The sequence below is a fragment of the Rhinolophus ferrumequinum genome, chromosome 16, assembly GCF_004115265.2.
Source record: "Rhinolophus ferrumequinum isolate MPI-CBG mRhiFer1 chromosome 16, mRhiFer1_v1.p, whole genome shotgun sequence".
Taxonomy (NCBI): domain Eukaryota; kingdom Metazoa; phylum Chordata; class Mammalia; order Chiroptera; family Rhinolophidae; genus Rhinolophus; species Rhinolophus ferrumequinum.
The window spans coordinates 54,727,717-54,871,895 of record NC_046299.1 but is presented as its reverse complement, the minus strand read 5'-3'; positions in this window follow the sequence as shown (position 1 = coordinate 54,871,895).

The following is a 144,179-nucleotide window of genomic DNA, read 5'->3' as shown; positions in this document are numbered from 1 at the left end:
CTGCACAGAAACACCATCTTGCATGGAGTGCTCCCTTCACACACCCCACCGCACAGGATTCTTCTCCTCATCCCTCCCAGGCTTTGTGCATCCATGTGTTAACTCAAGCTGTTCCATGCCCCTGCAATGACCTTCCTCCTTCCTCCTCCAAATGCTGACCCATTCCAGCCTCGGCTCAGCATCATCCCATGAAAACTGCTTCTGGTCCCCCTCTGAGTCCCCAGACTGCAGGGCAGTGGTCCCTACTCTGTATCAAAGGTATTTCTGGACATGCACCTGCTGCCCGCCACAGGTCTGCATGTACCCAAGGACTCTGGCATTTTTTTGAGTGGCCTCAGGGTCCTTCCTGACGCCTGCCACATGGCCATGAATGCAGAGGAGAGAGAAGGGGATGGCTGGGGTGAGGCCACTCCCTGCTGGCAGCACAAGGCTGACAGACTGCATGGCCACATCCGAGGGGCCAGGAGCTGTCTGTCCAAGTCATAGTCAAGGAAGAGGCTGAGCTGGGTGCCAAAGGAGCTCTGACTGATCGCACACTTCTTTCCACTCTCCCATGCTGCCTGATCACAGGAGATGCTCAATAAATATTTGATGAGCAAGAGAATTTCTGAACAAAGAAACATACACACTGTCCCCTCCCATCCCCAGATGCCCTCCTCACACCCCTCAGTAGCCAGACACACAGGCTGGGTTGGGCTTTGAGCTCGCTGCTGTCTTGCCTCCAGGAAGAAAAGCTTTTCTGGTGCCTTCAGCAGGTTTATGTCCTGGGGGATGGGGGAGGATGTGGGTGGAGGGAGGTCAGGGACACCTTTATCCAACCACTGATCTGACTTCTTTTCTCAGCCTTCCAGAGAACTGTCTAGACCCTTCCTCCAACACTGAAAATGGGAGCCCACTTTTGGGGGGTTCTAAGATTATCAGAATCAAAACCCCTTCAGGTCTAATGAGCCAGCCTTCTGCTCTCATAGAGGAGAAGGGATGGGGTCCCAAATACACAGCTAGCAAACAGCAGACTAGACCCAGCCTGATCCAAGTGCTGGGGGCCATGCATTTGTCAGTTAATGCGCGGGAGCTTGTGTCACACAGCCCAGGGCAGGCAGGTGGGGATGCTCCCTGGCATAATCAGACCGGGGTTGTCATTGCACAAGAAACGGGGTCACGCTCGTGTTAATAGAAGGCACACACATTTCTCACCCAGCTGAAGGGGAGCTTGAGAAGGGAATTAATTCTCACAGCACTGAGGTATGTTTGCTGCTAGTTTAGAAGAAATCAGCCCCAGCGTGGCGGGAGAGCCTCCCTACACGTCCCCGCCCCACTCCCTGCTACTCCCCACCTCAACCCTCCTTAGAACAGGCCTCAATCCTCCCTCTGCAGAGCCAGCAGAAAATGGGCAGAGAGGAAAGCCACCAACAGTCAGCAGAGGGAAGAGGTAATAGAATTTGCAAGACATAGGAGGACAGGACGGGGGAGTGACAGGGCCCTCCAAAGACAGAGGGAGATCAAAGGAACAGGTGCCTACGCCAGGGCACAAAGCCTGATGCCACCCTCACCTGTACCTTCCCTCCCCAAGACCCTTGTACAGAGCTGATTAAACTGCCATCATGGTCGAAAGTCCTGCTTTATTAGGAGATGGTGGCACAGGTCAGATTTGGGGCTGATAGGGGAGACTTTTCACTGGTGCTTCCTCACTGTGAACTACTGAATGGTGATGAGTACTTCCTGCAGACAACTGGAAATAATACCCCCACCCCCATCCCAAACTGTCCCTTCCCAGAGGCTCTTACAGACAAGTGACATGAAACAGAGAGAAAGGTCCTTGCTCCCTGGGTTACAGCACTAGCTTGTTGCAGGATTAGCAGATCTGGGTGCAGCCTCTGTCGCATGCAGGGCACAGGACAATGTGGGAGGAAAGGAATCTTGTGGAAGCCTATCTACTCCCCAGCCACCCTCAGAGGCAGAGTGCCTGCTGACCCCAGCCCTGCAGAGACGATGGAGGGCAGCTGAAAAGGGGGCAGGGAAGGGGACCTTCTGTCCCATGCTCATTGCTAAGGCTTAGATCTGTTTCAAGGGGCCTGGTCTGCAGTGCCCACTGCCAAACTATCCCTGGCCCCCCTGATCCAAAGAACTCATTAATACAGTAATTCCGCTACAATCAACCTCCCTAACTATGGCCAGAAACCCCAGACTCAGGGGCTCTCCCCACTTACCCCTCCCACTTCACTTTGCGCCCCCATTTAATAACTCCACTCACTTGGTCTCAGGGACCTACTCTGCTGGCACTAAATGCTGGGAGACAACCAGCAACCAGCCATGGCGCCTGCGCCCGGATGCTCTTAGCCCCATAAGGAGACCCAGTATATGACCTGGTGGCATCCATGCAGCTGGAAAGTGCTCTGATGGGGAAATGCAGAGCATTTCCAGGGCACGGGAGGTAGGCAGAGGGTTTACTGAGTGGAGATGAAAGAAGGGAGATGAGTTTTCCAGGCCATGGGGAGGGCATCGGCCAAATCCTGAAGGTCAGAGGAACTGAGAGGTCAGCATCCTATTGGTTAGAGTTTGGTGGCGAGGCACGGGGGACAGGTTGCAGTCAGATCATATCGAGTCTCCTAAGCCACCGTAAAGAGTTTGGAATTTATCCCCAGAGCAGCATAGACTCCCAAGTCAGTGACTGAGTCAGCTGTATAACAGAGAAGAATTTCTCTGGAAATGGAATAGAGGGGACCTTAGGGGATCACACAGAAAGAGTTCCGGAGACCAGTTCCAAGGCTGTTGTCATGGGTGGAGGCAGAGATGGGTGCACTGAAGAGAGAATGGTGAAAATGCGCCCTTAGAAGGTAGCACCTAGAACACGTGGTAATGAGTAGCTATGGCGAGTGGCAGAAAGAGAAGTTAAGGACACTTGCTGATGATTATCGAGCACCTACTACGCGCCAGCCACTGGTAAGCACTTAACTGCATCATCTCCTCTACTCCTACAATAGCCTTGTGAAGCAGATCTTGCTATTGTTCCCATTTCACCCACGTGGAAACTGAGGCTCAGAGAGGTTATCCTTTCTGATGTACCCGAAGTGAAAGAGCGAGCAAGTAGGAAGACCAGGATGATTTGAGGTTTGTGGGCAACCAAACGGATGTGGGTGCCATTGCCCTGAGTGGGGGCCAGAGGAGAAGCAAAGGATCTGGAGAGGCATCGAGGGGCTTGGTGATGGGCCTGTAGTTTGAGGACCTGGAGGACATCAAGGCGGTGGTGTCTAGTGGGCAATGGAACACGAGGCCTGACAGTTACGTTCATGAACTCATGGCAATGACGCTGCTAACCTTTTTTGATATCAGAGGGACTATTCATGATGAATTTATAACAACTGGACAAACAGTTAAGCAAGTGTACTATTTGTAAGTTTACCAAGTGCTGAAAAGGCTGCATGAAAAAGTTAGAAAAGTTGTTTTGCCAACAATTCATGGCTCTTGTATCACGACAATGCACCAGCTCACATGGCAGTGAGTTTCTAGCCCGTAAACAAATAACTGTATTGGAACACCCTCCCTATTCACTTGATCTGGCCCCTTGTGACTTCTTTCTTTACTGAAGATAAAGGAAATATTGAAAGGAAGACATTTTGATGACATTCAGGACATCAAGGGTAATATGACAACAGCTCTGATGGCCATTCCAGAAAAAGAGTTCCACAATTGCTTTGAAGGGTGGACTAGATGCTGGTGTCAGTGCATAGCTTCCCAAGGGGAGTACATCGAAGGTGACCGTAGTGACATTCAGCAATGAGGTAGGTAGCACTTCTTGTAGGGTGAGTTCACGATCTTAATTATATGAACTGTATGTGGATCTGGAGCTCAAGGGTGTAAGAGATGGATCTGGGAGACTGTGCTTAGAGAAAGGGAGACACAGGAATAGAGAAGGAGGTCCCCACGGCACCTGTGATGAGGAAGGAACCAGGAGGCCAACGACCTGGGAACACGGACGTGGAAGAAGTGAGTAGAGAAGGACTGAGGGGAAAGGATACTTTGCTACCTTTACAAGGCAAGAAAGCAACATGAGCTGGTCAAACCCCCTCAGAATCACGCTAGTGACAGAGCGCCTGGCCATCGCATGACATGGGCTAGCAGAAGGGTTCTTATCTATGGAATGCTTTTAGCAAGATGCACCGTATCTGTCTGGCACTGATGATCGTAAACAAACCTGGACCCTATGGCTTTAGGGGGCATGGCTCCCTGGGAAATGTTGTGCAAGCTATGTAACTATCAGAGAATGAAAGGGAGATATTTTGGGAACAAAATAGCTTCCTTTTCAGTAAGGAATGCCTCGCATGTGTCATTTAGAGACCTCGTTCAATAAATCCAAGCCAGGGCACTTCCTAACGTGGCAGGAAGTGTGGCACTTCCTGGGAGCGGTATTGGTGGGTCCAGACCTCAGGCTTTCCCTGGCCCTCACCATTATTTGTATCCTTCCATTATTAGTGAAACTCACTACTGGCTACCATCTCTGATTCTTAGCGATCTGATTTAACAATGTGACCCTTTGTGTTTTATCTCAAGGACAGGAACTTACTAAACTTTGCCATGATCCTTTGAATGTTCTGCCCAGCCTTGGGACACAGCCAAGCTTGGGAAGTGGCCACTTGATCTTGCCTGGAGATGGCAGGGGAGCCATGAAAGGCTTCATATGCCAGGGGAAGGTGGCATTTTGTCCAAACAGAGGCAACAGGACACAATTGAAGACCCAAATGTTGGGGAATAACACGGTCAGACTGACACTCTGGAGAGTTCCCTGGGTCACTGGGCAGAAACCGGGTGGGAGAAAGCAAGCTTGGAAGCAGAGCGCCCAGGTAGAGGCTCAGCCAGGAGAAAAATTATAGGGCCCTGGAAAGGGTAGTTGCAGTGGGAATGAAGAGCAACTGAGGAACTTAAGACCTATTTAGGAGTTAGGGTATATGGGACTTGGAAATTGATTGGGTCTTCCATGAGAGGCAGTGAGAAAAGGGAAGTTTTCTCACTTGGATAACTGGGTAGGCAGTGGTGCCAGTCACAGGGAAAGGGAACGTGAGGACAGTCAGGCTCGAAGGAGGTAAGCGTTTCCGCTTTGAACATTTCAACTGTCTTTGGCACATCCTCACGGAGTTCTCTTGTAGGTAGTTGGATATGTGGTTATGAACCTCAAGAGCAGTGGCTGGGCTGGAGATAAAAGGTGGACTGACTCTAGGTAGCACCTGATGCCTGGGGCCAGATATGATTTCAAAAGCAGTGTGAATGGTGGAGTCAAAATGTCCCAGCCAAGGATCGTCAACAATTAAGGCAAGGTTTTTCCAAATGTAGTCCAGAGACCACATGCCTCAGAAGACTAGAGGGTTTGTGAAATACAGATTCCTCGGCCTACGTGCAATGTAGGTAGGTGTAGCGGGGAGCTGAGAATCTCATCTGCATTTTAACAAGCAGCCCAGATAACTTTTAGGCACCTCTAAGTTTGGAAATCATTGAGGTAAGGAACAGACAGAAGAAAAACATTCCCAAAGGAAACTGAGAAGGAACAGGAGAGAACAGAAAGTGGGTAATTCAGTGTTGTGAAATCCAAGGGACAAGGTTTTGCAGGACAGAACTGTTGAGTGGGTCAAATGCTTCTGCAAGTTTGAGTGAGGTTACAATGGAGAAGTGTCCTTGGATTTGGTAAGATAGACGTCACTGGGGACTTTATTCAGAGCAGTCTGGGAAGAGAGTGGGGGCAGAGGCCCTCCTGAAATGGACTGAGGAGTAGGCGGGAGGTGAGGACGTAGGAAAGAGAGCGTAGACTATTCTCTCAATACGTTTGGCTGTGAATGGAGACGAGAACAATAAGACAGTGTCTTATGGGGGGAGGGGCGGAAGAAGTGGGAGGAAAGAACTCCATTGTAAATATGGAGAAGACACAAGCATACCTAAATGCTGCCCAGAAGGGTTTAAAGAAACAGCATGAAGACAGAACCAGGAGGGGCCCCTAAGTCAGCAGCAAGTGGTGGCAGTAGCCCTGGTGAAGAACAGGCTTGGAGAATGAAGATAGGAAGGCAGACAATGTCTTTAAATGTAGAATTTTGGTAGTAAGAGATTGTCATTCCCGTCTGACATCTTCCATTTTCTCTGCAAAGCAGAGCATGGGGTTAACTGCAAAGAGAGAGTGAGACGGAGGTGAGAACAGAGATTTGGAGAGGGAAAAACGCAATAGCAGTGAGGCCGTGCTGCTGATATCCATGGTTCCCATAGTGAGGATAATTTGGCTCAAAATGTATTATATTATGGAGTCGAGATGATTTTGTCCAGGTCAGGAGAGCTTAGTCAGAGAAATGTTCTACTTTCTCTGATCACCATGCTTGTGTCCTCTGTCACATAAAGTAATAGAGCCCCCAGAGAATGGGACTTCGCTTTCCACTTGGCTGGTAGGAAGGAGCAGATGAGGGAAACAGTCCTGATCCAGCAGTCCTGGGAGAGGAGCCAGAGGAGGACTCACCACTCTGGAGCACGGGAGTGGGCGGTGCTACTTCTGGCTCAGCCCTCATCACTCCGAATGCTTCTGAGAGGTAACTCACAAACTCCCCAGTACCAAAAGCCAAAAGCCAAGTCACTGCAAGCAGGGGTCATCCCAGCCAAATCCTGGCACGCAGAGGATCATGACAATCGCGTCTACCCTGAGTCAGACCCAGCCTGGGGAGCAAAGCCCAGACGGTACGAGACCCCACGATGGGCCCAGAGGTTGAAGATTTGGAGGAGGGCCAACTGCTGACTCATCTTTTCCCTTTGTGTTCACAGTTTCCAAATGAAGAGGCCATTTTTCCCTCTTCAGTGTCTGGTGTTATGTGTTTAATTTCATCAAAGCCTGCGGAGATCTTGTGGGAATTCAAACGGGCTCTGAGTAAATTGCTCAAGCGAACCCAGAAGCCAGTCAGCAGCACCCAGGGTAGAGGTTCAGCGGAGACAGGAAAGGAGGCCTTCAGCCGCCTGGAGCCGCGCAGTGACCGCGTCTGGGCAGGCGGCCTCGCCTTGCTCGTGCTCAGCGCTTCCTGAGGAGTTGTTTAATGGAGGGGCCTAATGCAGTTCCAACTGCATCAATCAGAATCTCTCAGGCAGGGCCCGAAGGGGACACTGCTACCTCGAGGACCCTGGGCCAGGGCCTGACTGAGCCCTGCAAACCAGAAATGCAGAGTCATCAGTGACCGGACTTGACAGGTTCCAGATGCTGACTCACGGCTCACAGGGATAATGTCTAAACCCCAAATGCCAGGACATTCGTTTGCAGACTGTTGTCCTCTCCGACCAGCACATTCTCTCCCCCATGGCTAGCGATACAGGAAGCCAGAACATTAGCGTGTTGTTAGGGGAGCCAATGGTATTAGGCTATGATGTGTCCTTCCTCATGACAGACGGGGCCTATCAGGTGGGCCTAGGGCCCAGTCCAGCCATCCAGGGTCCTGTCAGTGTGTACCCCTGGGCAACCCCATTTTTTCAGTTCCCACAGGCTGATGAAACTCCCTTCTGATGGTCCCAGCCTTCGCATACATTCAATGTCATTTCTAAGCTTTCTTGGCCCACTGCCTCTTGCACGTGACTTGGTATCTTTGCTCCATTCCATTTTATGGGTTAATGTCTTATTTGAGGGCTCAGGGCCATTGTACTTCCCTTACATCGAATCCTTAGGGACATTCACATTTTCCGGGTACTGCCTCATCCCTATTCACGGGCAAAGGACCTAAGGTCACCCAGGTTAGGTGTCAGGCTCAAAGCTATATGGCTTACTCCTGGGAAAGGGTGAGGCCTGAGCCAAGCAAGGGGAAGTGAAGATGGAAAAGTGGGAACAGGCTGAGGCCATAGTAAAGAGAACAAAGAGAAAAGACTTGTAGCTTGGAAACTGGGTGCGTGGAATGACACTAAGGACAAGGGGATGGCGGCAGAGGTTGGGTGCCTGGGTAGTGGTGAGAGGGCCGTGTCGCTCTTAGATTGCCTGGACAATCAACGTGTTTACTGAGGACCACGCTGGGTGCTGCCCAAGGGGAGAGAACAAGGACAGAAATGGACGTGTGCCTGTCCTGACAAAGCTTTCAGAGCACCACGGGCCTATGATTCACCCTGTTATGATTAAAACTGTTTTGTACCTGTTCCTGGGCTGCTCTTTTAGGATAATAAGGAGAACTGACTACAGTAGTCTACCTATAGTGCGGGCATCCCTGTTGAGGGACCCACCCTGCCAGCATCAAATAAACTATCAATCAAGACTCCTTGAGTTGCAGCTTAAACTGGCTTACTCTGAAAAGAGAATGTGAGACTGATCATAGCAGAAAAGCCCACAAGTAGGTCTCTGGTTTCAGGTCTAGCTGGATCCAGAGGTTTGGACCTGTGTTTGTTCTCTTGCTCTTTGGCCCTCTCTCTGATCTGTCTCTTGGCTTTGTTTTCCTTAGCTGCATTCAATCTCAGGCGTACTCTCCTCACTTGGAGGAACCCAGAAGCTCCAGGTTGTCAGCATCACAACCCCAAATCCAGGAGGAGAGTTCTCTCCTCTCCACAACCCCACACAAGCGCCAGCATTGGAGAAACTTTGCCGGTAGACCCATCTCTGGACCAATTACTGTGCTGGGGCAATTTGACGCACTGATTTTCCAGGCTTGGATCACGTGCCCACCCTGAAGTTATCATACCCAATCCACATGGACTCAAAGTGCAGATAGAGTGGATTCCCAAGGAAAAAGATATTCTCTTGCCAGAAAAAAAGGGAGATGAATGCTGGACAGACAATAGGTACCTGCTATTATAATAAGCAAAGCTACCTGTGTGGGTCCACAGGGGAGCAGTGATGGCCTGAGGAATTCGGGGCTCAGGGCCACGCCCCAGAAGCAATAGCCCATTCTCTTTATGGCTGAAGCTGCTGTGCTAGCACCCTTGGGTGTACTCCCCTCCAGCAGAAGAGACTCCCAAAGGCTTTAGGGGTGGGTATTTGATGGGGAAGAAAACATGGAAAAGGGAGAGAAATGGGAGAGAGCCACACCCAGAGCTCTTTGTCCCATTAAAATTATAGCAAGAAGGAGCTGAGTTTGCTAGAACACAGCACCAGAAAGATGCACAGGTGTGTCTCCTCTGGGATGAAGGAGAGAGGGGGTTTGTGATCACACGTGTCTGTAGGGCAGCAGGACTCAAGGGAGAGGGGTGCCTTTGAGGGAAGCCAGAGAAATGGGGCTGGGTGATGGGTGCAGCCCCTTCCGAATGATGAAAACAGAAAACCGCTCTGAGACCTCACTGCCTCCTAGCAGGGAACCAAATAGCTCAGGCTTAGCACCTGGACTTTTAATCAACTCCCCTCCTGTCTAATTAATAGCCAATTACAGGATAGGGAAAGAGACTGACAGCTAGAAAAATCCAGGTTAGTACGATGGCAGCTCCGACTTCCTGTGGGGGCCAACTCGGGCCCTCCCCCTGAAGCCTGTCCTGCACACACACACACACACACACACACACACACACACACACACACACTCTCCCCCAGCCCGCAGGAGCCTCGCCCTCCTCTCAGCAGCTCAGCCCTTTCTATCTCATCTATTAGTTCTATGGTTCATGCAAGATGGTCTTGTCTCCTTGACTGCATCTTAGATCCATTCACAACACTGCATAAGTCAGAATCACCGAGGGCACATGTTAAAAATACAGAACCCCGGGTCCATCTTTGGAAGTGCTGAATTGGAAGTCTGGGGTGGATAGAAGGCATCTGTATTATTAACAGGCTCCTTGGGGTATTCTGAAGTAGAGCCAAGCCGGAGAACCACAGACTTAGAGATACACGGATTACTAAAGCTGGGAGGGAAAATCTCCTCTACGAACTGAGAGTGATCAACTAGAACAGGGGCCGGCACAAGATGACCTGCAGGCCCGATGCAGCAGCTGCTGGTTTTTATAAATAAAGTTTTATTATAATGCAGCCACACCCATCATTTACATATTGGCTCTGGCTACCTTCAGGGCATGATGGCAGAGTTGAGTACTTATGGCAGAAGTCATAGGCCCCAGAAAGCCAAAAATAGTTATTACCTGGTCCTTTCCAGAAAATGTTTGCCAGCCCCTGATTTAGAAGGCAATCTCTGACCCCAAGATATGTCTTTTGGTTGAAGATGTAGAGCCAGAAAGACCTGATTCTTCTCTTTGTCCAGGGGTCTCATCGCCACCTCACTGTTTGAACTGTGGAGTGGGTATCTGTTGTTCCACCTACTCAGAATGCATTGCCCTCCTTCTGAAAACAACCTTTTACTTTGGGGAACCCCTTTTCCTCATTGGATGAAATCTAATACATCAATCAAAACACTCCACCTTCTCCTAGAATGTTCCAGTGTCATATTCTCTCCCTGAAGTTTGCACCTTGAGCTCAGAAGAGAACCACTGACAGTTATTTGATCTCCTTCCGCCCACCCGCAGAACTTAAAGACGCAGCCTGGGATCCTGCTCCCAAGTCCCCAGAGCTGCTCCAATCTGCCCCAATCAGGACCAGTTCTTTAGCCTTTCCTGTGTTTCTGTGAGCGACCCTGTCTCCTCCCCAAATATTCCTTTCATGGTAAGTTAGACCCAGTTTAAACAACCTGCTTACAACGAAAAGAGCCCAAGTGATGCCAAACACAGGGGTTGGACTAGGCCATGGAGTATGGATCTGCCCGTTTCACAAGTGGACACCTGGCCCCTAGTAAGGAAAGGTGACAGCAGAGATGAGAATCCAGACTTTTGTCCTCTGTCCCAGCGTATCCTCCTACAATGTCACCCACTCCCTGTCAATGGCATCAGACAGCGTCAATCCCAAAACACTGAGATTTAGAGATTCAAGATAATGAAGTAGATAAGCACTGTGCCTGTGTCCTTTCATGAACACATTAAAATTACAACTAAATTATAGAGCAATCAACGTGGAAGACCATCTGAAGTCTACCCGAACAAAAGTCCTATGACTGAAAATATAAAGAAGCCATGTCTAGACTGGTAGGAGGGGCAGAGACACAGAATGGGCCCCAAACCTCCCTGTGGTAGTTGAGAATCAGGAGGAATATCTCAGCCGCGAAGTTTCCCTCCAGAGGAGTAAGGGACCCCAGCCCCCCACTCCAGGCTCCCCAGCCCAGAGCACTGGTGCCGGGAAGAGGGGCCCCCACAACATCTGGCTGTGAAAAACAGTGGGTATTTCGACAGTCCAGGTGGGACAGAAGGCTCTGGGAAACCCAGGCATCCTCTTAACTGACCTGCAAACAAACTCGCTCACAGGTACTCACCTTGGGTTCCAGCAGAGGGACAGTGTCTGGGGTGGCGGGACTTCAGAGACATACAGGGGCAGACTGAGGACTGTGGCTTCAGGGCCAGGAATGGAGGATAGTCGGCATTTTCCCAGTAAGGGGTCCTTCTCCCATGCAGCTGACAGGCAGGCTCCATCTTTTCTGTGTTGAGCCCACCCCCACAGGCCAAATCTGAATCTTATTGGCCTGATGAGCTCCACTGCTCCACCCTGCTGACTCAGCTGGGACTCCACCCCACCCAATTCACACACTGCCAGAGGCACTTTATCCATGAGCAGCCAGCCCCGCTAGCATTTCACTTTCTTGGAAAACTAGTCCAGTCGGGTGGCAACTGGCCTCCGTGTGCTCTGAGACTTTTGCTGAGTCAATCCAGGCTTGGCACTGCCACCAAACCAGACTCTACATTAACCTAGTGATCACAACTATTCCTACTCTATCGACTCCCTGCGACCCTGCCTTATGCAACTCACATAGTACACAAGGCTTTATCAGTGGATAAACCTTAAGGGAGCTAGCAGGTAGCAGCAAGCCTCCAGGGATCCTGGCTCTTTGTGAAGCTATCCCAGGCCTGGTACTGGGGACAGTTGTCCTTGGTTCACAGCGTGGCCTCTCCCACGTACTTCCAGGTTTAGCACAGGCAGCAAACAAACACAGATCGCTTTGTTGCTCCTTTCAGGTCGCCCCTAGCCAGTCACAGGCAGTGGCTGAACTAGGCCTGTACTGGAGCCCTTCCCGAGATGCCCCAGAACCAACATACTTGGCGGTTGGCTTCAGACCATAGCAGAGCACTGCCCAATTAGTCCCACAAGTGGCACATACAAAGGGTGGTCTCAACAGGTACCAGAGCACACTGGGGGAAATCCTACTCAGTCGTATGCCTCCCACACAGCAGTGCACAAACTGTGGACATGGCCAAACCCCACATCCAATGAGCCTAAGGGTCAATCCCACCCACTGATGTAACAATAGTAATCAAGGCTCAACTATAACAGGAGGGCACACAAAACCCACACAAGGGACACTCTTAAAGCACTGACTCAGGTGACCAGGGATACTGTGCCCCTAGACCCCATAGAACACCTGCTGCCTAAGGCCACCTGGCCAAGACTGGGAAACATAGCAGATCTACCTAATACATAGAAACAAACACAGAGAGGCAGCCAAAATGAGGAAACAAAGATGTGTCTCAAATGAAAGAACAGGAGAAAAATCCAGAAGAAGAACTAAATGAAATGGAGGCAAGCAACATACCAGAGACAGAGTTCAAAACATTGGTTATATAAGCATGCTCAAGGAACTTAGTGAGAATTTTCAACAAAGAGATAGAAAGCATAAAGAAGGACATAGAAACCATAGAAAAGAACCAGTCAGAAGTGAAGAGTACAATAACTGAAATGAAGAATGCACTAGAAGGAATCACCAACAGACTAGATGAAGCAGAAGTTCAAATCAGCGATTTGGAAGACAAGATGGCAGAAAACACCCAGTTGGAACAGCAAAAAGAAAAAAAGAATCCGAAAAAATGAGGATAGTTTAAAAGACCCCTGGGACAACATCAAGTGTAACAACATTCGCATCATAGGGGTACCAGAAGGAGAGGAGAGAAAGCAAAGGATTGAGACCCTAGTTGAAGAAATAATTACTGAAAACTTCCCTAACCTGGCAAAGGAAATAGATATACACGTTCAGGAAACACAGAGAGTCCCAAACTAGATGAACCCAAACAGGCTCACACCAAGACACATTATAATTAGAATGGCAAAGGTTGAAGACAAAGAGAAAATCCTAAAAGTAGCAAGAGAAAGACAACCAGTAATTTATAAGGGAGCCCTCATAAGATTGTCAACTGATTTCTCAACAGCAACTTTACAGGCTGGAGAGATTGGCAGGAAATATTCAATGTGGTGAAAAGCAAGGACCTACAACCAGGATTACTCTACCCAGCAAGGCTATCATTTAAAATTGAAGGACAAAGAGCTTCCCAGACAAGAAAAAGCTAAAGGAGTTCATCACCCCCAAACCAGTGTTACAGGGAATGATAAAGGGACTTCTTTAAGATGGGGGGAAACAATCAAAATTATGAATAATAAAATGGCAATAGCTACATATCTATCAACAATTATTTTCAATGTCAATGGATTAAATTCTCCAATCAAAAGACATAGGAGGGCTGAATGGATAGGAAAACAAAACCCTTACATATACTGCCTACAAGGGACTCACTTCAGATTGAAAGACACACACAGAAAGTAAAGGAATAGAAAAAGATATTTCATAAAAATGGGGGGAAAAAATATATCTAGGGTAGTAGCAATACTTATACCAGACAAAATAGACTTTAAAACAAAGTCTATAATAAGAGACAAAGAAGGACCCAGTAATCCCACTTCATTTATCTGAAGAAACCCGAACGCTGCTTCGAGTGGATCTGTGCATCCACATGTTCATTGCAGCATTGTTTACAATGTCCAAGAGGTGGAGGCAGCCTGGGTGTCTGTCAATGGACAAATGGATAAAGAGGAGGTGATACATATATACAGTGGAATATTGCTCAGCCAGGGAGGGGAATGGGTTCTTGCCATCTGAGGCAGCATAGAAGGACCTGGAAGGTACTGTGCTGAGTGGAGTATGTCAGACAGTGAAAGACAGATGCAATGTGATTTCACTTACATGTGGAATCTAAGAACAAAATTAACAAACAAAACAGAAACAAACTCATAGATACAGAAAATAGTTTAATGATTGCCAACTGAGAGGGGTTTTGGGAGTGTGGGTGAAAGAAGGAAAGGGATTAAGAAGTACAAATTGGTTGTTATAAAGTAGTTATGGGGAGGTAGGGTATAGCATGAGGGATATATTGTAATAACTATGTATGGTGTCAGATGGGTACTAGATTTGTTGGGGTGGTAGCTGGTAGGGGGTTGGGAGCATTGTGGAAAAGGTGAAGGGATTAACATATACAAATTGGCAGTTACAAAATAATCATGGGGATAAAGTAAAGCACAGGGAATATAGTCAATAATATGGTAATAACTATGTGTAGTGCCAGGTGGGTAGTCAGGGGGATCATTTCTTAAATTATACAAATGTCTAACCACTATGCTGTCCACCTGAAATTAATATAAAATAATACTGAATGTCAACTTACATCAACTTATAATTGATAAATTTAAAAAGGGGGGGAATGGGGACGGGGAATCAGAGGTTCAAATTTCCTGGTATAAAACAAATAAGTCATGAGGATGTAATGTACAGCATGGGGAATATAGTCAATAATATTGTGATAGCATGGTACAGTGTCAGATGGGTGCTGGACTTGTCATGGGATCACTTCTTTAGGTCTCTATACATGTTGAATAACCATGGTGCACCCCTGAAACTGATATCATGTTGCATGTTAGCTATACTTTTAATAAAAATCTTTTTTAAAAAAACCACTGAACTCTTTTTTCAGAAATTAATAAACACATAACCAGGAGCTCTCTTCACACGGATGGCAACTCTGTAGAAAGAAGGATCCCTGACGAGAGCTCTGTGCGTCGTGTAATATCAGGAATTAAAAAGCGTCAAAAGATCAAGTGGGAGGAACATGAAATATGAATGGGAGGAAAGACACATTTCTGTGCACGGAATAATGACTTTAATGAGTTTCCTCACCAAAGGCCCTGCACCATAAAGTACAGAAGCCGGGGAAGGGGACTCGGAGGGAAACAGGAGTGCAGGGAGAGGCTTTGTGTGCAAATGTGAGACTAGCACGTGGGGCGGGGAGGAAAAGCCAAGAGCAGAAAGAACTGCCAGTTTCAGGCTGTGGGCCCTGACACACACCAGCGGCCTCCAGGAGGTGCCTCGTAGGCACAAGGGCAGCAGGGTCCTCTGGCCCCGGGGCAGCTGGCACACTGGAGTCCCACCACCCTGTGGCAGATAACCCGGGTCCACCCCCAGCCCACCCAGACAGAGGCAGTGTAGGTGCCGCCCCGCTGGAAAAACACCTCTACTAACTCTGGTCACCCAGATGGGGAGCCTTTGCTGGTAATTCTTGGAAGATGTGGTGTTTCCCCAACAGGCCAGGAGCAGCTACACATACAGGGACATGGCATGAGCTTGAAAGGCAGGCAGACCACAGCTACCAACCCTGAGGCAGTCACCTCCTCGTGTGAGACCCTGAGCAGGTGACTTCATGTGTCTACACTGGAGCTTCCCCCTGTGAGGCCGATATGCTTCATCTTCCTCGTGTTCTTGGAGGGTTAAGTGAGGCGACACATCCAGTCGCAAAGAGAAGGTCCCTTCCCCTCACCCACCCTGCTGTCATACACATGGTAGCCATCCAGTCAATGGTTTAGAGCCCATTATTGCACGCAATTCTCACAGTAGTCCTGGGAGACAAGGAAAGCTGGAGTTACTCTCCACACGGGACAAAGAAAACTGTGGCAGCAAAATGGCAGGAAAGAAAGGCGTCTGTCTCGGTCTGTCAAACCCTGTGACAAATGGTGAGGCTGAGACCCAGTGCAAGGCACACCCTTGCAAAGCCAGCCCAGAGCCCAGGTTGCAACAACCTGCACCAGGTGCATTTCCATGACAACTCGCTGCTTCCACGGTCATTGTCCTCTCCCTCCCACACATGGAAACCCTCAAAATGCCTACGCAGAGCACCCATTGGCTTCTCAGCAGCCAGCTCTCTGGAGGGGCACAGAAGGGAGGTCTGTGCCACTTCAGGCATGGCTAAGCTCTGTGGATGCAAGCAGATGGCCACGAGAGGCAGAGACAGAAGTTTCTGCTTTGTTTGCATCACAGGCCAACATGCTGGGGAAATAGTAATGGTAATAATGACCGCAAAATGTAAATGATACTTTCTGTGAACCAAGAACTCCACGTAGAGTAACTCATGTGATCCTCACGATAACCATACAAGATAAGCATTGCAATTACTTCCATTTCATAGAAAGAGAAACTGAGCCACAGAGAGGTTAAGAAACTTGTCCAAAGACACAGCTAGTAAGTGGTGAAGGTGCGATTCAAACCCAGGTCATCTGGATCTAAAGTCCATGTTCCTAACACCAAAGGATTGTGTGGTATTAAATAAGCCTATCAGAGAAGGGGGTTAGTTAGAAGAAGGCTGGAAAGTGGGGGTTGGTAAGTCCTACCTAAAAGAAAGCACAGGGTGAAGTCAGAGGAGGCTTTTGTCTGCCATCCTAGATGTCACTCAGGAAGAGGCAGGGCAGCAACTGGAGCTTCAGAAAATGACAGAGTCCTGGAACCTTTGTGACATCTCAGGTTGTGCTTTCATTATTCTCTGACGGTTCTCCTTCCGTGATGGACAACTAAGCATTTCAACTAGAAAACCTGGGGTTTGTCCAAGAAGGAAGCTGTGGGGCTGATTGCAACCTGCCCTGCAGCCAGGCTTGATGAGGTAGACACAGGGTGATGCCACAAATGTCCACAACATACCCAGGAGCCAGGCACGTTGGGCTGTGGCACCAGGTGGGCCTCAGAACGGGGGCAGGCGATCCAAGCCAGATCCGGATTCCAGCTAAAATTAAATAATTCAGTTATATTATTATTTGTTTAATGTAACCCAGTTGGCTATAAATGAGACAGTGAGCAAACTAGGTCTGTCTTAGTCAACTCATGTCCCCAGGTCCTGCCTTAGATCCTGGTGCATAGTAGGTATTCAATAAATATTTACGAAGTGAATGAACAAAGAGAATACATATAAGCTGGTGTTTATCAACCTCGGCACTATTGACATTTGAGGCTGCTAATTCTTTGTTGTGGGGGCCATCCTCTGCATTGTAGGATGTTTAACAACGTCTCTGGCCTCAAACCACTAGATGCCAGTAGTATCCTCTCCAGATGTAATACCCAAAATGTCTTCAGACATTGCCAATTGTCTCCTGGGGGTGGGGGTGGGGGTGGGGCATTGCCCCCAGTCTAGAACCATCACTACAAGCCAATATCTTTGGCTAGTTCCATTAACTGAATGAGGAAAGCCAAGTTGAATCTACCCAATAGGCAGAAGGGGATCTGACCACCAAAAGCCAGGAAGGGCTGAGAGAAGAACGGGAGAAATCAGGGACAGGCACTGAGCTCTGATTATCGAGAACGGATAAAGAAGATGTGGTACATATACACAATGGAATACTACTCAGCCATAAAAAAGAGGAAACACTGCCATTTGCAACAACATGAACGGATCCTGAGAATAACATGCTAAGCGAAATAAGTCAGATGGAGAAAGTCAAGAACCATATGCTTTCACTCATATATGGGATATAAAATAGAAAGCCACAAACAAACAAATAAGACAAGCAAACAAATACAAATTCATAGTCACAGATAACAGTTTAGTGGTTACCAGAGGGTAAGGGGGGAGGGGGGAGGTAGAAGAGGGTAAAGAGGGTCAAATATATGGTGATGGAAGGAGAACTGACTCTGGGTGGTGAACACATGAGACAATATGTGAATGATATGTTATAGAATTGTACACTTGAAACCCGTATAATCTTATTAACCAATGTCACTCCAATAAATACAATAATATTTTTTAAAAAAAGGAACGGAGCCCATAGCCCGGTTTGCCTTTTTGGCTGTGAGGCATGAGGGTGATTGTGCTGACTTTAACATGCAAAATCAGGGCCGGCAAGGAAGAAGAGGGTGCTGAGAGCAGTCAGGAGGAGAGAGAGGCCGGCTAAGACCTGCCACTGGAGTGGGGACAAAAACAGGCCCAAGCTTGGGCCGGAGAACAGACCAGGCAGCAGAAATCCCCATGCAGCTGGCTCCCTAGTAAGGGGCCCTTTGACAGGTGGCCTTGCAACAGAGACCCTCTCTTGTCTGAGCTTTGAAGCCTGCCCTGTGAAACATGGCCTTGCACCCAGGAGGCCTGTGGATCAAGGTGGTCTCGACAGATCTCCTGAAAGGGATTAGCCAGTAACATTACAGCTACATGACGGCCGCGTTATTATTGCGTACACACTCTCCCTGTCTAAGCTTCTGAACCCTGATTTGTTTATTTCTGAAAACTGTTTCCACCAAGACACCAAGCTGGGCTAGGAAAGATAGCACTGACTCAGCCATGTCCCCATCCTCGGCATGAAAAGGTCTAAAAAGAATAATTTAAGCTTCTCTGGAGTGAGATCATTTAATGAATCTTCTCGATGCTAAGAGGTTTTATATGCCTTTTTAAAAACCCTTCCCCAAGCACGGGGCTATGATATTACCTCGGAGAGTGAAGAGATGAAGTGATACACGTATGCATAGCACACGGGAAGGAAAGAGGTGGTTTCCTTGGCAACAGCATCCATGTTCTGGCTTCCCTCGGCTAAATTGGAATATATTGAAATATCTGCTTTGGGCTCCTCTCTTGCAAAGGGAAATGAGTGGTTTTCTATTCAGGCACATTCAGAACGGCGGGCCTGCAGCTGGGGAGTGATGTTCTGTGAGTCTCATTCCTCTGATGGGGGCAAGACAGTTAGCAAGCTGGCAAAAGTCCTCAGCCGACATTTGCAAAACCAAACCATCGTTTCCCGAGCCAAAGGAAAATGAAAGCAGCAAACACAGGAGGCTCGACTGGCCCCAAAGATAGGCCTCCATGTCACACATTCTTCCTACATCCACTGTTCTACAGCTTTCCAAACATAAACAGCTCAGTAGATCAGACTCCAAAAGTCTACACACGATGTGCTTAACATGGAGAATGGCTCTGTGAAAAATCGACACAGAAAAATGTCCTCCGCTGATCAGCTCAAATGTTTGGCAATAGGAAGATAGCTACGAACCCAAAGCACAATGCCTGGCACACCGTAGGATGCCAGCGTCACAGAAGAATTAGACTTGGTGTTGTACAGACCTGGATTTTTCCCTGGTTTCACCGTTAATGTGTTACATGACTTAATACAATTTCCCATAAGCCCTGTGGCCTCAGTTTCCTCATCTATAACGTAGAGATAAGTTCCCTTACTATTAAATTAGGTGACCTATCTAATTCCTGGCACAGAGAAGGCATTCAGTTATGTTTTCTTCTCACCACCAAGAAACAAGTAGCACCCTGCTTCTTTTAATAGTTAAAATTAAAACACACACACACACACACAAAAGAACGCAGTGTCTTAGGAGGACAGGAACAACTTTACCAAGGAAACTACCTCTTTCTTATTTATATATCTTTGCTCCTAGGGTGCTTTTGCAAAGCTGAGATGGCCCAGGCTGGGAAGGATCTGGTTAGGGACGACAGAAGGACCAACCCAGGCATAACCAGAAAACCAGCCACAAGCCTAAGAGGAAGTGGGTCAAGGAGACCACAAGGGGCTGAGGTCGGAGCAGGCCAGCGGCAGGCACAGGCCAGCAGTGGTTGCCAATGTGCGCCTCCGCCACCAGCAGGGCCCAAGGTCACGGGCTGCCCAAGGTCGGGGGGCTGCCAAGAGTCAGAAAGAGGACTGGCTCCATGTGTCAGGGACATGTCTTTAGAACAGGCTCTCTATTTAAAGACCCTCACAGAAGATACCCTACTATTTTTTGTTCTAATATTTTATACCCCTCACTCCTCAGAAGGTCTTTCTGGAGCCTCACTTAAAATCATGCTTCAATTTAACATAGCAGGACCAAAGAGTTCCCATTAGAAGCACAGACTTCAGTCCTGATTCCTGGATTGATGTTCTTTCTAAAGAGCCTTTGTATTCTAAAGAATACGAAACTGTGTTTTTGTCCTGTTCCTGATATTTACTGTTTGACCTTGGGCAAAACTTTTCTAGGTCTGTAACTGTGGTCCACAGAGTGACCAGCCTTCCTAAAGTCACGGGACTACTGTGAAGGTCAAGTGAACATGTCGGCAGCATAGTGATTGGAAATACACCATCTGGGTCTTTATATCTCCTGCTTTTATGTCTTCTGGCCATCTGTGAAACATGGTTTGTTACTTAGCTAAAGAATGTACAAGCACAGGGCTTTTTCCCCAGGGGAAGGTGAAAGGGAATTGAAAACACAATAATTCAAAAGTTCCTGTAGAACAATTAACTACTACCATACATTAATAAATTTCTGGGGGGAAAAAAAGCACATCATTACAGGGATATTTGCTCTGCAGATATTCAAATGTATCCTAAAGCTGCAATAGTTAAAATAGTGTGGTACCAGCAAAAAAGTTGGCAGAGAGAGCAATGAAACAGACACAACATATTTGAAATGTTCATATACTTTTAAGACAGAATTTCATATGGGTGTGGGAAAATATGGAATATTCAGTGAATTATAATTTGGGGATAACTGTCCAATCCATCAGGGAACAAAGGTAAACTGTCCCTAATTTACACCATACTTGAAAATAAATTCCATGTAGATTAAATATCAAAAAATAAACTGTATTAAGTGAAAATGCAAATTAATATTCATATTATCTCTGGATTGTATATCAGAATCTTTTAAGCCCCTTTGCACATCCTCTCAGCCTACCTTCTGCTCTGGCTACTCCTGCAGCAACCATTGCACTAAGTGCAATCTGCCAACCCCTTGCATCTTCTCTCTCTCTCTCTCTCTCTCTCTCTCTCTCTCTCTCTCTCTCTCTCTCTCTCTCTCTCTCCCCTATCAGCTTCTCTGACACCGCTCTGTGGAATACCTGCAGTAGCCCACCCGACCATTCATGTGTGTGCACCAACCTGCAAGTGCAAGGGATTTAACACCCGCTAGGGCAACCCTTGGCCTCAGGAGGTAAAAGCCAAGGGTGAATAGTTCCCTCTTCCATCATCAGGAAGACGATTCTGAGGCACGTGCACACGGTTCCGGATACTGCCACAACGGGACTGAACCCCTTTTTCCCTGGTGTTGGTTCCCCTCCTTCCCTCTTTCATTCTTCTCAATGCTGCCCACCCCCCGCCCTCACTCCTGTACTCTGGAATCACTTACTAAAAATACTGCACACAAGCCTTTGTCACAGATTTTGCTTTTGGGAGGACCCAGGCTAAGATTAGCGGGGTCAGGCCTAAGTATGGCACTAAATGGAGAAAGTATAAAGAAAAGGTGGATAGATGCACTTTCTTCAAAATGTAAAACTTCTGTACATCAAAATGTACCATATACATTCTTCCCTTCCCTTCCAGAGCAATTTAAACCAAAAGCTAGTAGGTGGGGCCAAGCAAAGTAAGCATCCTTGTAAGGTGAGCACGGGCTGGGTGTGGGGAGTGGCAGGCAAAATGGGTGTCAAAGCCTGAGCAGAGCAACGGGGACATAAATGAGTACAGAAGGTGGCCCACAGGCAGTGTTAGAGCCCAAGTGGGGTGAAGAGGGCATCTGGGGAGTGGAGGACAGCCCAGAATGGGTGTCACAGCCTGAGTAGAGTAAGGAGATATCCATGTGCAGTAGGGTGGGCCAGCACAGGGTGCTAAAGCCTGGATAGGATGAGAAGGGCCTCTGCACTGAGGGGATGTTGCTAGGCAGTGACAGTGATGGGAAATTGATTATATACAAAATATTGATCAAACAAGGAAATATATGCCTGTTGTAGCTGATGACGTGGGAGCCAGCGTTCTCATGGTCTTAGAAGATAGTTACAACAACGGAAAGGAAGAAATCCAGACATGGTGTGTGAGGTCTGCCAATTAAGTTCGCGAACTCATCCTAGAAAAAGTGCTACAGACCTCGTTGCTGAATATCACTATGGTCACCTTCCAAGTACTCCCCTGGGGAAGCTATGCACCGATGCCAGCGCCTAGTCCACCCTTCAAAGCAATTTTGGAACTCTTTTTCTGGAATGGCCTTCAGAGCTCTCGTCGAGTTACTCTTGATGTCCTGAATGTCATAAAAATGCCTTCCTTTCAGTATTTACTTTACCTTCGGGTAAAGAAAGAAATCATTGGGGGCTAGATCAGGTGAGTAGGGAGGGTGTTCCAATACTGTTATTTGTTTACTGGCTAAAAACTCCCTCACAGACAGTGCCGTGTGAGCTGGTGCATTGTCGTGATACAAGAGCCATGAATTGTTGGCGAGAAGTTCAGGTCGTCTAACTTTTTCACACAGCCTTTTCAGCACTTCCAAATAGTAAACTTGATTAACTGTTTGTCCAGTTGGTACAAATTCATAATGAATAATCCCTATGATGTCAAAAAAGGTTAGCAACATCATTGCAATAAGTTCATGAACTTAATTGTCAGACCTCGTATGGTTAGATTGGAGGCATTAAACTCATGGTTTTATGAACATATATGTATATGCTTTTAACATATGTAGATATCTGTAGAATAAATACATATGTAAATGTGTGAATGTATGCTTATATATGTGCATGTCCACAGAGAGAAAGCAGGAGCAGTGACACCCAATAGCAATGTGCATACCTAGGACGCAGATTTTGGCTTCTAGATGCTGTTCTCCACTAAAAGGAAATGGGGCCCCTTGGAGAAATGGCTGCTTCCAGTGCTGAGGACAAACACCTCGGTTTGCCAAAAAATGAGGACGTGCTCAAAGAATGATGGGAACAAAATCACAAAGATACAGCAGCCCACCTGAAGAGCACCTACTAGCTAAACCTAGGACAACTTGAGCATCAAAGTAAGTAATGACATTAATGGATTATAACCCATTGCATTAAATAGAAATCCATGAGTTTATATAGATAAAAATATACAAATGCATAAACTGAAAGTTTAAAGAGGAACAAGATATTTCCATAGTCTCAAAGTATCTCCCCACAAAATATGTGTTCATTACAAAGGGGAAAAGTAACTTGACAGTGGAGAGACCTGGCAGACACGGCCTTGACCAAGTGACCAACGCTTCACTCCCCTGTAAGGAGACCAACCCATGTGTGAGCTGCTGGGCTGCTACGAGAAGAACTCAGCATCACTTCGGATATTCTGCCAAATATAAATAAGCTGAAACAAGCAAGAAGAAACATACATTGATGGACGTTCATCAAGACATCTGGCCTGTGCTCTTCAAAAGTGTCAAGGTCACGAAAGTCAAAGAAAGACTGAAGAATTATTCCAGGTTGAAGGAGAGACATGACAACTAAATACAACTCGTGATTCTGAACTGGAGTCTTTTGCTACAAACAACATTGTTGGGACAATTGGCAAAAGTTGAATGGGTCTAAGGAATAGCTGGTACCCACGTACAATGTCAGCTTCCTGATTTTGACAGTCATATTGTGGTTATGTAGGAGAACGTCTTTGTAGGAAATACATCCTAAGGTACCCAGGGATGACGGGTGTCAGATCAGCAACTTAGTCCAAATGGGTCTGGGGAAAAAAGGTCTTTGTACTGGACTTTCAACTTTTCTCTAAGCTTGAGATTATTTCAAAATAAAAGTTAAAAACCAAAAAACCCTATAAAAGTATAAAAGACAAACTGGAAAAAATGCAAATCACATGATGGAAAAAACGTTACATCCTCAACAGATAAACAATGCTCCAAATTGTATTAGAAAAATACGAATAGCCAGATAGAAAAAAATGACAAAACTTGAACAAATAATGCCTCAAAATATGCCCAATAAATATGAAAAAAAAGTTTACCTTCTCTTTAAACCAAAGAAATGCAAATGAGAATGACACAATTTTTGGCCCTTCGATAAGCAAAATATATTATTAAATAATAATATCTCATCTTGGCAAGAGTATGGGGAAACAGCTATTTTTATTTACTGCTGGTGGGAGTGTAAATTCACACATTAATTCTGAAGGACAGTTTAGCAATTTGTATCAAAAGCCTTAAAATTTTACAAACCCATTGCCCAAGTAAATCATTTTCCAGGGCTATCTCCTTAGGAAATAGTCATGAATGTTCACAAATATTTATTGCAGTGTTGCTTATAGAGAGAAACAACTTAAGTTCTCAACAATAGGGATCAGATGAATTCACCACAATGCATCCAAACAACAGAATACTATGGCAACCATTAAAAATTATTTAATCAAATATTATTTAATTGCAGCTGTGCATATAAATGTCGTTTTATTAGCATCCATATTCAAATCATGGCAGCTCTGAGCTCCCACCTGCATCACTTTGAAAGGTTATCACCTCCGTCCACAATCTCCCCCGCTTGTTACTGGGAAATGCTGCAGGTACTTTAGGCGCCTTCAGGAGCAAGCCTAGTCATCCCTCCTGTGGGGACCGTGAGCCAATCAAGGAGACAGCATGTGGACAGGACCCTCCATCTGACTTGGTGGGGACTGCCCGGCCCAGGAGCTGCCCCCTGGCCCCATCCTGCATTTCCAGTGAATTTTAGCACTGAGTTCATACTGAGTTGGCCCTGGTCCCAAAGTGGACCTCCTTGAGCTCCCACTCTCACCACACCGTTTTTTTTTTTTTTAATTAAAGTTTATTGGGGTGACAATGGTTAGTAAAATTACAACTAACCATTGTACAATTCTGTAAACATCATCTATATATCACATGATGTGTTCACCACCCAGAGTCAGTTCTCCTTCCATCACCATATATTGGATCCCTTTACCCTCTTCTACCACCCCCCACCCCCCTTACCCTCTGGTAACCACTAAACTATTGTCTGTGTCTATGAGTTTTTGTTTCTTTGTTTGTCTTGTTCCTTTGTTGCTTTCAGTTTTATATCCCACATATCAGTGAAATCTTATGGTTCTCAACTTTTTCTCTCTGACTTATTTCACTTAGCACGATAATCTCAAGATCCATTAACACCACTCAGTAATCTTCTTCCCCTCTGGGCCAAAACCATTTGATTCTTCAGGCCAGATAGGGGGCTCCCTCCTTGGCTCACCCATGCACCCCAGAAAAAAATCCCCAAAACCTCCTCCAGCCAAACACAAAAAAGAAAATTCCCACCTGCCTGGGTGTAAAGGGGTAGAATCACCAGGTCTCCCTGCAAAAGAAACATTACGGTCCCAGCTCTGTCTCAGCCTGCACACACATACACATAGAGACAGATGCCTGACCAAGCAAATAAAAGCCCAGAACACTGCCACCAAAAACGTACCTGTGTTTATCTCCTCAGGGTGAGAGAATGAGTGACTTGTATTTTTTGTTTGTTTACTTGTATTTTATAAAATTGTCCCTTTAAATTCGCACCTTTAAATCTGTTAAATATTTATTGGAATGCAGAATAACAATTATAAAGTGTGTGTAAGGTTAAAATAAGAATACCCATATAGCCACCGCGCAACTGAACCCATTGAATTGACCCCTCTTTTAGGGGTCACACCCCTGGGTGACCCTCCTTGAGCCCACCTCTTCCCTCCCCCACAGTGGTAACTGCAAACAAACCCTTTCTGAACTTTGTTCTCCTCATTCCTTTGCAAATCGTTATAACTGTGCTATATATGTTTGTATTCCTAAACAGTGATTTTGCAGGGTTTTTAAATTTCCCATAAAGAAAATCACACTCCGTATGTTCTTCTGAGATTTGATTTTCTTCATTCAACATCGTGTTCTAGAGATATCTCTATGTTGTTGTTTAAAGCTGTAGTTCCCTTACTCTCCGTGGCATGAACATACATGACTCACGTATCCATTCTACTGTGACGGGCATTTGGGTTGTGTCCTTTCATACTTTCCCCGTAATGCTGTGTGAATAGTCTCATCCATGTCTCCCACATGGAGCACACATCCAAGAGATTTTCTAGGTTCTACTCTGAGGAGTAGACCTGCTGGGTCGTAGGGGGGGAGTGTCGCTGACTTTTCTGGATGATGCCTAATTATTTTCCGTAATGATGTGCCAACTCGCTCTCCCCCTCAGCAGTGTTTAAGTGACAAGGCTGGGATCTGTTTCGAAGGTTCAAAACGAGGACTGTCTCCTCCAGGAAGTCCTCCTAGGGTACATCTTCCTTGGATGGTGGAGCTGCTATCAGGCACCTAAAGTGATAAAATGGCACCTCTTTCTTAAAAACACAAGTGGCATTTTAGAAGAACCTGAATCACATCCTGCTCTTCCAGCTCGTCTTCGGTTGTTCTCGGTTCCCTCTGGGCTCCTTGAGCTACATTCTTGGTACAGTCCTTTACCATCCAGAGCCAGAGGAGCGAGGAGCCCTGGATTGGGCAATATGAGGCCTGGACTGTGGGCCACAGTCCTTGCCCCACGCAGTAGGTGGCCTTGGGTAGGGCAGTCTTCCTCCTGAGGAATGAGGTCAGGGGATCAGGTTCTATGGTCTCTGAGGTCCCTTCCACCTTCAGGCTATACCACTGAATCTTCCCACTGCCTTTGCGTCAGCCTGACCACGTCAGCCACAGAATGGGGCAATAGCGAGGGCCCACCTCCTGGCTATTCACCAGTGCCCTCACCCCAACACATCACACAAGCTGTACAGTGACTTCCCAGGGTCACAGTGGTCTTGCCTTGGCACTGGGATGAGAGCTGCATGAACCCCCACAGCCACGTCTCTCTGCCCTGGTTCTCCTGAGGCGCTTCACACCAAAAGCCCTAGAACAGAAGTTCCAAATAAGAGACCTCCTCTCTCATTGTTCTTTCTCCTCATATTAAAGAATGGAGTCATCAGACCTAAATCTGAGTCCTGGCGGGCTTTTTGGGCTTTGTGACTTTGAGCTAATCACTTAACCATTCTGAGCTCCCATTGCCTCGTGTATAAAATGATGAAACAGTACCTCGTGCACAGATTCGGGAGGTGGTGATGTCAGATACAAAGCACATACGTGGAGCACTTCACACAGAGCCTGGCACATAGGACATGCTCCAAAAATGGGAACTGCTAGTAAAACAGGACTCCCTTTGGACAGAGCATGGACCCCACCACCACTCTAAGGTTAACCTAGCTTGGAGGATTCAGCTCCTCTCAATTTGCTTCTGTTTACAGTGAGGGAATTTTTGGAAACTCCAGGCTGCTACTCAGGGTTAAAGCAAATGGAAAATGGTTTCACCCTGTCTTTAAGGAGCCGCCTGGAGGAAGGCAGAGCCTCAGGAGGAAACATCCAAGCCTCATGCTTGTCCAAAGAGGCAATACTTCTGCACCCCTTCCAAAGGCTTTTATATTTCATTTAACTGGATTGGAAGGGAGTTTTATTTCTCAGAAATTCTCCTTGCTCTGTGTGTGTCCCTCTCTTAGTACTGAGCACAGTCTGCATGTACAGACATGGGGTGTGTGTGTGTGTGTGTGTGTGTTACATGAACACCCCTGGTAGTCCCTCACCCCACATGATAGAATCACCCTTATACAGGGATTGTGTCGCAATCATCCCTGGACTTCTGTGACAATTGGTCCAGAGGTTTACACATGAGTGTACTCAACAAACACATGTGTTCGTTCATCAAGTACAGATTGAACACTGCTTGCCATGGGGAAGGGGCTTGGGAGGTGCTGAACAAACAGATGTGACTATGACAAAGCTCCTGCCCTCAGGGACCTCACAATCTAGCAGAGAAGTCAAGCCGAAGTCAACTATGGGAGCGGCCAGAGCAAGAGACATCTAGGCAGAAGCAGCGATCTGGGCAAAGGCATGCAGGTGAGAGGTTGTTTTGTGTGTCCCTTGTGGTGATTTGGCTGGAGCAACTGCAGCTTTAGCTACAATGGGATGAGGCTGGAGCAATAGGGCCAGGCGTGTATGTCACCAAAAACAAGGGATTTCTCTCTGCAGCAATGGAGAGCCATGGAAGACTTGAATGCAAGGCATCTGTGGTTTGGCACGGTCACTCAGGGGCTGCCTAGAGAATGACTTGAAAATTAACTGGATGAGGGAAGAAAGTGGTAAAACTCAGCAAAAGGATTAGCAGATAAAGATGAAGAAAGATTTAAAAAGAGAGAGAGATCAAAAATACAAAGGGAAGAGGAGAAAAGAAGACAAAGCTAGAGGACAAATCCAGGAAGTCTGATGTATAAATTATTAGGAGTTCCCAGAAAAATAGAACCCAACAAATAGAGGGAAGGAAGTCCTCCAAGAAATAATTTGGGAAAATTTCCCAGAAGTAAAGAACATGAGTTTGTAAGCTAAAAGTTCCATTAAGGGCTTGTCACAATGGCTGAAAATACGCCTTCAGCACAGCAGAGCAAGGTCAACACTCAGACCCCTGGCCACAACGAGAAGAAGCCACAGCTTCCTCAAGCTTTCACAGCAGAGAGGGGGGGGGGGCAGGTAATACACAAGGGATTAGGAAGCAGAATAACAGAATAACATTGGCTTCTTTGCATCACTGGAAACCAAAAGATAATGGTGAAAATTCTTCATATTGTTCAAAGAAAAAAATCCAACTCTGAATTCTATATCCAATCATATAATCAAGGGTGATTTTCAGAAAGGCAAAATTTTTGCTTCTCACAGATTCTTTCTTAAAAGCTATTGGAGGATGCGCTCGGCCAAAACAAAGTTGTAAACCAAAATAGAGGGAGACTGAAAATATAGGGCAGTATGATAAAGGAGAGATGGGAAGGGCATCTCTAGGATGGTGATAAAGGAAGTCCCCGGGATGAGACAGGGGCCAGGCCTAGGCACTGCCATTCTGAGGGCACCAGGTCGGAAGCCTCTGGTGTGAACATTCAGGACAATGAAATTGACAGTGCCTGATGCATGTGAAAACCCTGAGCAAAGACACAGGCAATCGGCATAGACTTTGGGGTCGAATTAGTGGTAAGTACATAGATAGGCAAACAAGCAAAAACACAACATAGTTTTTAGCACTGGAGAAAACAAAAAGTTGTGCAGGAAAGGAAAAATAAATTATACCACACGGATCTCGTTGCCTCCTTAAATACTAAACATACAAGACTTGGACAAAATTTACAAATGAAAACAATCCACTTATTAATACATATACATAAGAGTCTTCTCGCCCTCACTCCTGCTTTCCCAAAGTGCCCAGAGTGGGACAAACCAAACCCAGACGTCTCCCTCTGTCTGTACCCAAGTAAGCAGCTTCCCTTTCAGGAACAGGGGTTATTCGGCCCCAGAGGAGGAAAAACAACAAGAAAATACATTTGAAAAGAGACCTGTACAACTAAAAGACAGAAACCTGGCAATTAGAGCGTCAGACAGATCATAAATTCTGAACCTCACAAATAAGGCTATACAAGTCAAGTGTGTATAATTGATCCCCCAGCCTGGAGAACCTATCAGATCACAGTAATCTCACTTTTTGTCTTGTGCATTTTAAATTATTTAGTTCCTTTGAAAACCAGAAATACTGCCTTTGTAGGATCAGACAGCTTACTCCACAGGGCGCCAATTTAGGATGCCACAGCGGGTTTGTTTGGCCAGAGACGCTTGCCTTGAAGTCTGGAGATGTGTCCCCAATCAAACCACAGCGATCAGAGCCGAAACTCGGGCCTGCTCGGCTCCGCCTGCACCTGCTGCCTAGGGACCTCTCCAACTCAGTGACCCAACTGGGAGACAGCCATCTGCAGGGCACTAGGCAGAGTGAGGATGGTGCCAGCACTAGGACATGAAAGGCCGAGAATGCTTCGGGCTGCTCAGATACTCCCCAGGGAGCACGTCCAGCTCCAGCTACCCATGTTTAGCAGGGAGCAGGTGCTGGTCACTTCTCAGTTCCAGATGCTTCTCACTGCAGGGTGGGTACAGGACTTGGTGCACTCCATTCATGATGCCATTTGATCTTCACAACAGCCCATTGATAGACCCATTTCGCAGATAAAGAAACGGAGGTTCAAAGAAGCAAAGGACTTTGCCTAAGACCCCACAGCTAAGAGGCAGTTGTAGAGCTGGGATTTGAATCCAAGTCATCTGACTCCAAAGGTTACTTGACTAGGCTCCTTCTGAGGACTTCCTCTAGGTCCAGATCCAGGACCCTGGAGATTTAAAGAAGACTAAGATGAGGTCTGTGCTCTCAAAGAGTAATCTCGGTGGGGAAGAGCGTAGTCAGGCCCAGAAGCAGTCCCGACATGCTGTAGGGAGCTCCTTGAGGGAAGGCTGGTGAGCACAGGTGCAAAGGAGAACGCTCTGGGGTGACAGTGTTGTGTGCAGGCTGCCCTACGCCCTCCTTACAGGGAGCTGCCTGGGAAAGAGGAGACTTGCTGGCATAGGAAGTTGTCCACAAATTCCCAGATGGCATGGCCATTTCGGGCAACCCTCAAAACTCAGCTAGACCCAGGGGTAGAAATCCCAGGAAGGCCAGTTGGCCCTATGGGAAGAGAGCTAGCTGGAGGGGGGCTGCTCTGCAAAAGTACGAGGTCCCTGGGGTGAAGCATTGGAGCCGAAGCCTGATGTACTTTGCCAGGAATATAGCTCAGAGGATTCCTGAGCTGGGGGAGGAGACAAGAGCACATCATTCTCTGGTCTGATCTAGCTTCCCCTTCTCAGAACATCTATTACCACTTTCAATCATCTGAAAAATTAGGATGGTAATAGCCCCTGCCTCACAAGTGGTTAAGAGGACTAAATGGGAAACTAGGGCCCAGATAGATTAAGCACTTTGCCCAAGGTCACACTGCATACAAACAGGGGAGCAGGGTCTCCTTCCCTTCATGATCTTCCTTTGACGCCAGCTGGGTCACCCCTTTTCCCATGGTGATCCCTTTGTGGGTGGTGACTCTGTGCTCAAGGTGAGGGGGTGAAAAGAAGGTGTTCCGGTTGAGGGAGAAAAAAGACTGGCGCTAGAATTCTCTCCATGGCAACTGACCCAAAATCACCATCTGCAGATGGTGGCCCAGGCTTAAACCCACTCACCCTGAGCTCTGAGAATTCTGCAGGTTGCTACAGCAGGAAGAGGGCTGGACTTAAATCCAGAAGACGTGATTTACATCCCACCTTTTCCTCTTACTAGTTCCACGATCTTGGACAGTTTTATATCTGTAAAGTGGGGATAATTCCCAGTCTAAGAGACTGCCAGGGCTAGCGTACAGTTCCAATAAACAATACGTCTATTAACTAACGTACTTGACAATTGTGAGGAGAGGAGGCAGGGAACTGGTGCTCATTGAAATCCTGCTTTGTGCCGTGTCACAAGCAGACCCTGAGATGCAAATGTATGTGGACATGATGTATTACGAAACTGCTCCAGGGAAAGCCTGTTAAGGCAGCGGGGACGCGAGTTGGAGAAGAGGCCACACAATGGCACAATTACTGGTGAAGTCCCAGCACGACTTGGTCCTGCAAGGAGCTCTACAGTGTCAGTTATACCTCCAGAGTTGTCCTGTCCTGAAGCAAAGGAGTTGGGCTGTCATACGACTGCCTCGGATGATTATTGGTCACAGGTCCCTGTAGGGACACTTCCTGCTCTCAGCACCTCTGGGCGAAGCAACTCCAATAGCCTAAAGGTGGTCCTCTGAAGAAGCTTGCAACAGGAAGGGGTGAGGAAAGAAGCATGCAGAAGCCGGGGATGGACAAACGGAACTCATGAAGGAGATCTCAAGGGATCAGAGCAGAGAAGCAGTAGTGTCTATTACACAGATCCTCCCTGCACATGTTCTCGCTTAATTCAAATTCAACTCAAATGAAGAGGGTGATAGGAGCCCCATTTTGCATATGAGAAAACGAAGCCAGAAAGGGACTCACTCAGGGCCCCACAGTTAAGAGGCGGTCAGTGCCATGCGCCTCCAAAGGCAGGCGTCACTGTAAGGATGATACCGCACCTTTCCCTCAGCTCCATTCTCCAAGTGCCCTCACTGCCTTGCTCACCAGGGCCCTGATCTTCTCACAGTCTCCCTCCGCTCTGCTTGTGCCCTCAGCACCACACAAGGTCAAGGTCCTAATTGCAGTGGAAGAAGCGGAGACGGCGGAGTTGGCGGTGTAGATGTTGGCAATGGCAGTGGTAGTGACGACGATAGTGAGCGTTCTGGTAACACTGGCTGTGGGGGTAAAAGCATTGGCGTGGCAGAGGTGTGGAGAGAAGTGGTGGGGACAGTGACGAAGACAGCACTGGTGCTGGAGCAGTGAGGCTGGTCCCGTGGGGGTGGAGGGGTGATGGCGGTGGTAGAGGTAGGGGGAGGGTAGCAGTGGAGGGGAAGACGGTGATGGTGCTGATGGTTGTGGCCAAGACAGTTTGGACATGGTGGAGGTGATGATGGCGACGGTGCTGATGGTAGTGGTGATGGAATCAACGATGGTGGTCATTACGGTGGTGGAGATGATTAGGGTGGTGGTGGTGGTGGTGGTGATGGTGGTGGTGGTGGTGGTGGTGGTGGTGGTGGTGGTGGTGATGATGGTGGTGGTGGTGGTGGTGGTGGTGGTGGTGGTGGTGATAATGGTCTGGCCATGGTGGTACCAACTCGGTGGAAGGAGCAGAGGTGATGCTGATGGAGGTCATGAGGGTGGTGGTCGTGGTGGACGTGGTGGTGGAGGTGACGAGGGTAGTGATGATGGTGACACCAATGGCATAATGGCGCTAGTGGTGTTATGATGGTAGAAATACTGCTTGAGCCGCGGAAACGTTCTTATTGGTGATGTCAGTGACCGTCCAGGAAGATAGCGGTCGTCACCGTGTCCTCCTTTGATGCATCAGAATAATGGAGCCGGTGGGTCCCCACCTGGTGGCCAAGGGAAGGCAGAGAAGCCCTCTTGAGGGATCAGGGCTCGAGTGAGAACACAGCCTGCCCTGACGAGAGAAAGCCCGTCACGCTCCACCCCTCAGCAGAGAGCCGGCAGTCTGTGGAGGGCAGAGGACGCAGAGCGAGCGAGACAGCAGAGCCAGCCAGTCACATCATATTTCAGTAACAGCGTGTAGTTGCTTGTTAGCAGAGATCTGCTTTCCAACGGCAAATAATAAAATTATGCTTTTTGTGCAGCTAATGAAATGCAAATTGAAGCTGGATGCGCATTAGTGCAAAGAGTTGAATATCCATTTAATCAGCTCCTCCCTGCAGGGGCCAGTGATAAAAATGACAGAGGAATTGCATTGCTAATTCCGGTCCTGTCACATCGTATGCACCTTGCCTTGTAAACCCACTATTCCTGTGGCTGGCACCTGCCTGAAGGGCTCAAGGTCTTTGTATCAGGGTTCCCGGGGCCTGGGAATCCCTTTGGGGGGTGGCGAGAGGTGGTTGGCCCGCATAGGGAGTGGGGAGACCTGGAGGTAGTAGAATGAAATAGATCGGATCTTTCTTGTATTTCCAAAATAAACTGCCACCAGCCTCTCCGCCATTCCCCATCAGGCCAGCCTCTCTCCAAGGAGGATGGGCGAGATGATGGTCAGATTATTTCTTCCTGGGATAGAGATCAGAGACTAGTGGTGTAACTCTAAGAGCTTACGTGTGTCACCTGCTTAGCCTGTGCCAGGTGCAATGCAAGGCAATTTACCTGCATCCCCTCATTCAACCAGCAACCATGAGGTGGGTATAATAACTCCTGTTTACACATGAGGCAAATGAGGATCAGAGAGGTGAAGTGCCTTGCCAAAGGACACACAGCTAGTAAGGAATTTGAACCCAGACAGTATGACTCTAAAGGTCATATTCTTCACTACCATTTCCCCTGAAGAAAGTGACGCCTGTGGAAATAGTCCAGGGCAGACTATTTCCAGCACTATAGAGGAGTTTGAAGGAGGGAGAGTGGTCAGTAGCAGAGCTGAAGGAGGTGAGATTAGTGCTGGGTAGTAAAAGATGGGAAGGATCTGCCTAATAGAAAGATCTGGAAGTCATCTCTGTAGCCTGAATCCCGTCCAAACCAGCAACTTGGGGGCAGAGGAAGCAATGCAGCCTGTCTGGAGGGAGCAGAGGGGAATCAGGCCACACGTGTCCTTGATAAGTCCGGGAGAAAGGCATTCAATGTTGATCTGTAAGTTAGTGAGTCCAGGGAAAGCAAGGATGACAGATCAGAGGGGACAGAAGGAGCACTGAGGACCTGCTACAGGCCAGAGGTGATGGGCTGGAGATGGGGTCCTCTGGGCGCATCCCACCCGGGCCTCCACTGTGTCATGCCAGAGGCACCCAAGGAGGGCAAGAAAACACGGGGGCTGTGGGGGCCTCTCTCCTTGCCTCCCCACCAGCTCCAAGAGCCAGTTTGGTGGGCTCTGAGGAGCGCGGTGGAGACATGGAAGCAGGCCCAGTGACAGTGTGACGAGGGGATGCTTAACCCTCCTTAATAACACTGGAGGTGGGGGCAGAGGCAGGCATGCTAATGAGCGAGTGACACGCTGCCTTCGCCGCTGTGACAACCTGTCTCAGGATTCTGATCAGACCTGACAGGGTCCTTCCAACCGTCACACCATCACGCTGCTCCTCAGGCAAAACTTACGTATCACCTGGCCTCTGATGGGACACAAATGCGAAGCACGAGCTCCCAGCTCTGCTGTAAACAAGGACCCCAGAGTGAGATGTACCCCCACCACCCTGCCCATCCCCACCACCTCGAGGGGAGACGCCTCCAGTTCCCCTGAACAACCCTCAAAGCCCACCCCCATCATGGCCACACAGGTGCCACACAGGTGCCACTCACTGCAAAGTCACCAGGCTCTTAGCTCAGTCATTTATTGAGCACCTACTCTGTGCCAGGCACTGTAGACTCAGCACTCTACTGAATCATGGCAACAACAACCCTTTCAGAAAGGGACTGTTGTTTTCCCTGTTTTATAATGTAGAAGCAGAAGCCACCAAGCTCGCCAAGAATGTGACTCTGTTGACTCCGAAGGGCTGTGCTCTGCCCTGCTGTGCCCAGCGTGGGCCACAGCCTGAGGGCAGCCACAGAAGAAGGACGCAGTCCCTGCTCTCCTTACAAGCTCATCTGGGGTGACAGTCTTTCAACGGAGTGACTATCTCACACACGCACAGCATCCTGTAGCTTAAAACAGGGCTTAAAAGCCAAAGCACAGAGAGGTTTGCTCACTATGTTATCGCTGGTGTAAAAAGGAGAGAAATGAATACGTTTGTGTTTGCTCTAACGTAAACATATTTAAAAGAAACTCTCTAGGTCACGAGAAATGAGTGGCAGTGTCTAGCTGGAGGAAGGAATGGACAGATGAGGGCAGGGGAGGAAGGGAAGATTTTTATTCTATGATCCTTCCGTTTTATTTTTATTTGTGAGTACATAAAAATATCAGCAATTCAAATTTGTAAACATTTTTTGACCAAAAAACTAAACATCCTTTCCCATGCATCAGGCCATTCTGTGCCCACAACAAGACAGTTACGGGAGCTCGGCAGCAAAGGAGCCTGAAGCTCAGAGGTTGGTGGGGGCTGTGGCTCACGCCCGGGCCAGCAGAGGAACCAGGCAGGGCCACCCACCCATCCCCTCATTCTCCAATCATGGGCTCCTGTCCAGCACCCAGCAGGGCCAGGCACATAGTAGGGTCTCAGTAAATAAGATATCATCCCTCCCTCCAGGACATCAGATGGGTGGGCCATGGTAAAGTAAACTTACTCACCTAAAAAAGGGGAAAGGAAAAATAACTAAACCTCAGCACCTGCAAGGCTTGGCCGGAAGAACCTCTTGGGAGAGAGGGAGGGAGGCTGGTCCAGCGCATGTAGACATTGTCACCTTACGCTCGCCTTGCTTCTTGCTGACACCTGAGGTTCCACTCCCCCCCCCCAAGGCACCAGCCCCCACACCAGCCCTTGGCCTCCCTTTCACAGTCAAGACCAACATAACTTTCCAAACAGCTCCCCTGAGGGAATCGAAGGGATTGAGAGCAGGGAAGGAGGTTCTGTTTCTGGGGGCTCCTGCACAGCGGTCGCATTCACACACCTCCTGACGTCCACCTGGCAGGACCCTGGCACGTCCTGGCTGCCTCCTGGAGTCCTCAGCTCCCCACTCCCTCCACGCCTCCAAGTGGAGGCACCAACCTCACACCACCTCCAGGACCTGCCCCTGGCTCCCGCCTCCCAGGTCAGGCTTCCAGGGCTCGTTCCCAGGAAAGAGGCCCCAATCCGGGCCCTACACTCCCAGATCTTGCCCAGGTGTGCTGTTCCCTCACAGGCTCATACTAACCCATCCCTTAGTGCCACACAGTGACAAGTGCTAACTACCAAGAGCTACACGTGGGCACCATGGGCAGGGCAGAGGTCATTTCGTACCGTGACATTCTGCATTCAAGTCTGTCATATACGTGCCCAAGAGTGACAAGCAGACATGGACGTAGAGCTATAGAATAAGAAGGTGAGGAATGGAGAAGGTCCTCACAGAACGTGTGAGCTAGGACTTCTCTAAACATCCTAGATCTTGGCCTGGGATGGTGGCAGAGGGGGTCACACAGATGAATGAGACAGGGCTGCCCAGGATAGGAGAGATTGGTATGAAAACAACTCAGGCAAAAAAGTGTCGTAAGTACAAAAGTAAGGAGAGGGAAGGAGCAGGGACCACGGGGGACGTCAGGGAGACTTTCAGAGGGAAGGGCAAACGGCGGTGCGGTCACCAGGCAGACCCATGGGGAGGAAACTTCCAGACAAAGGCAACAAGCTTCCTTCACGGCAATTGTTCAAACCACGTCTGTATCAATAAGCAACTGGTCGATGCTAAAGCGATGCTGTCAAACTGAACTTTCTGCAGCGATGGAGATGTTCTGTCTCTTTCCAGTACCATTGCTACGAGCCGTGTGCGGCTCCGGAGAGCTTGAAATGCGGCCTGTACAACTGAGGACTTCAGTATTTCAAGTTTTTCAGTTTTCATTCATTTACACTTAAACAGCCACATGTGGCTAGTGGCTAGTGTATGGGACAGACAGCGCCACTTTGAAGTGTCCAGAAGAATGAAGGTAAGGAAAGCTGCCGGCACCCAGTCGTCACTCGATGACTGTGTCATGAGCAGAAGAAATCTCTGAGGGTTGAGGCGCTCAAGGAAAAGGCGAGTCAAGAAGAGGATTTTCGCCCTGGTGAACTTCTGGACCTCAAACTGAGGTTGGGGTCAAGCCCAGCTCACCCACCGAGGCTGAACACGGGCCATCTGGTTTCCCCAAAGCCGAGGACAGTGGCTCCCCTGAAATTATCACTCAGCTGAGTTTGGGGTGGCCTGAATTGCCTTTGTTTGGGGCTGTTTGTTTGGAGTAATGTCATTATTTTATTTTTAAATTACCTATAATGCACCCTTTAAAAATTCTCTAATTACAGATAGGATAAATACATAATTGCAGACTTTTAAAAAGCACATATTATTTACTCAATACTCCATAATTACGGTCTTTTCCATGAAATGTATTATTTCCTGGATGGTCCATAATCGCTCCTTTGAAGCTGGCTGGGGAAGGCCGAATTGTTCCTCAGATTCAATCACAGGTCATTGGTCCCATCCCATCAGGCAGTTTACAAGTCACTCTGCCTGGCTATGCGAGCCCAGCAGGCCCACGTCCTGCAGGAGACACCGGGCGTGGTCACTACACAGGCAGATCGCGACCACTGTGGGCGCTGGTCAGGCTGACGGCGGGGGGTGAGGTTTGGGGCTTGAGGTTGCAGCTGTCATGTTTCTCTCCTGATTCTCCTGATGGCAGGCAGAATGGCTTAGTCGTCATGAGCTCAGGTTTAGGACGGGCAGCCTGGTATGTATCCCAGTGCCGTCACTCACTAACTGGCAGCCTTAGACAAGTGTCTTAGTTTGGGTTACACTAAAAGCAGCTCCTGAGCTCCGTATTTGGGTGAGGTGATCACAGGAAGTCCAAGTGAGGGAGCGGGAAAGTGAGACAGGGAAGAGTGAAAGCAGGTTACCAGGCAGACTGTAGAACACACCTCAGAATTATTCCCTGAACGTTTATCCACCAACTCCCATCCCTCAATTCTTGAGGGTTGTCACAGGGTGCATGAACTTCCCGACACTCCCAGCCTGCCCTGCACACAGGCAGCTTGACAGAGGAAACCAGCAGCACCTACAGCCACTGTCCTCCAAGGCTGCCAGTGACCTCCAGGAAGCACCAAACGGTTAGGGGTGGAACACCAATAGTATCTGCTAAAGCAATTACTTAACTTCCCTCTGCCTCCGCTTTCTCACCTGTAAGTGAAGATACAAATTATACCTGCCTCTCAGATTATGGGGAAGAAAGGTGAGGTTGGATAAACGGAAGTTGCTGTTATTGAGTGACTGTGGACACGACCTTAGCTCATCCGTGGGTGTGCTCTTCTCCAGGCCCCCATCTGAGCTGCCCCCATCTGGCAGCCTCGACGGCAGCCCGCAACAACTGAGAGGCTTTCAGGACTAGCAGGAAAATTCTCTCAAAGCAGAACCTGGCATGATGGCAGATCCTTTGCCACGTGGGTGTCCCTACACCCATCACCCCGAGTCAGACATTGTTGGCTAATTCATCATTCCAACTTTCTTCTTTCTCACTATAGACCCCAAAGCTGGTCCAAATATGAGTGGCTTCAGGAAAATGAATGTGGGTTAGGCTCAGCCAATCACGGCAATTCTATTTTCCCCTCCCCAAGTGGTTAATTTAGTCATTGGATCCATTTCTTGCCAATGAGATGCCAAGAAAGTCACTTGGGAAAGCTTTCCTTGCTCCAAAAAAAGAGATATTCTCTCTTCTGGCTCTGGGCGCTGCTGTATAAGGAGTGATGCTTGGAGCAGGTGCAACCATATTGCACACGAGGCCACACAGCTGAAGACAAAGTCAACACATTGACAGTGGCAGAGCAGGCAGTGGGAAAAATCCAATGTCCTGCTTACATCACTGAGTCCCTAAATTGATGAGCCCCAGAACCATCCAAGCTCTGGTATAAATAACAGTCGACACTAATGTAGCACTTACCATGTCTCAGGCACTGTTCTAGGCACTTTGCAGTTGTTAACCCATTTAATCCTCACAAGGGCCCAATGAGGAAGGTACTATTGGTAGCCCCATTTACAGATGTAAAAACTGAGGACCAGGAAGGTTAAGTCACTGGCTCAAGGTCATATAACTAGCAATTATTCTACCTTAGGCAGCCTAGCTTTGGACTTTGAACTCTTTCTGGTTATAGGAGACTCTGCTACCACCTCTACTATTCTTGTAATGTGCAAAAATAAATCTTCCTACCCTTTAAACCATTTTGACTTGTTTCTTCTATTAAATGCAGCTGAAAGTTTCCTAATTGATACACCTCCTTGGGATAAGGAAACAACAACAACAACAACAACAAAGAGAGAGAAGGACGGAGGGAGGGAAGGAACCCACAATTTAAAATTAAAGGGGCTGAAATCCGTCTGAGATGTGCATCAGGAATGTGACACCTGCGAGTCTGTGTCTCATTCACTCCACTGGCAAGACCCTCCCCTTGCAGTGGTAACAGGACAAAGTACTGTTGTCATTATTAGGCCAGCTTTACTAGGAGCCAAAATCTGTGCTCAGCACTTACGTAGATCATCTCATTTCGTCCTCAAGACGACTCTGCAAGGCAGGTGCCACCATCCTCAGCTTACAAATTAGGAGGTCCTAATAATACTATCCAGCGTGTGTTGAGTTCTTACTCTATGCCAGCCACGGAGCTAAGCACTTTCTGTGCTTTTTCCATGCCTCACTTAATCTTCACAGCAACGCAACGACGTTCCCACCATTTTACGAAAGGGGAAAACCAGGTTCAGGAAAGCTAAGTATCATGTCCAAGGTCACAAGATGATAGAGAGAACCCCACGCAAACTCCATCTCCCTGACTCCCAGCGAGGCAGGGAGGGAAGAAAGGCATGCCAGGAGAAGCAGCCAGTGGGGGCTCCGCCAATGGGGCCAAGCTGTCCTGAGTCCAGGCTGATGGCCACCAGATACCAGGAGGAAGGAAGGAGAACTTGACATCAACTGGAGGGAGAGGTAAGCTCCCCATCACCAGAATTGATCAAACAGAGGCTGGGTGAGGATTCGTGCCATGGGTAGGAGGGTCTCAAAACCCTATCCATCTCCAAGAGTAGGGGAGTTTAGGATTCTAGAATTTAGTAGCCCATGTCTGACCTCTCTCCAAAGCCACGGAGACCTCACAGCCTATGTTTCCTGCTTATTCAAGAAGGAAGCCATGAAAGGAGCACTGGACCAGGAGTCCAGAAATCTGGGACTTCCACTCTGCCATTCCCTGGCTCGGGAACCCCAGACCACTTCATGTTGCCTTACCAAGTGCCAACCAAGGGCACAATGCCAGGTATGGGTTTCTGCTGGTACAATGATGCACATGAATGAGTTTGAACCTGAAGGAGCTTACCATTTAAACACCAGCCTGTGGAATTTCCAGAAAAATACATCTGCTGACTAATGAGCCCTCTCCAACCCTGTATGGGTCTTATGGCTTGTGAAAGCAGCTCAGGGGCTGAGAGCAGCCATCTTTAGCTTGGCTACTCCTCTGGAGCAATCTGAGGCAAGTCTCTATTCCAGCCTCAGTTTTCTCCTCTGTAAAATGGGACTATAAACAAGAAGTTCCTATGGTCATTTCCAGTTCTGCAGTGGGGGATGCTGGATGTCTAAGAAGGGTGGCCATATAGGTCCCAGCCCTTGGGAGAGGGTCAGTTCTTCCCTAGCTTCTGAGAGCTCACACTGGGAAGTTGGGAAGTAGGGAGTTTTGGGATCTTCCCTGGGCCTTATCAAGATTTTGTACTCGCAAATGGTCTCAGGGATTGCTGTGTGCCCCCAGCCAGGGTCTGTGGGGAAAGCAGAGACAGACAAGCCATCCCCAGCCCATCCACAGACTCATCCAGAAAAATGAGCTATAAGGTGGCCTAGCTTATCCATCAGTTTCATCACTCTCTCCCTCAGGAAGGCATCGTGGACATAAAAAGACCCAGACTGAGGTCCCCAGCCCTGCTGCCTTTATAAACATGGGCGAGTCTGTTTTACCTTTGGTTTCTCATCTTTGAAATGGGAATGTAATATCACATTATCTCACCATTGTGAGGATGAAATTAAATGAGGCTTTAAAGGGTCTGGCATAGCACAAAGTACACAGCTGGTACTCACTAAATGCCCACTTTCCTCCCATGGGCAGGGACACAGCTCCACCACTTCTTCGCATGGAGAAGGGCGCCTGGCCTACCAGCAGCAGCAGGGCCAATTTTGACGCTGGCCAGGACAACGGTGGCATTCCAGGACCCAGAGACAGGACTTCTGTAGTGTGGGAGCCAACTGGGATGTGGGCACACGGAGGGCCCCAGGCAGAGCTGCGTCAGTAGTTACGGAGGGCAGTGCTATGACAGTGACACTGAGCACGGCCCACTCCTGAGCCAGGGCCCAAGAAGTAGCACTGGGCCCAAAAGAGCGTGCGCTGCCTAATGAGGACCCTGCATGCTCCCCACTCACCCTGCACCTCCTTCCCTGCTGCCTCCCACTCAAGTTTCAAGGTCGCAACTCCCTGTGAGGGCACCCAGCCTGCAGGGACCCACCCCGCCCCCTCCCCCGCCCACATTGTGAGCTCCTAGTAGGTTAACAACTCTCCATCCAGCACACGTGGACTCGGGGCCCCACCATGTGCCCCCGCCAGGTGCTGCTGGGGAAGCAGAGATGGACAAGCCCATCCCCAGACCCCGGCCACAAGGAGCTCCCCTCACGGTGAACTGAAGCCAGAGGGCCCCTACCTCAGTCCAGGGGGGAAGCTCTGGGTGCCCGTGCCCAGGTACCCCTGAGCACTGGCACCCCTGAACCCATAAACCGTTTATGACCAGCCAGGGGTCAGCCAGGGGTCAACCCCCACAAGATGTGCCCATTTCCTGGTAGGGCTGCTGGTCAGTAGCATTGTTCATGATCATCCTCTCCGCAAAGCTGCTGAGTCAGGAACGCGCCACCAAACGCCTTCCACAAGTCGCGCAGGAGTGCTGTGGGAGAAGGCCCCTCCCCCTCATCTGCATAATTAGGGATGGGGCTGGGGTCTCTAAACTCTCGACCCATCTGGGGGTCTGAGAACCTGCACAGGCACAATCCAAATAAGGCCCTCACCACGGTAAGCGCCTGAGGGAGGTGGGCTCCCCTGAAAGAGGCCTGTGGCAGCGGGAGTAGGTGTTTAATGTCAGAACAATCTCCACAAACTCCCCGTGGACACGCATTGAAAACAGACTGAAATTGGCAGAACCTTTGGGGGGAGCAGAACCTTGGGACCAGTCCTCACGCCCTCCAGGTGGCTCCCACAGCACTCCCATAGAATCCGTCCCCCTAAACCCCTTCCCACGCTTGGGGAAGGCTTGCAGGTGTATACCAGCCTGGTCAGCATCCACCACAGTACCTTGGTCCACTTTGGAGGCCTCTTGGCTTCTCCACGTGAGGGTGGTCTGGCCTGAGTGCCAGGGAGCTGACAGCCCCAGGACCAACCTTTACTAAAGGGAGACCAGAACGGGTGGGTGCATGCCTCAGCTCCCTCACCTGCAGTGGGGCAATGCCCAGGTGTGTCTGCGCCTTCTCTCAGGGGCCCCCCATGGGACGATGCCCAGGTGAATTCTGCCCACTATTTCAGGCGCTCGCAGTGCGGTGGCACTTCAGGGGTCACTTGTTCATCAACACACCCTGAACTGGTCTTCTGCCCTTTCCTGCCTCACTTCCCACCCTCACTTTGTTTTCTGGGATCACCCTACACAAATGCCTTCCACCCATGCTTGCCTCAGGGCCCACAGGCACTACAGAAGACCAAAGGCCCAGGGGCTGTGCTCCTAGACGCTCTCCTGGCGGCTATGGGATGGCGGGTAACATGGCTCAACTGGACAGAGGCAGCTGCCTGGACTCTGGAATCTGGCTGAGGACACACAGAAAGCAAGACTTCGAGTTTGCATTCCGGTGAAGGCTGTGGCAGCTGCGCAAGCGTCCTGTTTCCAAGGGTCAGCATGGCCATAGTGCTCACAGAGCTGTCTGGAACCCAGGGCTGGCAGCACTGTGGCGGGAGGGTCCTCCCAGATGGCCTGTGTGGCAGGATTGTGGCTGCCACCTGGGCCCCCTGCCTACTGTCTGAACTTGGTTTCTCTGGCTTCTTGTAATCCAGTGAATACCCACTATCCTTCCTATAAACTGTCTTTCCTACTTATATCAGCCAGAGTCTATTCCTGTGGCTTGGAACTAAAACCCCTGGCTGATAGACACACAGGGAGCCATGCAAGAAAACCTCTTCTAGAAACCAACAATCCTGGACTCCAAGCAACAGCAAGATGAAGACAACAATGGAGAGAGGCGGGGAGAAGGGAGAAGAAAATGGATGCTGGGATCCATTCAACAGTGATCCAGGGCCTCCTCCACTGACGAAAGGCATAGCCCTGCCCTCAAGGAGCCCCCAGTCCAGGAAGGAGATGGGAATGAAAGCCCATAATCGCAACGCAGGGGGCGGGGAGAAAGCGAGACGTAAGCACGAGGCAGAGACAGCCGGGGTCTGGAATCGGGAAGGGCTTCCCAGAGGAATGGTGTCTGAGCGTGGCTGGGTGAAAAGCAAGGAAGAAAGGGGAAGGGAAAAGAGAGAGCCAGCCAGATGCTCCGCAGCCATGAGCAGGCGGGCTTACGGCCAGTCTCAGGATCAATCATGACTTAGTGCCTGGCTCCAGCTGTAAATCTGGGAGACAGACAAGTGGCTCTCTGGAGAGACTTCCGCTCTCTGGGGAGGGTTCCAAGTTTGTCACCAGCTAATAGGAAATAGAAACATGTCCATTTGTGTGTGCAGAGATGTGTAAATCTGCACACACACACACACACGCTCACACACGTACCCCAAGGAACGCACAGAGCAAGAATGGCCGTTTGCTGCAGGTGGGTCTTTGTATGAGAATAATGATTAGAAGGGACTCATTCTTTCTTCAAGGTAGGGGCTTCCAGAAAGAGACCTGCCTACCCCAGGGCCAAAGCCGCCTCTCTCAGCAGCGGGGTTCATTTTCCCTTGTTCCTGCTTTCAAAGGGAGAGGGGACAGTGCCAGGGAACAGAGGCTTACGAGGCAGACCACTGAGCTTCCAGCTTCTGCTTTTCCAAACTGTTCGGGTGACCTTGGAACAATCTCCTCCCCTGTCTGGGACTCAGTTTTCCCATCTGTACTTGAGGAGGTTAGCCTAGACCAGCAATGGCAAAGAGCTGTCATTTTACATGCCAACCCTAAATGCTTGGTCGTGGCTGCTTGTAGCACTCTGATGAGAAGGGACCTGGGCTTGGCAGAGACATGACTGAGTGATGTCTGCCATAGGCACAGGTGGGGATGGAGGTGGCATATGTGCTACTTACCATCCTTTGCCTCTTGAATACAGACACACTGTGAGTCTCTCACCTGACTTGTTGGGCTTAAACTGGGCTCCAACCTGTGGTGTAACGGAGCCAGCTTATACCCACTCATCAGAGCCAACTGTGTTCCTCCTCCCAAGTCCATGTTCAGTGACATCACATTGCTAGGGGACAATCAGCCATCACGGGGATATGTACATCTTGGAAACTGGCAAATGCTACAAATCCGGGCTTCCGCCCACCACCAGAGACCTGCTTATTAAATAGCGACTGGCACACCACTGGCTCTGTCCCTCTCCACAGCAGGCCAGGCCTGTGGGGAGAAGGGACTCAAGACAACCCCTTCAGTCCAGAGACCCCTGGGGAACTCTTGTCCCCCAGAGAGTGGTCAGCGCCCACAGATACTAGAGTCCACACTAACCTATCAGAGACTCGCAACCCTGGATGTCTCTCATCACCACTAGTTTCATTCCAGTCTGGAAGCTGAACTGGACGGCTTCTAAACAACACACATGTGGTTCTCACGGTTCTGGAGGCTGGAAGCCCCATATCAAGACCCTTCACATTCAGCGTCTGGTGAAGGGCACTTCCTGGTTCCTAGACAGCCATCTTCTTCCCGTGTCGTCACAGGACGGAAAGGTGAGGACACTCTCTGCAATTGTCTTTTGTAAGAGCACTACTCCCACTCATGAGGGCTTCACTTAAATGTCCCACCCCAAAACACCACCACTCTGGGGAGTAGGTTTCGACAGATGAATTTTGGGGAGATACAGACATTCGGCCCATAGTACTGCTGCTGCTGCACACACCCCCATTCCGGGGCAACTACCGCATCTGCCTGGGTACCCTTCATGCCCTCCACCTGCAGGAAGACTTCTCCAACTGCCCCAAACACCCCCTACCACCATGGCCACCACCAAGCTCTCGTGCCCCTTTCTGTGTTTGTTGGTTCTGGAGTAAGAACCGCCTCCCTGGAATAGCTTCTCAGTTCAAAGCCTACATCTCCTGCTTCCTCAGTCCCTACAGCCAGTGGCCCACCTCTAGACATGGAACAGATGCCCACAGAGGTGCCACCTGAGTCGTCCACGGTCGGAGACAGGGTTCTGAAATGCCCGTAGCCAACATCCCAACCAGACTCTCATTTCCCAGGTGGAAAAACTGAGGCCCAGAACAGCCTATAACCGTGTGTCGGTAGCCTGCCTAACTCTCGAGCCGAGGTCTCCAGACTCCCACCACACTGCCTCACGGTCCCAGGTATAGACACAGAGGCTGAGGCCCACAGAGGGTGAGGGATTGGACAAGGTGGCAGCGTGACCCAGTAGCAGAGCCAGGACAGACACCCAGGCCCCGGCATCACTGAGGGGGGCCATGCCCTCTCCACCAGCAGCCCCTGCCTCCCCCTTTACTTCACTCCCAGCCTACCTACCCAGGCCTCGACACACATCCACAGCGGGGCTCTGGGACCCATCTCCCACCTCTCTCTCTACCTCCAGGATTGGACACCGTCAGACCACAGGGGACATGTCCGCAACCAGCGAGCCTGAGGCCCCAGAACCCACCCGGGTGACTTTCTCCAGCAAGGAATAAGGCCCAGTCCGGGCCTACACAGGCTGCTTCCGGGGCCATGTCCTCCCGGCTCTCTCTTCCTCAGGCTGCTGGTTAACATGCACAGGGAACCTCGACGCTGAGCGTATAGATTTCTCTTTGTCTTTGGTGGTAATTATTAGCTGTCTCGGCGGGTGAATGCAGGCAGAAACAAAGGCAGCCAGGGTTGTAAAACCTTTTATCTCGATCAGGCCGCATTATTTGATAAGGCACTAAGCTCATAACAACGCATGTCAAATTGTGTTTAGACAGATCGAGGGGCTGGCAATGGAGGGTATATTTGTCTCCGGAAAACTGCACCTGGAAGGATAAAAAGAAAGGCGCACCGATATTCGCAGCCCCATGAAGAATGCAGACAGCCTAGCTCTGAGGCTCCTGGCACAGAGACTCCCTTGAAAGGGTGCAAAACAGGAGTCTGAGAAGGGAGAGAGTGGGCCCACATGTGCTCATCCCCACTTAAGCCCACCACAGGGTCTTCGCCTTGAGGCCCAGAGGTCCCCACAGGGGTCAGCCGCAAAGGTGGGGTCCAAATCCATGTTCCCTGGTTCCCAAGCCAGAGATCTTATCACAAGCATTTATTAAACCCCAAGCATATAAATCTGTTCAGTGCATAACACCGACTCAGAATAATATCAGACAGAATACCTACCCATGGGATGTGGCATAGACCCTCTAGAATTAGTAGTTGAATCACGTGCAGCCTCAAGAAGAGGTTTACAAGGGCTGGGAAAATCAAGGAAGGCTTCCTGAAGGAGATGGGGTTTGAAATGGGCCTTGCGGGATGAGACAGGTTTGGAGCAAGAACCTGGGAAGAAGCACCCGTAACCACCAACCTCCAGTCCCCCGGGGTGAACTCCAGGTGACTACTTGGCTGTCTCGCTAGGTCCTGCCAGGCACTTCCTCCAGTTCTTTCCCAGTCCCTCCAAAGGAGCTTCACCCCAAACTCCAGATGCCCAGAGCACACCCACAGCTGGCCCCTCTACATCCTTTGTGGGCCAGAAGGTGGTATTAAAGCAAGAAGAGAAGGGCAGGATACAGGTTCCACAAGTATTTACCACTGCCTTAGAAAAAATGCATGCCCTTTTGAACAGTGCCTTTTTGTCAAGAAATAGTCCCTAAGGAAATAACTAAGCATGTACGCAGCTATTGAGCTCCAAGGATGTGCAATTCAGGATTGTTTATATTAGCAAAAAATTGGAAACAGTCTTCAACATCTAACAAAGCAGGGTCGGTTGGAAGAAATATTTGGTACATTTACATAAAACCATTAAGAAGTAATCATTGATCAGAGTAGTAGTTGAGGTTCTCCCTGGAGCAGACCCAAGACTCAAATGCAAGTACGCCTGAATGCATGAGAGCTGCAGGTAGAGGAGTGGGGGAGGTGACACGAGGAGGACAGGCAGGCAGTCAAACCCGAAACCACAGTGCAGCCTACTTCCTCTGGGAGAACTCCGGGATTGATGTAGAGCACTTGCCTCGAAGTTGCCCCACCCAAGAGATGAGGGACAGCTGTTCGGTAGTTGATTGAGGGTTGTTGGAGACGAGAGGCAAAAACGGATTCCCCACAGGGCAGCCAGGCAGACTCCTGCAGCAAGAAGTCCTCAGGCAAGGAAACAGGTGCCAGCAGGTGGCATGGGGACCAGTGGGGCACTGACATGGCAGGGCCAAGCGCACATGGGCGGGGCACTGCCACTGTCTGCTAATCTGTGTGTCCTCCACGTGGCCCTCGAATTGGGAAAAGCCAGGCTAAATGAACACAAACTTGTTTCTTTCCTTCAGGATGTCTCTTAACATACAAATGCGCCCTGGTGAGTTTCCAAGAGCTCCACAGTACCCTGAATGTATCAACTGTATGTATGCCTGCCCAGATTTTGTTTTCCTCTCCAGCCACTCCTATTAGTGTTTCACTGGACACCGGTACTGTCCAGAGCAGAGTTTGGGAAATGCTGTCACAGCTGCCTTCTTCGTAACGTGGAAAAGTGGAAAAGGCAGCTGGTCCGAGATGCTCCCATTTGTTTAATGTGTTTGACAAGAGTGACCAGCAACTTCTGTTCTCAGCTTTGATCCTAGAGGCACATTCTCACTCAAGGAGGCATGTTCAAGAGCATTTTTTTCAATAGCAACAAAAATAAGCGAGGCAATCTAAAAGCCCATCACAAGGGGAATGGCTAAATAAACTGTGATGTATCTATGCTGAGGAATTCTACCCAGCAGTTAGAATGAATGAATTTGAGCTGGAAGTACTGACACTGAGAGAACTCCAAGACGAATGGTTAGGTGACAACATCAAAGGGCAAAACAATACATACAGTGTGATTCCATTTCTGTTGAAGAAAAGAACATCCCAACACTCTAAAAATAAAACCATGTCTCTCTGTATATACAGATATAAACGCACATGTACATTTAGAGAATGATCAGGAACGACACACATCAGAATTATAACCGCGATTACCTCCGTGGAAACGGGAGTCGCGGTGGGGACAGGGGAGAGGACACTCTTCGTTTGGTCTGTATAGTTTGAATGTTTCCAACAAGAATGCATTCCTATATTATATGTGTCATTAAAAATAAATGAAAATGTTTCAAAGAAGACAAAGGGAGCGTCTGGCTGTATATCCACCAAAATACCAAAATGTTTACAGGGTTTATCTCCGAGTGCTGGGATTAGGGTGTTTTTAATTTTCTCTTGTTTGCTTATCTGTATTTTTAAATTTTCTACAAAGAAAATGCATGTTTTTGTAATAAGAGGGAAAAAACTGAAGTAATTTTTAATTAAATACCCAGTACACGAGGCCCCCAGTGGCAAGCTGTCCCCTCCTGTAAGCAGAGTTTATGCCTGCTTTTTTTTTTTCCGTGCACCCCTCCCGAGCTGTTTGGGACTTCGATTCAGGCTTCTTAGACATTGCATGCTGCGCCGGCCACCTCACTGACCAAGGTAGTGGCTCTCCTAAGGGTCGGCCGCGTTATTCTCTCTCTGTGCAACCTCAGGCTGCACAATGCCCTCTCTGGGCCTCAGCGTCATTGCTTACCCAAGAGGAATCCTAAGACCTGCCCAGGCTTCTCCACACGCAGCTGAGAGGCTCAGGGAGTTGATGGCCATGCTTGTACTCAGGCCACCATCTTGATGGTCAGCAGAAAGGAAAGGAGCCTGACCAGGAGCCATAGCCACCAGTGGAATCCCAGGACCCACACTCGTCAAGGAGGCTGAGAAGGGTCAGCTCCAGCGAGTTCCCCGAAATTCGAAGTCTGGCCGCTCACAGAAACGTGGAAGATGCAAATCAGACACGTGAGCAACGCCCGGCTGGAGGAACTGTGTCTCCTCAAAGCGGAACTCTGAGTGTCAGATTTTCCACTCTATTTCTCGGTGGCATGTTCTGCATAGGCCGGTGCTAAAAATAACAGCAGCACGTGAGGCGGGGGGGCGGCCCCGGAGTGGCTCTGGGAGCTGTGGGGCTGGTTTGGCACGGCAGCCTCCTTTCATCTGGGCAGCACACACCCCCACCGCCCAAAGCCCTCTTCACCGCCTCTCCTCTCCCACCTCTTTCCCTGGGTCCATCACTCCTTCTTCCCCTATCACACTAGGGAGCTGATAGCCTGGGAATGACAAGAACGGAAAATCCCCAAAGAGGTCATCTCTTTCCTCCCCCTGGGAGGGGCACAGTCAACCCTAACTCCTTAAGGAGAAGGTCCCCGAAGTCTAAGACTCATCCTGAAGTCTAATCTGGCAAATGGCCACCCGGTCTTCACTACTTGAAAAGCCATTCCTGAGTCTAGCTGGGATCTCTGCTGCGCCAGCTGAAGTCAGTTCCTATTGTTCTCCCTCTAGGGGGATAAAGGGAGAAGTGCCGATTCCAAGTTCAAATCGAATTGGACATAGATAGGGCCGACGTGTGCACCCGTGATGTCCTCCGCGCTGAGTGCCATCACACGGGTCCTCCCACCTCACGGTGAAACTCCAGCCACGTCAGCAGGTTGCAAAGTTACCAAATGCCTTTCATGCTCAACTTTCCCTGGGGGCCCCGGTCCACCGATCCAGCCCCAGGATGAAATGTGCGCGTATCCGTGCCAGGCCCAGGAGGTGTCGGGAGACACAGGGGCCTGAGAGGACACCTGTGCTTTCAAAGAGCTTATGTTCAATTCAGGACTCAAGACTTGTGCAGGAAAGGGCAACTCCTGCTTCCTCTAACCCATTGCCGAAGGAGACGTGGCCATCAGAGCACGCCAAGGGAGGGGCCCCTGGTTTGGTGTGTGTCTAGAGGAGCGAGTCAAATGAGCATCACCCATTCCGGACTCATCAACAATATGGCCTTGCTTTTCTCCACAAAGAAATGGGCTCTGTCTCTGTACCCTCTTGAATCTGATGGGCCTATGACTGCTTTGTCCAACAGCATATGAAGAAATGGCACTGCCAGTGCAAGGCATAGCTCCTAACTAGCCTAACTACCTCTACTTTCTGTCTCCTGGAGCCAGCTGCCATGTGAAAAGCGCAACTACCTGGAGGCCACCCTGCTGGGAGAGGCCCAGGTCATGTGGGGGCCCTGGAGAAGGGGACACTGCCCAGAGAGAAAGGGCAAGGACACAAAGGGGCCAGGCCTGGGGGCGAAGCAGCCCTTCCTCAGGTGGCCTCCAGCCCAGCCCACATTATGGGACTCTCAAAAGAGAGCGGCTCAGCTGAGTTCAGTGAACCCACAGCATGGGGCACCATAACAATCCATTGTTCCAAGCCACTAAGTTTAGGGATGATTGTTGCACTCAGTAGATCACCAGCACAGAAGGTCATCACAGAGAGATGAGGAACAGGAGAGAAGGGAGACAAGGGGGGCGGGTCAGGGTTTATAAGTCGCCTGAGGCGCACAGCTCCCTTCTGCTCTGTCCCTAGGCCGCAGCCTGGGGGTTGGCCTGGCTTAGCACCTCAGACCCTGGCCTGCAAATCAGTGGCCTGCATGCCAGGGCCTGGCTTGGCACTGGCCCCTCTGGGCTGCCCTCTCCCCTCTTGTAAAGTGAGGAGCTGGAATTCATAACCCCTGAGGTACCTTCTAGCTCTCGCATTTTGGGTCTCCACCGTGGGGCTCATTCCAGCCTTGTTTCTGTCCAGCAGAGCCAGGAAACTCTGGTGCTGGGCAGAGCTCAGAGGCCCTCGGGAAACCCCACCCCCCACCCCACCCCAGGCCTCTAAGCCCGTGGAGAACGCAGCACTGCAAATCTCTGAGGCCAGCAAGCCCTGCCCAGGCAGCCAGCAGAGGGGGAGACCAAGTGGCCAAGTGGCCGTGCCCTACCGCCCCTCACAGTGACACATCGTGGCCCTGAGCCTATTGGGTTAAGCCTGTGCCCGGCACCACGCCAGGTCCTTACCATGGATAATCCTGTTTCATTCTCATGGTCATCCAGAGAAGTAGACATTACTATTATCTCAATTTTTAGATGAAGACTTTATGGCTCAGAGATGTTAAGTGACTAGGTCAAAATCACACAGCTGTAAACGTGAAGCCAGAGTTTCACCCTGGAGGCCTGATTCCATGGCTCTCCCTCTTATCCACTACAGTAAACTGCCACCAGTGGCATGTGTGAATACATCACCCTGCGTGCCCCACGCCATTCTCCCCTGCACCTACACCCTCACACACTCGTAACGACACGAATGCATAGGCACAGACCCACGAGTCCAACGCTGACGGGTACATGTATGTAAACAGGCCTTATACTGGGGTACACTGGTCGACTAGAAAACCCACACCCACAACACTCCTGCATGCACACACCTACATCACGCACGGACACGCACGGCCTTGGCACGGGCTCACACACACACTGACGCTTCCAGCTCCAGACTCACGTGCACACATCCACATTCATACATCCTCATCACACACACACACACAAACACTGCACCTTGTTTAATGATGCCCGGGAAATGAGAGTCATTATTTTTATTTAAAAAAAAGAAGAAGAAGAAGAAGAAGGTTCTCAAATGCCAATAGATTCCAGTGTGTTTTTTCAGTGCTAAAAGGTTTCACAAGCAAAAGTCGCCCAACAGTGCCACCTGCTGAAGACGGGCAATTCTCATCCTCTCCCTCTCGCCCCTCCCACCCTCAGCAGAGACCCTTCTTCAGTGTCCCCCAGATTCCTCAGGAATTGGGAGCTGGGTGGGGTGGTAGTAGATGCAGATGGGGAGAGGAGCGGAGGTGCTCAGTCAGGGAGAAACAAGAGAAAGGGAGAAACACAGAGAAAGGGAGAGAACCGGACTTCCTGACCCAGGCCAGGAGAGGAAGACAGAGGGAGAGGCCCCTTCCCCACCCACACAGGGACCCAGAGAGGCAGCAAGAGCAGGGGGAGGACAGCAGGGCCCAGAGAATTTGAGAGTGTGCGTGGAAAGAACCAGACCTGGAGGGCAAGTGGAGCATGCAGGGAAAACAGATAGGGAGAGATGAGGAGAAGTGAGGAAGAAGATGGGGGCAGGCTCTCAGGACATGCAGAACAGGCTGGGAGCCACCCCCCACCCCCCGCCCCCGGCCCGTGTGGGCCCCAGGACCCTCAGATGCAGCAAACCTCACCAGCTGGCCCTGACCGTCCTCCCTCCAGGGGCTGATAGAGAGCTGAGGCTACAGTATTGTCCTAGATGCCAGGACACCCACGCCATCCCCAGCCCTCCAATATGCTTGTCCAGCAGCCCCTGCTCCAAAGGGGCTCAGGTCAGAATGGGCTGACTCTCAACAGGGAAGGGTTCTGATATGAAATGTCTGGCCTGGCTTCCGAGGTGCAGAGAAATATATAGAGGGGACTTGCCCAAGGCCACACAGCAAATTAGGAAGAGTCAGCCCTGGAAGCTTCCAGAGTCCAGCCACTGCCCTCCATCCCCAAAGTCCAGTGATCCTCAATGTCCAGTGTGGGGGATCCTCACACTCCTGTTTCTTGATAGAATCCCAGAGGAAAGAGTGAGCTTCGGATAGAAAATTCCTGGGAGTCACACCCTAGTTTTGTCTCTCTGTCCTCAGTGGTCCCAGGAACCCCGGGCTGCAGCAGCTGCTCAGTATAGCTTGGGGTGTAGGGGGCAGGGGGTTCACCCCAAGTCCAGTGAGGAAAAACAGCCAGTGTCAGCAGCACCAGCTGCGTAATCCCCTCACGGGGGCTCAGGCGTGGTCAGAGCTGAACCCACAGAAAACCACAGACCTTCAACTCCCTGGACATTAGTTCTGAAAGACACTGTAGATGCCACTGTCCCCTTTCCCTGAGGGGACTCTGAGCACAGAGGAGCAGGCGAGCAGAGGGGGATGAGAACCCTGACCCCCCAGGCCAGCCTCCCATGCCACCTCTTGGTGTCTTTGGAAACCAAACCCTCTAAACCCTGAAGCCCAGGCTCTTTGAGGGTGGCAATCTAGGGGACTTCATCTTACTCTTTTGGGGCCCAAATTCTGGTCCTTCTCTCTCCTGATGGGACACTCCCTCCAATAGAAACACCCCCCTGTCAGAAAGTCTTGGGGCAATTTTATTTTTTATGATGTGTCCCAGAGTTGAGTCAGGGTCGCAAGGAGACTGTCTGCCAGCTTTGTTGAACCACACAGGACCCTCCCTGCTGCAGAAAGCAGCTGACGACACAATACAAAGCAGGTGCTGGCTCACATCTAATTTGCATATGGTTTGTATATGCTTCCTGACTTCTCAGAATACCAGCAAGCCGTCCTTCAGTGGATAACTTCTTGGCATTCATAGTCCTTCCTGGCTGACAAGGGTCATTCAGTGCTAGGGACTTCCATCTGCTAAAAATGGGGTTCGACTGTAAACCAGACAGTATCTAAACATCTTAAAAGAAGCATCCTGGCTCCAACCTACTTTTCAAACAGTCATGTCACCCACACACTCACGCTGCCCCATCCCCTCCTGCCGGGCCAGACCACGCACTCCCTCACTGAAAATACCCTGCTCTTCTGTGCCGGCAGGAGTTGGCTGATGCTGTTCCCTCTGCCTGAACTGCCCTTGACTCTCCTTCTCTACCTGAAAAACTCCTATTTACCCTTCAAGACCCAGTGGAGACAAACTTCTGCAAAGCTTCTGCTTATTATCTTCCCTACGCCAGTACCACTGAGCAGAACTGGTGCCGTTCACAGGGCCGCAGCACGTTAGCTCACTAATAGCCAACAACGAAAGGGGCGAGTAGATCACAAAGTGGTATGTCCAGCATGTGCCTTTCCGATCGGACTGTGAACTCACTGCGGGTAAGGACTTGAGGGACGCCTCCGTCACTGCACCGCACAGCTCCTCGCTCAGAAAAAAGGGCTGCTTGATCACTGTTTGATGAACAAATGAATGATTTCTTAGCTTTCTCCAAGCGCCCTCCTGCTGGAACACACTGTGATTTTTCCCTCCTTAATGTTTCGCCCAGATTGGGTTAAATAGTGGTGATATCCCGCTTAATATTTTACAACATGAAACAGCACAAAACGGGGGGTCCTTGGTGGCCCTACACAGTATAGATCCCTGTCTAGTTCTGAACACCCAACTCTTCACAAACAAAACTCCAAATCAGGGTCGACAACCCCAGGGTGGGCCTGGGTCCCAGAGGGAGGACAGGCAGTGGGACCAAGGATGCTGTGGAAGAAGCAAATAATCAAGCGGGGAAACTTACAGTCAGATAATTGGCAGCTCTGGTGCACAGTCAAACGCAGTAAATTAAGTGTTTTCCTGTAAATCACGTTTATGATTTGCACTGGAGATGTAATTGTTAAAACTGTTCATTTTACCCGCAAATAGCAGTTGAAAGAAACCACTTTAGGAGTGACAGATTGGTTTTGATTCTAAATGTAGTGCTAAAACAGTTAATTTTAATAACATCCATTGGACAGGAATCGGCTTGCTACTTAATGTCATAGTCAACAGTTTGAAAACTGCACGTTCAGCCACTGATGCTTCTGCTAAAAATTAATCCAATTTCCAACCTCCCCTCACCCCCGAAAGGAGGCATTTCTCAACAGGAAGTGGTTATCCACGCAGGAGGGCTTTCCTCATTCAGCAGGTTATGGCCTTCCCACACTGGAGAAGGGAGGCCACAAGAAGGTCAGCTGTAGGAGGGAATAAAAGGCGTAAGTCCTGCAATGTTAGGGTTGAAAGGAACCCTTTGCAATGGAAGAAAGCACTCTGACACACCTGCACACCTCTGGTGACAGAGATGAGTACTCACCCTCTCGCTTGCTTCCGGTCTTCCTGGAGCATCTCTGAGACTGCGTTGAATCAGCTCCATTATCCCTGGGCTAGCCCTCCAGGACCTGGCAGACAGTCTCCAGGTCTCTGCCTCTCCTGCCTGTCTTCTTTTCTTCTCCAGGTAAACATGTCCAGGACCGGTTCCTGGCAGTGTGGCGTATGGGAGGGCTTGGGCGCCATTGGTATCTAGTGGGCAATTCTGAATGAACAGGACAAAGTCTTATCTTCCGGACTTGCCATCATCTGCCTTGCCATCTCAGGACATGTCTATGGTGTGTGGTGTCCAAAACGGAACCCACTATTTTTGTCATAAGCCAACCTGGGTCCTAAGCACACAGTGGGCCGCCTACAGCTCCTCGGGACCAGGAAGCCATTTGGCTCAGGGAACCCATAAACTCTTTCAGGCTCTTTCAACTCTTTCAGGCTCACCCTGATGTTTCACAGGTTCCCGGCTCTGCTCCCAAAAAATCAGAGCTTCTCAAATTTTAGCGAACTTCAGACTCACCTAGAAGACTATTAAAACAGATCGCTGCACCCCACGCCCAGAGACTCCACTTCGGGAGGTCTGGGCGGAGCCAGGGAAGCTGCGTGCCCAGCAAGCTCCCAGGTGATATTGATGCTGCCAGCCCACAAACCGCACTCTGAGTAGCACTGATGGAGGCAATCCATATTACGGTCTCCACCACCACCCTGTTACAGCGGAGGAGCGAGGGCCCAGAGAAGCCAGAGATGGGAAAGAGGACAAACAACCCCTGGACATCAAGCAGCAGCCCCCTGGACCTTCCCTCCTACTGTGGGAGAACCCGAACCCTTTCCTAAGACTTTCCTGGGAACTCCAGATTCCCAGCAAGGAAGGCACACAAACCAGGCCATTTACCCAGGTTTCATCCATTCATTTCAAGAGGTATGAAAAAGGAAAACTTTCAAAAATCTGTTTGTTTTCGTGGCCACCGCTTGGAGGACTGGTTCTTCTGGAGCCTAGGCAATCGCTTGTAAGAGTCTCTTATAAAGGAATGTCTAAATCACATTTATGGCTCGTACTGTAAGGCAAATGCAGGTATTAAAATTGTTCCTTTTAAATGATAAACATCCGCTGAAATAGCGCAATAGAGCCGCAGCAGAGACTGTTTTCACCAAAAACAAACTGACTCAGGAAAGGTAGTAAATAGTAAGTTTGACTGCAGTCCCCACAACGGCTGGTGACATAAGGACTGGGAGGGAGGGGGCATGGACAGGAATTAACACATGGAGACCATGTTTGTTTTAGCAACATGTCCCCGTCCACCACTGTGCCTGTCCCCGGTCTTCTTCCAGGCTTGAGATGTGGGATTCCTCCAGTGCCTTCTGGCTTCTTGTGTACTCCCGGGTTTCTGACAGTGGGACCTGCGTTTTACTGGGTATTATCGCCATCGTTGTGGTTTTGATTCTGAGAGGGAAGTAATGGAAAAAATAGTTAATCACCCATTCATAATCTCTTAAACATTATTTTTAAGCTGATAGTTGCAAAACAAAATGCAATCTTTCTAACATCTTCAAGCAATTACTTGTCATTTTCCTAGTTTCCATAATAAAAGGAAATTAGGGTGGGGGTGGGGTAGGCAAACTCCTGACTTTGAATTTTGGAAAGATGAAGGATAGACTTAAAAAGTAACTCCTGTCTGGGTTTCCCCCTCTCCCAAAAAAGAGGGGGGTAAGTGATGAGAATTGGGGGCTGGGGCTTCTCCTGGCCAAGCCTAGCCCACCCCCAAATATAATATAATGAGGGTATAATTACCTGAGCTTTGTTAAGCAAACTTGCCTCTGCCCACCCCACGAAGGCATTTGGGGACCTCTCTCACCTGCCCCAAGGAGGCTCAGTAAATGAGGAGTCACATCCAAGAGCCAACAAAAGCCTCCTGACCATCATGGAGAGGGCTTAAGTCACCATAACGAATGGATGAATGAGTGAATGGATAAATGAACGAATGAACACACGAAGGAAAATAGCCACTTTTTTTGAGACTTCGTCCATGCTACGATAAGTCTCAAGCTCTCAGCGTGAAAAGGCCAGTATTTTCATTTCCAATCAATTCATTTTCCAATCTGTTAATGATACTTTTGTAAAATACGTTAAGTTTCTAATCTTACTCTCAGTGTCTGTAATCCAGTGTGGGGCCGGTGCTGGGCCAGGGCCAGGCTTGGAGCGGAACCATCCGCAGGTTCACCACTAAGCAAGTCACACACGTGAATCACGCTGTTCTCCCAGCCTCTCTGAGATGGATGCTCTTGTTTCTACTTTCTGAATGGGGAACCTGAGGCCCAGAGAGGCTTAGGGAGTTGTCCAAGTCCCAAAATCCAACGGCCAGAGAGCTAAGCGTTACACCCAGATCTCTCGGACTCCAAACCTTTGCATGTTCCTGAAGCCAGGCTCCACAGGCACCCTCAGGGGTGCGGAGGGGAGGGACATTCTCCCAGTTGAATCACCAGGGAAGGCTCCTCTGAGGAAGGACATGGGCCAGGAGTTGGAGGGGAGGGGATGCTCAGCAGGAGGCAGGGCACCCAGGGATCCAGAGCAGGAGCCAGTCTGCTGTGAAGGACCATGGATGGGTGGGGCCCTCAGCCCAGAGCGGGCGGTAAGGAGAGAAGTCCGCCACCGGAGTCTCTCCCTATGTCTTCATCCTCGCCTGGGAGCCTGGATTTCCCATTTTGAAACCCATGGAACAGGTAGTAGGCATTTAAAAAAAAAAAAAAAAAAGTAAACCTGAGAGAAGACACTCCATCAGCATATTTCTCCTTTACAAGAGTTTAAGAGACTGGAGGGGTCAGAGCAACTCTCGCTTCCTGCAGAGCAGCCTCTGTGAAGCTTTGAGTGCAGAGGACCAAGGGTGCAGGACGGATTCAGAGCGGCCCCAATGAAAGGGAGGATCTGAGGAGATGTGCCGCTGCCCCGCTCTGCTGAGCTGAGCTCCCCCGGGGCCCCAAGGGGATGGAGCAGGGCTCCTCTGGGGCTGCTGAGTCCTCCTGCAAGGCCCACAGACAAAAAGCAGGCCTGGAAAACTCAAGTCTCACTAACCTAAGAGGGGGAGGTTTCTCCTGGACACACACCTGCCTCTGTCACTCAAAGATTCTTCAGGGAGGGGCCTCACTGACCTTGAAGGCCGTCTTCCATGCCTCTCTGGTCCCCCAAAATTACCCTGATCTGAAAGTATAAAATTTCCTCCTGTTGTGTAACCGTAGGGAAATTCAACTAATATTGAATAAGGTCCCCTCTGACCAGACCCCTGCTGGGGGTGGGTGAGGTCCCCTCTGACCAGATCCTGTGCTAGGGTGGAAATTCCAAGATGCAGGACACCTGGTTTTGCCCTAGGTATGGTCCCAGTCTGGCACAGAACCAGGGGCACCACAGACAGATGGGTGTCTTGACAGAGGGAAGCCCAGGGTTGTGGGTCCCAGAGGATGGGTCCTAATCCAGCCAGGGTGAGTGGTCTAGGAAGGCTTCCTGAAGGAAGAAGTCATACCTGAAATGAGCCCCAAGCAAAGGCGGGAGGGTGACATTTTAGGCAAACACATACACAACAACAATAACTTCAACAACAACTTTGTGTAAAAGTCAGTTGTCTTTTCCTGGTGAAGACGAAGAGAATTTTCACAGTTTCTTAGACCAGGAGTCCAAGCCCTTTATTTTCCAGATAAGGAAACTGAAGCTCAGAGAGGTAAGGCACTGTACCCAAGGTCACACAGCAAGTTGGAGGGCAGGGGACAGAGGTTCCCCCAGCTCCCAGGCCGTCTGCCACCCACTGCTGTGACTTGCGCTATGCCGCCCCCAGCCACGCATCACCATGCAGAAAGTAGAGAGGGCCTCTGTAGGGAACAGGCGCCACTCCCTGCCTGGGCTGCTCCCAGGAGCGCCCCAGAGAGGAAGGAGCCAGCCAGTCCTGTGTGATCCCCAGGGAGCATATCTGCAGAGTGAGACACAGGGAGGCAGTGCAGAAGGAAGTCACCATCAAGGTCCCTCACCATAAACAGGAGGCTCTCTAGTTCCAGTGTCACCTGCCTCTCACCTGCCTCCCTTCTCCAGAGCCACCCTTGCAGGAGAGAAGGGCATTGCTGACTCTCACTAGGGTTTCCTTTCCCCTCCAGAAATCCAAGGGCTGCTCAGCCAGCCTCACAGGTGGGAGAAAGATGGAGGGTGGGGGGACAAACTGGCTGGACTTGGGCATCAGGTGACCCATTCCGGCCAGGACACCACTCCCCTGTGTGGTTGATAACCACAGCAACAACAATAATAATAACAGCAGCTAACTCTCAGGCCTTGGGAGAAACCACCTTCAGACAGCAACTCACATGACCTCCACAACAATCTGCCTCGAGCATCCCCATTGCACAGATGAGCACACTGAGGCTTAGAGGCCTGAGGCCACTTGCCCAGGGCCCAGAGGTGGGGAGTGGAAGAGTTGGGAATTGAACCCAGGCATTTGCCTCTCTTAGTCACAGTTCTCTGTCCCTGAAGAATGGGGCCGGTCGACTCATGAGGCTGAGGAGGTAAAGGACCTGGTCTAGGTACCCCATGCCCTCTAGAAAACTGAAACCAGGGAGAAACATCCACAGCTGTGCTATATAAGGGGCAGAGAGAGAGGGTGCTGCCCCTGGAACTATGGGGCGGTGAGCAGGGGGCGCCCAGCACAGGGAGCGCTGCACCATGGGGCACGAGGCCCTCCACGGGGACCCAGAGAAAGAGCATTCAAGAAACAGGGCAGGCCAGTGGGGCTGAGCCTTGAAGGGTGCGCAGGGGGTTTCCAAAGCAGAGGGGCTGTGGGAGGGCATTGCAGGTGAGGGGGACGGCAGGTACAAAAGCCTGGGGAGAGATGCTCCAGCCACATAAAATGCTTTATCTTCGGAGCTCCTGGTGCCAGGATGGGGGCAATGACGGTGGAAAGGTAATAAAAGCAATGGCCACGCTTCCAGAACATTTGCACACTAGGCACTGTGCCAGGTGCCTGACACATACAGCTCAAGTCCTCACCATAGAGGACAGGGAGGCTGGATTCCTTGCCCCTCCGACAGGGGAGGAGCCCAAGGCGCAGACAGGTGAGCAAAGTACCCTCGGGTCACACAGCTGGTCAGGGTGGCGCAGGATTTGGATCCAGGCCGTCAGGTTCTGCATCCGGCTCTCTTCGCCATCGCACTGTCCCACCTGCCACTCCAAAAGCAGTGTTGAAGCACATGAGATAGAGAGGCAGAAACCCAGGCACAGACAAGGGAAGGCACTGCCCAAGGGACACACAGCCAATGTGTGCCGCATCAGGACTCAAACCTCTGGTCAGGGCCTCTCACCTCAGGTGGGGGCGGGGGGGACAGGGGTTCCTAGAGGCCCTGGTGTGGCCCACGTGCCAGTGTGAGGGTTCGGTGACAGTGTGGGAACAAGCTGGCTGCAAGCAGCTGGGGACACCATTGATGTCACCCACAGGGACCACAGTAAGTGATGTAACCAACCCAGGTGGTGGCTTGAAAAGATGACCTCATCCCTGCAGACATGTTGCAGCTCTCTCCAGCCGCCTCCACCCCAGCCAGCAGCACTCGGACTGGTAGGGAGGAAAGGGCCTGCACAGAGGCAAGCTGGCCCAGAGCCCCGAGTCACGCAGGGCGACTGTAGCATTCATCCAGCTGACGTTTCCTGAGGCCTTGCCATGAACTAGCCCTGGGCCCACCCGCTGTGCAGCTCTGTCCAAGATCTTGCCCTCTCTGGTCTTTACGAAAGGGCTGAGATCATAAAGATGATCTCATTAATGCGTGCCATTAATCATGTTTTGTATGAATTAACACATTCAATCTTCACAACTACCCTATGGTCAGAAGCTATTACTAGCTCCATTTTACATTTGAGGTAACTAAACCCACAGTGGGTAAGCGACTTTCCCAAGTCACGTAGCTGGTAAGTGGCAGAGCTGGTAAGGAGTGCACCCCCAGGTAGGCTGTGCCAAAGGCCATGCTTTCTACCGTCCTTTTTCATACACTCAAATGTGTTCATATATACACTGCTCTGCTCCTTGCTTTATTTTGCTGAAAATGCATCTCTGAATCTGTCCTTATCAGCACAAAAACAGCTTCTCCATTCTCTCCTGCAGCCGCTTGGCATGAAAGCACCACATCTTACATACTCGGCCCCCGATGAGAATTTTGGTGGTTTCTGGTTTCTGTCACAAACATTTCCGTAACACTCAGGCTTGCATCTATATCTTAATGCACTTTTGCAAACACATCTGTGGAATGTGGCCCTGGAACAACTGGACCAAAGCACGTGGGCTTTTCAAATTTTCATAGATGTGGCCAAAGCACCCTCCAAACAGTTGGGGGAGTTTGCATTCTCAGCAAGGCTTGTGCCCATTGTGCTGTGTGGCCATTTCTCCTGGATACCGGAGGTGGATGTTGCCCCATCAGGGTTCCTCCCTGATCTGGGCTCCCTAGGGAGGGGCTTGCTCTCCTCTGGAATCTCAGGGCACTTGGACCAAGCTGTGGAAATGTCTGAAGGCAGTCCAGGACCTTTTAAGGAGAACCATCTTGAATCAATTTCGTGCAACAGCAAGAATTTCTTTGGCACCTACTATATCCTGTTTGGGTACAGGAAGCAGGGACTAAATCAGGGTTCTCAAACTCAAGTGCCTGCAGGGGCCAGGCAGGCTGCCTAGAGAAATGTCATGGGCTGCACGAAGGTGATGCTAGGGAGGGCGGCCGTAGCCCAGCACCTGCTGACAGCTGCAAGAATGTAAGGCCAGAAGCCAGAACTTACAATTTTCCCAGAAAGCCAGAAACCTGGATTTCTAGGTGAATTTATCCTGAGACTGAGCATGATACCTGACACTTGAGGAGTACATATTTATTAAATGAACAAGGGAAAGAATGAGTGACTCTGGCGCTCCTGTCCTTTCTTCTGCAGCTCAGTCGGTAAGAGAGACCTACCTCTCCAGGAGGAGATGCAAAGCTTTGTCCTCACTTTGGGCAGGTGGGCAGGGCAAGGCTGAGGCTTCCTGCCTCTGTGTCATCAGCCACGGCAGCTTCCAGAGCAGGGCTGGAAAATATTCCCACTTCCCAACCTTCATATATCCACCATCAAGGACATGGGGGTTTCTCTGGGGGAAGTGTCTTCCCAGGGAACCTCTGTTTGGGGTTTAAAATCAGTTTCGTTTAGCAAATCCCACCCCCTGACCAGCCCAGCTCTGCTCAGCCTTCCTCCTTTCTGATTTCCTCCAGCAACTGCACAAGGACATAAATCAGTGAATGAAAAGAATCAGCCTCTCAATGTTAAGGGACGTACTGCCCCTCTCCCCCTCCTACCTTCAGTAAGCGGCAAGAAGGCAGTCATACTTCACTCCAAGTAGGAATCAATTACCTCAGTGAATGAATGCTCAGTCTGTGTTCCTGGACCCCACGGTGACGTGTTATGGGTGACTAAGATTGCTGGACGGAGGCGGTGGTGCCCTGACCAGGGCGGAGATGGGCTTATTGACCCTTTCCTGGGAGTCTGCACCCCAGGAAGCCAGCAAGAGAGGACTGTCTTTGAGATTGGCATGTCAAAGGGGCAGCTAGAGGCCCTTAAGGCTGAAGGTGCAGAGAAGGCAGGAGCTGGACAGACTGAGGCCAAGGGGACAGGTACAGTCTGAACACCCCCCAAGGGAAAACCACTGGGCTGGGAGCAGAGCAGGGGGCACCCAGGGAGTGCGGAGCTTGGCCTCTGTGAAGCTTGGTGGCCCCAGGCTATACTCCTCAGCTCTCTGGGCCTCAGTTTTCCCACCGGTGAAGGGCATATTTAGCACAAGATATCATTTATCACACAAACCAGGAAACTTTTCGAAATAGTCAGATATTGGCAACACCACTTGATCCAGTTTCAGAACAATTACTGCAGGACTAGGCCCCTCAAAGACTCCCCAGGAACTGTGCTGAGCAAACCAGGATGTACAGTCACCCCCGGCTCATAACTACATCGAATGCTTCTCCCCACACTTACTTGCAATGCAAAGCCCCCCTCCCTCCCGCCAACCCCTCTGTCATTAGGCTGAGGTATAAAGAGGTATAAAGATTAAGTTAATGGAGGGCGAAGAAAATCAGCTTTGTTGGCAAATTGTCTCTGATATTTATTTTGAACATTAAAACGAATCATTCCGACTAAAGAGGGCTGCAGTGCGTGGCCCGTTAAAACGCATGCATTATATATAAGTCTCTGGCTTCACCTCCAAGTATTATCAGCCTCAAAAGCAAACATGGTTTTTAAAGCCCCTTGTTTACGACATCCCCTGACAGCTGATTAATGGCCACAGTTTCCAGATCTGAAAGTTTAGTAACCCAAGCTAGAAAATTCAATCTTATTCTAATATAGAGGGGGGTGGGGGGAGCAAAGCAAAACAGGACCAAAGCAGAGCTCTTCAAAGGACCCAAGCTGAGGGTTGTCACCATCGGAGCTGTATCCGCTGGGGTTTCCCCTTGGGCTTTGTGTGAGGCTCCTAGGGCTGCCGCACCAAACGTGGCGGCTGGGAACAACAGAAATGTATTCTCCCTCCCACGTGCTGGAGGCCAGACGTCTGACACCAAGAGGTCGACGGAGCCACACTCCCTCTGAAGGCTCTAGAAGATTCTTCCTGCTTCTTCCAGCTTCTGGTGGCTCCTGGTGCTCTTTGGCTTGTGTCCACGTCACTCCAATCGCTACCTCTATGTTCACGTGGCCTTCACTGTGTCTCTGGGTCTTTTCTGTCTCTTATGAAGACACTTGACATTGGATTTAGGGCTCAGCCTAATTCAGAATGATCTCACCTGTGATCTTTACTTTAATTACATCGGCAAGACTCTTATTCTGAATAAGATCACTTTCTGGGGTTCCAGATGGGCATATCTTTTGTGGTGGGGATATCATTCAACCCACAACCGGTCTCCTTCCTTCTCTGAGAGTGTCCCCTTTTTCCTTAGGAAGGTCTTGGGACCAACTAGATCTACAGATCCTACCAGATCCTAGGTAGCTGTCTGATCTGTGCACATTTGTGCATCCACACTGCCATCCCGGGGCTCTGGACATCAGCGGCCTCCTTGCTGGTCTCCCAGCTGCCACACCTACCCTCGCAGTGGGTTCTCCACCAGCAGCCAGAGCTGTCCTTCTAAAGAGCCCGTCTGATCCTGTCATTCCTCTCGTGGCCCCTCCAAGGCTCCCCAGGGCCAATAACTTTCCTTATCAAGGCCACATCTGCTTTCTGACCATCCTGCCAGCCTTACAGGACTCATCCCTTATTGGGTAGATGTTGGCCACTCGGTCCCACATCCAACAGACATGCTGCACCCCGGGACCCCTGCCACCTGAGGCCTCACCTCAATGTCACCTCCGCTGATAGAGCCAAGTCCCTCACACTCACTACCATGACATCCTTTACTTCTCTTTCAGAGCATTTGTGAAAATTGCATCATTCCTTGGTGGATTTTCTTGTCTTTCCAACACTTCAGTAGGAGAATGTTGCAGGTGGCCTGCCCAAAAGCCTCCTGTAGCATTTACAAAAACCAAGCCCCTTGCCCTCGCACGGCCCCGCGTGCTGGGTCCCACCTACTCACCCACCTCCTCTCCGCTCTCCCTCCCTTGATCACTCACTGGGCTCCCGTCTCAGCAGCCTGCTTCTGGTCCTGCAGAATGCAAGTCCCTGCCTGCCTCAGGCCTTTGCACATGCACTGTGATCTACCTGAAATGCTCTTCGGCCATATCTTCCTCCTCTGACCCATTTGCACTAAGCAGAACTCAGTTCAAATGGTACTTGGCCAAGAGAGGCCTTCCCCGAGCCCCGCTTTCTAAAACAGCCCCCAGACCAATCAATCTTACCCTCTTTTATTGTCTTCATAGCAATTATCACTAAGGTCATCACACACCTGCTTTGTGGGGGAACAGGGTTGTTGTTGTTGTTGTTGTTGTTTTCTTTCTAGTTTATTCTCTGTCCTTCCTCTCTAGGAAGTAAGCTTCCTGAGGACAAGGACCTTGATTATCTCATCACTGCTATGTCCCCAAGACCTAGGACTGCTGCTCCATTCCTACTAACAGTGTTTTGGATGCATGAATGTTTGTCTCAGAATCCGGGAGAATACCCAGGACAAAACAATCCCTTAACAAATTCACTCCCTGTAGCTCTCTCTGTGTTGTGGGTGGAGAAAATGCTCATCCTACAACTGCTAAGGTCATGCAGGTTTTAATCTAAAGGCAGCAGTGCCAACTTTCCTCTCTCTCTCTCTCTCTTTCTCTCTCTCTCTCTCTCTCTCTCTCTCTCACACACACACACACACACACACACACAATGCATAATGCTTGGGTATCCCCTACATTCATTCCTTCGTTCATTCATTCATTCTGCAAACATTTGCTGAGCACTGCTGTGAGCCAGGGTCCCTTCTGGCCCCAGGGGTACAGTGGAGAGCTAGCCGGGCAGTCTCTACCCTCACAGAGCTGACATTCTGGTGGAGACCCCCCATGCTCTCAGTGCCTCTCTTAACTGATCTCCAGCAGAGCAGCAAAGCACACTCTCAGTGTTCTCACCTGCTAGAGGAGAAGCAAGGCCTGGCCCACCGGCCTGGAAGTCCCAAAGCTCAGGAAGGATTGGGAAACATCTCTGGAAGGACGAGGCGGCACAATGCCCCTGACTGTCCCTTCCCCGGCCGCTCTGCTGCTCTCCTTCCACACTCACACCCTCCTCTGCCCAGGACCTGCCCAGCCCTCTGGCCTGCACAGGCATGGGCCTGGGCCTTAGACACACCTGAGCTCAAACCCTGCTCTGTGTGTGACCGTGGGAAATCACCTAACCTGGCGAAGGCTGAATGTCCCTGTCTGTAAAGTGGAGACCATGTCTACAAAGCACTGTGGGAGGATAGAATGGCATGTGTGTCCTAGAGATCCTGGTACTCCCCAGCACGGCGGAATGTCCGCATTCTTCCCCACTGCGAACTCCTATCCATCCCGAAGGTGTAGGCCAAATTCCCTGCCCCAAGAACCTCCTGCTCTGCTTCCCCGAGTCCCTCGCACGCCCACCCTCTGTCCACACTGCTCAACCCTGTTGGCCACCCTTGCTTTTCCTCCTGGGCACACATTTGAGGCAATGGCCAGAGCAGTCCTTAGTATCTCCCCCCGTGCTGGGCCCAAAGTAGGAGCTCTGCAAGGACGTCAACTTACTGCTTGCTCGCTGAGCTGCTATTCCCACCAGGCCCTGTGCCAGGTTCTGGGGTTACAGCAATAATGTGGTCCCCAAGCCAGAGGCACCCACAGTCTGGGAAGGACACAGACACATAAGCAAACACCCCCAGTGCAGAGGCACAAGCGGAGGGGTGGCCTGTGGAAAACTCAGCAGCCTTCCTGGAGGAGCTGGTCCTCAAAGGAGCCACCCTTCTTGGCTGAGTGCAAACATTTGCTTGCTACGTGTGTTCCTGGAAAGGTTTACGGGCACTTGCATCCTGCTGGCATCTAGCATCGGCCTATAAGTTTTAAGTCCTGATTTATGATGACTTCTTTAATTGGCAATGGCTGACTTGGGGTTGTTCTGTTCCCAGTTCTTGATCGTATAATTAAAGAGCTGTAAACCAAGACACGAATGGGGTGGGACCGGAAGCTGTGTATCATGGGCTCTGACACAGGGAGGAGGGTTGCTAAGTTTGTTTCAAAAGACAGGAATTTTACTGCTTATACATTTTCCAAAACACTCAAAAGGTCGACAATGTGTCTTGAAAGCTCTTTCTTATCCAATGTCAAAATATTTGATCCCTACTATTAGATGTCATTTTGCTCATTTCTTAGAGAGAAACTGAGCCCGAGGAAGAAGGGCTGCTGGGAATCGGTGCTGGGCCAGGACTGGAGCCGGGACCGCAGGCCCAGACCAGGACTCCACCTTCCACCTCTGGGTGTGTGCTGCCTAAGAACCCTAAGGGTCAGAGGCCTGCTGCTGCACACCTGGGGACAGGTGCCCCTGGTAAACGCAAACCAATAATGCAATGCCTGGGCACTCGGTGGGACAGAGTTCAGAGGAGACACTTGATTTGCTCTAAAACGAAAATGAGTCTAAGGTCGAGAGGCCCTCAAGTCAGAAAAAGTGCCCGCATCAGTGACTAAGGTGCATGATGGTGAATCCTCTCACATACATCATGGTTATGTTCTTAGCTATGCTTTTAATTCTCTTTTAGTTTTATAAGACGTTTTATGTAACACTCATGAATGTACCCAACAAGGTAATACAATAAAGACATAGATCAGATTCAATAAATTATGAAAAGTAACAGTTGGAATAAATGTACTGTGTTTTTAATCACAAAACGAAAAGAAACTCCCCTCCCTGGGCTCTTGAGAGAGGTTACCCTTGCTGAGGGCATGCATCTGAAGAAACCTCTCCTTCCTGCCCTACCCGTGGCGGGGGGGCACCCCTTCCACTTTCTGAAGGCCAGGGAGGAAGGCAAGGCGGTGCCAAGGGATGAAAGCTGGGCCCCCAGCGAGGTTGGAGAACTGACAGAGGGTTGGTGCTTTACTGCACGGGTAGAGGCAGTCATTTAGTTAGCTTCAGACCTGTGAATTTAGGACTGTAGCTGGTGCCACCGCCATCCATGGCCCCCTGTAGGGAGACTGCTGGGCTGAGCTTTTAGCAGGGCCTCCCCTCCCCGGGTGCCCTCTGTGGCAAGAATAGCAATTGCCTGCTTTTGATGTCTGCTCTTATCTAGTCACTCAAGCTGCAGTCCTAACAGTCATCTTGTGGCATCCGTCTGGGAGTTCAGAGGCTGAGAGCGTTCGTACCACCCCCTGCTGGTCCCTGCAGGCCCCAGGGTGAGCATTACCAGGACATGTCACAGCGCTGGCCAAACCCAGGGCACCTCCAGCGGTAGGGCCTCACATGCAATTTGCCCACCTGCTGGAGAACGCCAGCAGCCAGGTCCTCAGACGGCATGCAATCAATCCAACCGCCCCAGGCTGACACTCCAGACTCTATCATTCTCCAATCCTTGGCTTCCAGCAATCCCAACTGTGCTGTTCCCCTGTCTAAAATCCCATTCTCCTCCTCTTTCTATACCGGGGATGCCAAAACAATGTATACGCATGACTTGCATTCACCTTTTGTTATCGGTATATATTGAGTATTACAATTTTAATACAGTGTTTTCCTTTCTTCAAATGTGTATACGTTTTTTTGGCACCCTCTGAATATATCTTCAAGCCATCTGTCAAATCCCAACCCAGAGTTCTCCTCTACCAGCCTCTTCCAAGCTTGAACCCGCCCCCTGAACCATTCTCTTCCATAAACAGTTACGTTTCCTATCTCTCCCACTCACTTAACAGTGAAGACATGTTTCTTGTTCTAATTTAATTGGTTGTTTCATGTAGGCTCACTGTGTGTTTACCTGAGCTATGAGCTTCTAGGGAGCAGGGGCTCTGTTTTCATTAGTCTCTGCGTCCCGAGGGAATAGCATATCGCCTATCCCAAGTAGTTCTCAATACATATTGGCTATTTGACTCTAATTGGGCAGCCAGGCCTTGACAATGTAGACTCAAGGGAGGAAGATCGTCTGAGTTAGTATCACAACTGAATTCTGGGATATGTAAGAAGAAATCCAGGTTATTCCTTTAGTGCATGACGTGTGGCAACATATGAATGCGGCCTTATATCAGGCTTCTGCTGCGAATTTAGAATTCCTTTCCCGTTCCTCCACCTGGAGAACTCCTGATCTATCGTCAATGCCCAGCTTAAACATTACCCTATTTGGGAAGCCCTCCCTAAATCTTCTCCACGTACTCATTACCTTCAGGCCAACCTAGGTATGAATTCTGGTATCGGTTGAAGTGTGTCCCCCAAAAAGACATTGAAGTCCTAGCCCCCAGGACCCGTGACTGTGACCTTATTTGGAAATAGGGCTTACGTATGATTGAGCCAAGATGAGGTCACGGAAGTGAGCCCTAATCAACATGACTGTGTCCTTAGCAAAAGGAAAAGTTTGGACACAGAGACAGACAGGCCCAGAGAAAAGACGACATAAAGACAACGGGGAACACTGTCCACAAGCCAAGAAACACCTGAGGCCACCAGAAGTCGGGGAGAGGCCTGGAAGACATTCTCACTCGTGTCCTCAGAAGGAGCCAACCCTGCCCACAACAAAAGTGGATTTCCGCACAGTTTCGGAGGCTAGCCTTGATCTTGGACTTCCAGCCTCCTGACTGTGAGACAGGAAATTTGTCTTGTTTAAGCCACCCAGTTTGTGATACTTTGTTATGGCACCTCTAGTAAACTAATACAAATTCTGACTATGCCTCTTACTAGCTGGTTGGCCTTAGGCAAGCTGCTTAAATCTCTGAGCCTCAGTTTTTTTCTTCTTTAAATGGGCACAACAAATCTACTTCAGACCTCTTTCTCTTTTCCCATCATCATACATCCAACCTATATCCTCAGAGTCCTTTGCAGGTAGGTGTGACTAGGTGGCTGAGTTCTGGCCACTGGACTGTGGGTGAAAGGGATGTGTCCCAGCTGACCCATAAACTTTTCACGCAGTCCTCCACACAAGCCCTCACTTCCCCATCTGCCAGTAGAGAATGGTGAAGCCCTGGGAGGTGAGAGTTATAAGATGGAAAGAATGTGGGTCCCACTTGTGGAACACTGCGTTGAACTATTAGAAGAAATACTGAGGTTGTTCACAAATACAGTGACCATACCCTGAGTAATAGAAATACTAGTCACATAGTATTCTCACGAGGTATGGAAATATGATGGTAGGCCGTTAATAACCAGTTTGTAATATCATTACTATTCTTTCTAACTGCCACAGCAGCTAACACCGAGCCTGACATAAGCAAGGACACACACACACAAAATGCCTACTGAATTGTTGTCAATCAAAGAGCCCTGGCATCAAGAGTCCTTGGTTCTAACTCTGCCCCAACCTTCTGTGCCTCAGGGTCCTTGCTTATCAAATGAAAGACTTAGGCGAGATCAAACATCGCACATATGCTACAGCTCACTTCTGCCCCTGCAAACACTCTGCCTCAGAATCCTTCTCAACACAGCCCTGCTCGTAGCCCCTCCCCGTTGATCTGAGTTGGCCTTCCAGATGATACACTTTAGCCATCTCTGACTACCTGTGACACAGTTTTGGAATTGACCTGCTTCCATATCTGTTCTGAGGATAAGACTTCAGTACCCAAACTCAAGCTTACAGGAAGATTCACAGTTAGCCTTTTCTACAAGTCATTTTAATTTTGAAGTCTGGTGCCCTAATACTGCAATGCTGGCTGGAAATGTAACCCTAGTCATGCATGGCCAGGAGCTCTTCCTCCCGGGCAGAAATTATGCAAAGGGCCCTGTGTCTTACGTAAGGTATAAGAGGAACACCCAGGCCTCGGCAGCTCTGCATGCTACCGATAGAAACACTATGCGCAGCCTCAGTCCTTTCAGGCGTCCCACACTCTGCCTCTGTCCTGCAATGGGGTTGGAAACCTGTGAGGAGGCTGAAAACCGCCCAGCCATTCCTGCTGGGGTCTCTGTAGAGAGAGGCAGGACCCCCGGCTACTTGCAAAACTGACAGTCAGTCTCCCCGCTGGTCTGGGAACATCTCCGGGGAGCCAATGAAGCTCCCTTCCTCTCTTTCCCTGTTTCCCTCGGGACTGTCCTATCTTCTTCCTTCCTCCTCCCACTCTGAGCATTATTGCCTCACGGTGGCTTTGAAAAGGAAACCCAGGGTGAAAATAGTCTTCCAGGCTACTCCTCTTTCCTCCTGGCCACAGCTACCCCTGAGGGCAGGACGCCAGGAGCTGCCGCTGCTCTGGGAAGAGTGCAAAGTATATATATCTGGGACTAAAATCCTATGCAGATTCTACTTGAGAAATGTCATGTGAGTAAAGCCACCAGGGTGTTTAGGTGTCAGCGTGGGGGCTGTAGAAACACGGGCCCCTAAGTCCTTTCTGTGGAAGCCCAGCCTTGCAGGCTGGGGTGGCTCTCCCTGGAGATTGTTGGGCAGTGTCTGCACGGAGCTTTCAGTTCCCCCCAAATGCCAGTGAGAGGCAGAACCCAACACGGTTTGTGGCAATGTTTATGCGACAAGCCCTGGTATCACATCACATGAGGTGTCGGGTGGCCTGTGTATCACAAGTCATTGTGTAATAAATGCCAACATTTGTAAACAATTTACCACTTTTATAAATGTTACTCTCACTCCCATTCGGATATGTTCTCTTAAGAGGGAGTAAAAGGACTAGTGGCATTTTACAGCCACTCCCAGGAAATTCCACAGGACCCTGTGAGAGAGACCCGTCTCCAGGGCTCAGGTAGGTTCAAACTGTGTCGGGGGGACTGGAGGGCACGCCTCTGTCAAAGGGGAGACCACCCCTCAGTCCCAGCCGTGGACTATTTGTGGGAGAGACTTCCCATTTTTCTAGAAAAGGCAAAAATTCTGCATTTTTCATATGCCATTTTTGGACTTTTAAATTGCTGGTAACTGGTTTACAGTTTTTAAAACACTGTGATCCAAACGGAATCCAGTTGGGGTTGGGTGTGACCCACGCGTCGGCCAGAACCTAGGAAGCAGGTGAAACTCCCAGCCCTGGAACGGGGGTTGGGCTGGTGTTTTGGGGACTGTGTATGTGTGCATGGTGTGTGTGGAATATTGGGAGGCTTAGGTGAGAACAGGTGAGAGCAGGGAGTAGGGTTCTCTAAGGTTTTGGGTAAGTTCACCTCCTCCTTGAAGCCACCCTGTCACCTCCATTCCCCAAACCACAGCCACACCTCACCCTCAGCAAACTCACTCTCAGGATTTCGCGTTCCTGTTCGTGGTTGGTGTGTCTAAGCTTCATACAGAGATGTCGAGGTTAGTACATGGTATCATCTCGCACGTGAATCAGCGAGCACACTGACGACAGCAAGAATGAAGGAATGAATGAATGACTTCTAAGCCGATGTCTGCTAAAGGCAAGAGCCCGCTTGCCTCTCTGCACATCTGCTCCTGGTTGCAGAAGGCACTGTCATGCACAGGTTCGGGGAGCAGTACACTCCCCCAGAGCCAGGCGGGCCTCGCCCAGGACAACGCGGTTGACATGACGAGGCAGATGGGACAGGACTGGCAGTGGCAGGGCCACACTCCCCACCCACTGCACAGCATGACCCCCCTGGCAGCCTAGGGTGAAGAAGGCACTCTCCTTCTAACTCAGTTCTGTCCTACTTGACAAGCACACATCTAGCCCTCATCCTGCGTGAGCCCTGGCCGCACAGAAGAGCCAGCACGACAAAGGCTGCTGCGGCTGCCTCTCCTTGCTGTCCTGCTGGCTGTGTTGTGGGACCGATGCAGGGACAGAGCACGGCCCACTGTTCGACGGCGTGAGAGCACTACTCACCTCTGCCCAGCCCTGCTGGCCACTGCTCTGGTGTCACCCCTGAGCAAGTGACTTACGAGCTCTGTGCCTTAGCTTTCTTATCTGCAAATTGGGGGTAATTTAGAACCTGCCTCCCAGTACTGATGTGAAGATGAAATTGTATGGAGCTTGTACAGTACTCAGCCTAGGCCTAGCACATAAGATGTGCTCCATAAAATGCACTGTTAGGAGTCTCATTGTTCTACCTCTTCACACGTTGTTTCATTTGACCCAGAAAGGCTATGAAGCATCACTCACACCCATTTTAGGGATGTTCCAACTGCGGCCGAGAAGCTGTGGGAGCACCGGCATTTTACCTCGATCCCTCTGACCCAATGCTAGCAGCCTTCCATCCCAACACCCTGTCTCGTGTCACCCTGTCTTGTGTGGCCTCTGCGTGCTCCCCATGGGTTGGTCAATCTTGCCCCCACCCCCAGCTCTGCATCTGCCCCCACAGTCACGACTTACCCCACGCACTCCACGTTGCTCACCACAGAGCAGGCAGGCAGGAGCACCCGTGAAGATTCCCTGATGGGCCAGAGGCCTGAAAACCCTGCGATCCCCCCCATAGGACACTGCTTATTGATTTTCTGGTGCAATAGGCCTGGAGTGAAGCTGAGGAATTTGCGATTCCAACACGCTCCCCAGGGAGGCTGAGGTCGCCGGCCTGAGTTACAGCCAGTAGGATAGGTAGGCCTGAACACTGTTTAGCAATCAGACCATGAGGAAGACAAACAAGTAGCTGAGACGGGGAGAGCACATACTGCACGTAGGCCGGTCAGGGAGGGTGACAGAGAAGAATGAACCGTGCCAAGAGGAGGCAAAGCATTTCGGGCAAAGGGAACAGCATCTGCAAGGACCTGAGGTAGAAAGAGCTGGTTCCATGGACTGAGAGAAGGTCAGTGGCTGGAACACGGTAAATAAGGGGAGTGGGGCAGCTTCAGTGGGAAGGGAGCTGGGCGCATGGCTGTCTGGCTGGGTGACACTTCCCAGCCTCCCTTGCACAGGGCTGAGTTCTGGGAAGTGGGTAAAAGTGATATGTACCACTTTCGGCCTGGCACATTAAGAACATTCTGGTTTCTTTTCCCGGACAGACGAGAGGAACAATGGCCTACTGAACCTTGGAGCCTCTCTGTTACAGCAGCTCCTATTGCTCACGGAGGCCCATCTCACCTTGCCCCAGCCTGGAGTCCTGGCTATTAAAGGCTGGGTAGGAAGGACTCCTGGATTCCAGCTCTGTCCTGTGTCTGACGGCCCAAAATCACATGCCTCTTTGGGGCTGGGGTTTGCAAACTGGCTCCAGGATCTCTTAGACCAGGGTTTCTCACACTTCAGAGGGTGGGGAGCGTCAGAATACCCTGGAGGGTACAAGAGAGATCACTGAGCCCCACCCTCAGAGTTTCGGATTCAGCAAGTCTGGGGCAGGACCAAGAACCTTCATTTCTCACAAGTTCCCAGGCAGTACTGCTGCTGTGGCGGGTCTGGGACGTTTTGAGAACCACTGCCTGAGGTCATTCTAGTCATGAACTAACGTAACTCAGAGTGTAAGCGCCATATGGTTAGAGCCTGCCTCAAAGAGGTCAGAAAAATTCATTCAAGCCTGCCATGGAAAGGCTTCGCTAAGCAATGGGCATGTCCCTCAAGCAAACCCTGCTGGCGAACAATCACCATTTGGAGAGTCAGAAGTCCTAAATTCCAATCCTGGCCCTGGACACTGGGGCCACATTACTTACTTTTGACAGGGGCCGTCCTGTGCTTTGTAAGATGTTTAGCAGCCGCCCTGGCCTCTACCCACCGAATGCTGGTAGCGTCTCCCCAGTTATAACAATCAAATATGTCTCCAGACATTGTTACGTGTTCCCTGGGGAGCAAAACTGCCCCTGATTGAGACCCATTGCTCTGGAGTAGCAACTCCTCCCCTCGGCTGCACAGTGATATGGCCCGATACCTGGTCTCCCCCAAGACACTGACTTAACTGGAGGCAGCCTGGGCACGGGGGTTTGTATAAGCTCCCCAGGGCGTTCTGACGGGCAGCCAGGGTGAGAACCGTGCTCTAACTCTTCCTGGGATGCCAGTTGTCATGGTGTGGGAGAGAGGCAGAAACTGGGGGCATCACGTCATATTGCACCGGAGAAAGCGGTTCATTGTACCAGCCTGGTGATTCAACAGGCCTGATCAAATGTACCCATTAAAGCCAGGACAAGGACAGGCTCTATGTGTCCCAAGACGTTGGCCTACATCAGAACATAAATATTCTAAGACGTGTGTGCCTGACTGGCCTCTGTCTTCTTTCAGTTAGTCCAGGTCCCAGGTGAACCAGAATTAATCCAACAGAACAGGCGTCCTGATTAAAGTAACCAGCACGGCCCGAGGGAACCCATTTCTTCGCCTTTAAAACAAAGGATTAGATTTAAGTGACATCTCAAGCCCTTTTGGGCCTGTCCCTCTGAGGCTCTCTATAAGTGAAGGCACTTTGACAAATTACTGGAAACGAGTCCAGTGTGGCCCATTCTCCAGCTGCCAGAAGCCTTCCCCAGTTGATCTCCACAAAGATCACCAGCTGGCAACATGGCAGTCTAGGTGAGGCTGGCATGGAAGACACTGTCCCCAGCTGAAGCAAGGTCTAGAAACAACCAAATCCTAATGCACCCTTCCCAAAGAGGACATTTTCTGGCCTCAACACCCCCAGGGTGTGGGCAGCCTGTGCTTGGGCACCTCTCAGCCTGCCCAAACCTCTATATGGTACAGCATATTATTTTCTCTGCACATAAAAGGCCTCTATCTTAGTAAGGACTACATTGTCTTTACTTGGCTCAGAGAGGGTAAGCGACTTGCCCTGGGTTGCCCAGCAAAGTGGATGCAGAAGAAGGACCAGAAGTGGGTTTTCCTGCCTCCCAGGTCAGGGCCATCTCAGTTGAACCGGCAGAGTTCGAGCGCCTACTCTGCACGAAGGCCCGCAGCAGCCTGGCCAGCTCTGAAGCACAGGAGGCTGTTTATGCAAACTGACAGCTCTGATCCGCCAAAGGCGCCTGCTTCCAGCTCAGCCTCTAATAATAGCTCTTCGGCGGAATTCCTCCCGTCTTGGTGGGAGTGGAATATTTAGACATATCAAAGATTCTTTCCCCTTCTTTCATCGAGCCAACAGTGATATGAAAGGAGTACAATGAAAAGACGGGTCTCTATGACAAGCTTCAGAGAACAGCCAATTCCCTGACATTCTTCAAGACTCCGACTGACTCCACGCTTCTCTGACGGGAGTCAGGGTGGTTACATAATAATAACACCTTCCATTTCTATGTGCTATTGTGGGGCTTTCACATGCATTAGCTTATTGAGCCCACAAAGCATCCTGGAGGTGGGCAGGGCAGGGGTCCTTCTCCCTGGTATACAAATGAGAAAATTGCAGTGCAGCGAGGTTAAATGACTTGCCTAAGGTCACACAGCAAGTTAGTCGCTAGTCCCAGAGTCGTCTGGCAGGCAGGGAGTCTGGAGAGCTCTGAATTCTAAATGGCCTTCCCTGAAACGTACAGAAGGGTCTGTGCTGGGGGGGAGGGGGTGGGCTTTGCCTGTCCCCCCACCTCTCTCTCCCTCACATTCCCTCCTTTCTCTGAGCTCCATCTAAGGTCTCATCTCCAAATATAGTCACATTGGGGTTAGGGGACAGTTATATTCTGTCCCCTCCATCTGGCACGCCCCTCCCTGCTTCCTCTCTCCCATCTGTCTGACTAGTTCCTCCTCATCCTCTGCACCTGCCTCCAGCACCACTGTCTCCTCCAAGGAGCCTCACTTGATGCCCACCTGGCTGAGCCAGGTGCTTCTTTTCTGTGCATACCTCTATTCTGCCCTGTAACACTCTGTATTATGATCAGCAATCTTCCTCTCCACACTGTGAGTCCCACTATATTAGTCAGCGCAGGCTGACATTACAAAGGACCACAGACTGAGTGGCTTAAACAATAGAAATTGATTCTCTCACAGTTCTGGAGGCTACAAGTTCAAGATCAAGATGCGGTCAGGGTGCTTTCTGGTGAGAGCTCTCTTCCTCACTTGTAGGTGGCCCCCTTCACACTTCTCACATGGTCTCTCCTCCGTGCCCTCTTGGAGAGGGAGCAATCTCTGGGGTTTCCCCCTCTTTTTTGTGGACAACAGTCCTATTAGATTAGGGCCCCACCGTCATGTAACCTTAATTACTATCCTACAGGCCCCATTACCAAATACAGTCACACTGGGGATTAAGGTTTCACCATATGAATTTGGAACGGGGCAGGGCGGGCACAATTCAGTCCATAGCACCCCTCAAGGACAACAACCAGGTCTGGCTCTCTTTCAAGTGTCTAGCCAGGGCCTGGCCCACAGTAGGGCTGGACGAATGTCCCATGGAGGCAACCCTTTTTACAAGTCCCTGACATGTTATCCAGCATGTGCTTGGGGATGAAGATGGGGAGCTCACCGTTTCATGTTGGCAACTCTATCATGACTCTGCGGTAAAGCACAGAAGAGTAGAGGAGATTACAGGTTAAAAATCATGAGCCCAGATCTTCTTACTGAAGTCACCAGAAAAGTCCATCCCTTTGAAAAGAATGTCGTTCTTCCTGCGAGTCTTGCCTCTTCTAGGTTCATCACCTGTAGGCCACCCAACTGCCCCGCAAGTGTCTACCCCGACCATCCCCTCACCTGCATCCCCCTGCCAGATCGGTGCAAGGGGCTTGGACAGAACCAGACACAGCACCACCACTCTGGAGCCTCTTCTTCCTCACTGCCAGGGGCAACTGCAGACCTTCTTCGGTTCTTGAAGGCTAGAACAAGACCAGCCCTAGGAGGTGATCTGGTCGCTCAGTCAGCGGCTGCCTGGTACAAATGGTCAGTGCATATGCCACCTCCTCCAGGAATTGCTCCTGATTTCCTCTTCAATGCTCCCAGAACACCAGCACCCCCTTTTCAGGGATAGCACATTTCCCATTCCAGTCTACATTTTTCCAGTTACCTCCCCTACCACTAGAGTCTCTGGAGGGCAGAATCTGTGTCATGTTCATCTCTGTGCCTCCAGCACCCAGCTGTGTTGGGAGGTCTTTTCCTGAGGCCCCAGGAACCACAGTTCCCATTGCAGGGAGCTGTTGCCTTAGCAAGGATGTGGGCAGGACCAGCCCCTGGAGAGCTCACATGGGCCACCAAACCCAGCCTCCCAAACACGGCCACACACAGCGCCTTACCACTTACCCGCTGCTGAATTTTAACAAACACTCCAAGAGATAATGGTTAATTTCACAGAGCCGTGAGTGGAGGCTGTTAAAATGTTAATATTATTTAAATTGTTTTACATTTTCGACAGTTTGAGCCACAAATATAAATGTTTTCTGTGCTTTCCACAGAGCTGAGCTCACAAAAATGATTGATGAGGCACCGAACATGGAACTTCCCACTTGAAATTAAGAAACGCAACGTGAAAGCAATGAGAAAACTATGATCCACCACACGCAGCCCCCCTGGCTCCCGAGGCCAAACACCTCAGCATGGAGCCTGCACCAGGTGATGTGTCCGCCCGGTCCCTGGCGGCTGTACGGCCCCAGGCGGCTCACTTCCCCTCCTGGGCCTAATGTCCGCATCTGGGGGCAGGATAACCACAACTACCAGCAAGGTTTGCAAAGGTTCCACGTGCAGTGGGCTTGCACGTGGGGGCTCTGAGGGCTCGCTCTGCCCTGTGCCACCTGAGCTCACCTCGACAGTCGGAGGGTGCTAGTTTGCACAGTGTGCCCATGGCGACACACCCAGAACTGGGGGTGCCTGTGTACCGTTAAAGCCAGGATTCTAACCACCATGTTGAGATGAAAGTGCCTGCCTCATAATATGGTAACTAATGAACGGTGGTCTGCTGCCCCCCCACGCCCCCCTCCCTCACAGCCACACCCGCCACTCCAAAGCCTCACTCCCTAGGCCTCCGCTTCACCTCACTGGTGAGCTCTCAGTGTCTGTCAGGTCTAAATCTGGCTAAGTCCAAAGGAGGGATCAGCCCAGGATGGGAGTCCAGTGCCAGCAGGCTGGGGGGCCGGAGGGGGGCGCATGGGGAACTGCCTTGCCTTGTACTCGCCAGCGACCCAGGCCCCACCGCCCTCCTGACTGCAGAGCCCAGCGCCACCCGCCAGCCCCACCTCCCGCCCCCGGAGAAGCTCCAGCCTGGCCCTGGCCTGTGCCCACGGGGGATGCTTGGGCTCCCTGCTCAGTCTGCAGAGGGAACCCTACCTTATCCTCTTCTCGGGACTCATCACGGGTTCAGTGAGGCCCACGCATGACCTCCAGGACTTGTCTCCACACGTTTCCAACAAAAGAGTCCCTAATATCCCTGTGTGGCATGTGAACCAACTGGGGCCTGGAGAGGCTGAGCCAGAGGACACACAGCTTGTAAGCAGCAGGATCAGTTCTAACCCCAGGGGGTCAAACTCCAGCACCACGCTGCTTCCTCCTGCTGGGATGCCCCCGGGGTCTGAGCCCCTGAACCCACACACACACCTTCAGGGCCCCATCTTACTCTTCTCTGGCATCATTCACTGATTCATCGTGTCAGTCATTCATCATGTAGGGCTCAGTCTGTGGGAATGGCAGTGAGGGGAACACACTCATTGCCTCCCTAGACGTGACAGTCAATAGAGGGTGACAGATGAGCAGGGAAGCAACTGGGGACAGTGTGGTTTGTGTCATAGTGGAAGGAAGCACATAAAAGGGCTCCATAGCCCAGCCTGGTGAATCAGGGAAGGCTCCCCGGGAAAATTCCACCCCGGTGGGGGTCTGAATGATGAGCAGGAATGAGCTGGGCAATGGGGTGCAAGGTGGAGCTCCAGCTACGAGCAAAGCAGGAGCAGAGACCTCAGGGTGAGCAGGGCGGCTGGCTGGCCGGGCAGCGGGGAAGACAGCAGGGGCCTGGAGAGGGGAGAAGCCCTGCGAATCACTCTAAGTCGGGCATGTGGACTTTATCCCACGAAGAGGTGAGGTTGGCTTTTAAGCAGAGGAGCGAGCGAGCAGACATGGGTTCCAGAACAGTCCTTCTGTCTACAGCGGGGAGAAGAAACTGGACACCGGCAAGGTAAGGCCAGAGACAGACAGGAGGCTGGGGCAGTCCTCCGGGAGTCGGCCATGACATGGGAAAGGGGGCTGTGTTATGGATTTAAGGACAGTTAGCAGAGAGAGCTGAGAGACTGGTGACTGGCTGACTGGGGGACAAGGCGGAGGGAGGAGCAGGAGGAGCCCAGTTCTGTCTGGAGTAACTGTGTGGGGGCAGGGACAGGGCTCTACCACCTGTGGACAGCTGTCCTGTTCCCTGTCCTTTGCTGGGGTCCTCAGACCTTCCTTGGCCAAACCCCCACGGTCGCTGACCACCAAGTACATGTGACCCTCTGGCGCCACCTTTCTGTGGAGTATCTGTCCTCCCCACCCCTCCCCAGAGTCCTGGGCTCACACCCGGGACTCACTTGGCTCTAGCACCTTCAGAGCGACTGTGAGCAAGTGACCAAACTTTCTTGAACATCAGGTTACATAGCTACCCAGGGGCAGTGGTACTGTACCTGTTGGTGGTCCTGGGGTTCAAGGAGATAAAATATGTAGGGAGCTTAGGTCTGCCCAGAATACACTAAGCATTCAAGAAATGGTGTTCTTGGTTATCGTGACTCAGCCAACCCTGAAACTCCTTCTCGGGTCCCTGAACAGGGGAAGAGGGCAGCCCACAGGCACGTGCATGGCCAGGTGCTGTGCCCTCTCCCGCCCTCTGCTTCCTGAGCACCAGCAAATGCAGGCTGAGGCCCGCTCTCTGGGAGCAGGTCGGGCAGGCAGGCGGAGGGGGTGGTCATGATGGATGACTTTCGGCAGTTCTGTGATGCGTCAAACGTCTCATGGAAGTCAGCCGAATGAGCCAGCCCTTCCCACCCCACAGGGCGGGGGTTGGGGGCCCTCCTCTCCTGCCTCGCTCATGTTCCCTGATGTTCTGGGAGCACCAAAGGCATTTCGGTGCTTTGCTGAGGAGGGAGGGAATACCAAATGAAGCCGAGACCTCTTTTCCTCATCTCTGACGAGGACACGGTCCTTCACGAAAGGAAAGGGAACTGGGCCAAGCTCCCTCAAAGGCAAGAAGGCAGAAAGCAATTCCAGCACCTGATGCCTGAGCTCACCTCTTCCTGGCTGTGCGGCCTCAGCGTGATTCGAAACCACTCCAGGCCTCAACTTCTTTTTCTCAAAAATGGGGATAAGAATAATAATCCTTACTTCACAGGGCTGCTGTAGGATTAAATGTGGAAATGCATACAAAGAGCTAGAACGATACTTGGAACACAGTAGATGCTCAGTCAGCACTAGCTTTAAGAGCAGGGGAAAGAAACAGGGATGAGACACTCTCGGCTGCTGTCCTGCCCTATTGCTGACATGCTGTGTGACCCTGAGTAAGTCACCTGCCCTCTCTGGTCCTGGGTTTCCTCACTCTGGACTAAGGATTTTGGTCTCCATAATGTCCAAAGGATCCTCTTTGCTAACAGTCAGGGTCACATCTGCCCTTCCCTGGGCTCAGGGTGGCTTTCCTAGAGAGCCTTCTCCATTCTGGTTTCCCTTGAAGACAGTCAGCCTCTGATGAGCAATGATGTCCAGACTGGAAAGCCACAAAGAGAGCCTGGCTTTCATCACCTCCCACCTTTCTGTCCTCCTTTTCCCCAACTCAGCACCTCCCCTCAGCTCCCCTCCTGCAGGCTGGCGCCCCTGACCCTCCTTCTCCACCCATTCTTACCTCCAAGCCGGTTGTCGGTTGTCGTTTGTCGACTCCCCCTGCTCTCCTGCTCTCCAAACCCTTCCCACCCCCTCAAGCCCAGTTCAGTCCACACCTATTCCAGGCAGACGTCCTGCTCAAACCGACACTCCCATTCCTGGGCCCCTCACAGGACAGACGGTCAGCATTGTTTTGTTGTTTCGTTTTTGGGTTTTTGTGTGTGGTTTCTTTGGGGGGAGGGGTGGGGAGTGCAAGATCAAAATGGGTCAGAATTGGGCAGAACAAGATAAGCAAGGTGGGGCAGAGCTGTTGACCAGACATCGAGTGCCAGCCCCGAATTGTGCGTCACGTCCAACAAGCCGTTAGTGAGGACAGGGCAGTCCATTACAATAATGTACCTGTGCGGGGTACAGCCCACCTGCCAGGCACGTCTCGTTCAGCCGTGCAACCCATTTTGTAGATGAGGAAAACAGAGGCTCTGGGTAACTCGCACATGGATTAGAAAGTGAGTAAGTGGTGGGGTACAGCCCACCTGCCAGGCACGTCTCGTTCAGCCGTGCAACCCATTTTGTAGATGAGGAAAACAGAGGCTCTGGGTAACTCGCACATGGATTAGAAAGTGAGTAAGTGGTGGGGTACAGCCCACCTGCCAGGCACGTCTCGTTCAGCCGTGCAACCCATTTTGTAGATGAGGAAAACAGAGGCTCTGGGTAACTCGCACATGGATTAGAAAGTGAGTAAGTGGTGGGGTACAGCCCACCTGCCAGGCACGTCTCGTTCAGCCGTGCAACCCATTTTGTAGATGAGGAAAACAGAGGCTCTGGGTAACTCGCACATGGATTAGAAAGTGAGTAAGTGGTGGGGTACAGCCCACCTGCCAGGCACGTCTCGTTCAGCCGTGCAACCCATTTTGTAGATGAGGAAAACAGAGGCTCTGGGTAACTCGCACATGGATTAGAAAGTGAGTAAGTGGTAGAACCGGGGTTCCCCCTGAGGCCATTCACTCCAGGGCCCAGACCACGTAAGCACAGTCACAGGCTCTTAAGCCTCCCTCTCCAGACAGGTCTGTGGCCAGAATCCACAAGGAGATAAGGCTGGAAGCTCAGAAACACAGCTGGTCCCGGATGAGCACCACGAGCTCACCCAGGGAACACATCCCACCCTCCTCCTTGCTGGGGCCCTTTTATTAAGGACATTTCGTCCCCTGGCCTAAACCACTCAGCCTGTAACAAGAATGCTGCAGAGAACTTAACAGGCACTCAAAAAGGCTCCTTTCAGAACATTTCGTTTCCGAAGGAAATGTTTCTAAAAGCATGACAGGCGAGGTTTGGGCTGCCAGGACGTCCCCTGGCTACAGGGGTCACCACCATGCACCCCTTTCCCTCCCCCACCCACAGCAACTTGACAGAGGCGATTTCTGAGACCGCAAAGACTCTCCCACCTCCCCGTGTGGAACACCAGCAATATGGGGTGTGGGTTCACGCCTTCAGCTGCTGGCTGCCTGGATTTCTAACAGCCAACTTCGATTCTCTTTCCTCCCTCTCCAGCACCTCTCTCTCCCCCAGTAAATAGCCCTAAGCTGGCTGTCCTGATAAACTGGGGGCTTAGGGACCTTCTTCAAGTGCCTTGTAAATGGAAGCGTCTCAGACCGACAGCTCTCAGTGTTCAATGAGATTATATTTCTTATTTAAATAGCTGATTGGAGGATTGGTTTCAAAGTAAGATGCTGTACGCCCATGGCCTCCTCTGGGCTCCTGGGGAGAAGCAATATTGTGTGGCATTGTACAGCGGCAGGAGCCTCTCCTTGGAGCTCCTGCTCCCATTCAGATGCCTCCAGGATGGGGGGAGCTGGCTGGTGGGGGATAAAAGCCGCCTCCCCTCCTGGTTTGGGGAGCCGGAGATTATGCCTTTCATCGGAGAGCGCCTTCTCCAGGGCTCCCCACCACGCTCTGCACCAGTTGTCGCCCCTCTCAAAGCAAAGGGGAGATAAAAGGCAATGTGTTCGCTTCATCCCACCTCCGGGGAAAGCTCAAATCAGTCTTTTGTCAGAGGAGGATAAGCGCCACCATTTTAGGAAGGGTTGTTGTTCAGCGAGCTCTGCTGGAAGGTTTTGTGCAGGCTCTCCCCCCACTTGTGCCCATGGTTTCCCTGGGCCCCGTGCTGAGCCCCGGTGGGCTGTTGCTTGCTTTCTTATTCGGTACCCCCACCCAGCCCTGTGAGGGATGGCATCATCTTGGGTAAGCAGGTGACCTTTGGGAAGGGCAAGGTTTGGACAGCACCAAATTCTGCCTGAACTATGCTGTGCAAATCCTGCACGAGCCAGAGCTCTTTGCTTAGAGCAAATCTGTACTTAATTGTGTGTCAAAATAACATATTAGTAACAGCAGCGTCTGGACTGTGTGCAATTCCTCTCCTTTCAAGCCTTTGTCTGCCCGGGGCCGGAGGGGCTTGTCAGGGCATCTCTGAGACAAGCTGGTGGCCCCATCAAAAGCAGTCCCAGAATCTTAGTGACTGGCCCAGAGCCCTGGACAAGATAAAAGGCCAGTGGTGGCCTTGCAGGATGCCCAGCTCTGTCTGCAGGGCTGGGTGGGGCTGGTGATCTCCGTTACTGGCAGCTGCAGCACAGGGGCTGGTGGTTTGGTATGCCAGGCACATCCAGCGCCTCGTGCATCCAGGGACCGCAATCAGGTAGCTGATGGGGATGCAAGTCACATCGCCTGGACCACTGCCGCAGTGAACTGATTCATGCCGCTACTGTGAGGCTGGGAGAAGGGACATCGGGGCCAGAGACCAACCAGCCTGGCTTCACTACACAGCTGCTGTTGTCAAGCCGGAATATTCCAGCCTCTTCTATTCCCTCACTTTCTGCTGAGCCGGTGCTGACTACCTACCTGCAAAAACAGTGCTCATTCTGGCCCCTGGCTCTGGCTGAACAATGGCATTATGCGATGCATAAAGAGTACCCGGGCAACAGAGACAGGCATGGCTTAATTCGCTCAGTGCCCAGTGGCTTTTGAACGCCTCTGCATTCAGCTTTTATCCTGAGCAGCCCTGGGCCTCCCCTACCCTTTATTTCTCATCCCTCCCCATCACAAGCTTCCCTGGTTCCTGCACAGGTCGGCAATGGAGCTCATGGCCATGAAAGGAAGAACGCAAAGGAAAAGGAGACAAGAGCGCTCTCTAACTAAGAAAGACTCCTGGCTGCGGGTCAGGAGACCTGGGTTTTGGACTCAGTTTGGCCGTCACCTCACTGGGCGGCCTCAGCAAATCCCTTCCTAGCTCTGAGTTCTAGGTCTGGGTCTGCAAATAGAAGAGATGGGAACAACGTTAAAACGGGCTTTTCCGACTCTGACATTCCATGATTTGGATACACACCACATTGTTCTGGCCTCATTTATTGATAATGAAGGGTCCTCCAGCGTATCAGAGATATTCTCCTTGACTGTGACCTATAACGAGGCTACAGGTCACGACAGGAAATGAGTGAAGCGAGCCAGGTCACACCCATGGCACACTAGTGCCCCCCTGACCCATGGGGAGCCGCAGCCACCGCTCAGCTCCAACTCGCAGTTGCCTTGTAGGAATAAGAAGCCCAGTCTTGTGAGATTTCCAATTTTTTAAAAAAGAAACCTGAAATGTGGAATTTTATGCAAAGTCTCACAGTTTTAAAATTTCTTATAAACATGAGAGGTCAAACAAAATCTATCAGGGACTTTATCTGCTCGATAGGCTTCCAAATGGTAAAGTCAGGAACTGACAGGGCTACTGGGTATCTCAACTGCAGGGGCACCATTAGATAGAGCCCTGGAGTTGTACAATGGGTGTTCCTGGGACTCAACGAATTAACTAGGCAAGGTGTCCCGTGATGTTTGGATAAAAGAAGAGAGAAAAGCAAAGGGGAAGCGTGGAGAGGGGAAGGGAGGGGCCCGGTACCTTCAGCTATCCTGTCATCTAACATCTGGGCTAACTGGATGGTCCCCTTTCCAGAAGAGAGGGAAATACTCCTTGGAGCCTCTGGATCTCCTCTGCTCACGACCCCTGTTACCCAACCAAGTAAGGCCAGATGATCCATGATCCACGTAGGTTCCCAGGACCAACACCCCTGTGTGGCTCAGGAAATGATCCCCCTGCCTAAGTGTCCACCTGCCCGTCCAGGCACTAGGTCCCTGCACTTTGGAGTCTCAGCCTCCAAATCCTGCCTCCCTGATGCCAGCCCTCCCAGCAGAGGGCATCTCCAGGCAGGGTCACATTAAGATCCCGGGACCTGGAAGCGACTGCAGGAAATCGGCAAGCAGATCTCTGCCTGTGGAATCCAAATTGGTCGTGATGTCCCATCAACACAGTTTATAAAAACATATCCTACGGAAGAGATGCCACCTCTTAATAACATACCTGGAGGTCTCTGAAGCCACAAGTTCATATTATTTCAACAAGTATTGAACAACTAGTGTTTGCCAGCAGTAAGGAAAAACATTCGGTACAAAGATCTCCTTGAGGGCCGGGAGAAAAGACAAACTCATTGTCGTACACACATTCAGTTCGATAACAACCAGGGAGCAGGCGATCTGGGGCTACATACACCTGTCTTCTCTCCTGTGAGAGGGATTGCTATATTACAGCACCAGACTTGCTGTCAAAAACGTCTTCACCAGGCACAGTGTTGATATAGGAGGCACGAAGCTTACTCCCTACGCGTCACTGTAATACAAAATCAAAAAACCTCTTTAAGACATGGATCCGATTGCCATGGGAGGTGAGAAGACAAAGGGGTGATATCTGACCTGTTCTCCTCACATACAAGTGGAGGTGATGCCCCCCAAAAGTGGGGACATCAGAGACAGCGAAGATAGGGGTGAATGCAGAAACTGGGAGGGTTTGGATGGTCTGTTGGGGGAGTAGTCCCAAACTCCAGCGCAGTTCAGGCTGGCTGGAGCCCTGGGGACATGGAAGGAGAGAGTTGGAAAAAAAGTGAGAGAGGTTGATTCGGGCTCAATCATGATGAGTCCTAGGCAGACAGAATAGTTTGGGTTTTATCCTGTAAGCAGTGGAAGCCATTGAATGTTCGTGGCGGGAGGGGTTCCAGTATAAATGGGTTTCAGAATGAGCCCCTGCTGGCTACATGGAGAGAAGATAGGAGAGCGGCCAGGAGACAGAAACAGCGTGACTGCCTGAACCACGGCAATGGTGACGGAGTCGAGAAAAGGAGATGGTACAGAGAAAGACCGCAAACAGGTGGCTGGCCATGAAGATAACAATCAAAGATGACTGTCATGTCGGGAAGGATGATGGTGCCACCCTCAGAAGGAGGGGGAAGAGTGGTTTGGGAGAGAAGATGGTTTTAGACGCAAGCTCTGGATGAATGATCAGTGAGCAACCTCGGGGCTTGGCTGTGTGGGTTGGAGGGCCCTGGGAGAGCTTGCATGGCCAAGGGGGTCTGGAGGTGGGGGATCCTGGGCAGCACAATTCCCACTGGGGCACCAGGAGAAGCCACCAGCCCACCACACTCCTCAAGTCCCTGTCCACTGGGCCTGGGGCCCAGCTCCGAACTCCAGTTTCTAGGGGCCTACGAGGCCCTGAGCGCCTGATGGGGACGGTAAATATTTGCCTGGTTAAGAGCCCCCACTGGAGGCTTAGACAGATCCTCCACACACAGCAATCGACACATCTTTCATGGAGGGTTTAAGGAGGGAAAACTGTCTCAAGTGATGGCACTTCACACTCAGCACTTGACATTTCGAGGTACTCCACAGGCATTAGCTAATTAATCCTGGAGTCTGTTTAGCCCCCAAAAGCATTCCCAGAGGCTGCACTTGTACCCCCTGTGCGGGGAGATTCACACCGTCCTGAGGCTCGGAATACGAGAGCCGAGAGCCGGGGAAGTAGCCTTGCAGGTAGCCACTCGCCCGCTCCCTCACTTGCAGGTAACTCAAATGGCTGCCAGGCAAACGGCAAGGGAGCCTGAGAGACGAGATTTTTCACTGTGTCGGGTGCCTCCTAGGAAAGAGACAGGAAGATGGAGAGAGAGACAGGAGACTGGTATGTACTCAGTCCTTAGTAGTACGGCTCACTATGCACTTTGTTCTTCCTGGGACATTTTTGGTGTCTTCTCATTTAACCCTCAAAATGATCCTGTGATAGCGATAGGTGTCTTAGGTGGGATTCACACAGGAGGAGTCCCTGAGACAGGGATTCAAATGCAAGCAGTTTATTTGGGATGCGATCTCAGGAAGCACCAGTTGGGGAGAGAGAAAGAGAGACAAAGAAAGGACAGAAGGCAACAGAGAGTGTGGTGGAGATGCCATCACTGCAGGCAGCGAGTCTCCACCCACTGGGCACCCTGGAGATTTACAGAGCACACCGCCATTGTCCCACTGAGGGCACAGCAGCTGGGGGATTGGTCCTCAGCTCCCGCCAGGCACAGGTTGACTGTTCCTCCCGGGGCATTAACTCTCCACTACATCTGGCCTGTGACACATGCGTAATAAAATCTACCCGAAAGCCCTTAGACACATATTCCCAGGTGCTTGCGTCAGATGCTGCCAGGGTGGAGTGCACAGAAATGCAGAGCCAAGAGATACAGGCAAAGCACCAGCAACATCCGGTACAGTACCACTTTCCTACTTTCATAGACGAGGAACCCAAGGCTCAGATATGGGACCTGCTTGGCCAAGGACACTCAAGTACAAAGTTGTGGGGCCAACATCGGAACAAAGCCAACTTGCTTGCAAAGTGCGAGTTCTCTCCACTGTGCTTCACTGTCTTCCAAGTCTAGCTCTTCTCTTTTCCCTTCTTGCTCCTCTCCTTGAAACGTAAAACAAGGGAGGACCTATCTGCTAAAGGAGTCCCCTCTCCCTGAGCCAGTCTCTCAGACACCTGAGTCATTTGAGCAGGTTTCCCTGAGATAAAATCTTGATGACAGATCTGCCTATTGACAAAGTCTGGAACCAATCAGGGTGCCCCTTCCTGGACAGCACGTAGTCTTCCTTTAGCAAGTCCCATCTTCTCCTTGGCCCTTTAATGCATTTGACAACTTCATAAAGTTCAGATCTGCAGGATTTCAAAGGGCCGTAAATTCCCTATCCCGATGCCGCAGCTCCTGCTGCTGGGTTTGTGCTCTGGTTTTGCTTGCACAGGCTAGTGGTGAGTGTTTGTCACTGGTTGGAGAACTGAACTTGGCAGGAGAGATTTCTGTGCATTTGGGGGATTCATTTGCCAAGCACCTTCCCCAGCAAAAATGCTAAGAACAGCAGCCAAGTGTGGAGAGGTGCAGACAGCCTGGCAATCGTGAGCCAAATGATCTTTCTGTAGGTGCTTCCCTCTAACCCTGACAAAAAATGCAACAGTTCTCTGCTTTCATACCCCAGAAGGCACTCTTTACCCCCAATTAGTATGTCCCATCCGAGTCCAGCCCAGGAGGGAAGCTGGGGGTTAAGAAGGCGGTGGTGTGGCCACACAGAAAGGGGAAGGGAACAGGGATCAGGCATGACCCCGAGGGTGGGGCACATCCTTAGCCCAGCTACCAGGAATAGACAATTCACAGGGAGACAGGAGTGGCAGTGAGTGAGGATGGCCAGCAGTGAGCGTCAGGTAGGGACAGGTACCGGGAGTGGGCAGGAGAGTGACCACAAGTCTCAGAAAGGGACATAGGCAGAGGGCTGGCACTGGCAGACATAACAGTCATTCTCTTTCACGGGTATGCTGGACATGACTGACCCCCTTCTCAAAGGCAAGGGTCAAAGTTTTAGGAACTGCACAAGTAGTTAAATATTATTAAAAATTAAATTCTATAAACTTACAATGAAACAACTTATATTAAGAACAAAGGTTCAGGGTGGTGGGTAGTAGATGAGGATAAAGGGGATCAAATATATGGCGATGGAAGAACTGACTCTGGGTGGTGAACACACAATGTGAGATACAGATGATTTGATACAGAATTGTACACCTGAAATCTATGTAACTTTACTAACTATTGTCACCCCACTAAACTTTCATTAAAAAATAAATAAATAAATAAATAAAAGCCTTCATGCAATGCAAAAAAAAAAAAAGGTTAAAAGGACTCAAAACTTATTTCCTAATTCTGTTACTACATCTTACTATTATCTGTATTGTTGAGTTTATTTACATCTATTGCATCTGTGTGATGGAAATTCTTTATCACAGTGGTTGCCGTGCAGCTCTCGAAATTACCCATGTTGGTAGTATTTACACCACAATATTTGCAAACTCTAAAAATGTGAGTTTCGCTTTCTTTTTCACGGAGGGCAAGTGGTTACTAGCATTTACCAGCACACTGCTAGTAGTCACCACCCTGCAGAAAACACTGCCTCCCAGCCTGGGACCATGCTAGAAACTTCATGTTTACTACATCCCAAATCTGGGCAGCACTCACTTCTATGGCATGCCAGTTGTTAAAATACTGACTTATTTTCATTTTGGTTGGTACATAGCTGCTGTCCCAAGCCCGCTGTGTGTCTTCCTTCCTTTAGCCACCCAGCCCCTCCCCCAGTGCCACTAAAGCTTAGTGCCTGAGCCTCTCCAGTGCTAGCTGATGGCCAGTGTTCATAAAGTACAGGTTGTCAATATTTTTACCATAACCTCTGTTTACAATTATTTTACAAGTTAGGTATTGTTAGTATCCCCATTTTACAGATGAGGAAACTGAGGCTCTGAGGGAAAAAAATCCCAATTCATACCCAGAGTCACACAGCTGGCAAAAAACAGAGCTGAGATGAAGGCTGAGCCCAGCCAGTGTTCCCAACCATGGGCCACACCATTTCTCATCGGCATGGAGGTCTAGGGGCTAGTGGCAGGGGCTGGGCTCCAAGCTCTGGGAGATGACTAGAGTGAAATGAGGTCTCTGCTCACGTTAGCTGGGTAGGGCCCTGGGTTCAGGGAGGCAAGGGAGGGACCCAGTTATAAAACAGTGGGGCTTGTCTCGTGAACAAGGAAACTCCTAGTTACTAGAATCAGACAACACACTAGAGAGGCCCTGGAGCAAGGATGTCCTGGAGGCAAGAGCCCTGAACTCCTGCCTACAACTCCTGAGTTCTCAAGATAAGATTGGCCCATGAGGACAGGGTGGTTCAAGAGGCCTCACGGCTGAGCCACTCAACACTATGGGGGCTGGAGTGATGCTGGCAAGGACCAGGAACCAGAGGGCTCTCCGCTCCCTTCATCCTTCCCCTCCTGTTTTCTCCCCTCCCCACCCATCTCCTCCTCGGCACTTCCAGACCCAATCTGAGTCCTTGAACTGTGAAGTATAAAATATCATGTCTGCCCTCAGGAAGGCTATCAGAGCTAAGGAAAAGCTGCACGTGCATATGAACAATATAAACACTAAATATTTGATTAACACAGCACAAATAAGGTCACAAAGCAAGTGGCCATGGCTGAGAGACAACAGGAAAGCTTGAAAAACCCTGAGCCAGATGCCCTCGTGTGTTAGATATGCCATCTATTGGACAACACAAAGATTTTCTTATTACTACAATTCTCAGAAATAAGGTGTATCATTATAAGACTGGATCACTAAGTTAGCAGCTTTCTGGAAGAAAAATACTGCCACATAAAACATGCAACAATTATAAGAGCCATTCTGATTTCATAAATGCGCATTGTAAGACAGAAAGATATATTCTCATGTCCAATATCACTAGGACAAGGGATACAGCAAAGAGCCAATCCCTTCAAAGATCCCCCTGAAATTCATTCATTCAGTCATTCAACAAACATTTATCGAAAGCCCAGTGCTGGGGACAGCAGTGAATACAGACTTGCTACCCACTCTCCCAGAGCTCCCGGCCAGTAAAGGAGATAATCATTATATTGGTAAAATAAACACATACGCATACACTTACAAATAGGGATAAATGCTGAGAAAGTGCTGGATGCTGTGAGAGAAGTTAAAGAGGAAAGACCCACTTGAACCACGTAGTCATGGACGTCCTCTCTGTAGAAGCCCCTGTGCAAAGGAAGGTGGGGTAGTGAGGGCTCCAGGGAGAGGGCAAGGTGAGAGGATAGCCCTCTGGTGGAAAGAGCCTGGTGTGCACACAATACTGAAGGAAAGCCAATCCCGGAGTGCAGAGGGTACGAGGGGAGCATAGCACAGAAGCAGTCAGAGAGGTCAGAGGAAGTCAGGTCAGGCACAGCTGTAGAGGCCGTGGCAGGGGGTTTTGATTTTAGTCTGAGTGTAACTGGCAGAACTTGGATAAAAATTTTATGCAGGGAAGCGACATATGTTGGTGTAGGTCTTAGAAGGACCCCTCTACCCAGAGGTAGACCCACTGGGGGCAGTGAGAAAAGTACACGCAGGGAAACCAGACTATTGCAGTGACCCAGGCAAGCTATGTGATGGCTGGGATTAGCGTCATGGCCATAGAGAAGGAAAGAATAGATGGATTCAAGATTTAGAGAGAGCCAAGTATGTTTGCGATTGCTTGAGAATGGGGGAGAAAAGGGTGTTTTCATGGGTGCTGCACTTGGGTAGGTGGAGTTACTGCTAAGAAAAGGGATACTAGTATGTGTGTAGCAATGTCTAATCTGAGGGGAGATGGAAAACTGCCACGACAAGAGTTGACATTTATAGAAGCCTCAGGAGAGCCTGAGAGAGCAAGTACTGATACTGGATGGAACCCTTCTTAACTGGTTTGTACCCTAATCACAGACACATGGCCGAGGCTACAAAATAAACACCGCACAAGTATATAAGATGAATAAAACACAAGTCGGTGTGGTCCTAGAAGGCTTCATGGAGGCGGTTATTTCTCCCCTAGATCTAGGACAAGAGGAAGTTAAATAAGCGAAGAGGATGGGGAAGGCGTACTCTGACAGATGACACAGTGGAGGCAAAGATGGGCAAATACAAAAAGGGGAGACACTGCAGTCAGCAGTCTATTCCATCTTTTCCCTTTCCCTGGACAGGACAGCAGCTTCCTTGGGGTGCCCTGTCTGATCCAGGGGTTGCTGGCAGAGTCATATCCTCCCTTTCTTTTTAAAACAGCATTATTAAGATATAGTTGACATAACATAAACTACACATAATTAAAGTGCACACTTTAATCAGTTTTCACATGTATAGACACTCATGAAGCCATCATCATAATTAAGATAGCAAACATATCCATCACCCCCAGAAATTTCCTCCTGCTCCTCTCTGAAAGCCCCCTGTCTTATGTCCCATCAACACTGATCTGCTTTCTGTCACTACCGATTAGTTTGCATTTTCTAGAATTGTATATAAATGTAATCATAGTATTACTCTTTTTCTTCTGGCTTCTTTCACTCAGCATAGTTACTTTGAGACTCATCCATGTTATAGCATGTATGAATAGTTCATTTCTTTTTATTACTAAGTAATATTCCATTGTATGGATATACCATGGTTTGTGTATTCATTCACCTGCTGTTGGACGTTTGGGTTATTTCCATTTTGGGGCTCTTACAAATAAAGCTGTTATGAACACTTGTATACAAGTCTTTGTATGGACATATGTGTTCTTTTCTCTTGGATAAATAACTAGCTGTGGACAGGCTAGATCCTAGGGTGGGTGTATGATAAAGTTTATAGGAAAGTGTCAAACTGTCTTCCAAAATGTTGCAGCATTTTACTTCCCAGGAGCAGTGTGTGAGAGTTCCAGGTCTTCCACGTTCTCACCAATACTTGGTGTGGTCAGTCTTTTTCATTGTAGCCACTCTAATAGGATGTGTAACAGGATCTAATTGTGGTTTTAATTTGCATTTCCCTAATGACTAATAAGGTTAAGCATCTTTTCATGTGCTTATTATCCATTTGCGTAACTTCTTTAGTGAAATATCTATTTAAATCTTTTGGCTGTTTTTAATTGGTTTGTCTCATTATTGAAAGCTCTTTATGTATTATGGATACAAGTCCTTTGTCAGATATATGATTTGTACTCATTTCTCTGTCTGTGGCTTGCCTTTTTAATTCTCTTGACATTATCATTCAAAGAGCAGCTTTTAATTTTGATGAAGTCCAATTTATTATTTTTTTTATTTATGGATTATGCATTTGGTGTCACATATAAGAACTCTGCTTAAACAACGGTCACGATGATTTTTTCGTTTTCTTCTAGAAGTTTTATAATTTTAGTTTTTACATTTAGGTTTATCATCTATTTTGAGCTAATTTTTGTGTATAGCGCAAGTTACGGATCAAAATTCATTTTTTGCCTATGAATACCCAATTGTTCCACGCCATTTGTTAAAACAAAACTATTCTTTCTCCACTGAAAAGTCTTTGCACCTTTGTGAAAACTCAGCCGTCCATGTATGTGTGGGTCTATTTCTGCACTCCCAAGTCCATCCTACTGATCTGTTTATCTGTTTTCCTGTTCATGTCACACTGTCTTGATTACTGTAGCTCAATAATAAGCCTTAAATTAACATCAGGGAGTATTAGTCTTCCAACTTTGTTCATTTTCAAAATTATTTTGGTTATTATAGGTCCTTTTCATATCCATATGAATTGTAGAGTCAACTTGACAATCTCTACAGTTTCCATGCTGCTTCACACCCCTTCTTTCTAGTCTGAGTATTTAACAAGAAAACAAATAGGAAAAATCGGAGTTGGTGTTGGTACTGCAACTCTGAACAAAGCAAGCCTGAATTGAATTGAAGGAATGCTCTCTCCAAAATGGAACAAGGGTGGTTTTATGCTTCAAAGAAAGCATCCTAGGGTCCAAGGTGACAGACGCATGAGTTCTCAGTGAGCCTGTCTGCTAACTCTGGGCCAGGATAATCGCCCCTTGTTCCTCCATTAGACCATACTTGCTTCTTCTCTGTTCTTTCCTACCCATTGGTTATTATTCCTGCCAGGAGGAAGCTGTCAGGCTGTACCTGTGTCTTCTACATTTAAGTAACCACAGAGTCCAGAACAAAAAACATTCAGCCCTCAGTGGATGCCAGTGGTAGGGGGGAGACAGAAGCAAAAAGAAATGGGCATGCATACTGGGAAATCCAATGAGGTAAGAATTACTGGGCATTGCTTTAGTAGCTTTAAAGGCTGTTGGAGGGGGGTGTTAAGTAATAACCGCTCCCACATAGAACATGCTAGGCTCGGTGTTCAGCTTTGCTCAGCATGAAGTGTCTCAATCAGTCTTCACAAGCATCCAGGGAGGGTGGTATAATTATTTTCCAGGTGAATCAAGGCTTACAGAGGTTGAACAACTTGCCCAAGTCATTGCTAGCAAGTCGCAGAGCCAGAACGTGAATCCAGATCTGTCTGATTCCAGCGTCCACACTCTAGACTGGACCCCAGGATGAGTCTGCCTTCAGGGATAGGAAATGGAAAAGCCCCATAAGTGTGTGCAGTCAGATTATTCACATGATTTAATGAGCTGCTATTAAGAGCCAGGATGGTACCCAGGACCATCTGACACAGCCATATGTGATATAACACACAAGGAACATGCCTGACTCTCCTCTAGCCAACTTGGGAAGCCCGATGAGAGAAGGGAGGCCTTCAGTGATGGATGTGAAAACAGAAAGAAAACCTGGGGTGCCAGTTTCTTTGGGAAGACGGTCATCTGGCAGAATCTTCACCGCTGGAGGCTTCTCAGAGCAGCTTCAGCACAACAGAGAATATATGGGTTCTGGCACCAGGCAGCCGGAAATGCAGCTTTGGGCACAGTGGGAGTCATTCTCATCAGGTCCTTTCCAGGTGGCAGCTGTGTGGCCACCAACACCTCCAGGGTTACATTCCCCCTGCTTAGAAACGTCTCTTAAAGATAGTTCTCACAGGCGGCCGGATGGCTCAGCTGGTTAGAGCGCGAGCTCTTAACAACGGGTTGCCGGTTCGATCTCCACATGGGCCAGTGAGCTGCGCCCTCCACAACTAGATTGAAGGACAACAACTTGACTTGGAGCTGATGGGTCCTGGAAAAACACACTGTTCCCCAATATTCCCCAATTTTAAAAAAAAGTTTAAAAAAAAAAAGAGAGAGAGAGAGTTCCAGCAAAATCCCCAAGTCAGACTCTTACTGTTCCTAGGTAGGCCCACTCTAGAATAGAACCGATCCATTAGACTTTATCGGGCCAGGCATGAGTTTCGTGTCACTTCTGGAGGATACCCAGGGCCAGGGCAGACCCCTTAGGCCACAGGGCATTGACTGATAACATCGGGCTTGCTTTGCTGGGTTCTCCTTCTGGTATTGACCTTTACAAACTCAGAGACATGTGCCTGCTTCCAACGGCTGGATCCCGTTTGTCCTCATCCAGCCAACGAAGCTCAAGGACGAATCTCAAGATCTCAAGGTCTGGCCCCTGCAATCTACACAAGGCATGGGCTTCTTTCTGCTTTAACAGTGACCCTATTTCAGTTTTACAAACTCCTGTCCATACACAGAATCTATTGTCGCTCCTGGAATCTGGGCCTGTAATTTGATATGTACCACTAGGGACAAGAAGGCCATTTGAAATTAAAAAGTCCCCAGGCACCTAGGCCCTGTGGTTACTCTGCCCACTGTCCTCTTCCAACAGCATGTAGACGACGCCAGGATGAGGCAGCTCTTTACCCTCTCACCAGGTGCCCTTACAGGATCATGACTTGTCCCAGGTCCCAACAGGCCTGAGGGGCTTCTCCAAAAGGGACTGTTGGTTCCAATGAACTGGACAGTTTAACAAAGGACAGCTGAGATCAAATCAACCACCGGGATATCCAGAATAAGTTACCGGGCCTCAAACTCCTGGACGCTCTTTGGCCCACCACTGTCCAGTCTCAGGGGCAAAGGAACCCCAAATGGGGTGAGGCAGTCCGTCCCTCCCTCTCAGGGCGAAACGGGTGTGTGTTTCACATGCAGCAGCAGCAGCAGCCACTGCAGCAAAAAAGTCAAGTTCAAAGGTAATTGGACGAGGAGTTTGAAGCACGGCTGTTCCCGCAGCAAACTGTTTCATGAATACCCATCGGGATCTGTCCATATGGACAGCAGAAGGGCTCCTGCTGTTCTTTTGCTAATAAAAACTGTTGTGATTACATTTCCAACCCTCTCGGAACGGGGCCTCCGTGGGGCCGCAGCACGGTGTGCTGAGAATGTGTCTGCCAGACAGATAGGCAGCAGCCTCTCAGCCCCAGACGGGTGCGAAGACGGGCACCCACTGGATGCGGAAGAAGGGTCCACAGGGGCCTTTGGGGCTGAACAGGTGTGTGCGTGTATCTGTGACTGTGTAGTCTCACACACGCCATGTACACACACAGGAAAAATCTTAATTAATGAAACAACCTTCCATAAGTGGTTCCAGTTACTGGCGCTTTCCGGTTAATTAGAGGTTAACCTGCAATTGCTTTTTTATTTCAACCTCCTTGTTGAATTACATTAGTCTAATTTCACCCCTACCCTCCTGCCTGAGCTCCAGCTATTGTCTTGCTTAGGACCGGTCTCCTCCCATTCTCTGTCTATCAAAATCCTACCTGTCCTGTCTGCCCTGCTTTGGTTCAAACTTTGCCTCCTCCGTGAGGCTTTCTGTGATTCCTGGCATTAGATGGGAAAAATTTCCCTAGCCCTCTGAGAGCTCCCCTGACAAGCACTTACCACTTTCTCTATTGTCTTCTCTCCTCCAGGAGCTCCAGGCTCCAGTAGGTCATTTTGTCAAGGTCTTGCCTCTGGAGCCCTAAGTGCCAGCAGCACAGGGGCTGGGATACAGTAGGTGCACAATAACTGCTCATGAAATAAATGAGTCAATGCAAACTACAGGTTTAGGAGCCTGGGATCAATCGAAACTCAAGACCTCCAGAATACTTAAAATTTTCTAGTTTTAAAAAACGAATTCCTTGCTTTGCCTTGTTACTTTTACTCTCATCAAAGGATTAAACATTATGAAATGGTTCAGTTAACTGGGTGTGTGTTGATCCACAATGTATCTCTGGAAATCGTTTCTTGCCTTGGAGTCAGCACGCACGCGCACACACACACACACACACACACATACACACACGACGTATACCAGAATATACATGTGCACACACAAATACATGTGGCAGTGCTGTTTGTTTTTCAATCTCCAAAATACAGAAATTCTAGTTTGCAAAACATGTTAAAGAGAGAGCCATTATTCACCTTCTTACAGAGCTCTCATTTCACTTAGGGAGCCATCCCTGTGACTTTCAGAGCAGGTTCTCCTGCCACGTCTGATTGTTTGTTCGTGGACATTCGCCGATTGACTGCAAGTGTAGAGAAGCTTCCATTGGCTTTGGCTCCTTGAACTTCACTAAGGATGATCAAGATAATGTTGAACCGTCTCTGGAGGACTGAGTAAAGCAAATGGGCAAATGGAATTCTCTTTGCAAAAAAAAAAAAAAAAAAATCCGTTTGCAGACAACTTATTAAAGCAAAGGTGGTAAAGCACGGCTATGCCACTAAACCAGGGACTTAGGCTTATTACTTAACCTCCCTGGTCCCCATTTCCCCATCCGTTGAGTGAGTTCAAGAGGCTTCATAAGGTTGCTGAGGTCTAGGGTAGGAATTTATTCCTAGAACACAATATAAATGGAACTTGAATAAAAATGTTTGACTACGTCTATGAAACATCAGTACCCTCTCGCATCATTGCCACCAACTTTCTGTCATCCCAAATGTTCACTCAGCTGTGGAAACAACCACAAAATCTCTGTGGTTCAACAAAACAAAGGTTAATTGCTTGCTTACAGAGCCACCTGGAGTCTGAGGAGAGCTCTGCTCCACAGAGGCACTGAGGGACACTGGCGGACCATCCCCTCCATCTTAAAGCTTCACCACCTAAAACTCTTGGCCCCGTCCATCACTGTAGCAAGGGAAGAGACAGCTGTAGGGTGGCACCAGATCCTCTAGGCTTCATCTCGGAAGTGATCCCTTACTTCTATTCATAGCGCATTGGCCGGAGTTGTCTCATGGCTCTGGGGGAAGAGATGGACTATGGGTAGTGTGAGCACCACTGCCTCTGCAGCACCCTGCACATTTCCCACTCCCACTATCCCATCCAGCGAGTCAACTAGGCCACTCGCCCATCTACTGAGCGTAAAACCAGACTCTCCTCTATAAAATTATCCTCCATGAAAAGGCTAACAGGACCCCGGTGTTCCCCAACCACAGGGCCAGTGTTGCCAGCTCTTCACATAAGGCCAGTGAAGCCGTCCCCTATGACAAAAAGAGCCTGGTTGGTGCCACTTCAAAACTAAGTCAATCCAGCTTTCCCCATGGCCCAGAGCAACCTCCACCCCCACTGCCGTGGGACTGACTGGCTTAGCCTCCAGCTGCATACTCACCTGCGCACTCTCTACTTCTGGGCCAACCAGGTCATCCTACCACACAGGTATCCCAGCCGGACCCGGCCTCCAGCCCCCGCGACCCCTGCCAGCTGCTGGTCTCTGCCCATTGTGGGGATCTGTGCCCAGCACACACGGGCCATCCCCCTCCGCAGACGGCAGCCTCCCAGGGCAGATCCTCAGCCTACAGTCCTGGTGGGGCAGAGAATGGCTGGAGAGAGGGGCACATTCAGAGCCCATCAGTTCTTTGGGGGAATTTTTGAAATATGGTTTTATTCCTCCTATTTCCCTGGTCCACCTGGAGGCCACATTCTTCAAGTTCACGATAAAGACAGGCTGAAGGAAAGTGACCAACTCTCCATCAAGAAAGCAGGGAAGTCCCCGCTTCTAAGGCCAGAGGACAGCTTTGACTATGAGACAGGTAGATGTGGCATAGCTCCACCCCTTTTCTGATGTCCCCAGGTGAGTCACATCAACTCTGAATGGATAAGAGAACAAGCAAATGAATGAAAGATTGTCATATGACAAATGCTTAATGAATATCCATTTATTCTCTGTGGTGTTACCTGATGTCTCATGTCAGCAGATCCTCGGTCCTGCCGAGGGAACTGGGCACAACTGCTGCGTGAAGAACAAGAATCTCCTCCGCTAAATTTTTTTAGCATTCATTATGTACCTGGGTGTGCGATACGTGTGGTCTTTATTCGCATTAGCTCTTTCAATCCTTATAACAACCTCATGGGATAAGCCATTCCTACACTGTGATTATTTCTGTGATTACTATTCCTACGATTATTCCTTCATTACAGACTAAGCAAATGAAGTCCTAGAGGTGGTTATGAGAACAGCCTTGGTCATCCAGGCAGCAAATGGCAGACCCAGGCTATGTGTTCAAGGATCTGTCTAACCTCGAATACTACTCAGGCTCCGGGAGAGTCTAGTTACAGAATGTGGTAGGAATTCAATTCAACCAGATCTTCCTGAGCACCTACCATGTGCTCCTGTAGTCTATACTAGATGACATGGGGAACGTGCAAGCAGTGAGTAATGATTCCTGCCCTAAAGGAACTTGTGATGCAGCAGTGGAGGCAAGACTTGGCCATAAGAGCTGTGCTGAATCACATTCCACCCATACTACTGTCTGCATTGTACTGTCAAATGCCCATGAGTTCACATTCATCTGGGAAAATCAGAGTGCTGCCCAGGGAAGGAGGCATTTCAGCCAACCGCAGGGCCTCAAAAGAGAAGGAGAATTTGTACAGGCATCTAATGGGACAAGATAGACCAGGGGCCACAAGATGGCAAAATTACTACAACGGCAACTTAACAGATAGAACCCTGATCTTGGAACCCACAGCCTGGGGTCACATGCTAAGTCACACGATAATTTTAGGGAAGTGCCTGCATTCTTGGAACCTGTGTCCTTATCCAAGAACACAGGGATAGTGATGATGATATCATACCCCAGACCTGTCTGGAGAATGTAATAGGTGACAGTTGTAAAAGCACTGGGTAAATGGGAAACGGTGAACAAAAGTGGAACATTGTGGTTGCCATGGCTACACACAGGGCACCTAGGGAAGCCACACTCCCAGCCGTGAGCTTCACGATGAGGCAGAAACCACTGTTGCTCCAAGGGAGGCTGACTGTCCCCCTTCTGCCGCCCTCACCTCAGGGATCTCGAAACAGAGGTTGAGTAAGGAGGGCCTGCAGCCCCTGAGGGACCCGCAGCTAACAAACACAGCTTAGGCAGAAAAGCCGTTCCAACACCATGATGACTAAAACCCAGTGATGCAGGAGGGATAGTGGGACGCAGCTGTGCCTCCTAAATATAGCCTGACTTCAGCTCCCCACAGAGCCGGGAGCCTGAGCCATCTTCCCTGGATGACTCTAAAAATAAAGCTGCAAATGGGCCTAGCACCACCCTAGACATCTTGGGACCCTACACCTGAGGTGCTGGCAGGCCAAGGTGGACAAAAGGCAGTGGACGATGGGTTGACTTCATGGTCCTTGGGAAACTTCTGAGGACACTTGGAACTGAACAGCCCTCTAAAGAGAAAAACTGAATGAATCGATGTCACTGACTTCAAGAAGTTTAGTAAGCATCTGGATTTGATTAAGTGCTGCTGACACATTCATTACTCCCACTTTATAAACGAAAAAACTGAGGCTGCTCAGAGAGGGGACGTGCCTTGGCCAAGGTCACACTAATAATAAGCAGTAGTCAGGATAACATTGCAACTTCCTAGACCAGACCCACTGATTTTACACTCTACAGCCTGTCTTCACCCTCTCTCACTTCCTCCATCATCTGAACTTGCCCCCTCCTACACGTCCTCCTCTCACCCACCCACTGGAGCCTCGTGCCACCCCAGTCTTCCCCAAATAGACACAGAAGAGATGTGGCCTATAAGCTTCACGAGGGAAGGGATTATATCTATTTTATGTTTTACTACCCCCTCGGCCTCTAGAAAATGCCAGCATAGAGAAGGCACTCAATTAATATTTGTTGAATAAATAACTCCTTTCTTTTTCTCCTATCCCATATCTAATCCATTAAAATTCCCATAGGCTCTACCTTTAAAACACATCCACAACATTTATTAGAAGGATTAAATTAAAAAGACTGACCAGAGATCCAAGATGGCAGAGTAAATAAATATTTTGCTTGCCTCATCCTGTGAACATATCAAAATTACAACTAAATTATACAACAGTCAACCTGGAGAACCAACTGAAGTCTAGTTGAACAATAGTTTTAGAATAACTAAGGATAAAAAGAAGAAACCACGTCGACGCCGGTAGGAGGGGCAGAGACGTGAAACAGGCTAGCCTCAAACTTCCCTGTGGTGGCTGAAAATTGGGAGGGATATCTTGACCACAGAGGTTTCCCCTAGAGGAGCGAGGGGCCCCAGTCCCACACCAGGCTCCCCAGCCCAGAGTACTGGGGCTGGGAAGAGGAGCCCCCACAATATCTGGCTGTGAATAATAATGGGGATTCTGACCATCTGGGTGGGATGGACGGCTGCTGGAAACCCAGACATCTTCTTAAAGGGCCTGCACACAGACTCAGTCACTCACAGGCAATCACCCTGGGCTCCAGCAGAAGGACAATGATTTGGGGACATCAGAGACATACAGAGAAAGACTGAGTTGTGTGACTTCCAGGACTAGAGGGACAGTTGCCATTTTCCCTGTGTGGGAAAATGGCGTCTTCATTCCATGCAGCTGGAAGGCAGGTGCCATCTTTTCTATGCTGAGCCCTCCCCCCATACCCATGGCCAAATCTAAATCTGAATTGGTCTGGTGAGCTCTGCCTGCTCCACCCTGGTGACTCACTGAGACCCCACCACACCCAATTCTGTACCCAAGGAGGCTTTATCAGCAGCTGAACCTTACAGGAGCCAGCAGCTGGCAGCAGGCCTCGGAGTGTACTGGCTTTTTGCAGACATACCTCAGACCCAGTACTGGTGGTAGCGATCTCAGTTTGCAGTGTGGCCTTTCCCACATGCCTCCAAGTCCAGAACAGGCAGTAGCCAATCATGGATCACTTTGTAACCCCTACCAACTAGTCCCCAGCCAGTTACAAGCAGTGGCTGACCTGGGCCTGCAGAGCACCTCCCAAGAGGCCACAGAACCAACATACTTGGAGGTTGGCTTCAGACCACAGCTGAGCACCACCCAATTAGCCCCACAAGTGGCATGCCCAAAGGGTGGTCTCAACAGGCACCAGAGCACACTGGGGAAAATCCCACTCAGTGGAGGAAGCCCCACACACAGCAGCCCATACACTGAGAATGTGGCCAAACCCACAGCCAGTCAGCTTGAGGGTCAATCCCATTCACTGATGTGCCAATAGCAATCAAGGCTAAAATGTAACAGGAGAGCACACACTATCCACACAAGAGACACTCCTGGAGCACCCAGCACAGGTGGCCAGGGAGACTGCATACCTGGGTCCCACAGGGCAGCTACAGTATAAGGCCACTTGGCAAGACTAGCACACAGAGCAGTCCTACCTAATACACAGAAACAAACACAGAGAGGCAGCCAAAATGAGCAAACAAAGAAATACATCCCAAATGAAAGAACAAGAGGAGACTCCAGAAAAAGAACTAAACAAAATGGAGGCAAGCAACCTACCAGAGACAGAGTTCAAAAACACTGGTTACAAGGATGTTCAAGAAACTTAGTGAGAACAAAGAGATTTCAAGCATAAAAAAGAACATAGAAACCATAAAAAAAAAAGAAAGAAAGAAACAGTCAGAAATGAAGAATACAGGGGCAGCCGGATGGCTCAGTTGGTTAGAGTGTGACCTCTGAACAACAGGGTTGCCGGTTCAATTCCCACATGGGCCAGTGAGCTGCGCCCTCCACAACTAGATTGAAGACAACGAGCTGCCACTGAGCTTCCAGAGGGGCAGCCAGATGGCTTAGCTGGTTAGAGCGTGAGCACTCAATAAGGTTGCCTGTTCAATTCCCTCCATGGGATGGTGGGCTGCGTCCCCTGCAACTAAAGATTAAAAACGGTGACTGGACTTGGAGCTGAGCTGCACCCTCCACACCAAGATTGAAGGACAACTACATGGAGCTGATGGGCCCTGGAGAAACACACTATCCCCCAATATTCCCCAATAAAATGTATTTTTTTAAAAAAAAGAAGTGAAAAATCCAATAACTGAAATGAATAATGCACTAGAAGGAATCACCAGCAGACTAGATGAAGCAGAGGATTGAATAAGTGATTTGGAAGACAAGGTAGCAGAAAACACCCAATCAGAACAGCAAAAAGAAAAAAGAATCCAAAAAAAATAAGGATAGTTTAAGAGACCTCTGAGACAACATTCAAGTGTAACAATATTTGCATTAGAGGGGTACCAAAACAGAAAAGAGAAAGCTAGAGATTGAGACCCTATTTGAAGAAATAATGACTGAAAACTTTCCAAACCTGGTGAAGGAAATAGACATAAAAGCCTAAGAAGTCCAGAGTCCCAAACAAGATGAACCCAAACAGGCCCACACCAAGACACATTATAATTAGAATGGCAAAGATTAAAAACAAAGAGAGAATCCTAAAAGCAGCAAGAGAAAGGCAACTAGTAACTTATAAGGGAGTTCCCATAAGACTGTCAGCTGATTTCTTGAAAGAAACTTTGCAGGCCAGAAGGGATTGGCACAAAATACTCAAAGTGATGGAAACCAAGGACCTACAACCAAGAATCCTCTACCCAGCAAGGTTATCATTTAAAATCAAAGGACAGATAAAGAGCTTCTCAGACAAGAAAAAGCTAAAGGAGTTCATCACCACCAAACCACTATTCAAGGAAGGTTAGAGGGATTTCTTTAATACAAACTAAATAAATAAATAAAAACTATAAATAATAAAATGGCAATAACTACATCTCTACCCACAATTACTTTCAATGTAAATGGATTAAATGCTCCAAACAAAACCATATAAAACCCTTACATATGCTGCCTACAAGAGACTCACTTCAAATTGAAAAACACACACAGACTGAAAGTAAAGGGATGGAAAAAGTTATTTCATGGAAATGGAAGAAAAAAAAGCTGGGGTAGTAGTGATACTTATACCACACAAAATAGACTTTAAAACAAAGGCTATAACAAATGACAGCATAAGACCTAGTAAGCCCACCTCTGGGTACTTATCTGAAGAAACCCAAAACTCTACTTCAAGGGGACTTGTGCATCCATATGTTCATGGCAGCATAGCTTACAATGGCCAAGATGTGGAGGCAGCCTGGGTGTCCATTGATGGATGAATGGATAAAGAGGAGGTGGTTCATATATACAATGGAATATTGCTTGCCCAGAGAAGGGAATGGTTCTTGCCATCTGCAGTGGCGGCATGGATGGACATGGAGGGAATTGTGCTGAGTGGAGTATGTCAGACAGAGAAAGACAGATGCAATGTGATTTCACTTGTATGTGAAACCTAAAGAGCAAAATAAACAAAACAGAAACACATTCATAGATACAGAGAACACATTGATGGTTGCCAGATGGGAAGGGGATTAAGGGAGTGGGTGAAAAAAGGGAAGGGATTAAGAATTGGTTGTTACAAAGTAATCATGGAGACGTAGGGTGTAGCATAAGGAATATAGACAACAATATTGTAATAACTATGTACGATGTCAGATGGGTACTTTATCAGGGTGATAGATGGGAGGGGAGCTGGGGACAGGGTGAAAAAGGTGAAGGGACTCAGAAGTACAAATTGCTAGTTACAAAACAGACATGGGGATGTAAAGTAAAGCATAGGAAATATAGTCAATGACATGATAGTAACTATGTGTAGTGCCGGGTGAGTACTAGACTTATTGGGGGGATCACTTTTTAAATTATATAAATGCCTGACAACTCAGCTGTCCACCTGAAAATAATGTAAAATAATATTGAATTCAACTGTAATTGAAAAATTTTAAAAAGGGGGGTAGGAAAGGTGCCATATAACAGAAGCGATGTGTGACATGGAGCGGTGTCATGATGGAGGATGATTTATGGCACACTTTAAAACACAGCTTCTCTCAACCGTAGCTCACACCCAACTGACTGCACCCAAAAAATTGAAACTTGTCACACACTGTTACTAAGGTTCTATACACCATGTTGAAGATCCCTGCCTTTCTGTTGGATGTCACTCGGTAGCAGCATTCGCCATATTTTGTGATCACAACAGAAAGCGATGTGTCACACATCGCTTCTGGTATACGGAAATTTCTGTCCAATAAAAACATGAGGTGTGTCCTCATCCACCTTATTCACCGGATTGGGCACCGTGCAACTCCTGGCTCTTCCCCAAAGTCAAAATGACCGTGAAAGGTATAAACGTTTTGAATCGATTTGGGACATCGAGGCAGCCACCACAGCACAACTAAAGACACTCACGAAAGAAGACCTTCCAGAACTGCTTCAGAAAGTGGCAAGAACAAAGGGATGAGTGTCTTCAAAGCAAGGGAGAATATTTTGAGGGGGATTAATGGCAATGTGGCTTTTACTGTAATACACTTTTTTAAATTTAAACATTCACTCTATTTTTCTATCACACCTCGTATATTACAAAAAAAAGAGTGATCATACCAAGTGTTGGTGAGGCTATAGGGAACTGAACCTCTCATGCTAGTGAAGGAAAAAAGGTGCAATCACTTGAACACAGATCCAGTGGTCCACAGCCAGCTATTCACCCAAGAGAAAAGAAAGTATCTGTCCATACAAAGACCCATACACAGGTGTTCATAGCAGCTTTATTTGTAAGAGCCCAAAAACTGAAAACAACCCAAATGTCCATCAGCAGGTGAACAGATAAACTGTGGGACATCCATACAATGGAATATTACTTAGAAATAAAAAAGGAATGAACATGTGACAACAACAAAAAGGAATGATACATGCAACAACATGAATGAATCTCAAAATAATTATGCTGAGTGAAAGAAGTAAAATAAGAAAGAAAAAGAGTATATACTTTTGTATGATGTAATCTCCACAAAATTCTAGAAAATGCAAACTAACCCACAAAGATCAGGGGTTGTTTGGGACTGGAGGGGTCGGAGACAAGATGAGAACAAGCAGGAGGGATGGCCACAGAGGGGCACAAGGAAACTTTGGGGAACTATGGGTAGATTTATTATCTTGATTATTGGGATGATTTCATAGATATATATATATATATGCTAAGACATAGCAAAGTATATACTATATGTGCAATTTATTATGTCAATTATATCTCCATAAAGCTGGGGTTTTTTTCCTTTGAAAAACATCCAAATTCTAACCATTTTTTACCGTCTCCACTGCTCACCACCTTGATCCAAGGACCACCACCAGCTGGAGACCTCGTCCTGTATGCCTCAGCCCTGCTGCAAGTTCTCCTGTCCCAGAATACTCCTTGCTCCCCATGGGAGATAGTGTGGGTCCAGCTCACCAGGTCCATCTACCCACCTGCAGTTCTCCTCTAGAGAACTGCTCTTAGGTGGTACCAGTCACCTCTCCAGGCAGGTTCCACTCCCAACCCAGGGACACAAACAGCCAGCGACTGACTGATACAGGAGTGAAAACCAGTCTAGCCCTCTTGTTTCAAGAGCAGAAGGCTTTGCAGTGTGATTTACGTTACAGAGGCCCATCGCCAAGGGTCAGGCCTAAGCGAGACTTTATCTGCATCCACGTCATGCTCAGCTCCTTCTCCTTCCCAGTCCTAACTTCCCTCCCCTAGAGGTTTTCCCTCAATAAATCACAGAAACTTGAATCCCATCTCAGGTTCTGGGAACCCAACCTGAGATTACAGCTGGTGCCAGGGGTGGGCCTAGGAGGAGGATCGAAGTATGGGGTCTGCTGGCAGGTGGATAACTGGCAATCCAGCGCATGTGACAGCGGCACGATGGCTAAGGCTCCACCTATGGTGACTGGGATGGGATACAAGTGGCAGGGACACACAGGTGCATGCAGGATCTCTGGAGTTGAGAGATACAGGAGAAAGGGTAAGTCTAGGGCTGTCCAACTAATGGCTGCTGCTGAACATTTGATGCTTGGAAGAGAAAAAATGACAAACTCAGGACAATCTATCATCAATATAAAGCAACGGTGGGAGGCAGAGAACATCTTAAGCGCCATTTAAAAAGACCTCCTCTCCTGTGGTTGGAGAACAGACAAAGCAGAGACTAGACCCAGGACACAACTATAAAAGCAGAAATTCAGAGAATTTCTTGGCCCAGGCAATTCTCATATGCCCCTGAGAGGAAGACGTGGGATCCTGAAATTTGGGATACAGATATCTAAGTAGATACACTTGAACCCCTTGAATTCCAATTCCTCAGAAGCCCTGAGCCTGTCGAAAAGGCCCACATCCCCTTGCTCTAAGTCGGTATAGGGCAGGTACCTTAGAGGACAACGCTGGCCCACATCAGGATGTGCCCCCACCTCCCCTCCTGGCCTCCAGAGCCAAATTGCTGCATGGTTTCACTGGGCAAGTGCCCAGCCTGCTGAGGGAGAAAGAGATTATACAGCAAAGGAGCTGGAAGACCCAACCAACAAGAACGAGCAAAAACCAGTAGAGTTTGCATGGAAATGGAGGATGCTGAAAGAGGGAAGCAGAATATAAAGCTGGATAAGGAAAAGTTGATTGATATGGAGGCACTACCCATATTGCAGGATCTAACACCCTGGCAAAGAGCCCTAGAACGTGGTTGTAATATGCTACTGACATGGCCCTGGGAAGCTGCTGTCACAGACTATGGGGGAAGGAATCCAAAAGCTCCAATGGGACTATTCGACTGACACTGAAGAACCATATGGCCTTTAAAGCCTAAAATATTTACTATCTGGCCCTTCATAGAAAAAGTCCGCTGACCTCTGATGTATAAAGATGGCCCATAATGACATAATGTTCCCGAGAGACAACAAGAGTATTCTTTAATATAGAGAGCCAAAGGAGATGAAGAACAGATAAGCAAAAGGCTGAGATTACATACCCCAGTAGAGATTCACAGTCCCTTGCCCAACTTGAGCCAGGAAGATGGGATCTTGAAACACTATAGTAAATATATAGAGCAGTCATTCCCAACTGGAACTATTTTCATGTACTCAAGGGAAAGGGGAATTACAGTGTAGACATGGAATATCCAGACCTTTGAAGGGATGTTGGATACGGGTTCTAAATCGGTGTAGACACCCTGCGACCCAAAGGCCCGTCGTGGCTCCTTCATTACAATAGGAGGCATATGGGAGCCAAGCAAAATATGGAGTCATGGCACAGGATCAGCGGTCATTTCTCTGTTCCTGAATATATTATTGGAATGCAGCTACTTCACCGTTGGCAGAACTTCACAGTGATTTCTTGACCAGTAGAATAAGCCCTTCAAGTACAGAAAGCCAAGTGGAAGCCTCAGGCTGCCCCATCCCTGGATCAAGATGATAAACCAAAATCAGTATCATTTCCTGGGGGAGTGGCAGAAATTAATGTCATCCTCAAAGACTTTATAAAATGCAGGGGAGATGCTCCCTCTGTCCTATCTCCCATTTAATACACAAGTCTGGCCTCTGACATGGCAGATAACAGTGAACTACTACAAACTTAACCAAATAGTGACGCTATTTGCAGCCGCTGAGCTGGATGTGGTAGCTTAACTAGGGCAAATTAACATAGTTGCAGGTGAGTGGTGTGCAGCTACTGATCTGGCAAATGTTTCTTTTCCAGACGGAGCAGAAATGAGGACACGAAGCAGTTCACATTCACAGGGGACGAACAGCAGTATTCTCTCACAGTTCTCCGTTCATTCTCTCACACGTCTCTGTTCATTCTCCTTAATTCTGTCATAATATATCCAAAGGGTCCCAGGCCATCTAGGTGTTCCACGGAACATCATATTTATCCACCATATCGATGACATCATGTAAATCAGACCTTTCTGTAAGCAGTAACAAGGAGGGTAACGAGTAAGATACAAGTGCCCGAGAGGGTAGGAAATAAACCCTACAAAGAATAAGAAGCCTGCCACACTCGTTTTTAGAGATCCCATGGTCTTAGAGATACTGGGATCCCTTCCAAAATAAAGAGTAAGTTATTGTACCTTGTACCTTCTACTACTAAGAAAGAAGCACAATTTGTGGAGGCAACATATATCCCGGTTGGGAATAACACTCCAACCCATTCGTCAGGTGATGCAGGAGAATGGAAGTTTAGAGTGAGGCTCAGAGTAAGAAATCATCCTGCAACAGACTCAGGCTGTGGTACAAGCATCACATCTACTTGAGCCATATGATACAGCAGACCTCATGGTACCACAGGGACGTGTGGTGGAAACGACGACTTGTGCAATCTCTGGCAGGTCCTAACAGGAGAGTCACAGGCAAACCCTGTGGGTTCTGGAGCAAAACCACTTCATCTGAGGCAAAGAACTATATACACCATTCCAAAAAACAGCTCCTAGCATGCTAGTTGGTCCTGGGAGAAACAAGAGTATTTGATCACGGGACATCAAATGGCCGTGACACCAGAACTACCCATCGTGATCTGGATACTGTCAGTCCCATGAAAATTAGCGATCCATCAAAAGACAGAAGTGATATATCCAGGATCAGGTTCAAACAGGTCCAAGGGGCAGAAGGAAGTGAACAAATAGATGGTCGACACTCATGTCACAAAACATGTATGCACCAATGTCTCCCCTACAGCTCACACCTATAGTCCTAGGAGAGGGTCTTCATGGCCAGGAGATGGAGGAGGGAAAAGCCCAAGGTTGGTTCATGGATGATGGTACAAGCAGAAGATGGGTACTGCTGCACTACACCCCCACTCAGGGGACCCTAAAAGACAGTAGTGAGGGGACATCCTCTGAGTGGGCAAAACTTCGGGCAGGGCATCTGGTCGTCCACTTTGGGTGGAAAGAGAAGTAACCTGAGGTCAGAATATCCGCAGACTGATTGCTTGCTGAGGAAGCAATAAACAGCATGGTTTGTTAGGCAGGAGTCTGCAAGGAACGACACTGAAATTCAGGGACAAGGACGTCCGGGGGAGAGGCGTGTAAATGGGCTTCTGCGAGTGGACACCAGGTGTGAAGTTCTTTGTGTCAAACATTCACACACAGCAGGAAGCATCCACTGGGAAAGACCAGGCAGGACGACTTAGCCCGGCCGTGCTAGCTTGCTTCAATTCTTGCTCACCCCTGGCTTTCACAATATGCTCATAAACAGTGACCGTGGTGGCAGATTGGTTATGCACGAACCCAGCATCGTAGGCTTCTGCTTACCAGGGCTGATAGTTACTATCACTGCTTCTTATTAGATCCGCAGGCCGGGAACAGTTTCTAGACTGCCAAGAGTCATGGGCCCTGATCATAAGGAAGTGTGGCTTGCTGACGTGTGATGGAAGCATGGAGACATGTGTTTGGAATTCACGTGATCCACCGCAGCTCTCTTGGTACTCCTATGCCCAGTGTTATCTATAAATAGCAAGTATACCCGCCACAGAAGGAAGGCATGGCAACCAGGTGCTCAGACCCCTTAGGGGTGAGTGACTGGGTCACCCCATTGGGCAAGCCACACAGACCAGCAAAGTGCTAGCCAAGGATAAGGAAAAAATCTAAAGCAAATCATATAGGAAGAAGATAATGAGGATAAATGTTGGCCTTGAGACTAACTACTGCAATAGGAACTATAGCTCATACCACTCACTCTCTTCCTACAAGTTTCCCCAGGAATTGTGACTATAGAATTCTAGAGAAGCTGGCACCAGGCAGAGTGAACTGAATGTGAGAATCAAGAGGATCTGAGTGGTGGGGGAGGTGGGCTGGGGGAGATGTTGTCAGCGCCCCTCACAGACCCCTGGGCCTGGCCAGGGTACTCACCCCCCAGCTGCTGTGTTAGCTGCGAATACCTCACAGCGGTCCCTCCTTATCCAGAGACCTGTCCTTGTCTGCAGGGAGCTGCTTTGCCCAGAGGTTACACAACCCCAGAGGGCAGTCCAAGGCCAATGCCCCACTGATACGGGAGTATAAAAATTGCTACTCTTGTCTGAAGTGGGGAAGCTTTGCAGTGTGGTTTACACTTCAGGGCCCATCACCAGCTCGTGGATCAGACGTAGGCAACACTTGACCTTCAATTCTTTCTCCAGCTCTGTCTTACTTTACTCCTCCCATTAAAGGTATTTCCTAAGGCACCCCCTCAATAAACTGTATGCACCCAAACACCTGTCTCAGGCTCTTCTTCTAGGAAACAGAACCAAGACTTTCTCTTGGCTGTGTCTTGTACGTCACTGAAGTCTCGTCACCTAGTACCATGATGCACAGTGCAATAACAAATGTATTAATGAATGAATGAATGAAAGAAACTGCAGCAGCTCTGAAGTCAAAGGTTTGGCCAAAGTCACACACTTCATAAGCAGCCACACCTTGAACTTGCATCTTTTGAGGCCAAACCCTGGCACAGTAGTGCCTGAATGAATGAAAAAATAGCAGGAGGAAGTCATGCTTAAGCAAAGTTTGTCCTTTAGGAAAAACCATTCCAGACTCCTATGACCGAGCAACAAATGACTCCAAGTCTTGAAAGCTTTAAAAGGGAGACAGAAACCCATATTTTTGAGCCCATGCCACGTATTAAGCACTGTACGTGCATTACATCATTTCATCGTAATAATAATTCTTTTAGATAGATTTTATTAACATCCTCATCGTTCAGATGTTCAAGCGTTTGTCGGTTAAGCAGGGATCTCAAAGTCAGGTGCCTACAAGGATCAAGTAGGTATGAAATGAGCAAAAGGGCCCCAGTGACAGGCAGCTGAGGGTGGTAGGAACTGCGACAAGCTGGTGAATGTGTGTCCTATCCAAAGGAAGCATTCTCTGCTTCGCTCCAGACAACTGATGTGCAGACTGCTTCTGCTGATTGCGCAAAAGGAGCTGGATATCACAACTGGTGTGTGAAGTCTCCTAACTGCTAACAACTAATTCAACAAATTGCAAAAGCCTATGAGGGTCAAACTACATGTCAGGGCCGTATCTGACCTGTGGGCCATCAGTTGTCAACCTCAGCAGTCAAGGACTCCAGCATCAGATGTTAGAATAAAAGCCTTCAGGGCCCAATATGCTTCTGTCCTGTGGTTCCAAAGGCCTTTCATTGTTCTGATCACAGGTCTGTACAGTGAGGCTTTCTCCTTCCCTGTCTGAGGCAGGATCTCCCCGTGATTTTTGTGTCTGAAGCCTGGACACATCCTCGAGACTTTGGAGGAGATAAGGGGGGGTCTCAGAGCTTCTAGGCTCCAGCTTTGCTTTCTCTAGGGAAGCGGGGTGAGAACCATTACAGGCCAAAGAAAGAAAGATTCCTAACCCCTGATATTGTCATCGTTCCTGGTGCCTTTCGAACTTCCACATCTCTGATCTCTTTTGTGCGTCAGCTTCGCAAGGTGGGTGTTACTACCACGCTGACAGGTGCAGAAGCCGAGGCTCAGGAAAAGTCAACGGCTTGCCCAAGGTAACAAAACAACGTTGATGGGGCCAGACTAGTGTTTCCTGAGATTTCATCTAGGGCTCTTTTCACAAAGCCACACCCTCTAAGCCAACAGATGTCCCAGTACAGAGCTGGAGCAGCCACACGTAACCCTCCAACCCAAAAATGTTCAGCCTGCATCGTATGCCACATGTGCCTGGGAGCCACGGAGGGTTCTGCTGGCCCTGAAGCCCTTACCTTGGGTTCTCTGGGAAGCTCCCTGCCAAATATAGCACTGGATGTGCCAGCTTCCGTTGTGTCCCTGCTATCTGTTCCCAATTCCCAGCCTGTACTGAGAGGTTCATTTGCCTGCTGAAACTTTGGGCATTGAAATGGCCAACGAGGATTTTGTAACCACTGACGGCTGCTGTTGCTAAGAAACAGGTCCTTTAAATTCAATTTACAAAAAAGATAGAATGAATGAGCAAGTGAGCGAGAGCAAGAAAGAGATGCTTGAACATCTGGTTATCTTCCCTGGCTGTCTCTGGTGACTATGAAAACGAGATAAGTACGTTCCAAGACGGATGCGGGTCCTCTTCACGCCAGTTTCTAACTTTCCTCTAAGCTAATATTTCAGATCAGCGGTAGGTTTGAAGGGCGTGGGGGGTGGGGGTGGGGCGGGGAGTGCTCTTACCAGAAACTTGGTGGGTTTGTGGTAATTTCCTCCCTTTCCTCCTCCAATAATGACTCGGACCTCCCTGGACACTGAACTCCCTCATCCGTGAGTCCAGTACCCCTCCCCCACTTCCACTGTCAGGATAATTATTCTGCATATTTGTATAATCCTCTCCAGCTTACTCAGGATTTTCACACATGTTACATTAGCTCGATTGGAGTCAATATTATTTGCCGCATCTCCCAGATGAGGAGGCGGAGAATGGTGGTTAGAAAATGCACCTGTACCCGGAGTGGAGGGGGCATGAGTCCTAACCCACGCTCTGTCAAGAATGGGCTCAGCCGCTCACTTCCCTCTTTGGGCCTCAGACAAGTCAGCCAGAAGCCGCAAGGTAGGGTTAGACCCATGATTTCCCACAGTGTGTACTGCAGAGCAGTGTTCCATGGAAGGTTACTAGGTGCTTAGTAAAAGGGAGTCCAGTCTGTGAGTCAAACAAGTTTGGGAAACACTGGGTTAAAGTTAAATAGTTCTCTTCTAACCTAGGGAAGAAGATTCCTTAGAGACTTTATGCTTTAATGTGCTCTAGGAATCGCCAAGAGCACCCGTCTCGGCTTGGGTCCTGCCAAAAACAGACTCTGACACAAGGATCTGAGCGTGAGCAGTTCATTTGGGAGGTGATCCCAGGAACCCTGGGAGAGAAATAGAGAGACCAGGCGGGAAGGCAGCCATAAAGGAGTCACCTCTGTGGGTGACAGGAGCTTCGTCCCGGTGGGGCTGTCCAAGACATGGTGTGGGACGCACGCCTTGCAGTTGCCCCGCCCAGGAGTGAGGGGGCTGGGTGATGTATACACCATCGCTGGTCAGTCATTGGTGGAGGGCTGCTCCTGCCGGGTGTAATTGTCCTGAACTGTCTACACCTCCTGTTGTTCCCCAGGCACCAGCAGAAAGACTTCCGGCAGAGCTGCAGATACAGGCCGTTGGAGGTCCAGCCCCGTCCACTGGCATGGCAGGGCCTGGCAGGGCCCAACAGCACACCTGCTCTAGGGCACAGAGCGGCAGTCTCCAAGGCTTATTTGATCACTGAACTCTTTGGAAGACAATGGCTCCCAGGACTCGTGTTCCATTGCAACATAAAGCTAGGAGCTCTCCAAAGGCTGGGCAGCTGGAGACGCCTGAGAAAAATAACTTCAGAACGGCCAAAGAGTCACGTTTGCTCACCACCTCCCAAAAGCGGACAGATGAATCCTCACAGACATGAAACACATTTGTCTCTGACCTGCTCCCAGATCATCTTTCAGAATATTCCACCCCATTTCTGAGACTCTGGCCCCCTGACCTGGGTTCTGATCTACACCATTCCAGCCTGACCTCTCACCCAGATAGTAAATGCCTGCTAAGGCAGGCTTATCACTTCCCTACCCCCGGGGGTCACCATCTCCTCCTGGGTTCCTTAGGTCGGCTGAAAACAGGGGAACCATCCTCCAGTGCCTCCTCCACGCACCCCTCTCTTCCCACTGGTCAGCTGGACCTGCAGCCTTGTTTTTGACAACTGAATAACAATGCTATCCAAAAGAGAGGTGGTAGCAGGGCGGCTAAGAGTATCGGTGTCTGGAATCAAACTATACTCCCTCTACTCACGACCTGGCTGGCCTTGAGAAGTTATTTACGTCTCTGTGCCTCAGGTCTCTACAAAATAGGGATAATAACAGTACTTCCCTCACAGAGTAATTCACACGTATTAGTTATTATTAGAATGCAATGCACAGTGCCGGGAGACAGTAACCACTCGGGAATGATGTCATCAGGGTGGCAACATGACAGAGTTAATGTTTATTGAGCCCTTAGCACATGCCAGACACTGTGCAAAGCACTTAAATCAGTAAATCCCAACTAGCTACCTACCTATCCTGCGATCCTCATTTTATCGATGGAGAAATGAGGTTCCGAGCAGCCACACCTCTGGCCAAAAGTCTCCATCCAGTTAAGCAACCAGGAAAAGTCTTGAAGTCTCCAGGAATGGTTGTCTGGTGGTGGAATCTCAGGTGGTGCGAAACAAGGTTTGGTCCTACTCAAAGGCTGCCGGGGTTGCCTTTTAGGTCATCTGGCATGCCCGGTCCTTTCTCTTCCCTCAGCCCCAAAATCTACAAAAAATGCATGGTTCTCCTTGGGCCCCAAGATAAATACCTGGTCTTTGGAAGTGGAAGCTTTCCACTCTGCCTTCTTTGCCTATCAAAGCTTGACCCAGGTCATAAGGTCCTCTTCTTCCTGAAAGCCTTCCGTGATCCTTCCCACACCCACCCAAAAAGGTCTCCCTCTTCCCCTATCAGAGCACTGCCTGCATGTGACTCATTTAGCATGTTAACATCCTGACCCCTTCTTCATGGTGGTCACTTTGCACACGTAATCTCATGAGCAGGTATGGCTACCCCGCAAAGGCGGAGGCACTGCCTTAAACTCCAGGCTACCATGCTTAGCCCCAAATGTGTCTGTCACAGGTACTCAATAAGGAGTCAAGCATCCTAACACTGAGTTGGACCTGAGAAGTCATCGAGTGTCCCCACCCCCTCCCTGCATTTTACAGAGAGCGGCACCAATCTGTTCCAGTCACCAAGCCAGGCGATGAAAGAACAAGACTCGAACCCAGGACTCCTGACTCCAAGCTCTGAGAACCCAAAGGAGGACTGTCTCCAGGGCGATTTATGATATTGAATGAATAGGTAATATTTCTAGCAAGGCGCTCACCCACCCCCACCTCCGTGCCACCACCTATCAAGACACTGAATCCCTCTGTCGTCTCCCTCACCCACTCGCTCCTCCTCCTCTCCTTCTTCTGACTTCTCTGCAGTGTCTGCAGGTTTATGTCCCACCCATGGGACTTCAGCCATTAGTCTCCATTTCCCATACTCTCAAATGAGAGGGCCGAGATTAATGAAGCATCTTCTCTCAATCAAGAAGCCATTTCAGGCTGTGCTTTTAAGCCCAGTGAGTTGTACAGATGAATTAATACCGTTTGACCTTTTTTATTTTCCACGGGAAGATTTGTGGTGCTCCTCCTACCCCCACCCTGTCTGAGGCACAAGCTTGCTTCCAACCGCTTGTGTTCAGCAGGGTGGGCCCAGAGGGAGGGCGTCCTCTTTCAGCACTGAGAGCAGATTACTCCTAGGAGTGGTTGGGTGAGGGGGAAGCAGGGGGATGTAACTTCTGAGGGCTTCTCAAACTCAACACGCTGGCACCTAAAAAATACATGAGAGAACTTCTTCCCTCAACAGGCAGACAGAGCCTGGGGAGGGGGGCCCAAAAGGCAGGTTTTGCTGAGTCAAGTCCTTGATGTGCAGTGGGGACCCCAGAACTGAGCCTGGAGTTAAGCCAGCTAACAACAAGTTATGGCACAAGCAGTGACCAATCAGAGCAGACATCCGCCGCCGTAAACCACCATAAGCCAGCCGGGCGGGCACATCCCAGGGGCTATCAGCTGTGAACAGAGCATTTGCTCTTCCTAAGAAATGGGAGGTGAGAGTGAGAGAGGGTGTGGGGTGAAGAGGGGGAGAGGAAGAGAAGAGAGAGAAGAAAGAGAAAAAGAGAGAGAGAGAGAATGCAAAGAGAGAGGAAGGCCAAGTAACATGGTAGGAGGCTGGAACCCAAGTCATGGAAATAATCAAGAAACATTTAAACAAAGAGAGAAAGAAACATCTAACCTTAAATTTTAAGTTGTTTATGTTTTGCAATATAAATCACTCCTTTGTCACACCCTTTAGTGAAGACTTCTACACACACCATGCTTTGAGAGAATGGCATGTGTGTAGCTGTGTGTGAGTCTGTGTGTCTGTGTCTACGTGTGTGTGTGTGTGTGTGTGTGGTGTAGCAGCGGTGGGGGAGGAAGCGGGGGAAGGCTGAATTCTACATCTGATCCTCCACATTTCTGGTCAGGAACAGCACATAGGGATCCCTAAGCCATCACTAGACTAAACTAATTCAGCAGAAAATCAGAACCAGAGATGACCATGAGCCACCCAGGAATTTTTAGAACTCTGGGGGTCACATTTGCTTTTTAACAAATCTATTCAAGCTTCAAGGAACCTGGAGTCCGAGGAACCCTTATCCAGACATTAACCGTCGGAGTACTCCAAGGTGCCATCTGAGTGACATGTGGAGGACTGCAGTCCTCCTCTCGACCCCAGCATCCAGCCGTGCCCCCATCATGTGGCTGAAAGTTAGCCCCGTCCCAGACTCCAGGAGGACCCAAACCTGGCGTCATCCTTGGCCTGTGCTCTCACTGCTGGTGGCCATCACAGTTACAATAGATGCTTTCCCAGTATCCACTGCCCGTTTCTTCCCAGCTCTCAGAGCCCTGATTTGGTTTGGGGAGCGATGTGCCCAGTCCCAGAAAATGGATTGAGGTTGGTCTGAGCCAATTGTGACAATCCCCTTCCTCACAGTCCCTGCACCCCCTGCAGCTAGGGGAGGCTGTGTGACTCAACCCTGGCCAACAAGACCCAAGCAGGCGTCTGCCGGGGATAATTCTGAGCATTTTGTTGGCTCTTCTGATACAAGGACCAGATGGGGTTCTCCCTTCCTCTTCTTCCTGCCTGGGATGTAGATGAGATGTCTGGAGCTACAGTAGCCGTGTCAGGACCACAATGAGAAGGCCAAAGGAACATGACAAATGTAGGCTTTGACGGTACTCAGCTGCTAAACCCTGCCTGCAACCACCTCTCCTCCCATGGATTATTACGCAGCAAAATGAACCCTGTGTATGGAAGCCAAATTAGTCAAGTGTTCTGTGTCTCACACCTGAACACATCCTAAGCGATCCACTCCCCTTCTCACTTATCCAAATGGTCACCAAGTTCTGTCCACTCCACCTTTCAACGTGTCTCCCTTCGAGCACCTACTCTCCTTCTCTGCTCGGCCCCAGTTTTCTACACACACACCAAAGGAGTCTTTCTAAAATGCAGATTGATGTAAAGCCCAGCTGTCATTGCTTTACGGGAGGATTAAATTCAACGGTCTTCATGATATGAGCCACCTGCCTTAGACCCTCATCTCTTATTATTCCCTCCCCCCCACACACAAACACACACCTCCAAATACATGCACCAGCCACATCACACCACTCCTCCTAACACACACACACAAGTCTCTCTCAGCCCTCCACATCTTGGCATGCACTGGTCTTTCTGTGTAAAGCTCCTCCCCCACTTTTGCTCTTGGGAGAATCAAGGAAGTCTTTATAGAGTAAGGGGCATTTGAGCTGGACCTTAAAGGGGAGGAGGAGTTTTCTGGTGTAAAGGTCTCTCTCCTCTATGCCTCCATAGCAAAACTGTTCCTATTTCTACTGAATCGTTAGCACAGCTTTGTGAGTATCTATACACATGTCTCCCTTTAGGACGTGAGTTCCTTGCTGGAGAGGTCCTGCTTCTTTCCTCATTTCATCCTCAGCACACGGTACATGCTCAGCCCAGAACCACTGGCCTGTCTTTCTCACCAGGATCTAATGTATTCAACCAGAATAGTGTTGAAAGGTATAAGAGAGACTGATGACAAAACAAGAGGAGGGAGAGGCCACATGCAGGACGGTGCTGATGGAAGCCAGGTTTAAGATAGAAAGTGGCAGAAGATGCAGCTATGGAAGCTGAGTGGATGGTTAACGTCTTCTGGTTCATTATCTGTTATTTCCTGAGTGAAACCTGTATATGCTCTGTTTACATGAAGACTCCATGTGCAATGAACAGATCAATGTCCTCACACAGGCAGCTACACAACCCACACACACTCACACAGACCTAATAGCAATAATAATAATGATGGTGATGAAGATAATACAAGTAGATCACTTTTCATTTCCAAGGTCAGAATCATCATGTTTTTGCCCAGAGATACAAGTTCCAAAAGGAAGCCAGTACTTGAGTTTTCGTTTATTCATTCAGCAAACTGAGCACCTCCTATGTGCCAGGATTACAGACAGTCCCTCCAACCTCAAGAAAGAAATGCAGTCATTTCAGTCAAGAATCATGTGAGACTGTTTTAGTATATGCATGTCATAGGAGCACAGAGAAGGAAAGGCAGAAGTGACATTTTAGCTGAGCCTGCAAGGAGAGATGGGATTTGCGCAGGAAGAGGAACGAGAACGGCATCGTGGGCACAGCACTAGCATGAGTGGCGGCCCATCTGGTTTTCTGTCTTATTTGGTACTGCTTTTACCGCCTTTTAATAAATATTTTTCTACTTAAAAAAAAAAAAAAGACGCAAATGGCATTTAGAGCCTGGAACAAGTTAGAAAAGTTGTAGTGATAGATGAACCACAGAAAGGGTGGGGGTTGCCTTGGAAACGTGACTATGCCTGCGGCCTGCAATGCCTGTGAAGGAATTGGGACTTCCTTCAATGTGAAGCCATCGAGGATTTCTGAGGGAATGGAGACGAGGGAACGGAGGCCAGAGGCAGTGAAGGCTGTGCAGACAGCCACCCATTTCCAAGGCAGCTCCGTGGTTCACCCATGGTTCCTGGGACACCCAATGAGCACCGCCCTCCTTTGCAGACATCAGCGCTTGGGCTGTGTGAGGGCCAGGAAACATTGCACTCACATAAAAATCACCCTTCTCATCATTTCTCGTTTCCAATATGGAAACGAAAATGCCTTTGGTCTCTGCCCACAGCTGTGCCACTCACATGTGTCCATGCTGCTGAGACAGGAGCTCGGGAGTGGTCTCCACGGAGAGCCCACGTTGGACAGGAGTGGAGGGGCAGAGCCATCGGACACCTGTCTGAGCCCGCACCTGGGCAAGCTTTGCATCTCCCAACAGAACACGGCAGAGCACCTCACCGGGGGTGAGTCCGCCACGGACAACTCCCTGCCCTGAAAACAAAACTCAGAAAACCAACCAGCAAGAGGAAAACCCCTTCCTGAAACAAATAGAACCCAGCCACTCACCGTGCCCCTATGGCTCGCTCACAAGAGAATCACTCAATCTAAGTATCTGCCTTTTGGGGGGTCACTTGTATAGCTTGTCAAATGTTTTCTGTTTGAAAAACATGTTTTCATTTCTTTGCAGGAACATGTGCTCTTCTTATATGAAGAAATCTAAACATTTATGATCAAATTTTTCAGCAAACTGATAGAAATACAAAGGGGAAATATATCCTGAAATGTGCAAAAACAAGCCTCCCCACACTCCACACACACACACACAAAACCCACGGCAGCACACCAGCACACATGCAACTCCCCAGCACATTCTCTCCAGAGCCCCAGAAACCTCCTTGCCCTTGGCAGCCACGCCGTGAAAAGCCCCCACCCCACCCAAACCCTCACCATCTGGCATCTCTGTCTGCAAAGCACAGGCCCTCCTAGCCTGGGCTGCCTGCCCACTCTGCGGATAGAGTCCAGGCGCTGTTGAGGGCTTTTGCCTCCTTGCTGTAATAGACACACACACACACACACACTCATTCTCTTTCGCTGTCTCTGTCTCTGTCTCTACCTCTACCTCCATCTCTATCTCTTTCAGCCCTGCCTGCCTCCTGGCCCTGCCACTGTGTGTTCAAGCCAGGCGTGCATCACCTGCCAGCTCTGGCTTAACCCTGCCTTCTCCACACACCAGTCAAGGGGATGCAAATATTAGGGAAGTGGGGAGGGAGGCAGCAGCCACATGGGCAGCAGCAGGACTGGAGGGAGGAAGCAAGGCCCTGAGCGGGGGCAAGCAGGCAGGTGGCAGAGAGGGCCTCATTTGCTGCGCCATCTGTCAGGAGCTAAGGAAAGGCACCCAGCTCGACAGCCCGGGACCCCACTGCACACACACTCACACATGTACATACCCACACACATGCATACACAGATAACCACACACACACATGTCCACAGAATCCCACACACATATACACTCATACGCACATCCTCTCCCACATGTGCACACATATGAGTAAATGTACACAAATGGGCACATGCACATACATACACAGTCATACACAAACTCACACCCATGCATACACCTATGCACACAGATATACACAGCCATATGCACATGTGCTTAAACTAACAGCCACATGTAGTCAAACATGCATATACATACAAACACACATAATCACATACTCCCACACTCAAACATTGTCTCACTTATACCCACACATACGCATGCAAATACAGAAACGAGTGTGTACATACACATACTCACAGATACATAGCACACATGCACAAATGCACACGTACACAGATGGACTGGGGGCGCCAAAAAAAGGTATACACACAACTTGTATTCATCTTTTGTTATCAGCATATATTGAGTATTACAACTTTAATACACATTTCTTAAAATGTGCATACATTTTTCGGCACCCTCTGTATATATACTCCTGCACACTTTCACACAAACAGACGCACCCATGTATAAACACTCTCTCACCACATGCGCACCCCGCACACATTTATACATGTACACAAATGCTTGCCTACATGCACACATAAATACACACTATGTTGTCTTAGTCAGCTCAGGCTGCTATTACAAAATACCATAAACTGGCTGGTTGAAACAAGCAGTTGTTTCTGACAGTTCTGGAGCCTGGGAAATCCAAGTTCAAGGTGCTAGCAGATTCGGAGTCTGGTGAGTACTATCTTCCTGGCTTGTAAACAGTAACGTTCCAGCTGCTTCCTCACATGGCAGAGAGAGAGCTCTTATGTCTCTTCCTTTTTGGTTTATAAGGGCATTAATTCCATCATGAGCACCCCACCCGCATGACCTCATCGAACCTCCCAATTACGACACCTCTAAATACCACCACATCGCCGTCAGGACTTCAGTATATGAATGGGGGGGACACAAACATGCAATGCTTAGCATATGTGCACCGAGAGAAACATACAGGCATACCCATACACAATCATACACACATGCACAGGCCCCCACACACACGTCCACAACCACACACACACACAAGTGTACACTAACATAAGCACTCATGTACATAGTCAAAACGCACGCACATTCACACAATCCCAAACCCCATGTACACACCCACACTCATACGAGTACATACTGATGCACAAATAAATATACACCAGTGTGCACATACACCTGCTCACATCCAAACACACAGATATGTATACTCATGCAAATAGACGCATACAATCTCCCACACACAGATACGCTCATACACACACACACTTCCTCACATGCATACACACATTTCCACAATTATGTAAGTGCATACAAATACTTAATCACGTGCACACACACATATATGCCCATTCACTCTCAATCTCACACACATACACCCGTGTGTGCATGCACAAACACACGCGCACAGCCTGCTGGCCATTTTTTCTTCCCCTTAAGTAATAATCGGGTTGCCGTCGATGGTCAGGAGGCTCCAGCGGGGCCTCACCACTACACCTACAGGAGCCAGAACAGCTGCCGCCATCTCCCCGCCATGCCCGCCATGCCCGCCATCCCCACCGCGGACACATGTACACCCCCTGCCTCTACCACCTCGACATCATGAGCTGCCCACCCGGGAGACACGTGGTCCAGCCTGGCCACACCTCCGAATCCTCAGGCACTGTCCTCCAACACTACCCCAGAGTTTGATTGATCTGAGGTGGGACCTGGGTATTAAGCTGGATTTTTTTAAGTTCTACAGCTTCTCTGGCATGAATTCCCATTCCCAGCTCCCAAAGCTCAGGGAGCTTAAGCCACTTAAACCCTCAGGACTTCTTCTATCTCTAAACTGGGAGCAACAATAATGCCTATTTCATAGCGTTGCTCTATGGATTAAATCAGATAATCCGTCCAGAATACACAATACCTGGCCCATAGTAAGAGTGCATAAATGTTAGCTAATGTTACCATTATGGATTTTATATTACTAGAGTATGCCCCTAGAAAATGTGGATTCCAAATTTTTAAAAACTGAAACTAAACGACCGCATATCTCTAGGACCCAGAAACCATCTGAGGCCCATTTTGTCAGCCTCCCTCTGACCCTTTTCCCCTGCAGTCCCAAAGGTGCATCGGTGCTCCACCATCAGAAGTCACCTTGAGAGATTAGGCAATGCCCTCTTCCTGCTCAGTCTCTTCTCCTATTATTCTTTTAGTGCAAATAACAACAAAGACGTACCCCACACATGCCCAAGGCTGCACAGTCTAGAGTGGGCTCCCACCATTTAGGTCTGTCATCACTCCAGCCCACAGTGGAAGCCAAGCCCCACTTTTGTGAGGAGGAAGCAGAGGCACAGAGAGCTTAAGCAATTTGCACCAAGTCACATAGTTACACCGCGGCAGATGCGTCTGGGTCCATGTCCACAGCTCTTTCCCCTTTGTCATCCTGCCAAGCTTTTAGTCCTCTGCCTCCATTCTCCATGTCCCCTTCATACGCCATACCGCTTCCCCCACCCTGCCCAAGGGTCCTTCAAGGTCAGGCCTGCCTGGCACTCTTGTCGGAAGAGCAAGGGGTGTCAGAGGCTCCATGGGTAAGTTTAACACCATGGTGAGAAGTAGTGGGTCACAGTCCTGTTCTAGGAATGCTTAAAATGGAGAGAGGAAGAGAAGACAACTAGCACTGACCAGGGACTTTCTGACTTCGCCACTTTGTTAAAAGCAGGACCTAAACAACAAGAGGGAAGGAGGGGACAAGACCAGTATTTTGGCTACCTCCTAGGCCTGAGGCTCTGCTAAAACACTACTTGTTCATTGTAGGGAAGAGAGGAGGGTATGCATATTGAAAGCACTGAGGTGGTTTGAGTTCCAGCCGCACCATGTCTTAGTTTGTGTGATCCCAATTTCTTAGCTTTTCTAACATGGGGATCACACCTTCCTCATCGGGGCACTGTGGGGTCTGATGAGATCATACCTGGAATAGGATCACCCAGTGCCTGGCACATGCTAAGAACTCAGTAAAGTTTGACTATTTTAATCTTAACGATTACCATACTTCAAAGCTTAATTAAAGAACCATAATCCAGATTATTTCAAAATATATTCTATTTTGAATGAACTAAAATGGTGTCCATTGGCTGGACTCTGCTGTCAGTATTGAACTTCCTCTGTTATCTGATTATGTCCCCACACGTAACCATGGAGGGGGCACAGCCCCTGTTCCCAGCAAGTTCAGATTCTCCTAGAGAAGAAGTTTAGAAATAAGCATAGCATAAGGAACTAGATGAAAACTAAAGAAACCAACCCATACCCATTTGCAAGTAAGGAACGTGAGACTTGGAGAAGCAATATGATTCGTCCAAGGACACACAGCTAAGAAAGGGCAGGGAAGGGCCTGGAGCTCAGGTCAAATCTCATGCTCTTTCCACTATACATAAAAGCTCATGGGACTCCATTTTTAGAGCAACTATAAACTCTGACAGATTGGGGTGGAGGTTCCAAGAAAGCGTGGTCTAAACCTCTCAGAATAACTCAGACTTGATAAAAGTAAAAAGTCTTAGAAGATAAATAAAGAAGATAAAATAGGAAGTTTTATATCTCCCATCCATGAACACGGAAAAATACATAAACAGCCTAGGAATTACTCTCACAGGAGATAACACTATGTATTTCTACAGAGGGACTTACAAGACCTGAATAAGTAGGGAGACATACCATATTTCTACATTTGAAGAGGGACTCTTGAGAAAAATATCCATTTTTCCAACTTAGTACATGACTTTAACCAATTCTAATCAAAATCCTAATGGAATTTTCTTTAGACCTTGAAAAAATAATTCTAAATCTCATCTGGAAGAATGAGTAAAGTTGGGCAAGAAAATATTGAAAGAAGGAAACATATTGATGGAACTAGGTGTACTGAATATGAGAACTTATTTATACATCTGTAAAATTCAAAACTGGTATTGGTGCAAGAATACACAGGCGAGTAAAACAGAATATGTAGCCAGTAGCAGATGCTGGTACATGCAAAAATTTAATATCAAATCAAGGATGCTTTACAAACCAGGGAGAGCAGGAGGGATGACTCTATAAATAGAGTTGGGAAAATTGGATACCTGGGGGGAAAATCCTGTTAGAATCTCACCTCACAGCATTATATCCAAAGGTGGGGGGAGGGAACTAGGAGAAAATGTAGCTGAATATTTATCTGGCTTCTCTCTAAATACAAACACAAACATTGGGAGGAACCACAATGGAAAAGATCAAGATTGAACTATGTACAAATATGAAACTTCTGAAAGTCAAAAATCAACGTATGACAATGGTTGAAGCTGGATGGTGGGTACAGGGAGCCGTGGGTGTGGGGTGAGGGGTTTATTATGCTATCTGTCTGCATTTGCGCATGTTTGAAAATGCCCACAGTTAAAAATAAAAGCTTTTTAAAGTTTTAAAAATCAACATAAATTTAAAAGGCAAACAACCAAAGGGAAAAATACCTTTCTCACCAATCTGGCATAGGAACCATTATCATCTTTAAGGTGTAAAGAGCTCCTCCATATGACAAACATTCCTTAAAGCGTCAGTAGATAGGAAGTGACTTTTGTGGATTGCCCTCTCAGCATTCAATCCCCTTTCCTTCTTCCTCAGGGCCCTTGATTTCCACTGAAAGATCCCCAAGGTCTTGGGGAAGCTGACTCCATCCCCCACCCAGGAGATCATGTGACCTAGCTAACCCAATCAGTGCATCCCATCCCCTAGCGATTATGATTGACATGGAAGGGGTATGTGGCTAAGGCAGCCCCCCTTGCAGAATGACTCTCAGGGCTTCTAATGGGATCAGGGACAAAGAAGCTCTTTCTTTCCTGATGGACTTTCATGGAACTCCAGGAGCTTCTGGGAGAACCCTGGGATCTGAGAGTGGCAAGAAGCTCCTTACCCCTGAAAATAAAGCCAACACCAGAGCCAAGAAGTCAAGAAAGAGAAAGAGGGCTCTGTGACATTTTTTTTTTTAATCCTGGACTAAGTCTTACCAAAAGCTAAACCTACTCCTGTTTAAATACACTGGACAAAAATTTCACTTCTTTTCTGGGCTTCTGTTACTTGCAACCAAAAGCAACCAAACTAAAATAAGCTAAATGAGCCCGAATGTGTAGTGATCTCCAAGCATGCCCCAGGCAGAGAGCAGAGGCCAGATTTTGCACATGCTCTACAGAAGCAAGGAAGGTTAGCGAGTGCTGGTGCAGAGAGGCTTCCCCTCCCTCAGAGGTTGAGTAGGTCTCCCCAGTGCCCTGGTTTCTGTTCTCACTCATCTCCTGGCTCCCCACAATCCCGTCCTCTCTCCCTCCCTCTGAGAAAATAGATTCCGGTACAACTGGGGCCACTGGAATTACCACAGCAAGGCAGGCTTCCCACAGTAGTGTAACGTGCTCTGCCCAGGAAGGTGGTAAGACACCTGGGGCAGGTGCTTTTGGATTATTTTGACAGAGATCTGGACTCTCCACTCTGAAGCTTCCTTCTTTTGCTCTGAGATTGGAAAGCAGATCTGGGAATCTTCCAGCCGAATACAGCCTCACTGGGAGTGGTCAGTGTTGGGTGGGGGCCGTCAAAACAGGAGGCCAACACCACTGGCCATCTGGATATGGCCTCCAAAACCTCAACAAGACCATACACCCAGAGAGGACCAAACACACCCTGAGACAGTTAAATTGGGACACCTGTTGGACAAACCCAACAGCCCAGGTATTCATCCACAGTGGTGGTCTTCTCTTTGTAGACCTGGAATACTCACGCCCATAGCCCGTCCCTCCAGGTATCTCAGCCCCTGGAATGTGCTAATGAGCATGGCATTGGTGTCGTGAGGACACAGCCTCTCCCCTGGTATGTATGGGGAGGCGTGATGACCTGAGCTGCCCCGGGCACAGGGCTCTCCTGAGGGGCCAGAACACTCCACACCTCACCTGCTAATCCAACGTACACTTTCCAAATTCCTTCTGGGACTCGCTTTTCTAGGACAGCCCTTCTCCATAATCTCTTTTCTCTGTTTTTAAAATCTTTCCTTTCCAAGTTGTTATTTTTGCAATCTTTCTAATTATATTTTGAACATATTTGCTAGAGAATATAAAGAATAAATGCAACACATTGAAGTCAAAATGTATAATATTAAAATGGCCACCCCTCAACTCACCACCCAATTTAAAAGCTAGAAAATCACCAATAACTTGTGTCCACCTATCCTATCCCCATACTTTCCTTCACCCAAAGTAGCCACATCTTGAGTTTGGGGTATATCATTCCTTTGAGTCTTTTGCAGTGTTTTCACCTACAAATGAATTATAACATACGAATCATACTGTACGTTGTCTTCTGTAGACTTGTTTATGTCACTTAATGTTATGTTTCTAAGACGCATCCATTTTTTCCAATAGCTGAGCTTTGTTCAGTTTAATTGCTGCATATTATTCCATTGCGTAAATGTGTCCTGATTTATCTACCATCCACCTGTCTACAGATATTCAAGTTGCTCGAGTTGCTGGGACGTTTGCACTGTACTAAATATGCTGCTATAAACATTTCTGCACATGTCTGCACATACGTGGGACCACATGCAGGAGGCTCTCCGGGGTCTACACCTCGGAGTGGCATTGCTGGGTCAGAGGATATTCAAACGTTCATTTCCACAGGAAAATGCCTAATTATGTTCCCACGCTAAGTATGTAGTTGCCTTGTTATTGTTCTCCATTATTCACTCCCCAGCTTAAAAGAGATTTGATTATAAATCTCTACCCATGCCTGTGGCACGCAGTGTCTGCTGTGGATGGAGTATACCTCCCTGCCATATGACTTGCATTGACCAATGGAACGTGAGAAGAAGTGACTAGGGCCTTATCTAAGCAGAAACTTTAAGAGCCATCACAAGGTTCTGTGCTCCTTTTCCCTTTGCCATGAGATCATTATGTCCCAGATGAGGGCTATTCCACCAGCCTGGATGCTAGTATGAAGATACATGGAGCAGAGCCACAGAGAACGTAAGTGACAAAAGATGTGACTGAGAAATAAACCTTTGCTGTTATAAGCTGTTGAGTTTAGGGGCATCCTAAAACAGTAAACCTTGCCTGAGAAACAGTAAAACTTCAACTAATATTTTTTGAGCGTCTCCTGCATACCAAGCATGGCACTAGGTTCTGTAAACACAATGATGGCCCAGACAAACAAGGTCCATTCACACTCAGATAAGCAGCAGGTGCCCAAGGCCCCAGAGAGTTTCTAGTACAACTCCAAGGGACAAACTCATCACTTAGGACTCTCTCTCAAAAGTGACACACTGGATAAAGAAACATGGGAATTTATTGATTCTCATAAACAGAAAGTCTGGGAATTCAGCTTGAAGCAGGATAGATCTAGGAGCAAACAATATTATCAGGGCCCATTCTCTCTATCTCTCGGCCGTGTTTTCCTCTGTGTTTGTCTCCATTCTCAGACAGTCCTTCTCTCATGGTGGCAAATTGGCCACCAGCAGCTCCAGGCTGCTCCTGCACAGTGGTAAGACCACCAAATCAAACAAAGTCCAGGGCCTGACTCCCACAGCCACATTGGGCCACAGCTGGTCGCTGAACCCATCCATGTCCAGGGAAACGGATACACTGATTGTCCCAGGCCTGGGCACATGGCAGCCTTGGAGCTGGTGGGGGATCATCCTAACCCAAAATACATGGGCCAAGAAGAGGGTAGGAGTGGGTAAAGCTCAGGAAAAATCAGAGTACTGGACAGGCAAACCACAAACTGCGGTGCAGCAGCCTCGGTGCACCGCTGGTCCACTGAGTTGGCTCGTGCTGGCTCAGGAGGGATGACTGTACACAGCGCTTCACAACTCCACATTCAGTGACATCACGTTGAGAGTATGCAAGTGGCCACTGTGGGAGTGTTCACACCATAGGCCCAGCAAGCACTACACATCAGGCCTTTCACTTCTCCAGAGAACTGACTATTACACATTTACCAGCACGCACTGCCCCGAACCCTACGTTTTCCATCGGTTATCATTCTAGCTCTGCCCCATGTCACAGTGTCACTTGGACAAGTCCCTGACCCTCTCTGGGACTTGATTTTTCACAACTGTAAAGTTGGCTGACTCCTTTTGAAGGTATCTTCCTTCTCCGACAGCTATGAGTCTGTGAGACCCTGAAAGGGTGTGTGTGTGTGTGTGTGTGTGTGTGTGTGTGTATGTGTATGCACGCGCACACACACGCGAGTTTAAATTTGCTTTCTCTGCATCAGAAATCACAAATGCAGGCACTGGCCATAAACTCCAATATAATTTGGTGAGCTGTACCTCTTCACTAGGGCTATTAAATCATTTTCCCTCCAAAGGTACACATGTTGTGGCATAAGGAGCAAACTGTTGACAGATGGTGGAGAAACTTCACAGGCCCATAATTGAGACTTATTTTCATACATTCATGCCAGTTTGAAATCTAATTGCCAATAAAACAATACTGTGATACTGCCACATCTAATACCTCCACCACTCTCCAAAGTTACACTTGAATCCACTAGTAAATTCTAATCTCCCAGAGAAAAATATTTCCCCCTCTCCGTCGGAAAAGCAGTACTATAAATCCACGTACAGTGGTTCATTTTCAAATGCAAACCTCCTTTCCCTGGTCCCCAAAGAGCCCTCTCTCGGCTAATGTTAGTGCCTGCCTGAGAGCAGTAGGTATCTTTGTTTACTTGACAGAAGCACAGATGTGCTTGGTGAGCCTGTGATGGGGTGTCTGCAGAGAAACACTTTGCTGGGCCAGGTTATCCCCGCTGTTTGCAGTGACCCAGTACCAGGCTTTGGAGCTAGCTTGTCCCAATAGTGGGAAAGTGGCCAGAGACCCAGCACTGCCCACGGAGCAAGGCAAGGTGCTGGAACACCAACCTCTCCTCCCTGCTTTTCTGTTTTCATTCCCCTGATGGAAAGGTTTGAAGAGAGATCGATCCACATCAATTAAGGCTGTAAATAAAAAACGGGCTTTTGGTGGGATGAAGGAGAGGGGCTGGGTTTGTTTGTGTCTGCTGAAAAACGCAATCTGTCACCTCCAACCACAAGTCTGCTAATAGCCATCCTTCACCAGGCAGAGCTTTGTCCAGTTTACAAAGAAATCATTATTGTAGGCTGAATCTGCTCCAGGTCTGTCCCAGCCCAGAGACGGCTTGGTGAACACAGCAAACATGGTCCTTGCCTACAGGTTTTTATATCCACTCTGGGAGGTGGTTAGTATTTTTCCCACATAACAGACAGTAAATTGAGGTTCAGAGACGTTAAGTAATTCTTCCTTCAGGATGCACAGTGATAAATGGAGGTGAGATTTGAACTTGATTATCTGGTTTAACTCCACATCCAGGTCTTTTGTTACAAGGATTAAATGAGATAGTTAACTATGGAAGCTTCATAAAAGGCAGTTCTCTTTCTCCCTCCCCCAGCCCCACCTCCACCTGTGCTCACTGCTCTTCTCCTTGGGACTGCGTCCTCCCCATCTTCCACACGTAGGCCTTTAAATATTTAAAGCTTGTTAGCCCAGCTTTCTGGAGGTTTCCCTTTTGCAAGCAAACTACACTCCGTTTCTTCAGACATTCCCCAGATTATAGTCTGACATCTTGGCCACAGCTTCTCAAACTGGAGTGTGTACAGGAATCATGTAGAAAATTTGCCGAAATGCAGAGCTTGACTCAGGAGATTTGGGTGGGGCCCGAGTGCCGACATCTCTCACCAGCTCCTGGGTGTGGAGGCTGCTGGTCCACGGACCACACTCTGAGTAGAAATCACAGGGCAGAGACCCACGCTGTCCACACCGGTAGCCACTGGCCATGTGTGGCTATTGGGCACTTGAAGGGCTGCTAGTGCAACTGAGGAATTACATTTTTATTGCATTTGATGTTAATTAGTTAAAATTTAAATTAAAAAATGAAAGCAGTATAAAATATTTTTCCACTAAACACAACTTATTGTTTCAGTAGGACCATATTTCATGTTAACCATTGAAAAATTAGTGTCTGAATTGAGATGTGCTAGAAGTATAAAATATACACTGGATTTCAAAGATGTAGTATTTAGGGGGAAAAAAGAATGTCATTAATAATTTGTTTATATTGATGGCATGCTGAAATGACGATGTTTTAGATATATTGGGTTATCTAAAACATATTATTTGCTACCAGAAAAATTTTTAATTTTAGATAGATGATAGAAAAATGATAGCTAGATGATAGATAGATAGATAGAGCTCACATATTTCTATTGAATAGTCAGGCTCTAGATCAGTCACCAGCCTGACCACCTTTTTTTTGGCTGAGCTCTAGCTTATCAACATCCCACTGACACATGGTCTGGACCCTATACACAATTTGATACAGCCTGAGGTAATTTGGTGGTTTTGCATGATTTTGGGGGGCAACCACGTCCCATCAACCCCTGTGTTTTTTGGCATGACCTGATGTTCACCCAGCTCTCCTCTAACCTCTCTCCACGTGTGGTGTAGATTTTTGCAATGTTACCATTGTTAAGACAGTACAGTTTTCCCTACTCAGTTTCTCCTGTTTGTTTCAGCCCATTCTTCCTGCCACTCAAGGTCTCCACTGTATCTTGATTCCATCATTCAACATATCTCTCTCAACTTCACAGCTTCCTCATATTTGATAAGCTTGCCTTCATGTCCTCCACCAGGGCAGCAATTAAATTTCTGAAGGAGCGGGCTACCTCTAAAGATCTATCTCTGGCCCCCAGAACCCTGCTTCCAAGATGACAGTAGCCCATTTATCAGTACCGTTTGGGCAGCACAGTTCATTCTCCCTGTTTGTGCTATCACCCCAAATCCTCTTCTTCCTCTCTCTTCAGGAAGGTTAAAGAGCTGGTCCACAGCTCAGCTGAAATTCCATTGCCAGAAAACTGCCCTGGGAAAATAACCATAAAGGTTTGTGAAAATACAGCCACAAGGACTTTCTTAACAGTGCTGTTTATAATAGGAAATCGAGGAACAACTTACGTGCTGTCTACAATCAGGAATTAGTTAACATAGAGTACAGTAAGTCCATCTGCCGTAACGATCTGCATACATTTAAAAAAATGATGTTAGAGAAAAATATTTAGTGACATGGAAAACTGTCCTCAATATATTTAAGTGCTAAAAGCATGTTACAGAACAGTATGTAAAGAATGATAGTATTTTTAAGCACGCATTTATATAAGTGGGAATGAGACTGGTGCAAAAATACATCAAAGTGGTAAACATGGTTCTCATTCAATGCTGGACTTGAAATCACTTTTATTTTCCAAGGCAAGTGTTCTGCTTCCATTATCTTGCTTAATATTTGCTGCGACTCTGTGGAGTAGGCAGGATCATCTGCGTTTTCCAAAAGAGTCCAGCACTGGGGCTCAGAGAAGTTACCCCGCCTTCCCAGGCCTCGTGGGCCCTGGAGATCCAGTCTCCCACTGGCTACGCCGGAGGCTCTTCCCCAAGACCCACCACCTCCCTCCTGGGGTGGGGCCTGGGCAATCCTATAAGTATGGCTCTCTGGGTTTCAGCAAAATGTCTAATCACAGCCGATCCTTCAGCTGGTGCTTTGCATCCATCCCCCTCTTGCCTTCTCAAGAACACGGCTTCAACCATCTTTCCTTCTCTGCCATGTCATCACATTCCTGCTCTCTGCTGGGTCATTCTATTCAGTATACGAACATGCTCTTACCATTCATTCATTCTTCATTCAAGAAGAAAACTCAGCCTCTCCTAACCCCACCTTTCTTTACAATTACCACCTCACTTCTCTCCTTCCCTTTAGAGCAAAATTCCATGAAAAGGCGCACACGGGAGTATTTAACAAATGGCGCAAATTACTAGGAAACCCATCCCATGGAAATGAGATGAGAGGGTGACCAGCTTGCAAGACACTTCATGAAAATTGTTTCACTTGCTGCTCAGAGCCAATTTGCCAAAGCACAGAACATTCTGGCAGGAGCTAGAAAACTCGTTGCTTAGCACATAGATGCCCCTAAAAGAGTATCAATTAAGGGTCGCTGCCGACCTCACCATAGCGCTGCGGGGTCGTGTGAGGGTAGGGGTCCCCTTCTATGGGGACTGCCACCCTAAATGAGTGCTTCCTTTTTGATCAGCAGCCTGTCCCCTGTATTGGATGAAGCTTCTAGTATGAAGTGATAAGGAAGAACACACAACCCTGTTGGAAGGCAGTGATTTTAACTCACATGCAAAAGCTACCATGGAATTATCAAAGCACGTTAGGATCACAGTGGTATAATTTGAAAGGATTTGAAAGGACATAATTTGTAGTAGTTTGGCTCCTGGGTGCTCTAGCTTGTGAAGACATGGCTGTCTGGCTGTCTCCGTAAGAGCAGAGCTACTCCCAGGTAGCCCCGTAAAAGAGAGCAGCCGCCAATGTGGTTAGTGTGATTGAGTAACTAAATTTTTAATTTTAGTTTTTTAAATAATTTGAAATGTTTAACAGCTTTATTGGCATACCTTACCATTCAGCCTTTTAAAGTGTACTATCAGAGGTTCTTAGGCTATACCGAGAGTTGTACAACCATCACCACTCTCTAACTGTAGAACATTTTCATCACTCCCCCAAAAGAAATACTGTACCCATCACTCCCAGTTCTCTCCTCCCCTCAGCCCTTGGCAACAACTGATCTACTTTCTAGCTCTATGGATTTGTCTATCTGGACATTTAATATAAACAGCATCATACCGTGTATGGTATTTTGTGATTGACTTCTTTCACTTAGCATAATGTTTTTAAGATTCATCCATGTTGTAGCATGTATCAGAGCTTCATTCTTTTTAATTGCTGAATGACTTTCCATTATATGAATGCACCACTTTTTGTCTATCCATTATCAGTTAGTTGATTGACATTTAGGTTGTTTCCACATTTGGGCTATTTTGAATAATGCTGCTACTATAAACAGTTTTGTGATGACAAAAGATATGTGTCCATTTCTGTTGGATACATATCTAGAAGTAAAATTTCTGGGTCATATGGAAACTCCATGTGTAATATTTTTGAGGAACTGTAAAACTATTTTCCAAAGCACCTGCATCATTCCCCGAGGAATGTAGGAATATTCCAATTTCTCCACATCCTTGCAGACACTTGTTATTGTCTCTTCTTTTTACAGTCAACCTAGTAAGTGTAAAGTGGTATCTATGCTTTTGATTTTCATTTCCCTAAGGACCAATAATGTTGACTATCTTTCCCTGTGCTTACTAGACATTTGGGTATCTTCTTTGGGAAATGTCTATTCATATCCTTTGCCTATTTTTAACTGGGTTATTTATCTCTTTATTATTGAGTTAAAGGAGTTCTTTCCATAATCTAGGTACAAGTCCCATCTCAGATATACGATTTGTAAATATTTTTTCCCATTCTGTGGGTTGTCTTTTCATTTACTTAGTGATGTCTTCAGAAGCACAAAAGTTTTGATTTTAATTAAAACCAGTATATCTGGGTTTGTTTTCTTTTGTTCCTTGTGCGTTGGTGTCATATGTAAGTAACTAGTACCTAACCTATGATCACGATATTTAATTCTATGTTTTCTTCTAAGAGTTTTATAGTTTAGCTCTTAATTTTTCTAAATGGTCTCAGGTAGGGGTACAATTTCATTCTTTTACATGTGGATATCCAGTTGTCCAAAAACCATTTGTTGAAAAGACAATTCTTTTCCCTCATTGAATTGTCTCGACACTTTTGTGAAGAATCAATCGACTATAAACGTGAGGGTTTATTTCTGAAATTTCATGTCTATTCTATTGATCTATGGGCCTATTCTTAAGCTAGTACACAGTCTGGATTACTGTAGGTCTGTGATACATTTTAAAATCAGGAAATGTGAGCCCTCCAACTTCGTTCTTTTTCTCCAAGACTTTTTTGGTTATTCTAGGTTCCTAGCATTTCCATATAAATTTTAAGATCACTTTGTCAATTTCTACAAAAAAAAAAAAAAAAGCCAACTGGAATTTTGATAGGAGTTGTGAATTTTTAGTTCAATTTGGGAAACACTGCCATCTTTACAATTTTAAGTCTTCTAATCAATAAACATGGGATGTCTGTCCTTTTATTTCCATTTTCTTAATTTCTTTCAACAATGTTTTATAGCTTGACTTATAAGTCTTACACTTCTTTGGTTAAATTTATTCCTAAATATGTTGTTGATTTTGATGCTATTATAAATGGAATTGTTTTCTTAATTTCTTTTCAGATTGTTCATTACAAGTGTATAAAACCTCAATTGATTTTTGTATTTTGATCTTATATCCTGTAATCTTGCTAAACTGGTTTATTAGTTCCAATAGTTTTATTTTAATTCTTTAAAATTTTCTATATACAAAATTATATGATCTGCAAATGAAGATAGCTTTACTTCTTCCTTTTAAACTGCATCTCCTTTGATTTCTTTTTCTTGCCTAACTGGACTGGCTAGAATACAAATGATAAGGACTGATATCCTTGTCTTGTTCCTGATCTTAGAGGAAAAGTATTCCGTGTTTCACCATTAGGTATGATGTTAGCTGTGGGTTTTCCATGAATGTATTTGATCAGGTTAAGAGAGTTCCCTTCTGTATATAGCTGCCATAACAAATTGCCTCAAACTTGGTGGCTTAAAACAACAGAAATGTATTCTCTCACAGTTCTGGGGGCCAGAAGTCTAAAATGAGTGTCACAGGGGCAGGCTCACTCCAAAGGCTCTGGAGGAGAATCCTTTGTTGTCTCTTCCAACTTTTGGTAACTCCCAGAATTTATTGCCATGTGGCTACATCACTCCAATGTCTGCCTCCATTTTTACATGGCCTCTTCCTGTGTCTCTGTGTCTTTTCCATCACTTAGAAGGACATTTATCATTGGATGTAGGGCCCATATAGGTAACCCAGGATGATCTCATCTCTAGCTCCTTAACTTAGTATCTGCAAAGGCACTTTTTCCAAATAAGGTCACATTCACAAATTCAGGGACACAAACATTTTGGGGGGGTTGGGGGAGAGCAACGATTCAACCCACTACATCTTCTATTCCTAGTTTGTTGAGTGATTTTAATATGAAAGAGTATTGAATTTTGTCAAGTGATTTTTCTGAGTCTGTTGAGATGATCACATGATTTTTTCCTTTCATTCTATTGATATATGACATTGATTGATTTTCAGATATTACACCAGTGTTTCATTCCTGGGATATATCCCACTTGATCATGGTGTATAATCCTTTTTATATGTTGCTGGATTAGATTTACTAATATCTTGTTGAATATGTTTACAACTATATTCATAAAGGATATTGATCTGTAGTTTTATTTTCTTGTATTGTCTTTGTCTGATTTGGGTATCTTTGTAATATGGTATCTGGCTTCATAGAATGTGATGGGAAGTGTTCCCTCCTTTCTACGATTTGGAAGAATTTGTGATTGGTATTAACTTTTATTTAAATATTTGGTAGAGTTCACCATTATGTCATCTGATCTTGGTATTTTCTTTGTGGTAAGTTTAATTACCAATTTAATCTCTTCTTGTTTCAGGTTTATTCAGATTTTCTGTTTCTCTTGAGTCAGTTCTGGTGGTTTGCGTCTTTGTAGGAATTTGTCCATTTCATCTAGGTGATCTAATTTGTTGGTGTACAATTGTTCATTATATTGACTTATATCGAGGTTATCTGTGTAAGATCACTAGTTCCCCTTTTCCTTTCTGATTTTAGTCACTTGATTCTTCTCTCTTTCTTTCTCTTGGTCAGCCTAATTAAATGTTTGTCACTTTCGTTGATCTTTCAAAGAACCAATTTTAGTTTCATTGATTTTCTCTATTGTTTTTCTATTCCTTATATTAAGTTTACTAAGACTTCTTTATGATCTGATATATAGTTTGAACTGGAAAATGTTTCATGTGCTCTTGAGAAGACCTTGTATTTTGCTGTTGTTGGATGAAGTGTTCTACAGACGTCTGTTAGGTCTAGTTGGTTTAGAATGTTATTCAAGCCCTCTATTTCCTTGTTGATCTTCTGACTCATCTATCCATTTTGAAAGTGGGATGTTAAAGTCCCCAAATATTATTGTTGAATTATCTATTTCTCTCTTTAATTCTATCAGTTTTTGGTTTCATGTATTCGAGGTTCTATTGTTAGGTGCATATATGTTTATAATTGATTATAATTGTTATGTCTTCCTAATGAATTGGCCCTTTTATCATTATAAAATGTATTGTTTGATGGTTCAGTTGGTTAGAGCCCGTGTTCTTTTTCTTTTTTTTTTTTTTAAGATTTTATTGGAGAAGAGGAACAGGACTTTATTGGGGAACAGTGTGTACTTCCAGGCCTTTTTTCCAAGTCAAGTTGTTGTCCTTTCAGTCTTAGTTGTGGAGGGCGCAGCTCAGCTCCAGGTCCAGTTGCCGTTGCTAGTTGCAGGGGGCACAGCCCACCATCCCTTGTGGGAGTTGAACCGGCAACCTTGTGGTTGAGAGGGCACGCTCCAACCAACTGAGCCATCCGGGAGCTCAGCAGCAGCTCAGCTCAAGGTGCCATGTTCAATTTTAGTTGCAGGGAGCACTGCCCACCATCCCTTGCGGGACTCGAGGAATCAAACTGGCAACCTTGTGGTTGAGAGGACGTGCTCCAACCAACTGGGCCATCCAGGAGGCAGCTCAGCTCAAGGTGCCGTGTTCAATCTTAGTTACAGGGGGCGCTGCCCACCATCCCTTGCAGGACTCGAGGAGTTGAGCTGGCAACCTTGTGGTTGAGAGCCCACTGACCCATGTGGGAATCCAACCAGCAGCCTTCGGAATTAGGAGCATGGAGCTCTAACCGCCTGAGCCACTGGGTGGGCCCCTAGAGCCCGTGCTATTAACAACAAGGTTGCTGGTTGGATGACCGCATGGGATGGTGGGCTGTTCCCCTCATAACTAGATTGAAAACAGCGACTGGACTTGAGAGCTGAGCTGCGCCCTCCACAATTAAGACTGAAGGACAATGATTTGACTTGGAGCTGATGAGTCCTGGGAAAAACACATTGTTCCCCAACAAAGTCTTGGAAATACACACTGTTCCCCTTCCCCTATTAAAAAAAAAAAAAATGTATTTTTTTGTTTCTAATAAGAAGTTCTGTCTTAAAATCTATGTTGTTTGATAATAGTACAGCCACTCCAGCTCTCTTTGGTTACTGTTTGCATGGTATATCTATTCCATGCTTTACTTTCAACCTGCTTGTATCTTTGAATCTAAAGTGTGCCTCTTTTCGGCAGCCTACCAGTTTATTTAAAAAAAAAAAAAAAAGAAAGAAACATCATATCATTTCATCTGTAAATCCTTTGCTATGTTTCTCTAAAAGGTTAGGACTTAGAAAAAAACATAAACACACTACCATTATCATATCTAAAAACACTCACATAATTTTTCAATATCATCCGATATTCAATCAGCAATCAGCATTCATTCTTGGAATTCTCACCTCTTAGACACAGTGCTCTCCTTGTCTTGTGCTGTGTCTCAGAGCAGTCTCCTCTTCTCGTGAGCTACTATTCTAGGCTAAAACTTCAAAAGATATCTCTCTTCCCCAAAATTCTGTCCTCAGCTGTCTGATCTGTCTTCACATTATCTCAGGCATTTCATCCTCGCCTAGCGCGCCAACAAACAGCTCAATACAAGAGATATTCAAGACTTGCTCTCATGCAGGCATTTCACACTTTCAACTGCCTGGTGGGCCATCTATGTGGAGTCCCACCTCAAACTTCACATTTCCCAAACTTAATGCCTCACCTGGCCCCTAAACTTGATTTCCTCCCAAATTCTCCATCCTGGTCATCCACCATCATCCTCCCAATCAGCTACACTCAAAATTCTTGCCATCTCAGTCACCTGTGTACCACCTGCCTGTGTGTCAACAGGCTAATTCCCTCAGCCGCCCCTACCTGCCTATGCCAAGTCCGCTCTAGTAGATCCTTGAGGTTTCAGCTCTTGTAATGCAGCCTTCCTGCTGGGAATCCTTGTCTTTACACTGCTCTCAGCTTGTCTCATTATCAACATATCCTCAATAAAATAATTCTCTCACATTTCCTTAGGCTTGTACAGTGTTTGGCATCTTATTTGAGTCTCAAAATGCACATAAGGAAATGGTGGCCCAGAGAAGTTAATTTAGTTACCCAAGAACACACAGCTATTAACTGGTCGAGTTCAGATCTCAACCAGGTCTACCCATCTCCAGGTTGTTCCATCCTGCTTAGCAGGTGTGAAGTACTTCACCAGTCTTCTGGAGGAAACAAAGATGACTAAGCCACAATTCTTGCCTTCCAGGGATTCACAATTTTAATGCAAGCCAAGACACAAATAGGAGAAACATCTGTTTTGTTAAACATATTTGAAGCTCAGCAAAGGCAACAGCAAAAGAGACAAGAGAGGAATTCTCCAGGTAGTTAAGGGTGCCATTTTCTATAACACACTTATTAGTGGTGGGCCCCAGGGACTGTATCCAAGAGTTATTCCAAACAGTCATGGAGAAGCAGGACCAGGGGAACCAGCCTAGAAGCGTACACCTTGGATAGGGCAAGAGGAGGAAGAGTCTGAGACAACAGAAGGAAAGGCTAGGTGAGGTTGGTGGGGGATTCACATTGGGGGGCATTTGTGCTACCAGGATGAAGACTTTGTATGTAACGAAGCAATGGATGGATTTCCATTTGTTTAGAAACTTCGCCTGGAAGAAGTTCATAAGAAGCATTGATGAAGGACCTGAAGTTGGCTGAGCTGAGTTCCAATCTAAATTTTTCCACTAATAGACAACTGTTTGTGATGGACCCTATTCTAAGTACTTCATATGTATTAACTCAATTCTCACAACCCTTTAAAGTTATTCTTTTTATCCCCATTTTATAGATGACAATAGAGACACAAAGTTAAATATCTTCCTCAAGGTCCCATGTCTAGTAAGTGATGGAGCCAGGGTTCAGACCCAGACCATCTGGTCTTAGAGTCTATGCTCTAAACTAATACACCCTACCATTTCCCTACTGGACCATCCATCCTTGGCCAGTCGCTACCTTTGGTTTCCCCATTTCAAATTTACTAAGTGGTCTCGAAAGTCATCTCCAGGGCAGGAAAGCATAGTTTGAACTTGCAGTTCTTGATGTGGGCCAGGGATCTCTCTGCCCTGCCTGATGAGATCCCTATAAAATAGCAGAGAGGGAAATTAAAACCATAGCAAAAACCCAATACAACAAAGAGAACAGGGGTGGGACATCAATGGGAAAGCAATTTCACGTATTTCTAGAATACAGAAACTGGCTGAAAATTGATGACTTGAATGGAAGAAGAGGCAGTCTGGTACACATGAGAACGAGGTTACAGCCAATGGACGCTCTCCTGCCGTATCCAACCAGAGAGGTTCAAGACGCAAAGTTGCCAAGGAAGAAGGAAGGCAAGAAGGCAGGTCAGGGAATGAATTCGGGGGGGATTAGTCTGAAATCTTTATACTGCTCATCACCCCACCCCATGAGCAGCGGGCCCTCCCTCAAAGCATGCATCACCCCATGAGAAATAAGAGTGCGCTCTCAGATGACATGAACTATCCGGGAAGACCAGAGACAGATCTTGGGGTGTTGCAGCCTCCATCTGATGGCGTCAGGCTCTCTGGGTGATAGCAGCTCCCTGTTCACCTGCCAAACCGTATGTCCTCAGAGCTCCTAAGCCTCTCTTTCTTAAACATGAATGCACAGCTCAGAATCACCAGACATTTGAGATGAGCTACCAACATGAAAGAAGAAATAAAGAAAAACAGACTCATAGGGAAGAAGCTATGATAATTCAGCACACAGAAGAGCAGAGAGATTCAATCAACTACATCATTCAGGAAGCAAGAAACATAAAATAAGTACAAGATACAGTGAAAAACAGAACAAGAGACAGTTGTCGGCAATTTAAAATGAGATTATGAAAATAAAATTGTCCACAAGAAGGGTCGGAAAATAGTCAAGGAAATTTTCCATATGGAAAACAAAAAACATGTACAAACGTGATACAAGGAGAGACTACAGTGATTGATCTAAGAGTTTCAACATTTAACTGATAGGAGTTCAAGAAAGAAAAAAGGAAGGAGAGGGACTTCTCCACAGAGGTGTCACCTGATAGGGACAGAACAGGCATTCCTGGCATAGGGAAGGGTACACACAAGGCACAGAGGCCTGAGAGAGCATGAGCTGTTTGGGGAATTGCAAGCAGTTCTGTGTGACAGAAGGACAAGATTCCTGAGAGCAAGGGCAGGAAGAGGGGGCCTCAGAGGTACAACCAGAAAGGCCTTGAATATCACACAAAGATGTTTGGTCTTCAACCTGCAGGTTTTTGAGGCTATTTTAAGCAGAGGAGCAGATGATCAGGTTTGCAATGAGGAAGGATTAGTCTAGTATCCAAAATATGGGAGATGAACTGTCCCAGTTATCAACTGCTGTGTAACAAATAGTCACAAAAAAGTTAGTGGCTTAAAACAACAGCAATCATATTCAGTGGCAAATCTGTAATTTGGACAGGTCTCCGTGGGGACAGCGGTCTCTGCTCCACATGGCACCAGCTGGGGAGTCTCAAATGCTGGTAGTGACTCAATGGCCTGGAGGCTAGAATCACAAAACGACTGCTGCGACTCTTACCTCACATCACTCTGAGGTGAAGTGAGAAAATGGCTTTCCCTAGATTCCCAGCAAATGCCTCACGTCTCATGGAATCTGATTTGGTCACACATGTACATTCCTGAACCAATCACCGTGGCCCAGGCAATGCAGTACACTGATTGGCCCAGCTTTGATTACTGCTCTCCCTCCCACGGTGAGCGGGAGAGAGGAGGCCCACCCTAGCATGGATTGAGTGGCAAAGGAGAGCCTCTCAAAACGATGAGTGGAGGCAGAAGGGGGCTGGATGCTGGGAAGGGAAACATCAGGTGTGCACGCCTCTCTGGCTCCCTGTTCCTCCCCTTCCCCTCGGCCTGCTCTCCCGTGGGAGGAAGTCCCCTGTTCTCATGTGTTGCTGGGTACAAGGAATGCTAATTCCCCTAACTGGAGAGCTCTGTACTCAGAAGGGCCATTTACACTCTGCTCAATATGACTGATGAAGCATAAACTAATTAATTCTTAGAGCGAGAGCATCCCTATTAGGTTTTTCCCAAATAGTAATGAATCATTATCAGCAAAAACCTTAACATCTGCTTACTCAATCAATCCACTGCTAGTCACATGCTATTAGTGTCATCTGCACTGTTGCCCCAGCACCAGGCAGCCTGCATCGCCAGCCTCCAGAGCCTCATTAGCCTGTGTAGCCAGAGGACCTCAGGACGGTGAGAGGATGAGAATTTTATTATGGACACTGGGGTGCAGCTTGTTGGCAGAACTGTCGTGGGCACAGTGAAAGAAGCACCTATTTTCCACTCTTATAATCAAAAATCTCAGAAGTAAAGTGATCTTTGAGCCAAATGGTCCTCCGGTTTCTTCTTACCTACCTCTCTGATGGCAGTGACCTCATGACCTCACAAGGCAGCACATTACACCGTTTTGCACATCTGATTGTAAGCATTTCTCAGTCTGTGCCCAATTAATTAGTTAATTATATCCAAATTTGAAGAGGCTTAAATGAATATGTCTGAGCAAAGGGACAAAGAGGCAGGGAAAACATTAAGCAAAGGGCAAGATTAGCGTGCAGAAAGACAGACCACCTGCTCTATAGCAAATTTGACATTGAGCTTCCTTGTGGCCCAAAGGAAGTGGGAACTACAATCAGTTATAAATTCACACCAGTAAGAGTTAGACAGATCGACAGACGATAGATAAACAGATGATAGATAGATAGATAGATAGATAGATAGATAGATAGATAGATAGATAGGCAGACAGACAAATAGATAGATAGATAGACAAATAGATATCTCAAAACATGGTTGTTAAAACAACTTATCATGGAAGCCTGTTTTCCCTGAAAGTGTTTGCTCATGTTGAGCCAAGATCCAATTTCCCTGTAATTTCTACTGAAATCAATTCAACTGAACAGACATTTAAGAAAGCCACTGTGACTCCTTCATTCCACAAGCTTCCAATGTGTTCTTGTGATGGGCAAGACATTAGACCACGTGCTCTGTGGGGTTCATGTTCCCCAACTTCTACTATTTATTACCTGTGTGACCTTAAGTAAATCCCTTAACTGGAGAACCTGTTTCCTCATCATAACATGGAAACAAATAACCCTGGAGTACCTACTTTACAGGGCAGGGGGATGCAAATGATATATGAGACCCACCCTGGTCCAAGAGAAGCAGTTCCACTCTATCCTGCCAATCTTATTGGAACCACCCCCTTTCTTGAGCAGCTTGCTGCTCAAGGTGAGTCTTAACTCCTCATGTATGCCCAGATCTCAGTCTTTCTTTGCTCAAGCTGTGCCTTCCACCTGGAAGGCCGTCCTCCATACCCGTATCCCCAACTCCAATCTCTAAGTCCTGGGCACTTTTGATAGCCCAGAGAAAATGGCAGCTCCCATAGGAAGTCTACGTGAATCTTTCTCTAACTTACACCTGCACCTCCCTCAAGACCAGTGCATCCATTCAGAAATTCCTTCCTGTTATTTCTCAGGGAATTTAAATGTTTTTCCAAATTTCAACTCCCAAGAAAAAATCTATCAAGAAAACAAGAAAAAGTGTCATATAATAATCCTCCTGTGAGAATTATAACTTGTCAATATAGAGACATTACTGGTTCGAAGGAATCCGCCAATGTCAAGTCAAAACCAAGAGCAAGAAATGCTGACATGCAGCATTGAAGGTGATGGTTGACATGAGTCAGTCTTACTCATAACTGTCATTATGTTATCAGTGTGTGTTTGATACCCCTTTTGCTACTATTGGTGAGTTATTCTTGCAAATAACATAAATATTAATAGGTTTATATGTATAGTATACTTTACATAAATCCTATGAGTGGTATTCCAAGAAATAACAAGTTTTGGAAAACAAGTAATTCCTTAGTGCTGTTCACCTTGCTAGGAGATCTCCATGTTACGTGATTCAAACACCACTCAATAATGTTCCCTGGCATTTTCCCGTGTTTTAAAGCCACTGTAGACTACAGTTCTATTCCACTAACATACTATTTCTTATTTCTTAAACAACAATTTTAGTTACACATAATAACGAATAAAACAAATGAAGAAGGGAGCATTTGAGATCTTGTTCCGCAGCATATGTTGTCAGTTTGGCTCAAATAAACTCCCATAAAAATGCAGAGGGAGGGAAGGAGGGAGGGAGGGAAGGAAGAAAGGAGAGAGAGGGAGGGGGAGAGAGAGAAAGAGAAAGAGACAGAGAGAGAGAGA